This window comes from Pelophylax lessonae (genome assembly GCF_965119305.1).
Source record: "Pelophylax lessonae genome assembly, chromosome: 5".
In the NCBI taxonomy this organism is placed as follows: Eukaryota; Metazoa; Chordata; class Amphibia; order Anura; family Ranidae; genus Pelophylax; species Pelophylax lessonae.
In genome coordinates, this window is record NC_138772.1 from 424,548,354 (window position 1) to 424,692,532 (window position 144,179).

The following is a 144,179-nucleotide window of genomic DNA, read 5'->3' on the forward strand; positions in this document are numbered from 1 at the left end:
AATTGTCTGGCAGCTAATAGAACCACTATTTGGGAAGGGTTACCACCTATATGTAGACAATTTCTACACGAGTCTCCCACTTTTTAGAAGACTTTGGCCTGTGGGACAGCACGGTCCAACCACAAGGGCTTCCCACAGAGATTGGTCACCAAGAAATTGAATTGGGGAGGAGAAAGCCAGTATGAGGAATGAAGAGGTACTAGCTCTAAAGTGGAGAGATAAAAGAGATGTCTACATCCTTTCCACAATACATGACAACACCTTGGTGGAACTTCAGACAAGACAAAGTCCTGTCCAGAAGCCAAAATGTGTTCATGAATATAACCTATTCATGGGGGGGTGGATAAGAATGACCAGCTGATGCAGCCCTACTTGGCCACCAGGAGATCCCTGTTAGTCGCCATTTATTTGATTCAACTAGCCTTGTTCAATTCATATGTAACTTTTTTCCAAATGCACCCAAAGATCCCTAACCTTTCTAAAATTTCAAGAGGATGTTATCACAGCCCTTCTCTATCCCCATGACCATGCCCCTGAACAAATTCACTTTGATACATTAGCCAGACTTCATGAAAGGCACTTCCCGAATATCCTCCCTCCTACCCACACAGGCCACAAGTAGAGGCATTTGCCGTGACACCCGATACTACTGTCCCCAATGTCCCTTCCAGCCAGGCCTCTGCATTGGAGACTGAGTGGTATCGGATTTATCACACTTCACTATACTATTAGTGAAGTAAAGACATTTTTCCAGTTTCCACTATGTTATTTCTGTGTATGACCCGGATTGTTTACCGACTATGCCTCTGCCAACCATATTTCTGCCTTACATGTGAATTGACTTCTGCCTGTTAAATGACCATGCTTTTTGCCTGCCTCCTGAACTGGTCGTTTGCCCTGCCACTGTATTAGTGGGATTCAAGACAGCACAAGGGTCTCACATATAGTATGTGAGGGGCTCCAGAATAGAATTTCTGAGTGGAAAAAACTTTTTTCTCCGGGTTTTTGTTTTCTTGGATTAGGGTCTGGGTACTTGGAGGCTTAAACGAGATTTGGATGGGAAAAGCCTCTACCCCTGTCCTCAGGTCTTACCTGACCAAGACCCTAAGCCTTATGGTGCTGCCTGCTTCCACTCAAACTGGCCATGCCTCTGCCTGTCACTAGGGATGATCGAACTTTTCAAAAGTTCGGTTCGACCAGAACACCCGAACTTCCCCAAAGTTCGGCCCGGATTTCAGAACCCCATTGAAAAAAATGGGACCCGAACTTCGGTAATCAAAAAAACACAATTTTGAAGCCCTAAAACCCAATAAATGCCCCTAAAAAGTGCCTAGGGTACTGGGTCATGCCCCAGGGACTATTAATCACACAAAAAAAAGTTCCTAAAAATTGTCATTTTTGATAGAGAGCCAATTATTGAAAAAATTATTGAAAAAAAAAATGAGATTCCTTTGGATTTAGTGTCTGGGGGGGTCTAAAAAGTGTACCTGTGAAGTTTCAGCTCTGTAGCATGTCCAGAACCAGAAGAAAAAAGTTTGTTTGTATTAGAATTAATATAGAACAGGTTAGTAGCTTCGCTACTTTTACACCCGGCTTTTTGTTGCAGGCATTTTATTGGGCTTTTTTGAGGACATGTTTGGAGTCAGGCATGACATCAGAACTTATGTGTAGGGGTATATACACACACACACACACATGTATGTATATATACACATACACATATATAGGTGTGAAAGTAGCAGAAACCTATGCTTGCGCTAATTAAATAATTAACAGGCATATGTCTCCGCTCCTATAACACCTATATGTGTTGTGAGGGGTTAGCTGGGTAGCGGGAGAGGGTGACCCCTTAGGGGGGTTCGTTACACTGAGAGATAGCCGAGGAGTAGTTGAAAACAACAGTCTATGGTTTATTCTTGCAATTTTCTTCAAACCAGTGCAAGCATCAAAAACAGCATAATTCAAAAACACACAGAAAATAAACCCTGGCCACTGTGGGCGTCTACCTTCACACACAGGAACCTACCTATGGAGTCTGTCCCAGCCTACTGCTGGGCAGACACTGCTGGTCATACAGCAGACAATCAATAGTCCATTTGTTTTCTTTTCACACAGAAAAAGTCCATCATCTCACCTTCAGAAGTCTTTCAGCTGACTGCTCTCCTCAGCGCACATCGCTTCAGGAGGCAGCAATCAGTAATCATCCTCTGGATAACTTATAGAGGCCTTAATTGCCTCATCCTGAACAGCTGAAGCTTTTTCAATGTCCTTACACCTTTCTGGCTACCTCTGCAGCCGACACCCTATAGTAATTGGTGAATTGTCTACACAAGGCAGAAATGTATCTCCCGTCTGTGACAACACCCACAGATTTACCTGACTTCCTGTCACATATCCCCCCCTTGTTTCAACCTTAGGGTTGGGACACAGGTTGCCAGGCATGCATGTGCCAGGCACTGCTCTTGACTCTCACTGATAAGCCTCCTAGTATCTTCCCAAGTAATGTTCAGTCCATTCAATTCTTTGTCTGCTTCAGCTGCCAGAGATAAAACCTTCTGAGCAATCTGCTTTGCTTTGTCCATCAGCCACTGTCTTTCATGCTGATATGACTTAATTTCCTCCTCCAGTTCATTAACAAATGTTAACCTTTGTTGAAATGTTTGTAGGGTTGGCTCTTTCTTTAAGTCTGTTAGCTTGTCTATATACACTTGTTTTGGCTGATCCTCTCCATCTTCATATAGCCAATTCTCTGTATCTTCACGCTTCAGGATGAAACTGTTTCTGTCATCTTCATTGACAAATTTCTCATAAATGCCACACAGCTTGTCCCTCATCTCATATACACATTCTTCAACTGCATTTTTGCAGACACAGTCTTCTCCTCACCAAGCATCTGATCAAACTTCTTTTGCTTCTTCTCCAGGTTGGACACAATCTGACGCTGGTGATCAAGATCCACACTAAGTTCATCCAGTTCCTGCTGAAGTCTTGCCTTTGTCTTCTCCAGCTTGTCATAAGCAGCTGCCTTTTCCTCATAGCGTTGATTAGCAGCTTCAAGGTCTTTCTGCAGTTTCTTTTTTTCCTCTTCAACATTTTCTAACGAACCAACACTTTCTTCCATTCGCTTTTTCATATCCGCTATCTGAGCTTGCAGTGTTGCGACTTGCTCTGATAGGTTTTTCTTTGCTTCCTCCTCCTCTTTTAATTCTTCCATTTGTTTGAGTTTTGTGCTAAAACTCAGCCTTTGACATCTCTCTTCCTGCAAGAGTTCCTGAGTGTCTTGCAGCTACGATTCCAAGATAGAGAAATCTTTGGCAATTTCTCTAGATTTGCTATCTGTTTGAGAAAGCTGATTTGTGACATTGTCCAACTCAACCTGCAGTTGGTTTGCCTTCTCTGACAGCTTAGCACACAATCTGTCACCTACTGATACTTTGACTTGCAATTCCAGAAGCTGTGCCTCTACTTTTTTTCTCTTGTGCTCAGAATCTCCTTTTCCCTGCATAAGAGCCTTCACCTCATTGGCTAGTTTCTGGGAATGAGAATGTAATTCTGCCACACAGGCTTATTTCTTCTTTAGCTGCTGCTGGACACGTTGGGCTTCCTCTTTCCAACTTTCACAGTCTGTACGTAATTCATCTACCACATTTCTCAAAGTGGTGAGCTCATACACAGTACTCAGTAATTTAGCCTCTTTCTCATTTTTCTCCTTGTAGCTGACAGACAATGTAGTTTTCAGAGAGACATTCTGTTCCTGCACATCCTGCAGGTCTATTTTTGTAGCTTCTAAAGACTGAAGACTTTTTGCCAGCTGATTACGCAACTCCAACATATCACCCATACTTTGCTCCTGCAAAGTCTGAATTTCAATTTCCTTTTCCATGAGGATGGTATCTTTCTCCATTATAGTCTCTCTACGTTTGTGCAACTCGGAAAAAAGAAGAGCAGTGGATTCTTCCCACTGTAACACCTGAGCCTGCAAGTTTCTATGCTCCATCCTAAGCAACTCCAGGGCTTGTTGCTTTTCTTCCATTTTCCGTTGCAAGGCATCCAGCTCAGCCCTGCACATATACTCGGTTTCCTCCAAACCGATGGCCTTCATTTGCTGTTGGCGTCTCTGTTTCCAGCCTGCCATGCTCCGCTGAAAATCCGCATTTGCCTCAGTGTTGCTAGGGACAACAACCTTTCTCTTTAGCAGACTCTGTTCAGGCATGGATGGGGCTTGTTCAGGCGGTGACATCCCCTCCATCCATAGAATTCGGTCTCTCATTTCAGCTTTCTTTGCATCTTTCAGGCGTTTTGACCGCCCCATCTTCAATAACTCCACAATAAATTTTTCACAGTCCAGCAAAAATTTTTGAGACCACTGTCTCTTTAAAACTAGTAGTTTTTCTCTCTCTTGCAGGATCTCCTTTCCTGCACACACAGTTTGTGCAGTCTCATGAACCAGACAAAACAAAGTCCATCAAAAATTTTCAGACCACTGTCTCTTTAAAACTAGTAGTTTTTCTCTCTTTCAGGATCTTCTCTCCTGCACACACAGATTGTGCAATCTCATGCACCAGACAAAGTTCATAGAACAGATGCACTTCTTTGCAGGGATCTCTGCTTCTGCCCAATGCATACCTCCACCATATGTGGGGATTAGCTCGGTGGCGGGTGTGGATGACCCCTTGGGGGGGTTCGTTACACAGGGAGATAGCCGAGAAGTGGTTGCAAACAACAGTGTATGGTTTTATTCTTGCAATTTTCTTCACACAAGTGCAAGCATCAAAAACAGCATACGTCAAAATAAACAAAAAATAAACCCTTGCCACTGTGGGCGGCTACCTTCTCACACACAGGAACCTACCTAAGGAGTCTGTCCCCAACCTACTGTTGGGCAGACTTTTCTGATCCTTCAGCAGACCATCAATAGTCCATTTATTTTCTCTTTACACAGCACATGTTCATTGGATTTTCCCTTCACATAGAAAACATCCATTTGTTTTTCTTTTCACACAGCAAATGTCCCTTGGATTTTCCCTTCGCATAGAAAACATCCAAGACCTCACCTTGAGAAGTCTTCAGTCTTAATTCATTTTCTCCTCACATAGAAAATATCCATTGGTTTCTCTTCACATAGAAACAATCCAAGACCTCACCTTGAGTAGTCTTCAGTCCCTTTACCCTCCTCAGCGCACATCACTTCAGGAGGCATTTCCTCTCCCATACTCACACAGCGTCAGGAGGCACACATCTGACTGTCCTCCTCTACCCACAAAGCGTCAGGAGGCAGCAATCAATAGACTTCCTCTGGACAAATTATAGAGGCCTTAATTTCCTCATTCTGAATAGCTGAAGGTTTTTCAACTTCCTGCTGGCTACCTCTGCAGCCGACACCCTATAGTAATTGGTGAATTGTCTAAACCAAGCAGACATGTATCTCCTGTCTGTGACAACATCCACAGATTTACCTGACTTCCTGTCACAATTATTATTATTATTATTATTATTATACAGGATTTATATAGCGCCAACAGTTTGCGCAGCGCTTTACAATGTGAAGGAAGACAATACAGTTACAATACAGTTCAAAACAGGAGGAACTAGAGGGCCCTGCTCGATGTGTGTATGTGTATAAATACATATAAGTGTGTGTGTGTATATATACCCCTATACAGAAGTTCAGATGTTATGCCTGCCTCCAAAGACGCCCAAAAAATGCCAAAAAAACGCCCAGGTGTGTTGTTGCAGGCGTTTTTTTGGGCATTTTTTGGAGGTCTTTGGAGGCAGGCATAACATCTGAACTTCTGTATAGGGGTATATATACACACACACTTATATGTATTTATACACATACACACATATAGGTGTTATAGGAGCGGAGACATATGCCTGTTAATTATTTCATTAGTGCAAGCATAGGTCTCTGCTACTTTCACACCTATATATGTGTATGTGTATATATATATATATACATACATGTGTGTGTATATATACCCCTACACAGAAGTTCTGATGCTATGCCTGCCTCCAAAGACGCCCAAAAAATGCCCAAAAAACGCCAGCTACAAAAACGCCCAGGTGTGTTTTTGCAGCAGGCGTTTTTTTTGGGCATTTTTTGGGGGTCTTTGGAGGCAGGCAAAACATCTGAAATTCTGTATAGGGGTATATATACACACACACTTATATGTATTTATACACATACACACATATAGGTGTTATAGGAGCTGAGACATATGCCTGTTTATTATTTCATTAGCGTAAGCATAGGTTTCTGCTACTTTCACATCTATATATGTGTATGTGTATATATACATACATGTGTGTGTGTATATATACCCCTACACAGAAGTTCTGATGTTATGCCTGCCTCCAAAGATGCCCACAAAATGCCCAAAAAAACGCCAGCTACAAAAACGCCCAGGTGTGTTTTTGCAGCAGGCGTTTTTTTTGGGCATTTTTTGGGGGTCTTTGGAGGACGGCAAAACATCTGAAATTTTGTATAGGGGTATATATACACACACACTTATATGTATTTATACACATACACACATATAGGTGTTATAGGAGCTGAGACATATGCCTGTTTATTATTTCATTAGAGCAAGCATAGGTTTCTGCTACTTTCACACTTATATACGTGTATGTGTATATATACATACATGTGTGTGTGTGTATATATATACCCCTACACAGAAGTTCAGATGTCCTGCCTGACTCCAAACATGTCCTAAAAAAAGCCCTATAAATGCCTGCAACAAAAAGCAGGGTGACAGGGGAGAAGCCACCATCCTGTTCTATAAGTGTTCGAAGAGAAACGATCTTTTCTCTATAGCGCTCACCCTGACATGGAAGGGTTTTGTCACCCTGCCATAGCAGTCAGAGTCAGTTAACCCTACACTACACTACGGTCCCCTTACACTTAACATTTTCCCTACAGAAACTAGATTATTAAATCTAACTATAGTGGAAAATAGTACCCTAACTACACTAGATATCCCTTTCCTCACACTAATAATTGCTAAATGGCACTTTGAAGCAGAAGTAACAGAACTGCTTCCACTCTCTTCCACATCCCTGTATTAAAATGGTAGAGATTTGGCGGGGCTAGCTTATATACTGGGGGGCGTATTCTCTAATGATTGGCCTCTGGACCCCCTAGTCACTCCAATCACATTCCTAGCATTCTCCTGCCCCCTCAATTGACTTTTACTGATGGTTCTGGTCCAATCACGGGCTTTTAAAGCCCAGTTCCTGTCCCATTGCATTTTGGTCGGTTCTGGTTGCCGAATTCCGAACTTTTTCAGCAAAAAGTTCGGAATTCGGCCAAATTTCGAACACTCAATGTTCGGGTCGAACCGATGGTCGACCCGAACCGTTCGATCATCCCTACCTGTCACTTGAACTGGCCATACTTCTGCCTGCCACCTGAACTGGCCATGCCTATGCCTGCTACCTGAACTACTGCCAGGACCAACACTTTGGCATATCTCTGCCTGCTGCCTGGACAATTCCTGAACAATTCCATTGACTGTCTGAACCAATGTTTTTTCTGCTCTGAGACAGTGTTCTGGCCTGCTAAAACCACATTTTAGGGCCTCAAGAAATGAGATAGGTAGTCAGTAAATCAGAATTGATCAATTTTCAATGATACGTAGCATAGCTTGTAGACTCTATAACTTTCACACAAACCTATTATCATACACTTATCAGGATTTTTTTTTTACCATAGATGTGTAGCAGAATGCATTCTGGCCTAAATTTATGATGAAATCTGATTTTATTGGATTTCTTTTTAAACAGACAGTTGAAAATATTGTTTTTTTTTTATTCAAAATGTTCACTCTTTTTTTCACTCTTATATCACAAAAAAAAAAAAAAACCCAGTGGCGAATAAATACCACCAGAAGAAAGCTCTATTTGTGTGAACAAAATGATAAAAATTTAATTTGGGTACAGTGTAGCGTGACTGAGTATTTGTTATTCAAAGGGCGAGAGCACTGAAAGCTGAAAATTGGTCTAGGAAGGAAGGGGGTGAAAGTGCCCAGTATTGAGGTGGTTAAGAAGCTATGGGCTACCTACAGGCGTATGTGCCTTCAATTTATCTATTGCTATACATACTTCTCATATGGAGACTCTCGATGATTAGAGTTAGAACTGCAATTTACCAAAGGGGCTTTGACAGGGCAGTGAAACATTCACATATATTTGCAAATGTTGTGCTTTTAAAACCCCTATTTTAATTGCAAACTGTTCTTTTTTTGTTTTGCTAGCTAGCTGGTGGGTTTGCTGGGAAAACTGTGCCACTCCTCCTATCTTCCAGTCATAGATGACCCATGGTCTGTTGGTGAGATCTCGATCCAAGTTCTGGGACGCCAATGCAGCACTCCACTAAACTACAAAAAACATATGTAAGCAGCAGTTTGGCAGTAAGGCCCACCTTCCCTCCCACCGACATATATGCACACAGTAGTCATAAAGGGGTTAAAGAACATCTGTAGTCAAAATGTAAAATCATATACAGTACAGGCGGTCCCCGGGTTACAAACATCCGACTTACAAATGACTCCTACTTACAAATGGAGGGAGACAACAGAAAGTGAAGAGAAATCTAGCCGTAGGAAGGGAAATTCACTCCTGTAAGAGTTCTCATGGGAAAAAGGTGTCTCCACTGAAGCTTTATCACTAATCCTTGTTTCCACAACAACCCAACATTTTCAAAATCCAGTTGTTATAGGGACAGAATGTGAGGTGAAATCTTCTGAATAGAGGCAGAGACAGCAAAACAAATGGTACAGGGGTGTTAACCTTTCCCTATGCGATTCAAAAAACTTACAAAATATTCTGTTGGCTGGGGCTACACTTAAAAAATGTACCTGTTCCGACTTACATACAAATTCAACTTAAGAACATACCTACAGTCCCTATCTTTGTAACTCGGGACCGCCTGTATTGATTTTCACATTGAATTACCATTAGTCCTATCCTACTCCTATTAATAAAAATGATCTTGAAATTTGTAAACCAATTTTTTTAAAGAATCCCACAGAATTTATTTCCTCACTATGCCCTGTGAACATGCACTGCTGTAGTACCAAATTTGCAGAGCATGCCATTCGAACCTCAACTATATTACAGAGGTGCTGGGAAGGAGGAGTTTTTTAGACGGCATGGTCAATAGGGATGATCGAACTTTTCAAAAGTTCGGTTCGACCAGAAAAGTTCGGCCCGGATTTCAGAACCCCATTGAAATCAATGGGACCCGAACTTCGGTAATCAAAAAACACCATTTTGAAGCCCTAAAACCCAATAAATGCCCCTAAAAAGTGCCTAGGGTTCTGGGTCATGCCCCAGGGACTATTAATCACACACAAAAAAGTTCTTAAAAATTGTCATTTTTTGATAGAGAGCCAATTATTGAAAAAATTATTGGGAAAAAAAATGAGATTTCTTTGGATTTAGTGTCTGGGGGGTCTAAAAAGTGTACCTGTGAAGTTTCAGCTCTGTAGCATGTCCAGAACCAGAAAAAAAAAGTTTGTTTGTATTAGAATTGCAATAGAACAGGATAGTGGCTCCGCTATTTTCACACCTTGCCGGTTTTGTAGCAGGCGTTTTTTGGGCATTTTTGAGGGTCTTTGGAGGCGGGCATGACATCAGAACTTCTGTGTAGGGGTATATACACACACACACATGTATGTATATATACACACACACACATATATAGGTGTGAAAGTAGCAGAACACTATGCTTGCGCTAATGAAATAATTAACACCCATATGGCTTCTCTCCTTTCACACCTATATGTGTGTATGTGTATAAATACATATAAGTGTGTGTGTATATATACCCCTATACAGAATTTCAGATGTTTTGCCTGCCTCCAAAGACCCCCAAAAAAAACGCCTGCTGCAAAAACACACATGGGCGTTTTTGTAGCTGGTATTTTTATGGGCATTTTTTGGGCGTCTTTGGAGGCAGGCATAACATCTGTACTTCTGTGTAGGGGTATATATACACACACACATGTATATATATATATACACATACACATATATAGGTGTGAAAGTAGCAGAAACCTATGCTTGCGCTAATGAAATAACTAACACCCATATGGCTTCTCTGCTATAACACCTATATATGTGTATGTGTATAAATACATATAAGTGTGTGTGTATATATACCCCTATACAGAACTTCAGATGTTTTGTCTGCCTCCAAAGACCCCCAAAAAATGCCCAAAAAAAACGCCTGCTGCAAAAACACACCTGGGCGTCTTTGGAGGCAGGCATAACATCTGTACTTCTGTGTAGGGGTAAATATACACACACACTTATATGTATTTATACACATACACATATATAGGTGTTATAGCAGAGAAGCCATATGGGTGTTAATTATTTCATTAGCACAAGCATAGGTTTCTGCTACTTTCTGTAATGCTCCGGCGTTTATTTGTGTGGTGTGGATTTGCAGCTGCGGAAGTTACACTCAGTAGTCATGTAGAGATGTGTTGAACTACCATATCCAACTCTCAAGACTCATCATTGTGCATCAGCCTGTCTCAGCAAGCACATACACAAACACAGACACTCATTAAAGATGTTCCTGGAGTGATATGTTTATATGTGAAAGTATAGAGGTGATACTGAGGGGACAGGCGTGGATAGTGATAGCAATGGTAAGAGGTAACAGATGGTGATAGTAAGCACTTAGGATAGCAATCATGTACAGGTAACAGGTGGTAGTGAAAAGCAGATGAAGTGTACAGGAGATACTAGGCTAGTGCAGTGACAAGATGGTAATAGGCTCAAGAGCTTGCAATCTAAGTAGCGGTGCAGATGTTAGATGTAACAGTATAGTTCTTAGAGTAGCAATAGTCTTTAGTAAGCAGAGTAGTAGTGAAAGTAGATTAGGAAGGTATTCCCCTGTGGGGTACTTATCACTGGTAGGTTTGTAAGGAGAGGGTTCCGGCGGTGAGGTAATGATCTTGTAGCGAGATACAAGATGTTGTAGCAAGTCTTCGGTCAATCCAGGTATTAGGTGATGCTGTAGCAAGCGGTTTGCACGAACACATGTGAGTGAATGCCGGCGGTTGAAATAGCCGCTCAGAGCGGCACTCACTGATGAGGTCATGGAATTTAAAGGGACAGGTACTAGATGCGTTCCACCTATCTATATGGTGTAACGTAATGTACAAATAATAGGCTAGAAGGGTACCGCAGATACCAGGATCTTACACTTTCACACCTATATATATATGTGTATGTGTATATATACATACATGTGTGTGTGTGTGTGTGTGTATATATACCCCTACAGAGAAGTACAGATGTTATGCCTGCCTCCAAAGACCCCCAAAAAATGCCCAAAAAAACACCTGCGCCAAATAAAAACGCCCAGGTGTGTTGTTGCAGGCGTTTTTTTTGGGCATTTTTTGGGGGTCTTTGGAGGCAGGTAAAACATCTGAAATTCTGTATAGGGGTATATATACACACACACTTATATGTATTTATACACATATATAGGTGTTATAGCAGAGAAGCCATATGGGTGTAAATTATTTCATTAGCGCAAGCATAGGTTTCTGCTACTTTCACACCTATATATGTGTATGTGTATATATACATACATGTGTGTGTTTATATATATATACCCCTACACAGAAGTACAGATGTTATGCCTGCCTCCACAGACGCCCAAAAAATGCCCAAAAAAATGCCAGCTACAAAAACGCCAAGGTGTGTTTTTGCAGCAGGGTTTTTTGGGGCATTTTTTGGGGGTCTTTGGAGGCAGGCAAAATATCTGAAATTTTGTATAGGGGTATATATACACACACTTATATGTATTTATACACATACACATATATAGGTGTTATAGCAGAGAAGCCATATGAGTGTTAATTATTTCATTAGCGCAAGCATAGGTTTCTGCTACTTTCACACCTATATATGTGTATGTGTATATATACATACATGTGTGTGTGTGTGTGTATACCTCTACACAGAAGTTCAGATGTCATGCCTGACTCCAAACATGTCCTAAAAAAAACGCCCTATAAACGCCTGCAACAAAAAGCAGGGTGACAGGGGCGAAGCCACTATCCGGTTCTATAAGTGTTCTAAGAGAAACTATCTTTTCTCTATAGCGGTCACCCTGACATGGAAGGCTTTTGTCACCCTGCCATAGCAGTCAGAGTCAGTTAACCCTACACTACACTACGGTTCCCTTACACTTAACACTTTCCCTACAGAAACTAGATTATTAAATCTAACTATAGTGGAAAATAGTACCCTAACTACACTAGATATCCCTTTCCTCACACTAATAATTGCTAAATGACACTTTGAGAGCAGAAGTAACAGAACTGCTTCCACTCTCTTCCACAGCCTTGTATTAAAATGGTAGAGATTTGGCGGGGCTATCTTATTTACTGGGGGGCGTATTCACTAATGATTGGCCTCTGAACCCCCCCTTGTCACTCCAATCACATTCCTAGCATTCTCCTGCCCCCTCAATTGGCTTTTACTGATGGTTTTGGTCCAATCACAGGCTTTTAAAGCCCAGTTCCTGTCCCATTGCATTTTGGTCAGTTCTGGTTGCCGAATTTCGAACTTTTTCAGCAAAAAGTTCGGAATTCGGCCGAACCTCGAACAGTCAATGTTCGGGTCGAACCGATGGTCGACCCGAACTGTTCGATCATCCCTAATGGTCAATACGGCAAGTTATCATAGGATAGGTAGTCCTCGGTAGTCAAAAGTAAACTGTATAAAACAGCTGAGAAAGAAGAAAGAAATCCTGAAAAAGGAGCTAACAAACAAGAAATAACACAGAAAACACAACCAGAGAAAGACTTTGAAAAGTCTTGCAAAAAGTTCTGTATTTTTGATTACCTTTTCTGCCTAAAACATCCCTTTTTTGACTAACTTGGTTTGGGAAAATTATTAAAAAGTTTCTGAGACAACAATGTTCTCAATTTTGTCTCCAATGGACAAAATTCTAAGCTGTGTGAAAAAAATGAAAGATAGAAGCTGTTTGGTTGCTATGGCATTAGTTGAGACAGAAATCAGATGCTTAGCTCCTACTATGGGTTTGAGGTGAATCTTATCTGTTCAAGATTCACAATCCTGGAGAATTTGAGTGCAATGGGCCAGTAAGGGGCCCTTGGATATGTCAGCCCCCTCAGTATAAAAGGGGGTACAGTGTAGCCATAAAGTCAATGTTGAGGAAGCTGCTGTGTGGAAAGGATAGGGAAAGCTGAATAAACTGCAAAGGGAGAGAGTAAGGTCAGTTAGAAGACTGTACTGTATGTCTGATTGCTAGCTCTTTTTATTGTCACTGTACTAATGACACTGGCTGGGAAGGGGTTAACATCAGGGGCGATCAAAGTGTTATTCATGTCTAGCTAATGTTTCTGTGTACTATTGGAGGTGATTTTACTATGGGAAAGACATAGATTTGCAGGAACACAGGATCCATGTCTTCCCTGCTGACAGAACGGCAATCTGCCTTGTTTACATAGGCAGACATAGGCAGACTGCCATTCTGCCTGTGTAACTAATGATCAGTGGGTGCCGGTAAACATTGAGTCTGTGGCACCTGCAGCCCGTATGCCCGCCCCCTACTCAGAAGAGCTGGATCATGTATATATATGTGATCTGGCACACAGCTGCCACCCTGTAGGGGTAAAACTGCTATGGCGTGGACAGCAAATGGTTAAAGTGTAGCATTTACGTGCTATTGACAATCTGTTCTTGCAGCTGATTTTTGTTTGCTGCATCATTTGAAAGAAAAAAAAACAGTATGTACTTAAGCCACCTCCCATTATATCACTCACAACATCCACCCCTCTCTTTCCCATAAAAAAATAAAAGAAATAGAAGTTGAGAGGGGGGACGTGGCGACTGTGCTGAGATATGGTCTTTCATTGGAAGAGCTCTCTCCAAGCACCAGAGCTTCCCAGCTACCACGGGGCTTCCAGTACACCTGACAGCCTCACATAGCTCACACTTAGCGTTATGACCAGCAAGCACAATGAGAGAGCCCAACTACAGAGGCTATTCATGTTCCTTCCCCTGGCAGGGAATCAGCTACAGCAAAATGGCAGTGGTGGCATAACTCCGCTGTCTGCACAAGTGTACTTTACTACACTCAAATATTTTGTCCTGTATGCTACAAATTAAAGAGGAAGTACACAACCTGGAAAACAGAGTGGGCGTATTGAGCAAAGAATGGCCAGTTTCCATTTTCCTTCAATAACCTGCTGGACTCAAAGACTAAGATGAAGATCTATTTTGGCTAAAGTTCATGGTGGCAACAACCTAAAGATCCATGGCATTTCTGAGGTGATCCTGCTCGATCCATTAGCTACATATGGCCATTCTCTACTACATACCATCGTACCCACAGCAACAGGTGTGGAACAAATTATTGATATAGTACACCGTATCCACAAGCCATTACATCTGTCAGATAATGTTCCACGGGGTGTGCTTCCAAGAATTCACTTTTACCAGATAAAAGATAAAGTGTTAAACACTTTCTACAAACTAGAACATATCCAGGAACAATATTCCACTCTAAAGGTCCTCTCTGACTTCTCCCACCATACCTTATAATTAGAAAAAAAACCTGTTGCCTATACCCAAAGCTCTGCTGAACTACAAGATTCTCTAGCGATGGGGTTACACCACTAAACTTATCATCACTAAACTTATCCTCACTCCAACTACTACATACCTAAGCAACCCCATCTTCTCCTTCACCTGACTGGCAAGTTGTCACCCAAAAGTGGAAGAACAAAAAAAAACACCCAAAAGAAGTACCTGATCATGCCACCACTCTTCTAACTCATATCAGTTTCAGCGTGCCTGGAACTGCTCTACTCCAGTTCTATCCCCTCCGGAACTTACAAGCAGTTTTTTCTTCAACTGGATCCACATTGTGATCCACTTTTATTTTTTTACCTGTTCATTGTTTTGCTCTCAAGTTTTGCGGCTTGAACTACCGTATTTATCGGCGTATAATACGCACCGGCGTATAACACGCACCTTCAATTTTCGAAGGAAGTTTTAGGAAAGAAAGATTTTAAACAATTAAAAATAATTTCATTATATAGCCCCCTTTACATTACACAGTCCCCCCCTCATGTAAAGTACATACCCCCTTTTATTATAACCCCCCCCCTTTACACTGCACAGCCCCCCTGAACTCCCAGGAGACCGCCCTGCCAGCGTACTCTAAAGTAAAAAAGAAAAAATCACTGTTAGCCCCTTTTCATAGATACTTCCTACATTGTGTCAGTGTCATTGTAAATTTATAAAAATATAAGGTAGCCCCAATACAAATATGAACATTAAAATTCATCCAACAACTCATAGAAAACTGAATAAATAAAATAAATAAAGTCCATATAAAATGTATATAGAAAAGATGTCCAACACCAGTGTGAAAGAGCAATTGGCACACAGCAGTCACCCTGTAGGAGTTCAAGCAGCTTACCGGACGTATATGACCCTCAATCAGAGTGGTCACATAAGACAGAGATATAGCAACATCAGGCAGCAGATGAACAAATGGATAACAGCTTGTATTGCAGATGAATCAATGAACAAGCATGTAAATCTATGCCTCTAAATACCTTGTTAGCGCCGTTCTTTCATATCCGATCATGTGACCGCTCTCCTGTGAGGTTTAATGGTCAGTCATGTGATCGCTCTCCTCCTCCAATCTGAAGCTACACTCAGAGGAGGAGGAGCGGGAGGAGGTGAACGGACAGAGAGAAGGAAGCTTACATTTATTTAGAGGCACCGCTTTTAAATGACAGTGATGTGATATAATGTAGGAAGGATCTATAAAAAGGGGCTGGCGGTGGATCTTTCTTTGCTGCAGAGTATGCTGGCAGGGCTGTCCCAGGGCCAGGAGAGGCGGGGCGGCCAGCCTGCCAGCCTAACACCACTCCTCCGGACTGCTGACACCCCCCCCCCGGCACATTGGTTCATGTTTCTTTTCTTTATTGAAGCACATGACCCATTTAGAAATCTGAACCAACATAACCTGGGATGTTCCCACTTTTCTAGATATCTGCGTATCCACACAGCCAACCTCTTGTGGCCTGACCTTTGCATTGTTTCTTGTAAGTTCTCAGGTAATTACTTTTGCCTGATACACAAATGAGATTTAAAGGGCTTCTTTGGTTATCAATGGCCTAAACCGGGGTCAGCAACCAGTAGATCATGATATACCAGAAGATCATGGACAGGTGACTGGTAGATCATGGTCTGGGTGCAATGCAGAGGGACTACTTGTAAATTTGGAGCAGTAGTAGTGAGCAAGAGCCACTTAAGCCTCCTCTGTAGTGCTAGCTCCTGTCCCATGTGGAGTGATACCGACTGCACTCTACTTCTTATTCAGCCTGTGGTATACAGAGTAGTGCCAGCAGCAGGAAAGAAGAGATATTCAGGTCAGTGTGAAGCAATACACTGGGCATAATAGTATAGGGCTGCTTTCACACCAATGTGGTTTACCCACACCACGGGTGCAGTGCAGTGTACCTGCAGCTTTCCTGCGGGTTTGCTGCGCTTGGCCATAGACTTTTATAATATCCTGCAGGTTTGGTTGCACTTCCCGAAAGGACACCATGCCTGCAGGATATTATAGACATCTATTGCAAAGCGCAGCTAACCCAGGAAAGTTGCAGATGCACTGCACTGCACCCGTGGTGCAGGTAAACTGTAGTACAACTGTAGTCTGAAAGCAGCCTTACAGGGGGCTCAGAACAGTAAGAGTTCATTTACATTTGAAGTTTGGGGGGTAGTAAAACCCCATAGTTAAGATGTGTTTCTATCAGCCCTGCCCCAGCTCCCCCCCTTTAGCTGCAGTGGCCAGGGGTGTACACATGTCTCAGCCACAGCAGGAGTTATACATCCTGTCATGGTTGTGGGGTGTAGCACCTGCCAAGCATGACCTATTCAAGTGAATAAGGGCCACTTTGGAAGTGCCCTGCAACCTTGTGCAGTACAGCAAACAAGGGGTTAAAGCAGGCAGTATTATGTTGCTTTCTCACCAGCTGCTTTAACCCCTTGAACCCCAAAGAAGCATTCAGTTGCAGGGCTTATGCAGAGTGACCCCGTTTACTTAAATGATTGGCAGGTGGTAGCACCCACTAAAAGCAACAGCTGGCGTAATTCCTGCTGCTATATGTGTAAATCTTTGGCTTCTGCCTCAGCAGCTGAAGGGGGTAGGGATTTGGGGCAGTAAAATTGCTATTCAACCACAGGGTTTCTTTACATGTAAATGAGCACTGATGGTGCTGCTGCCGAATGCAACTAAGGGCACATTCACAAGTGCAGCAGGCACTGCTGCTCCCCTGAAAAGTGATCTGAGTGTGTTTGACAGGTGGTGAGGAGGCCATATGTTGCCTCCTCACCACCTGATTTAAACCCATAATTGCCGTATAATGCATGTGACTGTGACACGATAGTACAGCAATTAGAGGCTTAAATGGACAACACTGTGCCCGGTGATCTTTGACTTCTCCTATGTTGTTCAGGCAGATCTCCACCTCTTTAGGTTGCCTACCCCTGGCCTAAACCACCCAGATAAACTAACCTCCCTATAGGGAGAAGCCCATATCTTACAGGGTGACATTCTATCTATACAGGAGACTCATTTTCAAGGCACAACCTACCCCATATGTACTCATAAAAATGTATCTTTATCTTCATTACAAAAGCTCCTGCTAAAAACAGGGGAGTCTTGATTGTTGTCAATAACTCAATCTGTTTCAACTTATAGTACTCAGTTCTTGATCCAGATGGTTGATTTATTGTCCTTCTATACGAGATCAAGCATGCCAATGAAAGGGACTTTACATTTTTCTCCTCAAGACATAATTCTTACTCGAGAATTGATTTATTTGTTGAAAATACATGGCTGTCATAACACGTCTCCTCCTTCACTATCCATGACATCACATGGTCCGACCATGTTGCTGTCTCTTTATCAATAATGGAAAATTAAACTCACACACCTGCCTACTTGTGGCACTGAAATTTCTACGTTATCAAACTTCCACATAACACTACCTATCTCTCTGCGCATCTCCAGGAATACTTTAAAAACAGCTTTGCCTCGTTAACAGATTCCTCAATATTATGGTATGCCCACAAAATGTATATGAGAAGCATCAAGCTAAAATTGAGTGCAAGAGCCAAACAGGTACAAAACCTAACAATCAATAACCTTCTCTTAATAATTTACACACTGGAGACCCAAAAATAAAGTTTCTCCAGATACTGCAACCTTATCTTTTCTGTTCAAACTCAGACATGAACTGCAAAGATTACTCTGGAAATAACATGATAAACATTCTCAATTGTTAAAACTCAACTATTCCACTGATGGGGATAGAGCAGGAAAATGTTTGGCCTACAATGTCAAAAATCAGAGAACCAAATCCAAAATCTCCCATCTTGTACACCCTGTTGATAAACACCAAATTAGAAACCCAAAAAAAAAAAAAAAAAAGAAACCCACAGGATATTGCAAACTCTTTTGCTGATTATATCTCTGTATAATTTACACGCTGATCCACAGACTCCCCAACCATTAGATTCCGCTATAGCCGCACGGGGAAATGCTAAAAGCATATCACATACCAAAGCTCCTCAAAATTATTAAACAATATCGTTGTTAAACATAGACGTCAAGCTATACAAAAAAATTATAGCCAACTGTTTACTGAAAATCTTCCCCACACTAATTAAAGCAGACCAAATGGGATTTACACTGTGCAGACAAGCCTCGGATGCCATAAGGAGACTCCTAAACATACACTATATTACCAAAAGTATTGGGATGCTTGTCTTTACACACACTCTTTAATGGCGTCGCAGTCTGAGTCTGTAGGGTTCAAAATTGAGTTGGCCCACCCTTTGCAGCTATAACAACTTTAACTCTTCTGGGAAGGCTGCCCATAAGGTTTAGGAGTGTGTCTATGGGAATGTTTGACCATTCTTCCAGAAGCACATTTGTGAGGTCAGTCACTGATGTGGTCGAGAAGGCCTGGCTTGCAGTCTTCACTCTAATTCATTCCAAAGGTGTTCTATCGGGTTGAGGTCAGGACTGTCAAGTTCCTCTACCCCAAACTCTCTCTTCCATGTCTTTATGGACCTTGCTTTGTGCACTGACCTTAATCATTTGGTGGAGGGGGAATTATGGTATGGGCTTGTTTTTTATGGGTTGGGCTTGACCCCCATAGTTTCAGTAAAGGGAACTCTTAAGGTGTCAGCATACAAAGACATTTTGGACAATTTCATGCTCCCAACTTTGTGCGCACCAGTGCAAAAGCAAGGTCCATAAAGATATGGATGAGCGAGTTTGTGGTTGAGGAACTTGACTGGCCTGCACATAATCCTGATCTCAACCCAATAGAACACATTTGGGATGAATTAGAGCGAAGACTGCGTGCCAGGCCTTCTCGTCCACATCAGCTCCTGACCTCACAAATGCGCTTCTGGAAGAATGATCAAACATTCCCATAGACACACTCCTAAACCTTGTGGAAAGCCTTCCCAGAAGACTTGAAGTTGTTATAGCTGCAAAAGGTGGCCCAATTTAATATTGAACCCTGCGGACTAAGATTGGGATGCCATTAAATTTCATGTGTGTGTAAAGGCAGGTGCCCCAATACTTTTAGTACTATAGTGTAGTTCACCTTGCGGAATCTATCAGAGTGCCCTCTCTGATTCTCTCTCAAGAGAAGGCATTCAACTGAATACTTTGGGAATATATGGCCCTATGCCATAGGTTCAGATATACTGGACATATTCTATCAGCTGTTTTAGCTTTGTATTCCGGTCCATTGACTCAAGTTTACACTTTTAATATGTGGTCTAAATCCTTCAACATCACCATTGGTACCCGCCAGGGATGCCCATAAACACCCTCAATTTTTTAATTTTTTTTAATCAAAAGAACTGTGGGGGTCTGAGTCCTGAGTCCTCCTGACTGTGAGTAACTGTATTATGTTTTGTTTTTTGGTACCTGCTGCCTGGAGTGGCTGGCTGTCGGTGGTGTGGCACACAAGTGGTGGCAGTGTGGCACACTGGTGGTGGTGGCAGTGTGGCACACTGGTGGTGGTGTGGCACACTGGTGGTGGTGGCGGTGTGGCACACTGGTGGTGGTGTGGAACACTGGTGGTGGTGGTGTGGCACACTGGTGGGGGTGGCGGTGTGGCACACTGGTGGTGGCGGTGTGGAACACTGGTGGTGGCGGTGTGGCACACTGGTGGCGGCGGTGTGGAACACTGGTGGTGGCGGTGTGGAACACTGGTGGTGGTGGTGTGGAACACTGGTGGTGGCGGTGTGGAACACTGGTGGTGGTGGTGTGGAACACTGGTGGTGGTAGTGTGGCACACTGGTGGTGGTGTGGCAGTGTGGCACACTGGTGGTGGCGGTGTGGCACACTGGTGGTGCCGGTGTGGAACACTGGTGGCGGTGGTGTGGCACACTGGTGGTGGCGGTATGGCACACTGGTGGTGGCGGTGTGGAACACTGGTGGTGGTGGCGGTGTGGCACACTGGTGGTGGCGGTGTGGAACACTGGTGGTGGCGGTGTGGCACATTGGTGGTGGCGGTGTGGAACACTGGTGGTGGTAGTGTGGCACACTGGTGGTGGTGTGGCGGTGTGGCACACTGGTGGTGGCGGTGTGGCACACTGGTGGTGGCGGTGTGGAACACTGGTGGTGGTGGTGTGGCACACTTGTGGTGGCGGTGTGGCACACTGGTGGTGGTGGTGTGGCACACTGGTGGTGGCGTGGCACACTGGTGGTGACGTGGGTGTGGCACACTGGTGGTGGCGTGGCACACTGGTGGTGGGGGTCTGAGTCCTCCTGACTTAAGTAACCTTTTTTTTTTGGTACCTGCTGGCTGCTGCTGTCTCTGGACTGGCTGGCTGGTGGTGGTGGTGTGGCACACTGGTGGTGGTGTGGTGGGTGGCTGGTGGATGGTGGCTGGTGGGGGTCTGAGCCCTGACTCCTGTCCTGACTGTCTGTGACTGACTGTGAGGTTTTTTTTTTGGTACCTGCTGTGCTTGGCTTGCTGGTTGTGGTGCGGCCTCTGGCCTGGCAGGCACACTGTTGTCCGGGTCTCTCTGGCTCTGTCCTCCTGCAGGCCTCAGGCCTGCCTGTCTCTGTGCCTCTCTCCTCTTCTGGGCTGGCTGTGTGCGTTGGACCGTTGGTGGACTGGTGGTGGTGGACTTCCTGCTGCCCAGTGCCCTACTGCCCTGTGGTGTGGTGGTGGACTGGTGGTGGAGTCTCCTCCTGGCCTGGACTATATCGTTTTGTAATTGTTGTAACTGTCTGTAAGTAAAGTAACTGCCACTGGTTGACTTTTTATATATTATATTATATTTTGCCAGGCAAAAGTTAAGTAAGTCACTCACAAGTGAAGTTATACTGTGTCACTGACCTAGTAGTAATGTGGTGTCTGGCAGACTGGCACTGTGGCCGGCAATGGGTGGCTGGGTCAGATCGCCGGACTCTATGCCCTCTCCTGTCCTCCTGGCGCGCTGTTCTGCTGCTGCTGCGAGCCTGTGACTGTCCGACTCCTGTCCTGGCGCGGCACCGCGTGACTCACTCGACTGAGTCTCCTCCTCTTCTCTCTCCAGTACCGCGGACAGCGGTCATAGAGGAGAGGAGGGAATACAATTACATCTACTGCCATCTAGTGGCAGTAGATGTAATTGTGGTAACGCAGCCGAAAGTAACGGCAACAGCGTTACAGGGGGATAACGAGTAATCAGATAGATTACTCGTTACCCTGAAAAGTAACTGCGTTAAGTAACGCCGTTTACTTAAATGCCGTTACTTCCAACACTGCCCACCACCACGAGCAGGACCAGCAGTTTAAAGCAACAGTCGGTCCAGTACCAATGCCGTGGGGGCCATACCAGGAGAACTCAACCACACCCCCCATACTTTAAAGAATTTATCAGTAGTGCCCCTGTGCTGATAGATAGATTCCTCCATGCGGAGAATAAGGCCCAATTGTTCTAACCACATCTTATAGGTTGGGGGGTCCCGAGCCACCCAATGACGAAGAACGAGTAGACGAGCCTGAAATAAAGCCCGTCCCGCTGCTTCTCGTAAGTATTTATCCTCCACTACATGGTCTAGAATTCCTAGAAGACATTGCCTGGGATCCTGGGGGGATCGCCAAGCCCAGGACTCTGTTAATGGTGGAGAGGACCCCCGACCAATACCGTTGCAACTTCGGGCATCTCCACAATAAGTGCACCAAGTCTCCCACCTCCCTCTCGCATCTGCTGCACAAATTGTCAGGCCTGATACCCATGGAGTGGAGTTTCAATGGGGTGTGGTGCACCCTGAGGAGAATGTATAACTCAGACACCTGGTGGGACACATTAAGTGAGCACAATCGGACCGACTCCATGGCATCCTCCCACTCTTCAGTCGGGACGTCCCCTACATCAGAAGACCAATTCTCACATGCCCTACTGGGATACATCTCCAGGTGAGCACCCAACAATGAGGCATAACAGCTGGAGATGAAGCCCTTGGTGGAATCAAAAGTTTGCATTAGGTAGAAAACAGGAGTGGGAGACAGCTGTGAGTGCTGCAAGGAGGTTTGGGCCCGTACAGCATGCTGTAGCTGGCGGTAATAACACAACATAAACCCGGGGATAGAAAATCTAGATTGCAACTGAGAGAACGGCAGTAGAGACCCATCAACCAACACATGATTAAGAAGGGTTATCCCATAAGAACACCACCTGCTCGCCTGGTCCAACTTGCACAATTCAGGGTATGTACAATTGTGCCAAAGTGGGCTGTAGGAAGTGTATCCAGAGACCCGCTGCAGCTGTTTGGCCTTATCCCATATTTTTTGCACTAACCAAAGGTGGGGTATAGTTTATTCGATTTGGAGAAGAGTTGCGCCTCCAAGCCCTCCGGTAGCTAATGAGCACCAGTAAAGTGGCGCATCACCACCAATGCAGCACCACCCTGTGTCCCGGTCATAGCACCCACCAGGTGCTGCAGCTGGGAGGCCAAATAATATATCCAGGGGCTGGGAAGCGCAAGACCCCCCTCCTCCCTAGGCTTTTGCAATTGTTCTAATCTGATCCTGGCCGCCCGACCCCTCCAAATAAGAGATCTGAATAGTGTGTTCACCGCACAAAATATTTTCAGCGTGACCACCACAGGTGCGTTATGTAATAAGTAAAGGAGCTGCAGCATGAGGATCATCTTAATAAGATTCACCCTGCCCATAGCCATAGTTTGTTTCAGATTTTAATCCTGTCCCTAAACCTCACCAGTAAAGGGGCTATATTAAGGTGACAATATTGCAAAAGGTTTGCCGAGACCACCACTCCTAAATACCTAAATGAGTTCACTACCAAACACCCTCAATTTTTAATTTGCTCATAGAACCCCTGGCCGCAGCCATATACTTTCAACCCAAGATCTCAGGCTTTACCTGAGAACAGAGGTCGCACAAGATCAACCGCTTTGCAGAAAATGTCACTCTATTGTTAACAAAACTACACATCTCTTTACCTATAGCACACCAAATCCAGATGCTCTTTAGCCCCTTCTCCTACTATAAAGTAAACTTCTTCAAGTCATTAAAGTGGTTGTAAAGTCAGAAGGTTTTTTATCTTATGGCATTTGATGTATTAGGATAAATAGCCTTCTGTGTGCAGCAGCTCCCCTCAGCCCCCCTAATACTTACCTGAGCCCCTCACTACCCAGCGATGTCCACGAGTACCCCAGCTGTCCAGGACTCTCTCTCCTGATTGACTGGCACACAGTAGCAGCGCCATTGCCAATCAAACTCAGTTAGCCAATCAGGAGAGGGGGGGGGCAAACAGCAACTCCATGTCAATAGAAACACAGAGCTACAGCTCGGCTCTGGTGCCCCATAGAAATTTGGTTGCCTTGGGGGCACTCAACAGGAGGGAGGGGCCAGGGCCTCCAGCCAGGGACCCGAGAAGAGGAGGATGTGGGCTGCCCTGTGCAAAACCACTGCACAGCACAGGTAAGTATATGATGTTTCTTATTTTAATAGAAAAAAAAGAGACTCTACAATCACTTTAATACTGGATTTAGGAGTTAACCAGACCTCTAAAGTCATTTTACAACAATCCCTCCTCTACATGTGGATTCATACAGGAACACCATATTTTGGTATCACTCAAACAGCATCCTTAGCCGATGAAAACTAAAAGCCTCTCATAGAAAAGCAGTCCACAGAACTCAAAAACCTGGCTAAATTTAACCGATCCTGAACAGGCAGATTAGTGTTTTCAAAATACTTATCCTGCCCCAGATCGTATATCTGTTTAGAACCCTACCTATTGCTCCACCCTCTAAATACCTCAGATTCCCAAATGCTCTATTTAAAAATTCCCTTTGGAAATATAAAAGAGTCAAATGAGCCCACGCACAACTAATAAAACATAGGAAATATAGAGGAACAGGATGCATTGAAATTCTAGAATTTTTTATGTTGGTTCAATTAGACCAACTCAAACATTGGTTCAGCCCATCCTCTTATATTCTATGGGTGGACATTGGACCGTCATTAGCCCCTAGAAAGGACTTACAAACCTGTCTGCTGGCTGATCTTTGTCAAGCTTTGAATTTGAAACCTTTATCTTTGCCGATCCATGCATCCCTTATAGCCTGAGAACTCTCCACTCTACTTCTACAGATCACACGCTTGCCAGAATAATCCCAATACCTCTTAGAGCCTAGTGATCTTTATATCATATCTGTCCACTAAATTGTGGCATGACAGGGGTAGCAATACTATTGAAAATTTGTATATGTGTGATATTCTCAAAAGCTTTGAGGAGCTTGCAAAGGAATCTGGCCTTACAACGTAAGACTACTTCAAATATTTGAGGATTAGTGCCTGATACACCAAAGATTGGCAGCATTTTACCTGTCCTGGTTCTGATAAGAAGGGTAAATATCTTTTCTATGGTATACTACAGGACAGAAATATGTTTATAAAATCAACGTCCTTCTTGAAATGAGTCAGATCAATACACTCCTGTCACGTTCGTTCAATGGTGACAAGCCTTTCTTTTTGTAAGGTGATAAACTGTATCAACCACTGGGAAGTGTTCCAAAAAATTGTGCTACCGTGGTATCTATCTTGATGCCATCTGACTAAATTTTATCCTTTGCAATCCCATTTTTGCTGAGCAAACTGTGGATCCATGAGTATGTTAATGCATACTTTACGGAACATCTGAATAGTTTCTGGGGGAGAAATCTTCAAAATACTGGCCAAAATGACAGGCATTCTAATTTCCCCCACTCTATCTCTGGCAATTCTAAAAAAAAGAAAGGAAATGTCTGGTGCTCATCACACAGAGAAAGTAAAAATAAAAATACAATCTAAAGATAAATAGAAATAAAATAAAAAAAACTGCTCCTGAGAGCTGCTGTGCAGCAGCTTGCTATATATATATATATATATATATACACACACACGTATTTATATATATATATATATATATATATATATACACCCATAACAAATACAAACATAAAAACAAAATACAATTGATAGCTATACAAATGAAAGCTTGTTAATCTGCAAGCTGTGAGCAACTTCAAACTAGTGGTAAGCTGACTACAGGCTGAGCTAGGCTGCCTCCTTTGTCAGGCTGGGAACCCCAAAGCTGTAAACAGAAAAGAAAAGAGAGAGGGGCGCCAAGCCGACCATAGTGTAGTAAGCAAGGTTATTGTAGAGCCTGAGGGACTGAGGAAGGAGGTGGGTCCTAGCCTCCAAAATATATTTCCTGACAGCCCTTGTGACTAAAGAGGTCCTGGCAGTGTGTCCACATCATTGGTGTCACTGGTGGCGGTATCTTCTGTGTCCCACAGCAATGGATCATCCCCTGTCTTTACCTGGCTGCAGTGGCTCTAGTATATCAGCCATGGAGGGAGCTGCGCTGGTCCATCCCCACAGATGTCCAGACTGCACACTGATTTAAGACACGCTTTTATCTACTTTTGTTTGTGAGTGCAACTTTTATCTTTTTTTGATCTCTAAAATAATCTAGCAATTCTAAACCTGGAGATTGGCAAATATCTCACCTGTAGGTTTACAGTTGTTACCCATGTGCTTTTAATGGCAAGAATCACAAATACCAGACACTAGAAACAACAGTTAGCACCAAACCCATCAGAAACTGTTGAGTTAGGAAAAACCCACTTTGCATACGAAAAATTATTAGCTAAAAGACATGACTACTATCCCTCCTTCGAAAAACTATGGAAGCCCTAGAGTTTGTGGACCAGCCAGCCTTAACACTCTTAAGATACCTTAATACTCTAAAAAAAAGCCTTATTCTTTGTTATGATCTCATTTCTTGATGACCCTATACCCCTAGGGCCCATATGTGCTGTATTTCTTTGACTGTATAGTCTTTAATTACCTTTGAAATTTACTCTTTGTTTTGCACAAATATTTTGTTGTGTTCTGCTTATAGGCAATGTTTATTCTTTCTACACAAAACTCAATAAACATGTAACAACAGAAAAAGTTAGGCATACACTGTATAGGCCTATTATCCATGATTCCAACTCTCCTGCTGCTGGCCAATTCTACACTGCTATATCTTCAGCATTATCTTATTCTTGTTGGAAAGCCCATGTGATCTTTGTAGCACTAACTCCCTAAAGAGCTGCTTGAATGTTTGGGTTCTTTTGACCTTGCCTTACCAAAGTTTTTGCAATTTTACTCAGCTACTGTAAATTTGTGATCAAGGCATCTCTGAAAAAAACATTTCCAGACTTGTGACTTCATTGTTTCTGCTGTGGTTAACCAATACAGTTTAGTCACTGACCACCCCCAATCCCCTCCCCCCCCCCCCAGCGATTGGACAGTAATGTGCAATAAGCACACATATTACATCACTCTGATCAATTATCATTTGAGCATGTTCACATTGTTGACTGACAGCACTGGAAAGATGGAAAAATATCAGCTCTGACTGGCTTAAAATGCAACTGTTGACCCTGCCTCTCCTGGTGGAAGTCCTGCCATGTATGAGATTACAAGACTCTTATATCAAGACAAATTCAGATATTCTGTTTAGTTCTTATGTAAAAATACATTTAAAACTGAACTTATAAGAGCAAAACAAATCAAAAGAAATGAAATGATGTATTAAGTAGAAAAATGTGAAAAGTGTAAGAACCTAAATAATTTCTGATTTTCACCCTGCATGGTAGGCTGGGAAATGGAAGGTCAGTAATCCTAACCAATCTTGCTCTGCTGCAATGCACATGTAATGACAGGGAACATACTGTTGGATGGAAGTAAAGACATAACTTCACCAGCCTGTTGCTCCATCACGCTCACAGATTGGAAGTGGGGAAATTACCAATTTCCGTTGCCTAACTATAGTATGAATAAGTCAAGGCACCAACCTGGCTCTTATGTTTCTTAGGTTTGTGTAAATCTTTTTAAAGTTTAGCTTTAATTATTATAGCTGTTTCACTGAAGCTTTATTCCTTGCTTTGTATGACTGGTGCTACCGCAATACAGTATAACAATCTCAATAACAAATTTTACAAATGCATCTCACATTTTTTGTTCTAGCTAGATAAGACAGGTCTCGGTTATTTCATATAGAAAACTGAAACATATTATGTCTATTAATCAAGTAATTTCTTTGTATGAGATACATGGAAGCATAGTCTTTTGTAAACTCCATCATTTCTGCAGAATGAGATTTCAATTGTTTATATACAGTAGTGGGTAGACAACGCACAATGGTTTAAAACATACTAGAAAGTGTATGTCATCTTTTGAAGCACCAGTAGAACCCTCCATCTTTCTCTTTCTTCACACCTGTAACAAAAGCAGCTAAATGCATGCAAAAAAACTTTTGGTTGAAATGTAATCCTATTACATTGATTTTAATGGAATTTTGTATACAAAATGTGTTCTTTGGCTGTAACCTATGATCTTATTAGTCAAATTATGCTAATGCAGCCCTTTAAGGGGGAGGGGATTAAAACTACACCTCAGCCTATCCCCATGTCTCCAGCCATTGGAAGGATTGTGCAGCCAGGAGCAGCAGGTAGAAGAGGGGGGGACTTCTACTGGCCTATACAGCTCAAACTGTATCCCCACCCACCAGAAATTCAGAGAGGCACAGTGTGGAGGGAGAACTGTTCCCAGCATAGGAGGAACGGTAGTAATTTTGGTAAAGACTAGAAGAGGGCAGGAAAGAGAATGCGTGCCGTCTGAGTTTAAACGTTCACCAGTGGCAGAGGGCAGAGGTAAGAGAGCCTGCAACATGGGTGCCAAGAGGCTGCTGCTGAGAGCTGAGCCTAGCCCTTGGGAGTTTAGCTAGAGATTGTGTGGTGAGCTGTGCTGCTGAGCTGAGACCCAGAGAGCCGTAAGTATGGTAAAAGAACCATAGAGCTGAGCAGAGTGAGAGCTGAGCAGAGTGTTGTGTGCACCAATCTGCAGAGTGCTACAGAGCTACAAAGAGAGGGCTGAACTGTGCTGTACTCTACAGAGAGAGAGAGACTTGCCTGTTTAACTGCTGTGCCAAATTGTGGAGAGGGAGAAACTAATGCTGGTTTGGGAGGGGAAACAGTGCATGTGGCATAGCCTCTTTCCTGGCCTTTGAACAATTGATCAGAACCAATGGTGGAGAGAGGCCTTTTGGTTACCAACTTTTACTTTTTGTTTGCTGCCCTTGCTGCTTCAGGTAGAGACTGCTTAGAACTTCTTCCTTCAAAGCATGCATATTACCCAAGGAGAAAGCACTCAAACAAGAGTCCATGGACCCCAATGCAAGCAGCGCTGAGCTGTTAACCCTCCACTGGCTAGTGGCATAGCCAGGCCTTTTAAACCTTAAATAGCCAATATAGTTTACCCTTTGTTCAGTTAGAATTCTGTTTTGTCCTGAATTATTTTTATTAAGCTTGAACAGGTATTAATATACTGTTTACTAAACATTTCCCTGCAGGGCTTTTTTTTTTTATAAAGTTAATTTTATGCTACGGGTTTGTCAGTTAAAAGAGACGTATGGGTTTCTATTTCTTTCCCCAGTTATACTTACCTAGGTGGATGCAGCTTCGGTCCGATGCTGCATCTATCCCCCGGTGCCTCTACACTGAGAACCGAGCGATCGAACACTACCGATTGCTCAGTTCTGACAGCTCCCCGAGCAGAGAGCTGCTGACTTTCAGTCAGCAGCTCTCCGCTCTGCTCCCTTCCTCGTTCACTGGAGCGCTGGGCTGTGTAGGGGCGGGAGCAGCTGGCTCAGGCTCTCAGCGGCTTGCTAAGAGGCTGAGCTGGGTGTGGGTCCAGGAACCTAGCGGATCCAAACTCCATGGTCATGATGATGTGGAGTCTGGACCGACATCTGTGATGTTAGCAGAGAGCAGACTTCAGCCCGCTCTCAAGGTGCGTATCCTATAGTAAATATAATGTTATAGGTTTGTGAGGTGGTGATCTACCTAGTACATCCCTTAGTTATGTATTACACCATCTGAGTCTCTTTACAATTCAAACCCATATGTTACCAGTTTATACTGAATGAGGATGGACTATTGTCTTTATTCAACCTTACCAACTATGTAACTATGGATAAGATACTATGAGATAACCACTTAAAGTCCAGGATGTTATATGACATCCTACAGGTGAGAAGTGGTTAATTACTCTTTCTGTACTTCTGTCCTTCCAAAACTAAAGGAAAATCATGTTCTTTATCATTTGCATCTGATTTCACCTTTGTCCTTTAAGATAATAAAATATATATGTCAATTATTTATACTGGTGCATGATAATAATGTCACTTTTTCAGAGACATTTCCTTTAAACCTAAAATTCTTAGTCTGTCTAATCTATCACTGTATTATCTTATTCCTTTTATTTATTTAGATCTCCCAACCCTCTCTGTATAAATCCTATATCCTTTGAACAATGTCCAAAACTTGACCCCATATTCTAGATGTAGCCTTGGAAGTTATTTATGTAGGAAACATAATACTAGCAGGTGTTTTTATAACCCTTGTAGACCCCCCCCCCCCCGTAAGATTTTGGGGGGCATTAAAAGGAGATAATACCATTTCCCCTTTATCAAGGCTAAGTTCACCTTTAGGAACATGTTACATGATATACCAAAATTTAGGGTGTAACATGTAACATAGTCCCAAGCACCCGCTTCCCACCCCCAGAGCTCCCTCCCCCATGATAAAGTGCAGGGGTTTTTCTCTCCCGATGACACATTGAAAATCAGCCTGGCTGTGCGAAGCTAAACCTGCACAGCTGCATCTTTCATTCCCAGAGATCTGTAAATGAATGAACTACAAGTGTCATCTTCCACTGTGGCAGATGGGCTTGTAGTTTTTTAAGGAGTGTGGTAATCAGCACACTTGCAGTGAATTGACACTTCATCCAGCCCTCTAAATTAAAGTGGTATTAAAGCTTTATTTTTGTTTTTTTAACCACTTTTTTATCAGGCCAATTCTGGCAATCCGCTTCTATATGTAAAAATCATAATTTTTTTGCTAGAAAATTGCTCAAAACCCCCAAACATTATATATATATATATATATATGTTTTTTTAGCAGAGTTCCTAGGGAACAAAATGCAAGTCATTGCAACTTTTTATGTCACATGGTATTTGCGCAGCAATTTTTTAAACGTTTTGAACAGTTTGGAAAAAAAACCTGCTTCATAAATTAAAAAAAACAAAACACTAAATTTAACCTGATTTTTTTTTTTGTATAATAAGGAAGATGATGTTATGCCCAGTAAATAGATACCTAACACGTCTCACTTTAAAATTGCACACACTCGTGGAATGGAGCCAAACTTTAGTATTTAAAAATCTCGATAGGCAACATTTTAAAAAAAATTTACAGGTTCCCTGTTTGGAGTTACAGAGGAGGTCTTGAGCTAGAATTATTGTTCTCACTCTATCATTTGCGGAAATACCTCACATGTGTGGAATGAATGTCGTTTACATATGTAGGCGCAACGTACGTATGCATTCACTTCTGTGTGTGAGCACACGGGGCACTTTAATTTTTTTTTATCACTTTTATTCCTATTGCAAGGAATGTAAACTTCCCTTGTAATAGGAATAGTGCATGACAGGTCCCCCTTATGGCAAGATCTGGGGTCAAAAAGACCCCAGATCTCTCCTCCAGGCTGGAAAGCCTGATTTCCAGCCAAGATCCCAGTAGTATTTGCAACTGCCAGGCTGGACGTGCAATCATAACTTCGCGCCCAGGCCTTTGAGAGCCATAGAGAATGCCGGGGACCATCTGGTCCTCGGTATTCTCTATGGTGTACTCCCGCCCCTGGCGCATTGCTTCTCCGGCTCAGCGAGCGCACGGGTGAGCCAATAGAAGCCCTGGAGGGTGGCGGGAAGGGGGAACGTCCCCTCAAACCACCTGTAAGAACAATCAAAAAGCCGAACAGCCATTATGATTGTTCTTACGGTAAAGGGAATCGCCAGCTGAAAAAAATGATGCAGCTGCAGGCATCATTCAGATATCCCCACTCAAAGCCCAGGACGTCATATGATGTACTAAGTTATGGAAGTGGTTAGAAAACAAACGTGACATACTTACCTGCTCTGTGAAGTGGTTTTGCGCACAGCTCAGCTCTGATTTTTTTTTCAGGTCCCCCGCCAATGCTTCTGGCTCCTCCTCATCGAGCAGTGCCCCTCGAGAAAGCTGCCTGTCCTGAGCCACCGCTCTATACGTCCATAAGACACACAGAGGTGCAACTCGGCCCTGCCACCCACTCTCTCCTCATTGGTTAACTGGCTGCGATTGACAGCAGTGGGAGCCAATGGGTCCCCGCTGCTGTCTCAGCCAATGAGGAGAGAGTCCCAGGAAAGCTGAGGCTATTGTGAACATCGCTGAATCGGAGAGGGCTCAGGTTGGTTAGGATTGGGGGGCTGGGGGTGGCCGCTGCACACAGAAGATTTTTTTTATCTTCATGCATAGAATGCATGAAGGTAAAAACCTTCATACTTTAGAACCACCAGTCTTCAGGAGCCTGGCATTATACCCACTATCCACGGGTATAATGCTTTGCAGACTCCTGAGTGAAAGAAAATAATAAATGCACATATTTTCCTGCAAAAATATGTGCATTTATTATTATTTTAAAGGTGAATTTAGCCTTTAACTCTCTCTTACAGGTTCCTTTTTATTTTTAGACAGCTCATAGTCACAAGGTTGGCAAATGTTATGATGCTCTGCTGGAGCCTGGAGAAGACATTAATGGCTTTATTCAATAAAGCATTGTTATTCTTACCAGTAGCAATCAAACATTATTTATTCTATATCTGCTGAAGTCAGACCAGTACAAGTCAAAACTTACATAGAGCTTAATATGCTTCTCCCATTCCTATGGTACAGCTCTCTGGGTTGGAAAGTGGAAACTTATGGCTTTGAGTGTAGAGAGGTAGGGGAACATCAAATATTTTCTTATACTGCAATTACTGAATATTTTTCAGTGCTCTAGCAGTGTATTGGGGTATCAGGATTAACCAGTTACTTTGGAAGCAAGTACAGGTATATTTTTAAAAATAATTTCAGACAATATGAGAAACCAATTAACGACCTACTAATGTCAAGGAATAAATGTCAAATAAGTGCCAACATTTTTCTGACAAATTGACCTGCCTTTTATCTATTTCATTTAAATAGGTAGCATGGTGCCATTGTCCTGGAAGCTACAGAAAACTAGTCTCACACTAAATGCCACCCATGCAGTGCCTTATAACCGTTTTCCAATGTTAACATATAACTGGGATTTTTGGCAGCAGCCTTCTATTTGGTTTCCAATTCAGAATATCTAATGTTTTGCAAAGCTACATTTAGAAATAGATGTTAGAAAGATAGGTTAGGTAAGGGTTAGCTACAACCTAATATATATGTTAGATACATTAATATACACACTAAAGTCCCATATAATAGAGTTTCAAATGCTAATAAATGTAACGTAGCATAAAAAAAAAAGATCTGGGGTAATTGATTATTTTAATTAGAAAGTATTGAAAAAAACATATTGCAGTGACTAAGATTACATTTTTAGGAGCATGATCACATATAGTTGAAAGAAACAAACAATTACTATATATACTTTAAAATATGCACATTACTCACAAGTCTCAATTTATATCAAGGTACAAAGATTCCACTGCCCACATAAAATTGTTTACTTGTATTATTTATGTTGATTTCTAGTTCTAAAAAAATATCATTTCTTGTAATGGTTGTCATAAGAACAAGATTATTCAGTAAAAATGGAAACTGATTTCAGTAATAGTCCACCTGGTAATAAACATCTACTGAATCATTTGTTCTTTTTACCTAGCTAAACCAGTAAGTTTGAAGACATGTAGTTTGTACTTTTTTGCTTGTTCCACATGTTTGAAAGACATTTACACAATAACAGCTATATAAAGGTTAGATCTTTCAAGATAGCATTGGGTAACACTCTGTAAAAATGTTGCTGGAATAATGTCTTGGCTTTAATTTACTAAGTGTTATGGTTGCAAACTTTGAATTTATGAAAAAGAAACTTGGAGGTTAAAGAATTTGATTGTTTTGCAGGTTTTCTGTTAAGCTGAGCATAAGAGAAATTCCATACACAATTATAAAACTGGGATATTATAGCAACTATAATTAGTTCACAAATAAAACATGCCCAGTGCAGGTACTTTATAACCTGGCTTCCAGCTGAGATCTGAATTGATTTATACTTATTATGATATTTGTTTAAGATACTTTTTGCTATGTAATCTTAGTTTGCATCATTTGTAGATTCAGATAAAAAAAGGCATCTCTTTCTGTTAGAAAAGTCTCAAGGTAGTTTAACTAAAGTTTATCTAAACTCAACATTAAAGCTAGGTTCACACTAGAAGTTTTTTTTTTTTTTCGTTCAATCCAGCAGGCTGAGCGAAGAAAAAACTGAGAGGTCTCAGTACTATCTAAGTGATGTTAGTGGGGCAATCTCCCCTGCTGTGCCTTTGTGTTCTGAAAGGGGGGCTGCCCCAGCCCCACATCTCCACCACAACACACCAATCAGGGCTTCCAGCCATTGGGTGCCAGTGCTGCTCTGATGCTGGTTTCCTAGCATATTTGTTGGACAAAAGTCAGTCGTCGGACCGGCGTCTGTTGGACAGGCTGTTGTACACACTCTCCGAATGTCAGATGGTTTCTGTTGAACCAGCTGATATTTGACCAGCCATAAGTAATGTATTGGAACTTACCCACCCTTAGATGTGGCTGCTGGTTTAGTTTATCCGGCTTTTTTATTCTTTAATTTGGAACCAGTGATCTTGTCAGTGGCACACTTCTTATTCTAAGGTGACACTGCTCAGTTGTACTGTATCTATGAAGAAGCAACAATGTCACTGTGGGCTGCTCTCTTGATTTAGACTTCAAAACACCTCTACATCTTCTCTTCTCTAAAACATATGAGTAGGGATGATCGAACGGTTCGGGTCGACCATCGGTTCGACCCGAACATTGACTGTTCGAAATTCGGCCGAATTCCGAACTTTTTGCTGAAAAAGTTTGGAATTCGGCAACCAGAACCGACCAACATGCAATGGGACAGGAACTGGGCTTTAAAAGCCCGTGATTGGACCAGAACCATCAGTAAAAGCCAATTGAGGGGGCAGGAGGATGCTAGGAATGTGATTGGAGTGACTAGGGGGTCCAGAGGCCAATCAGTAGTGAATACGCCCCCCAGTATATAAGATAGCCTCTAGCATTGTAATACAGGGATGTGGAAGAGAGTGGAAGCAGTTCTGTTACTTCTGCTTCAAAAGTGTCATTTAGCAATTATTAGTGTGAGGAAAGGGATATCTAGTGTAGTTAGGGTACTATTTTCCACTATAGTTAGTTTCAATAATCTAGTTTCTGTAGGGAAAGTGTTAAGTGTCAGGGTGACCGTAGTGCAGTGTAGGGTGAACTGACTCTGACTGCTATGGCAGGGTGACCAAACACTTCCATGTCAGGGTGACCGCCATAGAAAAAAGATTGTTTGCATTAGAATTGCAGTAGAGCAGGGTAGTGGCTCCGCTACTTTCACACCTGGCCGTTTTTGTTGCAGGCGTTTATTGGGCTTTTTTGTGGACGTCTTTGGAGGCAGGCATGACATCTGAACTTCTGTGTAGGGGTATATATACACACACACATATATGTATATATACACATACACATATATAGGTGTGAAAGTAGCAGAACCCTATGCCTGCGCTAATGAAATTATTTGCAGGCATAGGGCTCTGCTCCTATCACAACTATATGTGTATATGTGTATATATACATATAAGTGTGTGTGTATATATACCCCTATACAGAAGTTCAGATGTTATGCCTGCCTCCAAAGACACACAAAAAATGGCCAAAAAACGCCTGCAACAACACACCTGGGCGTTTTTGTGGCAGGCGTTTTTTTGGGCATTTTTTGGGCGTCTTTGGAGGCAGGCATAACATCTGAACTTCTGTATAGGGGTATATATACACACACACACATATATGTATATATACACATACACATATATAGGTGTGAATGTAGCAGAACCCTATGCCTGCGCTAATGAAATTATTTGCAGGCATAGGGCTCCGCTCCTATCACACCTATATGTGTATATGTGTATATATACATATAAGTGTGTGTGTATATATACCCCTATACAGAAGTTCAGATGTTATGCCTGCCTCCAAAGACGCCCAAAAAATGCCCAAAAAAACGCCTGCAACAACACACCTGGGCGTTTTTGTTTCAGGCGTTTTTGTTGCACATCTGAAGGCTACAATACTGCTATTTTTGAACTGATCATGTTGATGACTCTGCTTACCATGAGCATGGTTGAATTATACCTGGCCTAACTTGCTTTCAACTTCGACTGTTTTTTTAGCTTTGATGCACATTTGTCCCTGTCTCTGCCAGTAACTGTGACCATTGTTTTATCACATCCCTTGGCACCATTTATGCCCATTTAGCTGTAACCCCTGCTTGTAAAACATCCACTCTATGGTATAAACACTGGACTGAACCAGAACTCCTGTCTTATCCCTACTTAGCCAATGCAACACTTTCCAGGTACTATAATCTGCATATAAGCATTAGTGATGGGCCGAACACCCCCTCCCCCCCCCTGTTCGGTTTGCACCAGAACATCTCGAACAGGGAAAAAGCTCTAGCGCACATGCAAACTCTGTTAAACTCCATGGGACACAAACATGAAAAACCAGAAGTCCTAATTTTAAAGGCTTAAATGCAAGTTATTGCCATAAAAAGTGCATGGGGACACAGGTACTGCCCAGGGAGGACATGTATCAATGCAAAAAAAATAATTTTACAGGAACAGTGATTTTAATGATGCTTAAAGTGAAACAATAAAAATGAAAATTCCTTTAAATATCGTGCCTGGGGGGGTCTCCCTAATGTGCCTGTAAAGTAGCGCATCTGTACAATGTATGGAGCCAGCTGCATCAATGCTGACACTTCTAAAGGAAAAAATGTAATTTAAACTTGCTCGCAGTTGTAATGTATTGTTAGCTCCCGGCAATACAGATTAAAAAAAGTAATAGGGGGGGATGATGAGCGAGCAGTCCTCCCTCCTGAATCATACCAGGTCACTTGCCCTTAACATGGCAAGGGTGCTTTGGAGTGCCTCTTGCTGACAACCCTGGGCTGTGGTTGTGGGGGTCTGTGGGTGCGGGGCTTATCGGAATCTGGAAGCCCCCTTTAACAAGGGGGCCCCCAGATCCTCCCCCCCCATGTGAATGGGTATCGGGTACATCGTACCACTACCCATTCACCAAAAACGTGTAAAAAGGGAAAAACCACAGAACACATTTTTTGAGAAGTCCTGAAAAAAAGAAATAGTGTTCCTCAATGAAAATCCATCGTCAATCCTGATGCCCACCGACCCAAAAAATAGAAAAAATTTCAAAAACGATTCCCCTCTTCTGAGGCTTCCCCTCTTCAGCTTTGACAGATCTTTTATAGGCAAGGGGTGGGGCCAAGCTGTTACGTCATTCGTTGACAACGCCCCTTCTGACATCACATGATGTCATGTGACGTCAGCAGGGGGTGTTGCCACTGGATGACGTAACCACGTGACCCCGCCCCTTGCCTATAAAAGAGCTGTCAAAGCTGAAGAATGGCATATATGGCGGGACACCTCAGAAGAGGCAAAGTATTTTTAAAATGTTTTCTATTTTTTGGGTCAGCGGGCGTCGTGATTGACGATGGATTTACATCCAGGAACACTATTTATTATTTTTTTAATAAAGAACTTCTCAAAAACTGTGTTCTGTGTTTTTTTTTCTTTTTTATACTTTTTTGGTGAATGGGTAGGGGTACAATGTACCCAATACCTATTCACATGGGGGGTGGGATCTGGGGGCCGCCTTGTTAAAGGGGGCTTCGGGATTACAATAAGCCCCCCACCCACAAACCCCCACAACCACAGCCCAGTGTTGGCAGGGAAGAGGCCCTGGTCCCCATCAAGAAGATCCAGAAGATCCAAGACTGAGAACTGTAGAACTCCTGACACTGCTGTACTGTGAAAGTCACTGAATACTTCCCGCCCCCCCGCTTGGCACAGCTTGTAACTGGCACGCTCTGTACAATTCAGGGCCCAAACTGCAGGTGCCCCCTTTGACCTCGAACTCTTCAGGGTCCACTGACCAGGGACCCCCCTCTGTAGCTTCAGGATCCTCAACCTAGGCACCCCCTTTACAGCTAGCTGACACTGGATCCCAGAACCTCTTCCGGAGTGGTCCCCTTTAACTTCAGACAAACCCCCAGGGGCAATCCTCAGTACTCATGACCTGTGTAGGTTTTCCTGGGACTGGACCCCTCTCTGGACACTCAGGCAACACCCCAAGACATTCACCCTCCTTAGACAGTTGGAGAGACAGCCGCACTCTCCTTCCTGGGACACTGCTCCCACCAAAGGTAGCGTGCCACGCACTTCCCCCCAAACTTATACCCACTCCCAGAATCCCTTGCAGCATAATCTTCCTTCCGGGGTAGTTACAAGCTGGGATGTGTCCCCTGATTGGGCTTCCTATACTTCCCTATGAGAATCCTCTCACAGGAGCCAGTGGGGATACTTCTTCCCTCAGCAGGCACATCTGGAAACCCTGACACCCTAGCTAAATAAATTACAGCCCTGCTGCTAAGCAGACAAGGCCCACTATACATTTACCTAGCACCTACCTGTAGGGTGCTACATACTGTATATATAAATATATATATAGATGTACAAAATACAAAATGGTAATTTATGGTTTTATTTGGTATGATATACACATTGAGGTTTTTGCACCTGCTATTATTTGCCGACTGGGTTAGATAATAAAACTTGACTGACTGATATGATAAAACTATCCTCACTATAAGATATATGCGATATGCACATGTTGTGCTTGGCTTTATAGATACTTTTATTACATCTTCTTGTTTTATATGTGTTCATGCGTATATATATATATATATATATATATATATATATATATATATATATATATATACACACACATATACAGTATATATATACTTTTTGTTGCAGCTAGGACTGACTGCTTTTCATCCTTGTTTCAACTATTTGGTCATCCCACATGCTTAATATCACCACCCTGTTGTTTAGGCATCTTATAATCTATAAGGTAAGATGATATGCTCACTCCAATCTTATCAATTCATTTTCCTTTTTTTTTTTCTTTTATATAATTTGATATCCATCAATTAAATTCTCTCCACCTCTCCTAGTCCCCCATCTGAGGGTTGGGTATTCCCCCACGGGCCAGCAAATAGGACTACACCACATGTGACTGCCCTTGCCCCCCTGGCCAGCCACCCCCCTTTTTTCCCCTCTTTTTCCCTTTTTTTTCTCCTCCGCTACCCTAGGGGTCAGTTAGGATTCATTTTTGTAGATGTGCTATAGATTTTGCAAAGATGTCTGTATATAATATTTGCTTAAGTGAAACAATAAAAATAATATTTGTGTGTTCACTGGAGGGGTATTAAAAGTCCTATGATACATATTTTTACAATACATTTAACCAAGGATGATACCCTCCCTTGACACTTGTTCTATATAGAAACCTCAACCACACAAATCTATTTTAATTTCTGTTACTATTGAAATCAATAAAGGAAATTGTATTAAACATCAAAAGAATAAAATGTAATAACTTATAAAAACTGGCCAGCCTTTCAAAGTAAAAATACTTTAAAACACTTGATTGAAATAATAGTACAAAGTGGCATTGAGGTTCCTGCATGGTCTTCTGGAGTCTTTTTCTTTGTGTTGGTATTTGCTTTTTATTTTAGCACTTGAGATTATACATATAAATTGTTAACACTTGAATAATAAGAACAGCGCAGACACAGTCCAAAATACAATGTTCTTTTCTGGTACATAGGAACTCATGCTGTTATATATTCTGCATCAAATAGACTGTTTTATAATAATTATAGAAATTGTGATTTTATAAAATTATATAAACACATTTTTACAATATTATGAATAATTTTTGGCTCAGCTCTTAGCTTTTCAATTATAATGATAGAAAGTTACACATCTGGATAATCTGACTTGGATGAATGTGGAATCCAGACAACACATGGAAATTTTGAAAGGAAGAAAGAAAGTGTTGTGCTAAGCAGTAGATTTCAACTGGGAAGGTAAGGGAGTTAAAGAATATGTTAGATGAAAATGATGTGACAGAGGGACCCTGGCAAATGCCAATAGGGTCACAGAAAACAAAGAGTATTATACTGCAAATACTGTCTATTTGATGCCAGAAAATGCACCAACTACTGTCTCATGTCCCTAAGCTGAAGCTATACACAAACAACATTGGACATTGGGAATTTGCCCAGTTTTTGCTTTGGCAGCAATTTTTTTTTGTATATGAATCTAGCGGAATTATGACTTGGAACAATATTCACTTCTGTGACATGCTGGATATACAGCAGATATTTGGATTACCAGATAGTGGACCTTTTTGTGGTGAATGTTGCTGATTTTAGATTGCAAGAACCACTCTTGGAACTATAGAGCAATATAGACCTCCAAACGACTTTTAATTGAGATGATTTTAGGTAAATAGTGCAATTTCAGAATTTTTCTGAGCTTTGAGGAAAAAAAAAGTTTGCATAATATTTCTCACATCATATTTGACAGAATGAGGATTCAGTAGACTGTTGTGCATTTGTTAATGTGAATGTGCAATAGCTTGAACATAATAAATGGAAGTATTCTTCATTTATCCCTTATTTCAAAGGAGCCTGACATTAAAAGATTGCACCTGTTCACCAAGCCAAGATCATCAAATGTAATTTATAAATTACGTAAAAGCAAAACTTTTTATACAACCGTGCATTGTAAACTTCAATTCTAAAATTATTGTAAACATCTATTCTATTTACAAGCCAATTTTGAAAGTTGAAAGGGGGGCCATTTGTTAAAAAAAAAGGTTACAATTTACTGCACTACAAAGCTGGCCTTAAGAATGCCAAAGATTTCATACAATTGTGTGCTTGCACTTGCATTTTTTTATTGACTATACCCTTCTCCTATATACCCCTTCCCTCTTCATTTACTACTGATATACATCTCTACTTGGGCAAGGTGCCTGACTTGCAGTTTGAAGTGCAATGGTGACATGCCCAATGCAGATATATTATTTTTTAAGAGGACAAGTGCTGTTGGTTTCAGATACCCAGAGCGGTGGTGTAGGTAGAAGAGCTTGCATCCACCCACAGGGAATACGTTTTTAGGCAGCAAATAAGGTTTTGTGTAGGAATATGGTCATATACTTGTCACTATTGGGATTAGCTAACAGACCCAATAAACAACGATTAGAGTGTAGTGAGAGGGGAGAGGGTAACGAAGAAACTGCATAACCTGTACCCCAAACCCCTGTTTCTTGGGGTAATGCAATAAAAGATGAGTAAACGTACAGGGGCAATCAGGCATCTTGGGAACAGTGGGCTATGCGCGGGACAGAACTTCGCCAGTTGGACAGGTGTTAAATACACCCTATGCAGAATCTAGAGCAGTATAAGTTAATCAGAAATGTTGGGAGACACTTTTTTACAATTTTCTAAGTTCTCACCCCATCACTTATCATCCAATTCCCTTGTATCAGGTCATCACTGAGTCTTAGGAGAGTAAGCCAGTTTGGAGGCAAAGGGAGTGAGTAAAAGATTATAAAAAATGGAAATCAATTTACGGGGTCCTCTTCATGTAAGACCTCCAAAGTGTCTTTAAATGTAGGAAACGCAGCAGCAAATTGGGAAGAAGTGCATGCTGTAACTGTAGATATCAGAACAGCATGTCATTGGGCAGAGAAAATTCTGTCTGTGGGTCAGAAAACAACTTAATCTCACCATTAGCAATGACATGTGAAACAGAATAAATACCTTTAGGTAACCATAAACTGGGATCAGGTACCTTTAACATTTATGATATCTGCTTATTATTCCACAGCAGGGTACATTTATGAATCAAGGGGGAGAGCATCTTAGACATGGCCGAATCCCATATTCGGTTATACTGAAAGTATGGTATAGGGTGGTACTACTGTGCCCCTAAGTCCCCTAAGATTATCACAAAACAGATGTGGATAGTCAGGCGCTAAGGGCCCACTCACCAATGACTGGTAGTGCAACTGGTCGGATCTGTTAATGTGATAAAGATGAGATAGCTGCGAGGCCACATAGCAGAGGCTAAAATCTAGCACAGCTGCACCTCCCAACATGACTGGATTTTTCAACACCTGCCATGACAATTTATGTCCACTAGCACCCTATACAAGGATTGGAGAATATGATCCATATCTTAAAATATTTAAGTGGTATATACAGTATCTCACAAAAGTGAGTACACCTCTCACATTTTTGTAAATATTTTATTATATCTCTTCATGTGACAACACTGAAGAAATGAATGATACAATGTAAAGTAGTGAGTGTACAGCTTGTATAACAGTGTAAATTTGCTGTCCCCTCAAAATAACTCAACACACAGCCATTAATGTCTAAACCGCTGGCAACAAAATTGAGTACACCCCTAATTGAAAATGTCCGAATTGGGCCCAATTAGACATTTTCCCTCACCGATGTCATGTGACTTGTTAGTGTTACAAGGTCTCAGGTGTGAATAGGGAGCAGGTGTGTTAAGTTTGGTGTTATCGCTCTCACTCTCTCATGCTGGAATGGTGTAAAGAGTGATGGGCACCTCCCTTTTGATTAAAGACTGTGTTGAGCTGCTCTCAATTTAAGCGTGTTATACTTAAATGAAAATCAGGTGAAATGTGAGGCGCTAACACCTATAGTATATTATTCCAAAACACAACCTCAGTTAATGAAGGAAACAATATAATGGGATATGTATCATCAATGAAAAGTGCTATAGCGACTGTGCACAAATTAATTGCCTATAGAAATAGGTGATAGTGCAAATATGAGCAGATTATAAACATATAATGAATAAAGTGCTGGTGCTTAATCTTACATGGTACATGTGTTGTGATTATGAGTGCTACAATAGATAGATAAATAATATGCTTCATGCAATAAATAAACACCAAACCGTGGCACACCATATAATGATTACATAATAATGCGTTTGCCAAAAAAGTTCATAAACAATATAATGTGAATATTTGCAAAAATGCGTGGTGCTTTGTTGTGCATTTTTTTCTCTCTTTAACATGCTTCTTACTATTGGTGGGGTGCTAAAGTGACGCAATGGGTATCTGATCCTTCACCCAGTTAGCCGGGGTCACTTACCAGCTGCATCCAGGCCTCAAAGGACCTATGGTGCAGGTAGAGCTCTTTAAAGGATCTTTCAGCAACACCCTCCTCCTAAGTGGGGATTCAGGGGTAGTTTTCCCTCAGAATGGATGGCTCAAAACTCCTGTTTATATTGCTCAGATTCCAAGTGGCTCAAGAAAATAACAGGGAGAAAACCTCATGGTGCAGTATGTATTTATTAAATGAAAGTAAGCAGAAGAAAACAACTCACGTTTTCTGGTGCCACACAGGCACTTGATATAGGCAGTATAAAAAGACAGACAGGGGAGCCGCTATGCTGATCACCAGGAAGCCGCTCCTTACTTCTGCGTTCCAAGCTGTAATTACCGCAAAACAGATGTGACGTCGGGCGTGCTGGACCTCAATGCATTTAGTTACATAAGCGTCATCAGGAAGTGTTCAGCACGGGTCACTGAGATGTTAAATAGGCCTTAACGAGCTCTCATTGGTTGTGTGATCTGGGCTTAGTTATGCTAATTCCCAACATGAACTTGCCCACAGTAAATATGGAAAAAACGGACCGTATTGCCCACATATCACGGCCGCATATTTGATCACTGTCAGTTAATGTAACCAAGAATTCTTGGTTATGAGAGGGATAATAGTGTATTGAGTGATTCTAAACAATAAACTTTTTTACGGCCAGTTTATGGTAAGTAGCAGCGTGGTGACAATATATTAAAAACAAAAACAAAAAACAGGCTTGCATAATCAGTGAAGCTTCATTACTGACACATTAAAATTTTAATATATAATTGTACCAGAATTGTTAAAATAATAATGTTATAAGATCAGTCTAGACCTAGAAGACTCAATAGATATCTAAAAATTACCTTAATGGATAAAATGGGGCTCCCTCTAGTGGATGGATATGCACATGGGGATTAATGGTAGATGAATGTATTAATGAAACTAGGTAAATGAAATATATTGAAGTGTCAAATGCAGAGGTGCAAATATGCATAATTGACATTGGTCTTGATTGTGTGTAGCAAAAGGCAGGTCTAGATCACAGCCAATCTTAGGCTGCCCAGACAAAGGACCATTAGTGCATCCCCCTCTATATATAGGTAAGGGTGTGAATATGAGCTAATGTAGATGTTGACCAAGGAAAACATCACTGTTTTTGTTTTTAATATATTGTTTTAAGGGCCTCAATGGACATGGTGTGAGTGCAGCCTCTTTTCTCCATATGGCGATTATATTTAAGGAACTATATTATATTTGTATTTGGGCCTAGCCTTACATCTTCCTTTAAGGATAGGTATACCTTTCAGGGCTGGGGGGCAGATAGTGACTACTGTTGCTGGCCATTCTAGGTTCCTATTCAGCGTTAAGCAACTTAGTGTTTAGAGGTCCTGAGGGCACATGCAGACGTGACGACTCTGATGCACACAATGGTCATGGTATGGGGACGGATGACTACTGTGATCACTGAGAAAGAGGCTATTTCTCCTCATACTCCACTGTGGGCTAACCCCCCCTTACCACATCTCCGTTCCATATCTGACCCTAATCTGTGGGCCAGGTTTCGTATTAAAAAGTTACAGCAGATTATGCCAGAAGAACTACTGTTGTCATTTGATAGTCTTAAAACTTTCATGCAGTACAGTCGTAGTTCCCCACTCCAATCCCTGTGACCTCAGATACGGTGGAGCATTTCCTTATTTAAAGCAATGCGGACAGGAATCTATCATCCCTGTATCTTAGAATCTCTAGTTGTGATACAAGCAAAGGTACTCGTCTATTTATTATATGGCAAAAAGACATACCTTACCTTACCTCTGAGGACTGGGATGAGGGAATTCAGCAATATATTGTGTTGGTTATATCAGCTAGAGACAGATACATTTAACTTAAATTTCTTCATAGAGCGTATTACACACCTTAAAGGCTCTCAAGAATCTATCCTACTCGGTTTGATCAATGCTCCAAGTGTCAGACTGAGAGTGATACATTTATACATGTAGTGTGGTCATGCCTCCTTTTTCAACAATTTTGGAGAGAAGTAGTAGATGAGATACATTCTATGGGGGGGCTGTCGGTGGACATGGTCCCAGGATATTTCTCTTGGGTATCTGTGAAACGGTGGCTCCAAACACACATACACAGCTGTTTGTCTTTTGTGTGGAGTTTTATGCCAGGAAGACCATTCTAACTAAATGGAAACAGGCTGAACCCCCTATAGTATTGCAATGGAGATCAGCAATTGACTCTGCCTTTAAAAGCTTCCCTATATGAGCAGAAAATTTCCCCAAAAAATTGACAAAATTTGGGATGCCTGGGTAAAGTCCAGACACCTGAAGACGTAGTGTTTTTCCTTGCTCATTAACCAATGCTGAGATGTATTATGATTATTCCTTCCTCCTTTACCCTGCCATCCCTCCACCTCCTCATCCCCCAATATTCTATATTGGCAAATCCAGTCATATACCATCCTTGATGTTGATGAGCTATGTTTATTATAACCTATGTAACTAATTATCCAACTGCTATGTACTGCACACTGTGATATGACTGTTTGGTCTTAAACTGATTGTATAACTTTCCAGTATACTATGTGCCTTATGACTTGTTTATGATTAGGTTATTATTACTTTTGTATGGTTTTTTTTTTTCTTTTTGACATAAATAAAAACTGTTCTGTTAAAAAAAAGGCAGGTGTCCCAATACTTTTGGTAATATAGTGTGTGTATGTATGTATGTATGTATGTATGTATGTATGTATGTATGTATGTATGTATGTATGTGTGTATATATATATATATATATTTTTTTTTTTTTTTTGTCTTGTAATTTACCTAAAGTTTAGCTGTGAATAGGGTTGAGCGAACACCTAGATGTCCGTGTTCGACGGGTTCGGCCGAACTTTAAAAAAAAGTCCGGGTCCGTGTCCCGGACTTTTACCGAACTTTTCCCGGACACCGAACCCCATTGAAGTCAATGGGGACCCGAACTTTAAGGCACTAAAATGGCTCTAAAACACCAAAGGAAAGGGCTAGAGTGCTGCAAATGGCAGCAAAACGTAATTAAGAGCATGGCAAGTGCTCTGCAAACAAATGTGGATAGGGAAATAACTTAAAACAACAAAAAAAAAACAGAAAAATAAAACAATGTTCTTCTTCATCTCTGAAGGACGAGGCCCATATGGAGTAGGAGGGAGGTTGAGGTGGTGGTGGATGTGGCGGTGACATAGGCGTGCGCACAGGGTGTGCTGGGTGTGCCTGGGCACACCCTAATCACCTAGGGCACATAGCATTGCCAGTGAGGAGATGGGAAAGATCTCCCTGGGACCTGCTCTGCTCTATTTCTCCTTGCCTACAGGTACATGGCCCCGATACATTACTCTCCCTGCTGGCAAACACATGCATGTGTATTTCAACTTTGGGGTGCACACCTTAATGCAATAGGCTGCGCACACCTATGGGCGGTGTAGGTGGAAGCGGCGGTGGAGGAGGACCAGGGCCGGATTAACAGCATCATGGGCTTGGTGCTGAGGATTTTGAAGGGCCTTAAGGGCCGTGCCTTGCCATGCACCCAGAGGAGGAAGGGTGCAGCCATGCATGCCTAATTCAACATGGGATGCTGTCTCTGAAGCCCATAAACACATCCATGCATCGCCAACTGTCCCTCCTTGTCCGGCCTTCACGCTGTGTGGGGAGGTTCTGAGGGTGCTGCCTGGGGAAGCGAGCATAGAAGCCAGACTTCTGTGTTTACAAGTGACAGAAGAGCGGTAACAGTGAATATGGCCAACCCGGGGCCTATATAAAAGGTAGGGGCCTGGAGCTGCAGCTCCAATAGCCCCTACATTAATCTGGCCCTGAGGAGGAGGACGAGGTAGCCAACACTGCTTCTTTTCAAAAATTTTAAATGAGGGTACACCCCAAAAGAGTGAGAAAGAGCAAAAATGGAACAATGGGTGGGTAAGGTCGGTATCCATTGCTATTCTGCATAAGGTACGGAAAAGTCCCGTGGGATCCATGCCTGGTTCATTTTAATGAACGTGAGCTTGTCCACATTGTCTCTGGACAGGCGGCTGCGCTTGTCTGTTATAACGCCCCCAGCCGTGCTAAATACCCGTTCAGATAATACACTGGCTGCAGGGCACGCCAGCACCTCCAAGGCGTAAAGGGCAAGCTCAGGCCATGTGCCCAATTTGGAGACCCAGAAGTTGAAGGGGGCAGACCCGTCATTCACTACATGTAGGCGTGTGCACACATACTGCTCCACCATGTTGGTAAAATGCTGCCTCCTGCTAAGACGTTCCATCTGAGCTGCTGGTGCTGCTGTTTGTTGTGGCGTGCTGACAAAGCTTTTCCACATTTCGGCCATGCTAACCCTGCCTTCTGAGGTGCTGGCGGTGCCCTGGTTGCGTTGGCGACCTCCTCCTCCTCCTCCTCTGCCTTGTGCTTCCACTGTGGCCCCGCTGTCAGATGGGAATGCCAGCAGCATGGCGTCTACCAGCGTGCGCTTGTACTCGCGCATCTTGCGATCGCGCTCCAGTGAGTGAATTAAGGACGGTACGTTGTCCTTGTAACGGGGATCCAGCAGCGTGGCCACCCAGTAATCAGCACAAGTTAGAATGTGGGCAACTCGGCGGTCGTTGTGGAGACACTGCAGCATGTAATCGCTCATGTGTGCCAGGCTGCCCAGAGGCGACGAAAGGCTGTCCTCTGTGGGAGGTGTATCGTCCGTGTCCTCTGTATCCCCCCAGCCACGCACCAGTGATGGCCATGAGCTGGCCTGGGTGCCACCCTGCTGTGAACATGGTTCCATCTCCTCCTCCAGCTCCTCCTCCTCCTCATCCTCCTCATCCTCCAGAACTGTGCCCCTGCTGGACAATTGCGTCCCTGGCGTTTGCGTGTGCAGGAACCCACCCTAGGAGCCCCTTGCGAATGACTGCCCTGAAAGCCTTGGAAATGTTACCTCTTCATCCTCCTCCTCCTCCTCATCCTGTGCCACATCCTCTTCCATCATCGCCCGAATTGTTTTTTCAAGGAGGCATAGAAGTGGGATAGTTAAGCTGAGAACGGCGTCATTGCCACTGGCCATGTTGGTGGAGTACTCAAAACAGCGCAACAAGGCACACAGGTCTCGCATGGAGGCCCAGTTATTGGTGGTGAAGTGGTGCTGTTCCGCAGAGCGACTCACGCGTGCGTGCTGCAGCTGAAACTCCACTATGGCCTGCTGCTGCTCGCACAGTCTTTCCAGCATGTGCAAGGTGGAGTTCCACCTTGTGGGCACGTCACATATGAGGCGGTGAGCGGGAAGGCCGAAGTTACGCTGCAGCGCTGCCAGGCGAGCAGCAGCAGGGTGAGAACGCCGAAAGTGCGCACAAACGGCCCGCACTTTCTGCAGCAGCTCTGACATATCGGGGTAGTTTTTAAGGAACCTCTGCACCACCAAATTCAGCACATGCGCCAGGCAAGGGATGTGCGTCAAACCGGCTAGGCCCAGAGCTGCTATGAGATTTCGCCCGTTATCACACACCACCAGGCCGGGCTTGAGGCTCGCTGGCAGCAACCACTCATTTGTCTGCTGTTCCATGCTCCTCCACAACTCCTGCGCGGTGTGTGGTTTGTCCCCCAAACAGGCAAGTTGTAAAACTGCCTGCTGTCGTTTACCCCTGGCCGTGCTGAAGTTGGTGGTGAAGGTGTTACGCTGTCCGGATGAGGAGGCGGTAGAGGATGAGGAAGCGGAGTAGGAGGAGTTACGAACAGGAGGCAAACTGAAGCGCCCTGCAATCCTCGGTGGTGGAAGGACATGCGCCAAATTGCTATCCGCCTCAGGCCCATCCGCCACTGCATTTACCCAGTGTGCCGTTAGGGAGATATAACGCCCCTGACCGTGCTTACTGGTCCACGTATCCGTAGTTAGGTGGACCTTGGCACAGATGGCGTTGCGCAGTGCACACCTGATATTTTCCCCCACTTGGTTGTGCAGGGAAGGGATGGCTTGCCTGGAAAAGTAGTGGCGGCTGGGCACGACGTACTGTGGGACAGCCACCGACATAAGGTTTTTAAAACTGTGCGTCTCCACCAGACGGAATGACAGCATTTCAAAGGCCAATAATTTTGAAATGCTGGCATTCAGGGCCAGGGATCGCGGGTGGGTAGGGGGGTACTTCCTCTTCCTCTCAAGTGTTTGGGAGATGGAAAGCTGAACGCTTCCACGGGACATTGTGGAGATGGTTGTTGGTGACCCAGGTGGTGGTGTTGCTGACAGATCGTCTGTTTGCGGGGTGGCAGGTGCCGGTATCACTACAGATGTGGCTGGAGCGGCCGAGACTGCAGCAGAAGAGGAAGCAGGATGAGCCAGAGACGTTTCTTGGTTTTGAAGGTGTGTACTCCACTGCAGCTCGTGCTTTGCACTTAGATGCCTGATCATGCAGGTTGTGCTCAGGTTGAGAAGGTTCATGCCTCGCTTCAAGCTCTGATTGCACAGGGTGCAAACCACTCGTGTCCTGTCATCAGCACATTTTCTAAAGAACTTCCACGCTAGAGAACTCCTTTGAGCTGACTTTGGTGCGCTCGTTCCCTTGCTGCGTTGGGCAGTAGCGGGCGTAGTGTCTAGGGCACGGCCGCTCCGCTTCTGCACCCTGCTCCCTCTTCTGCTGTGCTGGTGGCTCTGTGCGACCACCACCTCTTCCTCCAAACTACTCAGGTCACCTGCATGACGTTCATTCCATGTGGGGTCGAGGACCTCATCGTCCTCCACATCATCTTCCACCCAGTCTTCACCCCTGCCCTCCTTGTCGGTCTCCACAATGCTGAACGCCGCAGCAGTTGGCACCTGCGTTTCGTCATCATCGGAGACGTGCTGCGATGATCCTTGCATGTACTCATCTTGAGAAATAAGTGGTTGGGCATCGCTGCACTCAATCTCTTCCACTTCTGGGGCAGGGCTAGGTGGATGGCCCTGGGAAACCCTGCTGACAGAGTCCTCAAAAAGAATAAGAGACTGCTGTATGGCTTGGGGCTCAGACTGCTGGCCTGATTTGCAAGGGGGTGAGGTGAAAGACGGTTGGACATTGGCTGCAGGTGCCAACTCTGACCTTTCTGCAGTAGACTGGGTGGGAGACAATGTGAAGGAACTGGAGGCACTGTCAGCAGCAAACCAATCTACTATCGCCTCAACTTGTTCTGGCCTCATCACTTCTAGGGGCGTTTGATGCCCTACCAAATACTGATGCAGGTTCTGTCGCCTACTCACACTTGAGGAAGGTGTTTCACTTGTGCGTGTAGCTGGCACAGATCGACCATGTCCTCTCCTTGCAACAGGAGCTCTACCAGCAGCACCACGACCCAGGCCACGGCCCTTATTTGACGGTCTCCTCATATTTCTGTAATTTAAGATCTTGCCCTAGAAAGGTTTTTATTGAATAGCGGAATAGAAAATATGATCCAAAAAAAGTGTATGTATATCACACGTACACAACCACACTAGGCCCCAATTACTATTGTTTGTACCCCTAAAAGGCTAGATGAGGAGTAGGGGGAGTATGGAACAGGCAGCACCCTCAAACCTTCAGAAGTATGAGATGAACCCCAACAACTTGGAAAGGTGGATCTCTCTCACACGTACCGACACAGACTATCCCGCAATTCAATTGATCCTCAAAGGTTTTTATTGAATAGCGGAATAGGAAATATGATCAAAAAAAGTGTATGTATCTCGCACGTACACAACCACACTAGGCCCCAATTACTATTGTTTGTACCCCTAAAAGGCTAGATGAGGAGTAGGGGGAGTATGGAACAGGCAGCACCCTCAAACCTTCAGAAGTATGAGATGAACCCCAACAACTTGGAAAGGTGGATCTCTCTCACACGTACCGACACAGACTATCCCGCAATTCAATTGATCCTCAAAGGTTTTTATTGAATAGCGGAATAGGAAATATGATCAAAAAAAGTCGATGTATCTCGCACGTACACAACCACACTAGGCCCCAATTACTATTGTTTGTACCCCTAAAAGGCTAGATGAGGAGTAGGGGGGGTATGGAACAGGCAGCACCCTCAAACCTTCAGAAGTATGAGATGAACCCCAACAACTTGGAAAGGTGGATCTCTCTCACACGTACCAACACAGACTATCCCCCAATTTAACTGATCCCCAAAGGTTTTTGATTAAATAGCGGAATAGAAAATATGATCCAAAAAAAGTGTATGTATATCACACGTACACAACCACACTAGGCCCCAATTACTATTGTTTGTACCCCTAAAAGGCTAGATGAGGAGTAGGGGGAGTATGGAACAGGCAGCACCCTCAAACCTTCAGAAGTATGAGATGAACCCCAACAACTTGGAAAGGTGGATCTCTCTCACACGTACCGACACAGACTATCCCGCAATTCAATTGATCCTCAAAGGTTTTTATTGAATAGCGGAATAGGAAATATGATCAAAAAAAGTGTATGTATCTCGCACGTACACAACCACACTAGGCCCCAATTACTATTGTTTGTACCCCTAAAAGGCTAGATGAGGAGTAGGGGGGGTATGGAACAGGCAGCACCCTCAAACCTTCAGAAGTATGAGATGAACCCCAACAACTTGGAAAGGTGGATCTCTCTCACACGTACCAACACAGACTATCCCCCAATTTAACTGATCCCCAAAGGTTTTTGATTAAATAGCGGAATAGAAAATATGATCCAAAAAAAGTGTATGTATATCACACGTACACAACCACACTAGGCCCCAATTACTATTGTTTGTACCCCTAAAAGGCTAGATGAGGAGTAGGGGGAGTATGGAACAGGCAGCACCCTCAAACCTTCAGAAGTATGAGATGAACCCCAACAACTTGGAAAGGTGGATCTCTCTCACACGTACCGACACAGACTATCCCGCAATTCAATTGATCCTCAAAGGTTTTTATTGAATAGCGGAATAGGAAATATGATCAAAAAAAGTGTATGTATCTCGCACGTACACAACCACACTAGGCCCCAATTACTATTGTTTGTACCCCTAAAAGGCTAGATGAGGAGTAGGGGGAGTATGGAACAGGCAGCACCCTCAAACCTTCAGAAGTATGAGATGAACCCCAACAACTTGGAAAGGTGGATCTCTCTCACACGTACCAACACAGACTATCCCCCAATTTAACTGATCCCCAAAGGTTTTTGATTAAATAGCGGAATAGAAAATATGATCCCAAAAAAGTGTATGTATATCACACGTACACAACCACACTAGGCCCCAATTACTATTGTTTGTACCCCTAAAAGGCTAGGAGTAGGGGGAGTATGGAACAGGCAGCACCCTCAAACCTTCAGAAGTATGAGATGAACCCCAACAACTTGGAAAGGTGGATCTCTCTCACACGTACCAACACAGACTATCCCCCAATTTAACTGATCCCCAAAGGTTTTTGATTAAATAGCGGAATAGAAAATATGATCCCAAAAAAGTGTATGTATATCACACGTACACAACCACACTAGGCCCCAATTACTATTGTTTGTACCCCTAAAAGGCTAGGAGTAGGGGGAGTATGGAACAGGCAGCACCCTCAAACCTTCAGAAGTATGAGATGAACCCCAACAACTTGGAAAGGTGGATCTCTCTCACACGTACCAACACAGACTATCCCCCAATTTAACTGATCCCCAAAGGTTTTTGATTAAATAGCGGAATAGAAAATATGATCCCAAAAAAGTGTATGTATATCACACGTACACAACCACACTAGGCCCCAATTACTATTGTTTGTACCCCTAAAAGGCTAGGAGTAGGGGGAGTATGGAACAGGCAGCACCCTCAAACCTTCAGAAGTATGAGATGAACCCCAACAACTTGGAAAGGTGGATCTCTCTCACACGTACCAACACAGACTATCCCCCAATTTAACTGATCCCCAAAGGTTTTTGATTAAATAGCGGAATAGAAAATATGATCCCAAAAAAGTGTATGTATATCACACGTACACAACCACACTAGGCCCCAATTACTATTGTTTGTACCCCTAAAAGGCTAGGAGTAGGGGGAGTATGGAACAGGCAGCACCCTCAAACCTTCAGAAGTATGAGATGAACCCCAACAACTTGGAAAGGTGGATCTCTCTCACACGTACCAACACAGACTATCCCCCAATTTAACTGATCCCCAAAGGTTTTTGATTAAATAGCGGAATAGAAAATATGATCCCAAAAAAGTGTATGTATATCACACGTACACAACCACACTAGGCCCCAATTACTATTGTTTGTACCCCTAAAAGGCTAGGAGTAGGGGGAGTATGGAACAGGCAGCACCCTCAAACCTTCAGAAGTATGAGATGAACCCCAACAACTTGGAAAGGTGGATCTCTCTCACACGTACCAACACAGACTATCCCCCAATTTAACTGATCCCCAAAGGTTTTTGATTAAATAGCGGAATAGAAAATATGATCCCAAAAAAGTGTATGTATATCACACGTACACAACCACACTAGGCCCCAATTACTATTGTTTGTACCCCTAAAAGGCTAGGAGTAGGGGGAGTATGGAACAGGCAGCACCCTCAAACCTTCAGAAGTATGAGATGAACCCCAACAACTTGGAAAGGTGGATCTCTCTCACACGTACCAACACAGACTATCCCCCAATTTAACTGATCCCCAAAGGTTTTTGATTAAATAGCGGAATAGAAAATATGATCCCAAAAAAGTGTATGTATATCACACGTACACAACCACACTAGGCCCCAATTACTATTGTTTGTACCCCTAAAAGGCTAGGAGTAGGGGGAGTATGGAACAGGCAGCACCCTCAAACCTTCAGAAGTATGAGATGAACCCCAACAACTTGGAAAGGTGGATCTCTCTCACACGTACCAACACAGACTATCCCCCAATTTAACTGATCCCCAAAGGTTTTTGATTAAATAGCGGAATAGAAAATATGATCCCAAAAAAGTGTATGTATATCACACGTACACAACCACACTAGGCCCCAATTACTATTGTTTGTACCCCTAAAAGGCTAGGAGTAGGGGGAGTATGGAACAGGCAGCACCCTCAAACCTTCAGAAGTATGAGATGAACCCCAACAACTTGGAAAGGTGGATCTCTCTCACACGTACCAACACAGACTATCCCCCAATTTAACTGATCCCCAAAGGTTTTTGATTAAATAGCGGAATAGAAAATATGATCCCAAAAAAGTGTATGTATATCACACGTACACAACCACACTAGGCCCCAATTACTATTGTTTGTACCCCTAAAAGGCTAGGAGTAGGGGGAGTATGGAACAGGCAGCACCCTCAAACCTTCAGAAGTATGAGATGAACCCCAACAACTTGGAAAGGTGGATCTCTCTCACACGTACCAACACAGACTATCCCCCAATTTAACTGATCCCCAAAGGTTTTTGATTAAATAGCGGAATAGAAAATATGATCCCAAAAAAGTGTATGTATATCACACGTACACAACCACACTAGGCCCCAATTACTATTGTTTGTACCCCTAAAAGGCTAGGAGTAGGGGGAGTATGGAACAGGCAGCACCCTCAAACCTTCAGAAGTATGAGATGAACCCCAACAACTTGGAAAGGTGGATCTCTCTCACACGTACCAACACAGACTATCCCCCAATTTAACTGATCCCCAAAGGTTTTTGATTAAATAGCGGAATAGAAAATATGATCCCAAAAAAGTGTATGTATATCACACGTACACAACCACACTAGGCCCCAATTACTATTGTTTGTACCCCTAAAAGGCTAGGAGTAGGGGGAGTATGGAACAGGCAGCACCCTCAAACCTTCAGAAGTATGAGATGAACCCCAACAACTTGGAAAGGTGGATCTCTCTCACACGTACCAACACAGACTATCCCCCAATTTAACTGATCCCCAAAGGTTTTTGATTAAATAGCGGAATAGAAAATATGATCCCAAAAAAGTGTATGTATATCACACGTACACAACCACACTAGGCCCCAATTACTATTGTTTGTACCCCTAAAAGGCTAGGAGTAGGGGGAGTATGGAACAGGCAGCACCCTCAAACCTTCAGAAGTATGAGATGAACCCCAACAACTTGGAAAGGTGGATCTCTCTCACACGTACCAACACAGACTATCCCCCAATTTAACTGATCCCCAAAGGTTTTTGATTAAATAGCGGAATAGAAAATATGATCCCAAAAAAGTGTATGTATATCACACGTACACAACCACACTAGGCCCCAATTACTATTGTTTGTACCCCTAAAAGGCTAGGAGTAGGGGGAGTATGGAACAGGCAGCACCCTCAAACCTTCAGAAGTATGAGATGAACCCCAACAACTTGGAAAGGTGGATCTCTCTCACACGTACCAACACAGACTATCCCCCAATTTAACTGATCCCCAAAGGTTTTTGATTAAATAGCGGAATAGAAAATATGATCCCAAAAAAGTGTATGTATATCACACGTACACAACCACACTAGGCCCCAATTACTATTGTTTGTACCCCTAAAAGGCTAGGAGTAGGGGGAGTATGGAACAGGCAGCACCCTCAAACCTTCAGAAGTATGAGATGAACCCCAACAACTTGGAAAGGTGGATCTCTCTCACACGTACCAACACAGACTATCCCCCAATTTAACTGATCCCCAAAGGTTTTTGATTAAATAGCGGAATAGAAAATATGATCCCAAAAAAGTGTATGTATATCACACGTACACAACCACACTAGGCCCCAATTACTATTGTTTGTACCCCTAAAAGGCTAGGAGTAGGGGGAGTATGGAACAGGCAGCACCCTCAAACCTTCAGAAGTATGAGATGAACCCCAACAACTTGGAAAGGTGGATCTCTCTCACACGTACCAACACAGACTATCCCCCAATTTAACTGATCCCCAAAGGTTTTTGATTAAATAGCGGAATAGAAAATATGATCCCAAAAAAGTGTATGTATATCACACGTACACAACCACACTAGGCCCCAATTACTATTGTTTGTACCCCTAAAAGGCTAGGAGTAGGGGGAGTATGGAACAGGCAGCACCCTCAAACCTTCAGAAGTATGAGATGAACCCCAACAACTTGGAAAGGTGGATCTCTCTCACACGTACCAACACAGACTATCCCCCAATTTAACTGATCCCCAAAGGTTTTTGATTAAATAGCGGAATAGAAAATATGATCCCAAAAAAGTGTATGTATATCACACGTACACAACCACACTAGGCCCCAATTACTATTGTTTGTACCCCTAAAAGGCTAGGAGTAGGGGGAGTATGGAACAGGCAGCACCCTCAAACCTTCAGAAGTATGAGATGAACCCCAACAACTTGGAAAGGTGGATCTCTCTCACACGTACCAACACAGACTATCCCCCAATTTAACTGATCCCCAAAGGTTTTTGATTAAATAGCGGAATAGAAAATATGATCCCAAAAAAGTGTATGTATATCACACGTACACAACCACACTAGGCCCCAATTACTATTGTTTGTACCCCTAAAAGGCTAGATGAGGAGTAGGGGGAGTATGGAACAGGCAGCACCCTCAAACCTTCAGAAGTATGAGATTGTGTTCACTGTACCCCACAAAGATTGAGTTCACTGCACCCCACAATGATTGTGTTCACTGCACCCCACAAAGATTGTGTTCACTGCACCTCACAAAGATTGTGTTCACTGTACCCCCCAAAGATTGTGTTCACTGCACCCCACAAAGATTCTGTTCACTGTACCCCACAAAGATTGTGTTCACTGCACCCCAAAAAGATTGTGTTCACTGCACCCCAAAAAGGATGTTGTTCACTGCACCCCAAAAAGGATGTTGTTCACTCCACCCCAAAAAGATTGTGTTCACTGCACCCCACAAAGATTGTGTTCACTGCACCCCAAAAAGATTGTGTTCACTGCACCCCAAAAAGGATTTTGTTCACTGCACCCCAAAAAGGATTTTGTTCACTGCACCCCAAAAAGGATGTTGTTCACTCCACCCCAAAAAGATTGTGTTCACTGCACCCCAAAAAGATTGTGTTCACTGCACCCCACAAAGGATTTTGTTCACTGCACCCCAAAAAGATTGTGTTCACTGCACCCCAAAAAGGATGTTGTTCACTGCACCCCAAAAAGGATTTTGTTCACTGCACCCCAAAAAGATTGTGTTCACTGCACCCCACAAAGGATTTTGTTCACTGCACCCCACAAAGATTGTGTTCACTGCACACCAAAAAGGATTGTGTTCACTGCACCCCAAAAAGATTTTGTTCACTGCACCCCAAAAAGATTGTGTTCACTGCAGCCCAAAAAGATTGTGTTCACTGCAGCCCAAAAAGATTGTGTTCACTGCAGCCCAAAAAGATTGTGTTCACTGCAGCCCAAAAAGATTGTGTTCACTGCAGCTCACACACAGAAAAATGGATGTGGATCACTGACACCTGCCTATCTCCAATCCCACACCACACAGCAATATCGATTGTAGTTTGTAGAACACAGTTTCCCTAAAATTCAGCAGACTCTGTCCCTAACAGGATTGAGAAGAGATCGTAGATCAGGATTGAGTGCAGACCCCACCCCCCACACAGCAATATCGATTGTAGTTTGTAGAAGACACTGACCCTATAATTCAGCAGACTCTATCCCTAAAATGCCTACAACTCGCCCTGCCTAAACACTCCGACCTGTCCCTCAATTCTATCCGGACACAAATGGTTTTTTCCTGCCTATCTTTCCCTAATCAGCAGCCAGCACGTTGATGTGTGCTCTGTCCCTGAATCTAAGCAGCATAATGACGCCGCTGCGGCTGCCTCGAACTTATAAAGACTTGGTCACATGCTTCAGACGGCCAATCACAGCTACTGAGACATTTGCAGGCATGGCTGGGATGGCTTAAGGCACACCAGTTAAACGATTGTTGATTGGCTGTTGAAAGCCCGCCATGAAAAGAGCGCCAAAGCATGCAAAACCCGGAAATAAAACGACCGAACACGGATTTTTACCCGAACATACAGTAAAGTGTCCGTGTCCGTGTTCGGGTACAAAAAATCCAATTATTCGGTACGAACACGAATAATACAGTCCGTGTTCGCTCAACACTAGCTGTGAACTCTTGCTACATATGGAGACTGCAGGCAAATCTGGTGGCCACTCCTTAACCTCTGCCTTCCTTTTTCAGGACAGCTTCCATTGTTCAGGTCCTTTTTAAATGGAGAGATGTGTAGATTATTCACTACAATTGTTGAACTCATGATTAATAAACATTAGTTTATTAACTCAGTAAACTCAGGAGGATTGAGGTGGGTGGAATTATGGTGTTTTAATGAGGATTAGATGCAATCTCATTACAAAGTGAGAACATAGGTGTAACTAACAAACAATATTAACATCCAAATGACAAAATGAAAATCCCATGTGCCCGGCGTGCTAGAAACATCTTTTTTTTGCAAACCTACTGTACAATGAAAATAATGTAGCTTGGCCTACAATCACACTATAGTTGTTTTCACTTGTCACAAGCACACAAACTAGATCATTTTAATTTATTATAATTTAAATGTTGGCTCAGAAAATGGTCTCTCTTGCTAGCAATTAAATGGAGAACACTCATCCCAATGAGGGAACAGGGATGTAACTGACAGCAAGTTCCCACCAGAAACAGGTAACTAAAGTTCCCCCTTTACTGTCCAACAAGTGTTATAAACAATGGGGTTGATTTACTAGAACTGAAGAGTGCAAAATCGGGTGCAGCTCTGCATAGAAATCACACAGCTTCCAGGTTTTTGTCAAACCTTACTTGAACAAACTGAAGTTAGAAGACATTTGGCTACTATGCAGAGCAGCACCAAACTTTGCACTCTCCAGTTTTAGTAAATGAACCTCAATAAATCAACTTAATGGGCCAATCAAATGCCCAGGAAGACTTCTGTGGATGTATAACATCATTTTGGTCTAGGCCAGAAACCAGGAAGCAACTGAAGAGATATAACTGTGGGAAAACAAGTAAATATAACATACCTTCCTATCTATCTATTATGGCCAGCAGGATTAAAAATAGTTCATGCTTATTGAGATAATTTATTTAAACGTAAATGGCCTGGTCTATGTATTGTTTTAAAGTAGTAGAAATGGCTTGCTGTGCTTAAAATTGGATACCTAGACATTCATGTTATATTGAGGTGTGCTGCTTTTGAAGCCGACTTGTTTTCAAGCTTGTAGCTGAAAGCCTTGGGCTTAGGTGTACGTTTAGTAAACTGAGATGAGCCGAGATCTGGATGATCACGGCTTGTCTCAGAGCATTGCCGGTTTAAATTACTGAGAAGAGTAGTGGAGAACATAGTCTTCTCATCTCATCTCAGTACACAAACGGCTTGCATTCACTGCACCAGAAACGGCCAGTTTAGTAACACATGATGTCACCTGATCACTGTGCTTCTCTTTGAAGATCTCCTCTTCCTGCTTCTCCAGCTCAGAGGTGGAGAATCAGGGGGAGAAGCTGTGTGATTAGAGGAAGAAGACTTCTTTCTTCCTATATATCAGCACCAGTGGGTTCAAAATGAATATATATATTCTATACATTTATGTAAGTGTGTTGTTTGTGGGTGTATGTATGTGTGTGTGTGTATATATATATATATATATATATATATATATATATATATATATATATAGTTTGTATATATATATATATATATATACTGGTGTATGTGTGTGTGTGTGTGTATATATATATATATATATATATATTGTGTGTACTGGTGTGTATATATACATATATATATATATATATATATATATTTATATATATATATATACACTATATGTACTGGTATATATATATGTGTATATATATATATATATATATATATATATATACTGTATGTATATATACTGTGCATGTGTGTGTGTATAGATATGTTTTCATGTGTCAGAACATGTCATTACGAGTTCTTTTAAACTTTAGTTTCACTTTTTAAACTTAGGGGCGGTTGTAATCTCACAATATCTCGTGAGATTACAGGCAGTCCACCCAGTTGTACACAAATCTCAGCAGTTCTCAGAGAAAGAAATCTCCTCTGATCACCCTGTGAGAAGTGAAGTTCTCGGCCTTCTAAACTGGGTGCCAGAGGAGATATTTTTTCTCTGAGAACTGCCGAGAAGTGAACTGAGAGAAAACTTCTCAGTTTACTAAACGTACACCTTAAGGTGAATAACCTAGCAAACACTATTATGTGCTATAACATTATTACTGCAATCTAATGGGATGTGCAAGGCAGTTTAATGTACTGCATGAAATGTTTGTTAAAATGTCTGTTGTTTAGTGATTTACTGGTGTACATTACATGCTACATGTTTAATTTCCTACTTACTTTTGTTTCTTACCTAATTTCCTACTTTTGAACGCAAAGCAGCAGGAAGTATTTTGTAGTCAGAAGCAGAATTTAATTTAAGTCTTGTGTGAATGCTGAGTAACATCTTCTTAAAATCATTCATCTGAAACACACCTGCATTAGTATAGAAAACTGGACAAGGAGATAAAAAAAGGTATGTTGTCTTGCCCAGCTGCAGTGAAGTATAAAGCTATAAAATCTACAGCCACAAACATGTCATACAATTTTATCAAGGTTGTTTTGATAAAAACAAAAAGAAACATTTTTTGCTGTTGGAGGGGGTCAGTCAAAATGTATTGTTCCCCTTATTGTGTTTACATTTTATTGGGCTCTTCTACCCATCCCAAGCCCCCCTCCAAGCCTTGTACTTACCTGTCATTGCTGCCCTGGGATGTTCACTTTGTTGTCTACTCAGCACTGCACAGCCTCCTCATCAGATTCTTCACTGTGGATCAGGCTCCTTCCATGCATATGTGCTGAGATTAGGGGTTAGAGCACAACGAGCATGACAAATTAGGGACAGTTTGCAATATTTAAGTGGCAATCATATATTTTCAGTGCACTGGGACAGTGCTTGAGCCAAGAGGTTCCTCTGGATTTTCTGAAAGTATAGTTGGCATTCTAAATCTTACTTTGGCTTGTATTGATATACTTGAGCTGTGTTCCTGACAACTGTCGACTGTCTGTTACTCTAATGGGTTTTCCACCAATCTCAAGGTATATCTATTGCCAACATTTTTTTGTTTTGTATAGATTGTGGAAAGTGAAATCCCTGAAAGATGCTTATTTCCGTTTGTGTTATCACTGCAGAGGTTTATCCTCTATTTGTCCTGGTGACCATTAGCAATGGGACTTAACGTTATTGGAAATCCAAAATTTTACAGATGTTATTGGAAAAAGAACAGAGGGGAAATCTTCCAGTGGAGACAAATTGTCAGGGACAGCTGTCTAATAGAGTATTAACATTTACTGTTGTTTCTCTGGGCCAGGAAGTAAAGGAAAGACAGCAAATGTTTCATTTTTGCATATATTATATAACCTGCCCATGCTACACTTCTGATCAACTGAACTACACATGGATATCCTGTTGGTTGAAGAACCAATGGGGGTTATTTACTAAAACTGGAGCATGCACAATGTGGTGCAACTCTTCATAGAAACCAAACAGCTTCCAGATTTTGTTGTCAAAGTTTATTTAAACAAACTGATTGGTTACTATGCACAGCTGCACCATATTTTGAGTGCACCAGGTTTAGTAAATCTCCCCCTATGTGTTGGTTGAGCCCACGTCTATTGCAGATGACTCATATACAGTATTAAGGTAAAAAAATTACTTGAAGTACAATGAACTAATTTCATTTACAGAATGAATTGTTGAATCTAACAATATTTTATTTTTTCCAATAACTCCCCTCCAAGTAATATCCAAGTTACATAACTATGTAATTTGAATTATAGCAAAAGTAAATTCCAAGGTGTCAAAATCAAGTACTCCTAATCTATTTGATCAGATATATTGCTGCAAAATGTTCAAAGTACATTTGCATGTACTTTCAAATCAAACGTCTTCTTGTTTGACACAATAGCTCCCCTGGGCAGATAGTAATGAAGGTTATATGAAAAGGCAAGAAAGAGGCAGAGATTATAATCACATTATTAGGCACAGTGTTTCAAAGAAATACAAACCAGACAATGATTTGCAATGTGGATATGTAATTATAACATTGTTCGTAAAACTATATTGCTTATAGGATGTATTATAATAAATGATTATATACTACTGTAAATAGGATTATACTGTATTTTTAATGCATATAATCACTGACATTTTTTTTTTTTTTCACATCATTTCGTAGAACTAAAGATTTAAAGAAAACATTACCAAAATGATTTCCTATGAAAGAGAAGTAAGTGGGTTGAGGTAACTTACTGTCAAGTGTTTATTTCCAAACCTGTAACTAGGGAAATTTGTAATAATGCTTTCCGGAAAAAATATATCAGGCCACATTTGTTTTAGCCAGGTTGCTAACCTTTGAATATTATCACACATGTAAAAAAGCACACTGCTCTTTAAATGCTTTACTATACCATACCATGTTATTAAAACATGCTGCTTGAGGTGATTGTAGCAGTATTAGGACCATCTGGCTATGTCATCTGGTGGCACCGCACCATTCTGACGTCATGTGATGTCCGAAGGGGTAGTGCCAACAGGTGACATAGCCAGGTAAATAAGAAATGTCAAATCGATGAGTGGGCATACGGTGGCCCAGGAGGTGGAGTGTTTTTCATTTTTTTCTATTTTTCGGGTTGGCGGGCGGTGTGATTGACGATGGATTTACATAGAGGGACACTTTTTTTTTTTTTTTAATAGAGGATTTGTCAAAAACTGTCTCATGTGGTTATTACTTTTGTACACTTTTTTGGTGAATGGGTAGGGGTACTGTGTACCCAACAGCCATTCCCATTGGGGGGGGGGGTCAGATCAGATTCCGACAACCACAGTCTAGGGTTGTCGGGAAGAGGCAAGGTGCTTTGGTCCCAAAGCACCAATCCCCCATGTTGAGGGCATGTGGCCTGGTATGGTTCAGGAGTGGGGGCGCTCACCCCCCCCCTTTCCTGACCTGCCAGGCTGCATGGCCGGATAAGGGTCTGGTAAAGATTTTTGGGGACCCCATGCGGTTATTATATTGCATTTTGGCGTGGGGTTCCTCTCCAAATCCATTTTATTCAGCTGTCATCGGGGAAACCTATTGACAGCTGATGACTCATCGGTTGTTAAGGACGCTTCCCGGCCCCGCTCCTTAAAAACCAGCTTACACTGTGCCACGATTGGACAAAGCTTTGCTCAATCAGCGCTCAGTGTATTGCAAGGTGTTCATCGGGGGGGAAAACACTGTAAATTCAGGTGTGTGAGGCCTGAATTAATGCTCAGGTCAACCGTTTGCCCATCCCTATTTATTCGTTTATGTCTGAGGCTGGGTGGTTGTCTGAATGCCAAATTGGGGGTTGTTGGGATATTTCTAATGCCACTATTGGGGGTTGTTGGAAATTTTTTTACAACTCATCATAACAGAGAATGAAGTATTATGTTGGTGATCTAATTTTAGTGAAACAGGACAGAAGATGCAAGCTAGGATGAATTTGCACAGACATACCATCAAGAAACATAAAGAAGATGAGTTCTGCACACCTGTGGGACATCATTTCTTACAACCGGACCACACTATGGAAGACCTCAATGACTTAGTTCTTAAATGAAATTTCAAAACTATTAGGATAGAAAAACTTTTGAACTAAGAATGATAGTTCTAGTTGACATAGAAAATAATGGCCTACATTTAGATATGTGTTTTCTCATTCATTAGCCAACCGTTTTACAAACCCCTTTGTGACTGTCACCCCCCAATCTATAGCTCTCCCTCTGTCTTATCTCATTAACTATGCTTGTTTTATTACAATTGCCATGTAAAAATGTGCATGTGTTTTCTTGTTTGTTTGTTTTTTCTTTTTTGCAAAAAATAACCTTGCTTTTCAAATTTTTATTGTTCTAATCCCAATATTATATGACACCAAAAACAATTCATTCAACAGCTGTTACTTGTAAATTCAAGATGGTGAATAAGTGCGAAAACTCATAATAGAGATTTTCACAGAAATATATTCTACAAACCATGATAATCGCAATGGCAATAGAGCTCAAATGGTAAAGATGTTCAGTCTCCAACAAGTGAAAATGATTTTGAGTAGTTAAGACTTAGAGCATACAGCTATAAATATAAATTAAAGTCTTAAAGTCTTGCCCTAAATACATTATTGTAAAGGGCAGAAAAGATTTAGTGCGTTTTAAAGTTCATTATTAAATATTGTCATTTTGAATATATGAGGTTTTTTTATTTGGTGATTCCGAACCTTCAGTGCCCATTCACATTGATGACAGTTAGACTGGCACACGTGGCACACAACATGTTCAGTAGTTGCCAATGCACTTGCAGTACAATTGCACTATGGTGTGCTGCCTTGCTGAACATGCTCACTTCCAGCTTATTCATAATAGCTGGCCTGTCTTAACCACTAAAGCCCCGGAGGATTTGGCTGCTCAAAGACCAGGCCCTATTTTGCGATTCGGCACTGTGTGAATTTAATGGACAATTACGCGGTCGTGCGACGCTGTACCAAAATGAAATTGACATCTTTTTTTTCCCACAAACAGAGCGTTCTTTTGGTGGTATTTGATCACCTGTGCGATTTTTACTTTTTGCGCTATAAACCCCAAAAAGAGCGACAATTTTGAAAAAATAACAATATCTTTCACATTTTTTATATGAAATTCCCCCCAAAAAAATTTAAAAATCTAATTTTTTTAACATTTTAGGCCAATTTGTTTTCTGCTACATATTTTTGGCAAAAAAAAAAAAAAAAACGCAATAAGCGTATTTTGATTGGTTTGCGCAAAAGTCATCGCAGCTACTAACTACGGGAAAGAATTATGTGATTTTTATTGTTTTTTTTTAACTAGTAATGGCGGCGATCTGCGATTTTTTTTTGCGGGACTGCAACATTTGCGGTGGACAGATCAGACCCCTGACTTACATTTTTGACACTTTTGGGGGTACCAGTGACATTACTACAGTAATCAGTGCTATACATATGCACTGTTACTGTAAAAATGATAATGGCAGGGAAGGGGTTAACTTTATCAGTGATCAAGGGGTTAAGTGTGTCCCCAGGGGCATGATTCTATCTGTAAATTGGCGTGGCTAGTGATGTAACCACAGAGACATACGATCCTACATAGCAGGATCGTACGATCTATGCTGTTACATCAGGGAGAATGACAGGCGGCTTTGTTTACATTAGCAGCCTGCCTTTCTCCCTCTCCACCGGGAGATTGCAGATGACTGACGGACATCGGGGCCGCCGGTCACTGACGCGGACATATCAAGGGAACGAGCGGGGGCGGGAGCGCGCCTCTGGCGGCGCGCGTTAGCCCCCTAGAGGCTCGTAGGCGAGCGACTTAGCCCTACGTCGCTTTGCCTGTACGGGGCTGACTGCCGCAGTAAATAGTCGTGCGACGGTCGGCAAGCGGTTAATACAGCATGAAAGGCATGAAAATGTGTGTTATCACAGTGCATAGTGAAAATGGGCCTTTAGAGATTTTGTATCCTATTCTCATGTTCAAACAGAGAGGCTTCAACTTTTGATATTAATATTTATTAACTACTTTCCGCCCGAAAAACGGCTATAGCGCAGACTTTTATTGCCGAGAGGGAATATATTGACGTCCTCCCATGCATTAGCAGCCCGGCTCGCTCTGTGATCAGCGAGTCCATGAGACTCGCCTGATCACAGATCGGAGTAAGGGGGCGGTCTCACCCCCTTACCATGGAATCAGCGGTCGGCCAATGACAGCTGATCATGTGAAGTAAATAGCAGCTGGCGATCAGCTGTTTTTTTATCCTTTCACTGTCAGTGTAAGGAGAAAAAAAAAAGATTGCCGGCTGCTGTCAGTGGGACATCGGCCCCCCGGAAAGAAAATGGGAAATTGTGCCCACCAGTGCCACCTACCAGTACCCACAAGTACCCACCCATATCACACACCAGTGCCCACCAGTGCCACCTACCAGTGCCCACCAGTGCCACCTGTCAGTGCCCACTAGTGCCACCTACCAGTGTCCACCAGTGCCACCTATCAGTGCTCACCAGTGCCAATCAGTGCCCCATCATAAGTGTCATCTACCAGTGCCTATCATTGCCCATCAGTGCCACATATTAGTGCCCATCAGTGCCCATGAGTGCTGCCTATTAGTGCCCTTCAGTGCCTCCTACCAGTGCCCTTCAGTGCCGCCCATCAGTGCCCACCGGTGCCACCCATCAGTGCCACATATTAGTGCTGCCTTATCAGTGCCGCTTTATCAGTAACACCTTATCAGTGCCCATCAGTGCCGCCTTATCAGTGTTCATCAGTGTCACCTATCAGTGCCCACCAGTGCAGCCTATCAGGGCCTATCAGTGCTGCCTCATCAGCGCACATCAATGAAGGAGAAAAATTACCCATTTGCTAAATTTTATACCAAACTATAAAAACTGTTTGTTTGCTTTTTTTTGTTCAAAATTTACGGTATTTTTTTGTTTGTTCAGCAAAAAATAAAAACCCCAGTAGTGATTAAATACCACCAAAAGAAAGCTCTAGTTGTTTGAAAAAAAATGATAAAAATGTAATTTGGGTACAGTGTTGCATGACCGCGCAATTGCCATTCAAAGTGCGACAGCGCTGAAAGCTGAGAATTGGCCTGGACAGGAGGGGGGGGGGGTTAAGTGCCCTGTAGGCAAGTGGTTAAGGGAATTCTAGTAGCTAAATAAAAACATAACTGCAAGAGCTCTATTCACCTTAGCCAAATGCAGATCATAATTATATTTTTTCATGTAATAGTGTTTTATTGGTACTCTGAAAAAACTGTCCTTTCTGTCCTTTACACCTTGTTCCATCAATCCAAACGCATAGTCTTGCATTAGACAAATCTAGGTATATTGAAAACATTTTGCCACTCATTCAAGTGGTTTGGAGGAAAAGGCAAATTAGTTGAGTGGGAAAATGAACAAGACCAGTTAAATGTTACTAACTACTACTGGCTATGTCTACAATATCATGAACTGCTGTTTAGAAGTGTAATAAGAACTTCTTCAGCTCTCAAGACCACCCTCTACTTGTGCAAAACAGCCTTTATGGCAATTGCTGCCCCTCTAGTTTTCTTAGCAGCCTTGCACTGATAAAATGTTAAAATAGGGCACATAACCTGATCATTAATATCAAGCTTCACTGTATAAAAGTTGTGAAAATAGCCATTAGCTGAAGACAGAATAAAACACAGTAATGAAATTAAAATAGTGACACATGAGCAACCAAAATATGAAGCTGTGATTAAAATGAAACTCCTGATTTGTTCTTCTGTTTAGCTTAATTGAAAATACATAGACCCAGATAACAGTTTTTCACCTCCAAGCTGAAAACATTTGACATCTTCGGGAAGCTCTAGAGCATTAGATAGATTATCCAATTTACTTGTTCACATGCTTAACAATACATGACTCTTAATAAAAATAAAAGATGGAAGCTAACTAATATGGACATAAGTTAGAAAATCAATAACGTGAACAAAAAGGAACTGGCTGTAAAATAAAATGTAAATAATTCCAATACTGAACTTGAATTATACTTACATCATCTTTTCACAGAGCAGAGCAGAAAAGTAACAGTTACGAATATTATGGCAATAAATATATAACCTTTAACTACAGTATATCTTTCCAAGTTTGCAAACACAGTAGTTAAAAATTGGACAAGCAGTCCACACTGAACAACTTCACATTATAAAACAAATCCAAATTAGTTGTTTTGTCATTGTTCCTACCTGAGTGATTAGTTTATCAAAACCATAGTATCTGTTACCATACCTTCCAAATGAAGCATTGCAACAAATACAATATGCATGTATTATTCCACCTCAAGGACATATTTGTTAAATACTAAGTTTGCATACAATTTATGTATATATATATATATTATATCCTCCCCATAAGAACTCATAAAAATCATTAAAAACATACCTCCAAATCCAACTAGCATTTTCCCAACAATAAAACTACCAAAATATAAAGGGTATATAAAGCCAAAACATTTTTGGATAGAATAAGGAAGAATTGGAGCTCCTCCTGGGTCTGTGTCTTAATTGCAATAATTCAGAATGTTATCCACAAAAGTATTAAAATGTCTTGACCCAAAACAAAAAAATAAGCACAGTTTAAATGATCAACTGAGAAAGAGTGAAATTATAAAATGAATTATAAAATATTGTTTAATTTCAGCCCATTCAAGTTCATTCATTAGATCCTGCATAAAAAGTTAAATTGAGGTCCTTGGGAACTAATACTAATATCTTCGTTTCACTCAAAATAATAAATTAATGACCGTTAACAAACAACTATGCACCAGAACAGTTCCAGAAACCAAGAAAGCTTTGTCTAGTTGACCAAGCTTTCTTGGTGAGCAATGTTGGAGGGACACAACCGCTGCATGATTACGACACGTGTGGGCTGATTTACTAAAATAACTTGAGAATCTTAACACAGTTTCCCAGGAGTCTTAGTAAACAAAGTGAAGCTCAGCTGACTTCCATCCTCCAATGCACTTTGCACTTGGGAAAATTCTCTTGCAATGTGAAACTCCCCTTAGCAAAATGAAGTCTATTGGTCCATAGTAAAACACACAGAGAAACCTGGCACTGAGAACTTATATGTGTAGAGATCAAAAAATGAATGAACGTTATTCCTGTCAGGGGTGGTGCTGGCCCACACTCAGATCCAATGAGAACAACAAAGTGGGACAAAAAGCGCTACCCCCGACCAAAGGAAAAACTTGATTGCAGATTAAATATGCAAAAGTCTCATATTGTCCCCATCACTTCTCCATCCACCATAATAGGAACTTTCAAGATTTGACGGTTTTGGCTATTGAGTCTATACCCAGGGGGACTCTTACAGATAGTGAGCTTTTTTCCATATTATGTATAAGACAGACCTTCTGGATATATAAGCTCAATGCTTTATCTCCCTATGGCTTGAATGAAGAGCTAGACACTGCAGTTGTTATTTAGTTAGTTAATTGTTATAATGTTATGTTATGCATTTTTGTAGAATTTCTTTTTTCTTTTCATGTTTAATTGTTTAATTATAAATAATTGTTTAATTAATGCATTTTATGTTTAATTGTTATCAGCAGCTTTCTTTCTTTTGGGAGGAGTCAGTGCGGGTGACAGGGTGTTCCCCCCCTCCCTCCTCCCTTTCCTATTTAAATTCCTTTGTTCACAGCGCCAGCTATAGACCTGAAGAAGGGGGTTCTCCCCAAAACATGTAGTCTGTCTATACTATTGGCATTTTTCCTCTGACAGCAGCTGGCTGCCTCAATACTGCATCCATACTGCACTGTGTTGACACTCAGCATACCCCAGACGGCCTTCCGCCTGTCCGGTGACATCATCTTCCGGCGCTGTAGCGGGTACATCGGCAGGAGGAGACGCTGGTGTGCTTCGTGGACACCGCCGGCTGTTTTCTTTGATGGGGCTGATGCATCGCCTTCTCAGTGCAGGGCGGCACTTGTGGGCTTCCGTCACTTCATACAGAACCTCTCCATCTGAGTCCATACCAGCTTCTTCCCTCACTGCAAAGCTTGGTCTCCACTATATCCCCTCCTTGGGGGTTTGTAGTTCCTCAAAGTTATTTGTCATTCACCCTGGCTTCTGCTAAAGGTATTGCCTTTTTCCATCCATGTTGTTCTATATGGTGGCCAGTGTCCTTTATTACTTGGATCACCTATTGTGATGTACTCACCAATAAACTGAGACTTTTGCATATTTAATCTGCAAGCAAGTTTTTCCTTTGGGTGGGGGTAGCACTTTTTGTTCTACTTTGTTGTTCGTATTGGTCCCTAGTGCATAATCCTAACAACGTTTTGTTTTTATTAGATGTAGTCAAGCATTTGCATTCATTCCCTTAGGAATGTTGCAAACAAATCTGTGAAGGGGAAGGTTTTCCTTAGTATGCAAGGTCGGGAGAGCATTTTAGCAGCATACAATACACTGAAAAGGTTTCAGACCTTGCAGGCCATATATTATTATTTTTCCCAATCTAGATAGTTTTGTTTAGTAATTTCAATGTCACTAAATTCATGGTGTAAGCCAAGAATGGAGCATGTGTGATTTTCCCTAAACAAAGATCTACGGTTGAATTTAGGGTCTGTTTAGTGACCATATTTCAGAGGATGAGGAGGGTGAGGCAAGCTGGAAGCTACAGGAACCAACATAAAAGAAGAGAGTTGAATTACTTACTATGGTATTATTTGGCATAGTGACCTCAGCTCTAAAAAATGTGTATATTCTTTGGGTAAAAAACAAAACAAAAAAACATTTGTATTAATAAAAAAAGGAACTCTAAACCTATTCCAAACTAATAAACATATCCTAACTAGTGTTGAGCGAACACGGACTGTATTATTCGTGTTCGCTCAAGAATAATTGGATTTTTGTTACCCGAACACGGACCCGAAAACTTTACTGTATGTTCGGGTTTAAAATCCGTGTTCGGTCATTTTATTTCCTGTTTTGTATGTAATGGCACATTTTTAATGGCGGGCTTTCAACAGCCAATCAACAAGCGTTTAACTGGTGTGCGCCATCACAGCCATGCCTACTAATGTATTAGTAGCTGTGATTGGCCATCTGAAGCATGTGACCATGTCTTTATAAGTTCGAGAGCCCCAGCGCACCGCGTCATTCTGCTGTAGTTTAGGGACAGAGCACACATCATACGTGTTGGCTGCTGATTAGGGACAGACAGTGATTCTGTGAAAAATTGTGTCCGAAAAGAATGCAGGGACAGGTCGGAGTGCAGGCAGGGAAAGTTATAAGAGCATTTTAGGGCCAGGCTGGAGATTAGGCAGGGTCAGTCTACATCGATTTTGCTGTGTGGGGGGTGGTGCAGTGAACGATCTTATTGAGCATATTAGGGCCAGGCTGGAGATTAGGCAGGGACAGTCTATCTGACGAGACCAATCTCGCCACTGGGCGTTGGAGAAGCCTGGTTGCTCGCCTCCTGCAATATGACTATGGACCCTCTCATCAGCCCAGGCTAAACGTAAACCCCATGGCAATTTGACTGTTTGTGGCATCTGAGCGCTGTTTGGATATGTTGAGCGCTCAGATCCAGGGTATCTGGGGATGGGTTGAATGTAGGGATTTGGTTCAGTAGACTGGGAGTTATGCATTTTTTGTGTCTTTTTGTGTTTCTTTAAACATGTGGCTAATGGAGCCTTGCCTCTCCTGGAAGCTAAAACGTATTCCTGTAAACTGTAAGGAACAGGAAGCCAACTCCTAATATGGGCATTACAGGAAGTTCTGAGGAGACGGGCGGTCTATTGACACTCAGAGTGATGTGTATTGAGGGCTCATTAGGGAACCATTGTTCTGTGTCTGACTGTTGTGTGCATTGATTGCCCCCTGGGGCTTCTGTCTCCTTGCATTGGTCAAAGTTATCTGACCAATCCCTGTTGACTCATTTTCAAGCCCTCATTTGCATATACTGGAGAGGACCTTGGTGAGAACTGCAAGTGCTTTGCAATTGACCAATGGGAAGGCGGTTGTTGGGGGAGGGATGTTCCAATTTCTGTATAAAAGTGTGCTCTGTTCTTCCAATAAATGTTGTTCCTGTTTTACCCTCATCTCGGAGCTTTGTCTCGTTATTGCGGGAATCTGCTGCAGGGATTGCTATCGTCTTCCATACTCCCTTAGAGAATCACTAAGCTCTTATAAGAGCTTGTGTAAGAGCTTGTTCTGCTGCACTCTCTGGGGAAAGACAGGTTCACCCACAGGAACCTGGGGCCTTGTCGTTGGTCCAGGGTGGGTAGGAGATGCCAAGGCCCTAACCAAGCTGCGGCGGTTCGTGGAGTCTGAAGTTCTTACGGTGTCTGGTGGAGTGCTTGGAGCCCTCGGGAAGCACTAGGAGCATCTGTCAACGGAGGTACCTGCTCAGGGGTGTCCTGCTCCGTAACAATTGGTGGCAATTGGTGGCAAGCGACGGGATGGAACCAGCAGTGGAGTACAGATACTCTCTGAGAGAATATGACCGTATGGTGTGGTTACGGCTGAACTTTTTCGGACCCAATCCACTGGAGAGATCCAAGCGGTTCGTGAAGAACTTAGTGTTCGGGACTCTGCTAGACAGGGCAGAGAGAGAGGGCCAGCTGGCATGTTGGGAGGAACTCCAGCGGCAGGTACAGTTAAGGGAAGAGGAGAACCCAGTCTCCATTCCCCAGCGGCAGCCTGATTTATTGGGAATTGGGAGCCCAGTCTCCATTCTCCAGCGGCAGGCTGAGTTAAAGGGGGCAGAGACAGTCGGTCCTGTCGCCCAGCAGCAGGACTCTGTGTTGGGAGGAGAGACAGTCGGTCTCCCTCCACAAAGACTGGAAGTATGTATGGGAGAGGAGATTGTTACCCCCTCTCCCCAGCGGCAGCTTAATGTACCAGGGGGAGACTGTAAGCCCCCCACCAGTGCAGATGGGACCGAGGTCTCTCCACCGGTCCTGCAGGGAATTGGGAGCCCAGTCTCCATTCCCCAGCAGCAGTGTAAAGTGCAGGGAGAGGAGAGCAGTGTCCTCCCTCCCCAGCGGCAGTGTGATGTGCCAGGAATTGGGAGCCCAGTCTCCATTCCCCAGCGGGAGATACAGCAGGGAATTGGGAGCCCAGTCTCCATTCCCCAGCGGCAGAGTATCCTACAGGGAATAGAGAGCCCAGTCTCCTTTCCCCAGCAGCAGGACTCTGTGTTGGGAGGAGAGACAGTCGGTCTCCCTCCGCAAAGACTGGAAGTATGTATGGGAGAGGAGATTGTTACCACCTCTCCCCAGCGGCGGATCAATGATGGGCAGAGTGTTCTATCGGGAGAGGAGCTTGTTAACCCCTCTCCCCAGCGGCAGATTAATGTACCAGGGGGAGACTGTAAGCCCCCCACCGCTGCAGATGGGACCGTGGTCTCTGCACCTACCACACAGGGGGTAGGGATGGTCGGTCCTACCCCCCACGACAGAGCTGTGTATCCAAGGGGGAGACAGTCCCCCTCCAGCAACCAGGCTCCAACCAGACTACTCCGGTTGTAGTGCTGGCACCAGGACAGAGTACCGCTGGTCTCTGCCCACTCAGCAACCCACCAAGGCAGCCTACCAGTCCCCTACACAGCCGTGGTGAGGCACCTGGACATGGACAAGTTTCTCCTCTAACCAGGTGTAGTAACCATTTATTGTGGGTGGGCCATACTGTTTCTTCTGTTTTGTGGGTGGGCTGCTGGACTAACAAGGGCACTGACCGGCAGGAGGTCAGGTACCCTGTTAGTCTTTTTGGAAAGGGGGAGAGACACAGGGGGTATGGATGGGCGGTCCTACCCCCCCACGACAGAGCTGTGTATCCAAGGGGGGGACAACCGGTCTCCCCATTCCGCAGCAGAGCTATGCACCTAAGGGGGAGACAGTCCGTCTCCAGCAACCAGGCCCCAACCAGACTACTCCGGTGGTAGGTCTGGCACCAGGACAGAGTACCGCTGGTCTCTGCCCACTCAGCAACCCACCAAGGCAGCCTACCAGTCCCCTACACAGCCGTGGTGAGGCACCTGGACATGGACAAGTTTCTCCTCTACCCAGGTGTAGTGACCATTTATTGTGGGTGGGCTGTACTGTTTTTTCTGCTTTGTGGGTGGGCTGCTGGACTAACGAGGGCACTGACCGGCAGGAGGTCAGGTACCCTGTTAGTCTTTTTGGAAAGGGGGAGAGATGTGACGAGACCAACCTCGCCACATTGCATTGGAGGAGCCTGGTTGCCCGCCTGCTGCCTTTGGACTATGGACCAGGTTTTAAAAGACTTTGGCTCCATGGCGATTAAACTGTATTCGTGGGGTCTGAGTGCCATTCACCTAATAATGTGCACTCAGACCTGAGCTATCTGGGGATATGTGACATGTCTATGTTTAATGTATAAAAAGTAACTTTATATATTTTAAAGCATAATACTGTATTTTGGTCCCCATGTGTGTAATGGAGTCTCGCTGTGAAAACTAGCTTTAGCTGCAGAGAGAGGGGGGGGATGGTTTCCAGCAGCCCCCTCCTGAGGAATGTCTACTGATTAACTGAGACTATTGATAAACATGTTAATGGGCTCACCTGGCTGTCTACTAAGGGAGGAAGCCAGGATGCATTGTGGGGATGTTTTGCTTCTGGGAGTCTGTAATGTGATACATGTCTGTTTGTGTTACAGTCTTCCATTTGGTCCCCTAAGGGAGTGTCCACCAGGTGGGAGACCTGTATAAATACGGGGGCAGGTAGCCCTCAATAAACATACCACTGCTTGACCTTCCACACAGAGCTTTGTCTCGTTCTTGGGGGGATTCACTGTATGCTGTTGGAGACCGATTGCTAGGAATGTAAGCTGATGTATGCTTCTCCTGTTCGTCTGCTAGCAGCTATTCGTGAGGTTCCAGGTTGGAGTGCTATATTGTATCCAGTTCGGGAGTTTGATGTTCTGCAGTAGCTGTGCCTGCTCTCTCAGAAAGGGGCCTATCGCCTAAACGGATTTTAACCCCTTGTCTGCTGAAACGGTCCGTTACAGTCTACATCGATTTTGCTGTGTGGGGGGTGGTGCAGTGAACAATATTTTTGCCCTCACTTGAGCCCACTGAGGAGGAGGAGGAGGAGGGAGAAAAAAATCTATTTTTATCAGTCTGTTGTGTGCAGCGTTCAGCTATATTTCACTACAGATTGCTGTTCTAATCTGCTATTAAAAATTAATTTAAAGGGGAATTTTGTTAAGAGCACTTGCCATGCTCTTAACTACATTTTGCTGCCATTTGCAGCACTCTAGCCCTTTCCATTGGTGTTTTAGAGCCATTTTAGTGCCTGAAAGTTCGGGTCCCCATTGACTTCAATGGGGTTCGGTGTCCGGGTAAAGTTCAGAAAAAGTCCAGGACACGGACCCGGACTTTTTTTTCAAGTTCGGCCGAACCCGCCGAAAACACGGACATCCAGGTGTCCTCTCAACTCTAATCCTAACACTTTAAAGAGATATGTACTGTCTAAGGAAAGTAGCACTGCCAGTGCTCAAGCCATGGCACAATAGACATGTCTATCTGGGTGCACATGCCTGTCTCAGACCCAACACATCATTGGCCACAGTGGCAGGATGATCCTGTGCAATTGATTACCCACATTTACACCTGTGCATATGTTTGGTTGTGCACATAGAATTGTTACTGGTTGTGTGCTTCTGTGTAGTAGCATATGTGTCCATGCATGCCTCTCTCACAGGGGTGCCAAAAAGGCTATTTTTAAGCTGAGTCCCGCCAGACCTATGTCTTCAGCTATTTACCCTTGATCTGCAGCTCTCATATCCATGGTCATATTCTGTTACTGTTTCACGGAATACAAGGTGTTCTGTGAAAAGCCAAGAGGATAGGGTGTCAGATAAATGATACTAACAATTCCGTCTATGAGAGTTGTAGCTCTCACATCTGCAGCAAGGGCAGTACTAACCAGCAAGTATACATTTTTTTTAAGCACAGAGAAGCAGTTTAGATGTGACATAGAACAGAAGTAAAGTGTTTTTTTTTTTTTTTGCAAAACTGAGTTTTTCTTTAATAGCTGTAGATAATAAGTAATATGTGTTTTTTTGTTTTATATTTATCTCACTGTAACCAGCAGCTCTTCTTCATTGGTTATCTAGAGCTGGCAGCTTTTCATAAGACTTGACAGAGCAGTTAGTTTGCACTGATTGTTTGACACTAAATACTCTCTTGAGATTATTCTACTGCTTACTTACATAACCAAAGTGAGGAGTTCAAACCAGGTTGGAATTAATGATTCATGGACTGTTGAAGTGCAATAAATGTATTGATCTTGCACATGTGTAGTACGTGCCTGCATTTTATATATATTACCTGTCTGATCATTATAGACTCTTAATTGTTTAGGAAGCAATACCAGTGAGCTAGTAACAATATCCAGAAAACATTGCAGCTGTGTTAAAATCCATTCTATAATCTACTACAGCAAGTATCCAAATGTTTACTTGGGCAGTGTGTACTTTTTAACTCTTTGCTACATGTATTACATATCACATTCAAACTTCTGTGGCATGTGTAAATCTGGTTATGACAGCTAAAAATTTGCTCTACCTCAGTGTCAGACAGATTGGCTCAAATGTATGATGTTGGAGATAATCTGCCTGACAAAAACAGGTTTTACCAAAACAAAATTTTGTCTGTTTTAAGTCCAATTTTGGGTACTCTAATGCAGCACCAGCATTTAACCTTCAGCTAATGAAGAAAAGGAATATAATTATTTTGTTCGAAGTTGTAGAAAATAGCAGGAGAATTATTGAGAGCAGAGGGGCAACACACACAAAATAATATGTAGTGCACCCCCACAGGGGTTGCCAATGAACTTGGATCGACCACTCCTGGACAGCCAGTCACACTGCATTTTCACAAGCACCCAGAGTCAGAGAACAGTCCGTGACTTTGTTTTTTTTATTTATTAGAGGTTATTTAACTTGGATAGAGATGGAAGGTTATGGGATGCCCACTTCATTTTAGGAAAACTTCAGGGACATGTTCCTGCTGATATGTTCTTTACATGCAACCTATCCATCTGTAATTTTGCTGTTGTAGTGCTTTAGAGTGCTAATACTAATATTAAAGTCCTTCTTGTCTTTCAGCGTGTGTGTGTGTGATAATTAGATACACATTAAGCCTGTAGAAAATGTTATTAGCAAGCTGCTAGCATCACTGACTGAACTGAGACTGTTATGTCAAAGAGTGATGTGACTATCTACATAAACAAGGTAATAAAATGAAATCACGTGCAGGTTAACCCATGGCCCATTTGTGCTCTAATTACACAAATGAGGAACATTTGAAAATACATAGGACCTAATATTAAACAGAAATTAATTAATTAGTCTGATTAAAAAACAAAGTATGTTCTCCAAAGATTTAATTCTGAACAAAAGCATTACTAGCTTTGACAATTGCATTATCATTGGTAGGAATACACTTAAGGGTAGCCATGAGGAAAAAATTATACCCCTGATTCAACACAAAGTGAAGAATTATACTATTTTTAACAAGGAGGTGTAAGGTTTACTACCAGCTTTCTAAAAATTTGTCCTAACAGGGCTTCTCCTTTCCCATTATCATATTAAAAAAGGGAAAAGAACTGACCCAGTGCTTTAACGTATTTAAAATGCAGTATCTGATTCATGAGATTAGGGACTTGTGGGACCATATGCAGAATTAAGCACTTATGCATCAGTAGAATATGACCTAAGCTTACTGATTGTGCCAAAAAATACAAGAACAGTAGTCCTGGAATTAGATTCAGGGGAAAATATGTGCCCTTTTTATGATTGCCTAACATTACTGTTGGAGCTAAATTAGAGGAGTTACAGGAGACGAACTAATAGGATGCACAAATATTTTCCTGTTTCCCAGCCATTTTTATAGTCTTTCACAGAACACACAGCCCCTTATACCAGCTGAGAAACAGAAAAAGTAATCTCCAGCAAAGTTTTTATAATTTCTCTTGAAATAATGTATGTTTGGTGTTTGATGCCTCAATAATAAAGAAACTGTGTATTGCTTTCTGTATATCCTTACCCAACTTGAACCACCATAGACTAGATGAGCTGTAAAACATTAACATGTTTAGTTAAAAAAAAAGTGTATATGCCAAAATGTATGGAGATTAGGGATGATCGAACTTTTGAAAAGTTTGGTTCGACCAGAACACCCAAACTTCCCAAAAGTTCGCCCGGATTTCAGAACCCCATTGAAATCAATGGGACCCGAACTTCGGTAATCAAAAAACACCATTTTGAAGCCCTAAAACCCAATAAATGCCCCTAAAAAGTGCCTAGGGTTCTGGGTCATGCCCCAGGGACTATTAATCACACAAAAAAAAAGTTCTTAAAAATTGTCATTTTTGATAGAGAGCCAATTATTGAAAAAAATTTTAAAAAAAATGAGATTTTTTGATTTTTGGATTTAGTGTCTGGAGGGTCTAAAAAGTGTACCTGTGAAGTTTCAGCCCTGTAGCATGTCCAGAACCATAAAAAAAAAAGATTGTTTGTATTATGTCACTTATAGAACAGGGATATGGCTCTGCTATTTTCACACCTTGCCGGTTTAGTATCAAGCGTTTTTTTGGGCATTTTTTGGGGGTTATTGGAGGCAGGCATAACATCAGAACTTCTGTGTAGGGGTATATATACACACATACTTATATGTATATATATACCCATACACATATATAGGTGTGAAAGTAGCAGAACACTATACTTGCGCTAATGAAATAATTAACACCAATATGGCTCCGCTCCTATCACACCTATATATGTTTAAGTGTAAAATACATATAAGTGTGTGTGTGTATATATATACCCCTATACAGAAGTTCAGATGTTTTGCCTGCCTCCAAAGAACCTAAAAAAACGCCTGCGCCAAAAAAAAAAACGCCCAGGTGTGTTTTTGCAGCTGAACTTCTGTATAGGGGTATATATACACACACACTTATATGTATTTTACACTTACACATATATAGGTGTGATAGGAGCGGAGCCATATTGGTGTTAATTATTTCATTAGCGCAAGTATAGTGTTCTGCTACTTTCACACCTATATATGTGTATGGGTATATATACATATAAGTGTGTGTGTGGATATATACCCCTATACAGAAGTTCAGATGTCATGCCTGCCTCCAAAGAACCCAAAAAAATGCCCAAAAAAACCCTGCAATAACACACCTGGGCGTTTTTTTTTTGGCGCAGGCGTTTTTTTGGGCATTTTTTTGGAGGCAGGCAAAACATCTGAACTTCTGTATAGGGGTATATATACACAGACACTTATATGTTTATATACCCATACACATATATAGGTGTGAAAGTAGCAGAACACTATACTTGCGCTAATGAAATAATTAACACCAATATGGCTTTGCTCCTATCACACCTATATATGTGTAAGTGTAAGATACATATAAGTGTGTGTGTACATATATACCCCTATACAGAAGTTCAGATATTTTGCCTGCCTCCAAAGACCCCCAAAAAATGCCCAAAAAAATGCCTGCTGCAAAAACACACATGGGCGTTTTTTTTGGCGCAGGCGTTTTTTTGGGCATTTTTTTGGGTTCTTTGGAGGCAGGCAAAACATCTGAACTTCTGTATAGGGGTATATACACACACACGTATATGTATTTTACACTTACACATATATAGGTGTGATAGGAGCAGAGCCATATTGGTGTTAATTATTTAATTAGCGCAAGTATAGTGTTCTGCTCCTTTCACACCTATATATGTGCAGGTGTATATATATAGACATGTGTGTGTATATATATACCCCTATACACATGTTCAAATGTCATGCCTGACTCCAAACATGTCCTCAAAAAATCCCTATAAACGCCTGCTGCCAAAAAGCAGGCTGACAGGCGAGAAGCCATATCAGTGCTCTGAAAGTGACCTAAGAGAAACGATCTTTTCTCTATAGCGGTCACCCTGATATGGAAGGGTTTTGTCACCCTGCCATAGCAGTCAGAGTCAGTTAACCCTACACTACACTACGGTCCCCTTACACTTAAGACTTTCCCTGCAGAAACTAGATTATTAAAGCTAACTAAAGTGGAAAATAGCACCCTAACTACACTAGATATCCCTTTCCTCACACTAAAAATTGCTAAATGACATTTTGTAGCAGAAGTAACAGAACTGCTTCCACTCTCTTCCATGTCCCTGTATTACAATGCTAGGAATTTGGCGGGGGCTATTTTATATACTGGGGGGCGTATTCACTAATGATTGGCCTATGGACCCCCTAGTCACTCCAATCACATTCCTAGCATTCTCCTGCCCCCTCAATTGGCTTTTACTGATGGTTCTGGTCCAATCACAGGCTTTTAAAGCCCATTTCCTGTACCATTGCATTTTGGTCGGTTCTGGTTGCCGAATTACAAACTTTTTCAGCAAAAAGTTCTAAATTCGGCCGAACCTCAAACAGCCAATGTTTGGGTCGAACCGATGGTCGACCCGAACCGTTCGATCATCCCTAATGGAGATCTGCAAATAGAAATCACAACAGCCCATTCAACTCAATAGTTCTGGTATATGAGTCCATTGGCTCTGTAAGCATGTTTGCTGTATTTAAGGTGCTTGATCACTGAGAGACTTTGGGGCCATGGATTTATCTTTCAAACACGTCGAAATCTACTTGTTATTTCTCCTTGGACTCACTGTTTACAGGAATGTTTAAATTGGATTTGTATGATTATTATGTTGGTAATTTGACATCTTGGACTTTTTTTTTATAAAATACTCTCAGAGGTGTTTAGGCACCCTGGATTTCTTAAATTGTATTTTTGTTTACCACTTCCTTTTGTGTTTTCCATATTTTGATTAATTTCTCATATGTATGCATACACACTATATTACCAGTAGTCAGTGGCGTAACTAGATTTCTCAGGGCCCCGGTGCAAGAAATCATGAAGGGCCCCCCACCCCCCGAAAAAGCATATTTTTGACACTTTTTTTTTCCAATGTATAACAAAGTAAAACATTTGTTTCTGGTTTCAACGGCGGCAATGGTGGTGGGGGTGGTATCAGTGGCAGCAATGGTGGTGAGGGGGGTGGTATCAGTGGCAGCAATGGTGGTGAGGGGGGGGTGGGATCCGTGGCAGCAATGGTTGTGAGGGGGGGTGGGATCCATGGCGGCAATGGTGGTGAGGGGGTGTGGGATCAGTGGCGCCAATGGTGGGGAGGGGGTGGGTTCAGTGGCAGCTATGGTGGGGAGGGAAGTGGGATCAGTGGCAGCAATGGTGGGGAGGGGGGAATGGGAACAGTAATAATGCTGGTGGACTAAAGAAACACCTCCAAATTCACCCATAAAAGGAAAACAATTGCAGAGTGACCCTATGCACTCAGGAGTATAGGACACATATAACACAATGCTGCTACTTATATACAAGTAATTATAGGTAATGAAATCGTGTATAAATGTTGTAATATGAATTAGATCACACAATACAAAATAGAAAAATTTCAGTAGCGCAGGAATGGTGGTACCTCCTAGCCACCTGAAGGGCCCTTTCACACGGGTGCTCCGTATGTCCGCAAATCATCCTATCATCCTATTTTTTTGCGGATGATTTACGGACATAATGTAAGTCAATGGCATTGCGGATGTCAGTGGAATACCATCCTCTGACATCCGATTTTCTTCCTTTCAGTTCTGTTCCGTTTTTTGGAACGGAACAGAACCATATTTTTCTTCCGTTTAAAAAACGGAAAGGAAGCAAAATCGGATGTCAGCGGTGTCATCCGCAATGCCCATAGACTTACATTATGTCCGCATATCATCCGCAAACGGATGGGATGATATGCGGACATACGGACCGGATGATACAAATGTCATCCGCTACGTGGAAAAAAAAAAAAAGAGCCCTTACGTGTTTAAAGTAAATTGAGAAAACTGACTATTATATAATAACTGAATTACTGCACACTTCAGCTTAAAATCATTTCATTTAAAAGTCCATAAACTCAAATGGGCAATAACTTGAAGCACACACACGTACATATATCCACACACATATAAATACATGCACACACATACATATATAGATGCACGCACATACATACATACACACACATACAGTACACACACATACAGTACACACACATACACACACACACATACACACACACACACACATACAGTACACACACATACAGTACACACACATGCACACACATACAGTACACACACATACAGTACACACACATACAGTACACACACATACAGTACACACACATACATTACACACACATACAGTACACACACATACAGTACACACACATACAGTACACACACATACATTACACACACATACACACACATACAGTACACACACATGCACACACATACAGTACACACACATACAGTACACACACATACAGTACACACACATACACACACATACAGTACACACATACATACACACAGAAAGCCTTTTTAAAAAATGTTAGAGAGAGGTCTGTACCTTCCTGTAACTTCCTGCCGACCGGGTATTGCACTGTAGGGGGAGGCAGAGAGCACAGCACACACTCTGCTTTCAGTTTGCTATACGAGACCAGCTCCTTCAGTGCCGATTTATCGGGGAGCTCCGGTCTCAGCTGCGGTTGCCGCTCCTCATCTCTATACATACAGGGGGCCCTCTAAGGCCCCCTGCAGCATGGGGCCCGGTCGCCATGGCGACCCCTGCGACCCCTGTACGTCCGCCCCTGCCAGTAGTATTTGGGAGTATTGGGAATGTTTTTACATGCGCATGAACTGTATTGGAATCCCAGTCAGTCCATAGGGTTCAATATTGAGTTGGCCCATCCTTTGCAGCTATAACAGCTTCAAATCTTCTGAAGGCTATACCACAAGGTTTAGGAGTGTGTCTATGGGAATGTTCGACCATTCTTCCAAAAGCTTATTTGTGAGGTCATGCACTGATGTTGGAGAGAAGGTCTAGCTAGCAGTTTGAACTCTAATTAATCCCAAAGGTGTTCTATCAGGTTGAGGTTAGGACTCTGTGCAGGTCAGTCAAGTTCTTTCACCCCAACTTCCAGGAAGGGCTTTTGAGTACTGGTGGATTTCTTTATCTGACAGCATTATAAACTGGACCTTAGAAATGTTGAACTTTTATTTCTTGACATGGTTTTACAACAAGGCAAAAGTTAGAAAACAGCATTGAGACATGACTTAGGAAAAAAAGAAAAAAAACACTTATTTGTACTCTAGAGGGAAGATAGAAAAGAGAAAATAACAATTAAAAAAAATTGCTTTTTCGTATCTAAGGCATCATCTTGATTCAATATATTGTATATTCTGAGGTCCAGCACTCTATAAAGGAATACTAGGCATTTTCTAGATATTCTACAGCATCAAGGGACAGATTGTCACTACAATTTCAGATAGCTGTACAACACACAATTCATTTCTGATGGACTGTTTAAAGACTCAGAGATAAAGAATCAATTGTCAGTTTATATACTCCATTAGGAAATGTAAACACTTTGTTTGAAATTTAATCCTGGGACTTGACTCGCGGGATATAGAGAGAGGGGGAAGCATCTCCTTGTATATCTTCCCCTTATCCTTTTTTTTTTTTCCTTTTCTCTTCTAGACTTTCCCCTAATTTTTCCCCACATATGTTTATGGTATTTGCCTGTGTGGGCTACAGTTTTTACCAGCATTGTTAAGGTTGTCACTAGCCTTTTTCATACAAGGGTTCCTTTTATTGCCACCCTTTTCCTCCGCTTTGCCATTCCACCTTATCTCAGGTACATGAGCAAGGGTTTGGTAATATGGTGATGACCCTGAGTGTGTGTTATGCAAACATGTTGGAAACCTTGTGCATAAGCATTTATGACATGCTTTGTATTTTGTATGACTGTTTCCAAAAACAAATAAAAACGATTGGAAGCTAGGTGGCTCTTATTTGTGACATTTTGAAAACAAAAAAAAGACAATGGAAAAGAGAAAAAAACATCAAAGGGTCGATAAGGAAATGAAACATGTAATTCTTTAGCATGATTCCCATCAAAACCTTTTTCTTTTCTTTTTTTTTAATTGAAAATAAGTAGGGAAGGGTTGAAATCTCTCATGAGTTTTCATTACTATCTGTGTCTATGAAAAAGAGGGGGAGTTTTGGGACTTGAGGTATGTCACTGAAACCAATAAGTATCAAGTATGTAATATCGACCAATGGTGTTTATTGTGATAACATCAATAACAAATTGTAAACATAATGTCAGGAGACTAGCCAGAGGAGAGTTGCCTGTAGGCCTCGCATGGTGGCCAATTTCCAATATGACTGCACACTCGCATAAATGCGCGCACACGTATTGCGAATGCACGTTCAGCACAGCAAAGACGTGTGTGTGCTGGCTCACGCAATGCTTGTCAGATCTTGTCGCCCTCTGGCCTTTAAAAGAGTGACTGCAGCACATGGACATTGCTGACTGATCCTGTCACAAACTTGGTCCTGAAACCAAAATGCTGAGAGGGCTCTCCATGCGGCTAGGTGCTCGGTGTCCATGAAGGTGGAAACAGGGAACACGTAGCCCAAAGAAGCAGGGATGGCCGGCTGTGCCACGGATGAGAGATGCAGGTGTGGAGATTTCTCCATAGGTGGATACCAGATGAGGTGAGCAGTAGGACCCCGTGGAGATGATGATGGTGCAGACTACACACAGCAGGAAACAGATTGTAGTGGCTCCAGTAAGCTGGACACGGCAAATCGGTATTGCAGGCTGGAGCAACAGGTAAGAAGTACTGAAGGTGGGTACAGCAGGCTGAGTACTGCAGGTAGGCACCAGGGCAAATCACAGCAGACAGGGTGAAGCAGGAAACATAGTCAGAGATGAATGCCAAGGTAGGTAAGCCAGTAGTCAGAAGACAGAAGAGCAGGGACATGGTCAGGCAAGCCAAAGTCATACATAGGACAAGAGCAGATCTGTGGGCTATCCAAGGTCAGAGCTAGGGGAGAGATAAGAGGTATCCAAAGGCAGGCTGGGTTGGTAACAGATGATCAGAAGCATAAGCACACACACAGGAACAGGAAGCTGAAGATCAGTCAGCAATGTCCATGTGCTGCAGTCACTCTTTTAAAGGCCATAGGACACCAAGATCTGACAAGTATTGAGTGAGTCAGCACACACATGTCTTTGCCGTGGTGAACATGCGTTCGCAATACGTGTGCACACATTTGTGCGAGTGCGGCCATATTTGAAATTGGTCACCATGCCAGGCCCACGGGCAACTCTCCTTTGGCTAGTCTCCTGACACATAAATTATGCATCATGTTTAAAGCAGTATAAGTAACATTAGTCACAAATTGTAAACGTAGAACATACATCATAATTAGAGCCATATCCTCATCCTTATGTCCTGCGCTTATTGGGTCACTCCCTCAGTTCCCAGTGAAGATGCTCCCAGTTAGTCCTCAATATCATGTGTCAAGATTGCAAGCTGAACTTCAAAGCGATCGCATCGCTCCTGAGGAAGTAATATCTTTTTCACGAAATGCGTTGAGAATTTAGGATGCAATTGTTTTATTATTACCATGTGTTACAAATGTTGTCTTTATTTTTATTTTTCAATGAGACCTTGCTCACAATCAGCTTGCAATTACTGTTCCTACGTCAGTGGGTCATGTTTTTATCAATATATCTACCATTTTCTCACATGCATGGCTCTAATTATGATGTATGTTCTACGTTTACAATTTGTGACTAATGTTACTTATACTGCTTTAACCATGATGCATAATTTATGTTTACAATTTGTTATTGATTTTATCGCAATGAACTCCTTTGGTAGATATTACATACTTGATACTTTGATACTTATGTGACACACCTCATATAAAGTCCTAAAACTCCGCCTCTTTTTGATTAGGGATGGAGGCACACAGCGTCATGTGCCTCATATAAAGTCCCACATTCCCCCTTTTTTAATCTTTTCAGCAACTGTCTAGAGAGATTTTTCCTTACCACCTGTTCCAGTGTCAGCAGTCACCAGGAAACCCTCAAAACATACAGACACTCTCTCTTTATTATGGTCACAAATGGGTTGTTTTATACTTTCAATTGTGTCCATAGTAAATCCACCAGTGACCATCAAATAATTTTGTTGTTTTTTTTTTTTTTTCTAATTCGTTGCAGGGAAACATGCAATGACAACAGAGTATTCCATCAAATACATTTTTGTTTATAATTCTACCTAGCCACTACAGCACATGCCCTTGAGTGTCAGGAAAGTGTATTGGGAGGTCTAGAATAAATATAACTCTCACAATGATGTGGGTAATTGAGCGTAGAACTATAGAAAAATGGGGGACTTTAAATATATTTCCAATAGTGAAACTAATGCAAGAGGACAAATCAGATAAAATACATCCAATTTTAGTACAAAATTGCATAATTGAGTTTAATTGTAGACAAACATAAAGTACCCCAATTAACCACCTCCCACCCTATAGGCGATTGACGGCGGGAATGTGGTTGCATTATCCTGACCGGACGTCATATGACGGCGGCAGGATAATGCACTCTGCGCGCCCCCGGAGGTGTCAGTCTGACTCCCCGCATCTCCGATCTCGGTAAAGAGCCTACTGATGTAGGCTCTTTACCATGTGACCAGCGGTGTCCAATCACGGCTGGTCACATAGTACACAGGAAGAGCCGTTGATCGGCTTTCCTCAGTACGTGCCTGACAGGCACGAGTAAAGGAGCGCCGATCTGCGGCTCCCCTGATAGGGGGGTCGGCACTGGTAATCAGATCATTGATTACCAGTGCAGACCCTCGGGGCGGTGCCCCTAGAACCACCAGGGATGCTCACCCACGACCCCAGGGATGCCCACCCATGACCCAAGGGATGCCCACTATGGCCACCAGGGATGGCAATCAGGGCTCAGGGAGCACACCAGTGCCCTCCCCATCAGTGCTGCCCGCCAGTGCCCTCCCTATCAGTGCTGCCCACCAGTGCCCATCATTGCCATCTCTCAGTGCCGCCCACCAGTGCCCATTATTGCCCACCAGTGCCGCCTATCAGTGCCCATTAGTGCCCATCAGTGCCACTCATCAGTGCCAATCAGTGCCGCCTATCAGTGCCAACCAGTGCCACCTATCAGTGCCCATTAGTGCCCATCAGTGCCCATAAATGCTGCCTATCAGTGCCCAGCAGTGCCGCCTATCAGTGCCCACCAATGCTGCATATCAGTGCTACATATCAGTGCCCATCTGTGCCGCCTATCAGTGCCACCCCATCAGTGCCACCCCATCAGTGCCTCCTCATCAGTGCCTGTCAGTGCAGCCTCATCAGTGCAGGAAAAAACTTATTTATTTACAAAATTGTATAGCATAAACAAAAAAACTTTTTTTTTTTTTCAAACTTTTCGGTTTTTTTTTTATTTGTTTTGCAAAAAAGAAAAAACCTTGTGGTGATCAAATACCACCAAAAGAAAGCTCTATTTGTGGGGGGAAATTACATAAATTTGGTTTAGGTACAGTGTTGCATGACCGCGCATTTGTCATTCAAAATGCAACAGCGCTAAAAGCTGAAAATCGGCCTGGGCAGGAAGGGGGTGAAAGTGCCCTGTATTGAAGTGGTTAATTCACTCATGAATGAATTCATAATACCTAAAGTAACTATGTAGCTGGGGGAAAGTGTGGCAGCCTGCTGGTGGTGTGAAGTGCAGGAACAGAAATGCATGGCATTTGGCAGTGACAGGAGTTTGGGGAGGCTGCCCCAGATTAGTGCAGGTACCTCTATGTGGCTGCACTTCATACCTGTAGCATTTTGCCTTCCCTTACAAAAGCCCAAAGCCCCTCTAAATGTATAAACAGCTCCCTTAATCAGTCTTTGTACTAGCCTCATGTAATCATCTACACATCAACATTCAGCCTGAGAGAGAACACCATTGTTCAATGCCCTTAATCTAACAAATGGAGCTTTCTAAATTCAATGAGAAATAAAGATTTTACATAAAAAGTATTGATCCAGTTTATTCAGCAATTTATATGTATTAGTAAAGGGTTAAAAATAAATCAAAAGTTCTTCTGGCTTTTTCTGTCACATGCTGAGGTCTCTTTATCACAAACGATGTCTGACTGGTTTATTATTGTAATAGACCTTTATACAATATTTCCAAATAAATAAAAACTACCTCATATCTTAAAAAAAAAGTGGGAGGAAGTTGCCTGTCCTGCACAGAAGTTCACCCTTCTATTATCTGTACACATGTCTTATAGCCATCTCATCTGTATGGGCATCTTAACTTTCAACAGTATCTTTTAAAAATTACCTTTTTACTTAACAACAGGATACGGTGAATAAAACCAACAGCAGAGCAAAAGGGGAGAGGGCTGCAAAAAACTGCAGGAAGGGGTTTACAAATCTCTATGGAGCTTAGGTAATGTTCATCCATCAGTGGTTCAACATCCATCATTCACTACTAGGGACAGATCTTGTTTCTTCAAAATCGACCTGGGAATACACAACAAGCATCATTTGGTCATATTAAAGTGTGGTTAGGTTTACAAAGGGCCTATTTATCTCTTTGTGCACAAAAGAATAACTTTTTTTTAGAAGAAGTACAGTGTTTTAACCTTTTTCTGAAAGACCTTGTAATGCATTTATGCAGAGCAGAGGCAAGAACACCAGGCTGTGATGCCCAGCCTCTTCACTAGTGATCGACCGATATCGGTTTTTCGTTGGTGATACCGATATTTTGGCCAATTCATATCGGTATCGGCCGATATGGGCCGATATTTTTGTACATTTAAAAAAAATGTTTTTTTTTTTTTCGTTTTTTTTCGACAGGTACTTTTGTGGAGGGATCTCGGGGTCTAACCTCAAACCCCTCCTCTGCACCTAAAAGCATTCAAAACGCCAAGTTTGGCTGTTTTGAATGCTGTAATTTTTTTTAATCTGGCGCCAGACAGTACCCGGAAGTGATGTCACTCATGACATCACTTCCTGGTTTTTGCATGGAGACCTGATCAGAGCCGAATGTGGCTTTGATCGGGTCTTCGGCAGCGAGCCGCGGAAGGCGGCGAGAGGGGTGGAACGTCCCCTCCAGCTCCTTGTAATGACAGCCGAGCTGCTTCTCAGCCGCATCGGTTGTCATTACAAGACAGTCGACCATCGGCTATGAACGCCAGTACCAGGGTGATGCCTCTAGCTGCAGGCATCACTCTGGTATTAGCATTTTCCCGAAATATCAGCAATATCGGTAACCTCCGGGGCCGATTCCGATATCTCGGAAAAAGTGCATATCGGCTCTCGATATATTGGCTTTGCTGATGATCGGTCGATCCCTAAACTTCACCCATGGTGGCATGAGGTTTAAACGCAGAGAGTGTGCTCACTGTGTGCTCCCAGCACACTGACCAAGCAGTCACTGATAGCTTTCTGACAAGGTTTCTTCTGTGGCCATGCCAGCTTCTAGTGCTCCTTTAGCCTTTAACCCAAAGAGGTGGGGTGGCATGTGAGTGCTGGGATTGGCTCTCACAGGGGTCGCAAGGGTGTTAAAATGTAAAAAAACAGTTATGTGGGTAGCTAAATGAGTAATAGATTTAATGGCATGTTAACTGATTCATAGCGACATTTGCTAAATTTGGCCTGACCATCTGGGCATCAATGATCTTTGGTCACAAAAGGGTTAATAATTAAAGGGAAGAATAGGGTGTAGTGTTATTCTCAGGCTAGACATTAGAGATAGGTCATTGGCATGGTTTTTAAACAGTTACATTTACATTTGTTTTGGTGCTGAAAGGCCTGAACTGAAAATGACTTTGCTAGTACCAAAAACAACGTAAGCAGTTTCTTTCTAATCTCACATTTCAAAAATAATTTCATATAATACATTCTTTGTACCTTCAAGACTTACTGTACATTTGTAGGATAACAGGTATGCAATCTTTCCTTTGCTATTTGCCACAAATGTCCGCTTATACGTTCTCAAATTACTCAATAGATTGGCAGGCGCTCTGAGGATTTGAGTACACACTAAAAGAACATTCAGCACATTTTCTAAAGGTCAGCTTTGTTTTATTTTCCCATAGTGCATCATTTTCTTTACTCATCCCAATCCTCTGCCATGAAAAAAATCACAAAAGGACAATAAGCAACAGTCTGAAGAAACAGACATGAAAGTAATTGTGTTATAGGGAACTGATAATGAATAAAAGCAGCAATTTTAACAATGTTTAAAGTAAGTGAAGGAGAAAATTGTACGTTTTCTTTAAAATGCCGAATGCCACTTAGAAAGCATGTGTTTTACTGTTTAATGGCACAATTAAATTTTACACTATATTTTTCAATCCCGGGAGCTACAGAACCACAAATTAGTTAATGTCAAATTTGCCTGTCAGGGATTACATCAAGATTACTACTTGCTGCAACTGTTCAGACGGATTTTGAATCAATTCTAATGTTTTCCTCAGTCGTTATTATGTGAGAGCTTGAAGGCTTGGACTTTGTTATGAAGAGCTATTAGCAAACCAAACAGAATGGCCATGCATTGGCTTTATTGCAAATTGAAGCAAACCAAGAAATTAAATTCAGCATTTGTTTCTGAGTATATTTTATATTTATTTCACCACACAAGTAAATTGACACTTGAAGGGACACTAACCTCGAATGTTACATTAGCTGGAAGAGCAAATAATAATAAGCTAACCTCATCTGTACATAAATTTACATATCTGAGATTTATGAACCTTTGCATTCTATTCCATGTTATTTGCCAAAGAAAAAGTTTTATTTTCCTTGTACAGAACTGGTGTCAATCAATTAGGTTGATTTACAAAAAGGCAAATAGCCTGTTCACTATGCAAGGGAAGTTGCACTTTGCAAGGGAATTTCCCCCCAGAGCTTAGTGAATGTGTTGAAATTTCACTTTAAACCCAATCACATGGAGAATAAAAAAAAGTATTTTTGAACAGCCTATTTGCCTTTAGTAAATCAACTCCTATTACTTAAAATAAATTTAATTTATGTATTTTTATTAATGGTAAATGCAGATAGAAAGCTAGATTTCTTGTGCATTTTGCTAGCTAGTATTAGAGGGGGTGTGAAGGATTGTGTAGGGCTTTTATATAATATCACTAAGCTCCTGAAAATAGAGCAACGTGCCTTTAATCTTAAGGGCTGTAGGCAAAGCTAGGCATGGCTATTCACCGATGGGGTTATCAATGGTTCCACCTTTACATAGCTAAAGTAATAAACAAAAAACTGACCTAAGTCAGTAAGTCAGCGCTCACTGACTCACAGTGGAAGGTAAAATGCATAGACCATATGTGCAAAAAACACACAAGCATATATAAACATATAAAATGGTAAGGCAAAAAATTCTAGAGGAAGAGGGGGGGGGGGGGGAGGAATGTATATATAACAAACAAGTCAAAGATGGGAGTGCAAAAACCTCATCTATGAACAAAGTCCTTCCACAGTCCGGAAAAAATCACAGTGTAGATGATTCCTTGTAGTGGATGGTCATGGAGTCCAAATCAAGGTGTATGTGGCATATAGAGTGCAGGCAGCTCCTCGGGAGGTGAGGGACCCTCCAGGCATATAGCAAAAAAGGAAGAAGACAAAGGGCGCCAGGTCACAATATAGTATGAGAAATATGACAATTTATTGTAGTGACTTACATGTACAAACGATCCAAAATACAGCAAGTAAACCATGAACAACGATACTCGCAATGGGACATATCCGGGATGAACAGATCCGGGGACCTGCTGAACGATCCTGTGCTGTGTGGCAGTGTCTATGATACAGGTGCCGGTTGCTGCTGTAGGTGGCGCAAGCTCCCTGGACACAGACATCTGCAAGGCTGCCCATCCAGGGAGCCTGCGCCACCTACAGCAGCAACCGGCACCTGTATCATAGACACTGCCACACAGCACAGGATCATTCAGCAGGTCCCCGGATCTGATCATCCCGGATGTGTCCCATTGCGAGTACCGTTGTTCGTGGTTTACTGGCTGTATTTTGGATCGTTTGTACATGTAAGTCACTACAATAAATTGTCATATTTTTCATACTATATTGTGACCTGGCGCCCTTTGTTTTCTTCCTTTATAGCTACAGTAGTAGAAAACGTGACAACATTGCAGAATTTTCATTTCATTACAGTATTCATCCAATGGATCTACTGGCAGGATCAGCACGTATTACCAACATGTTTCAAGGAGTACTTAGAAAAACAGTGAGAATAGTCTAACTGAGATAGACAGACTACCTCACATATTTTTTTTAATCGTTGTACCACTTAAAATGAATGTAGTAAAGTATTGTTATTCACTTCACTGTCAGAATTGTATAAATCAGTTTATGGTCATTTAATGTATATATTTTATTAAATGCCAATATTTTGAAAAAAAAAAAAGGATTTTATTTACACATGTACATCGATTCATTTATAGTTGTTTTCCTAACTTACTAATTACTAAGTAACAGTTCAAGTATGCAATTAGTATAGTAAAGTAGTTTACATAGCAAAATGAATGTTAACTCTGCAAAATGTTCACCAGTCTTAGTAATTAAAGAGTTCCCTTTAATTATCCAATCAAGTTCAAGAATCTTTTCTTTATTGTCCCTTGAACATTTTGATTTTCAGAGTGAAAAAAACGTCAGCTCATTCTCTAAGGTCAGTAAAGATGCATTCTCCAAAAGATCACTTATTTTGCTAGGTGAACAAATTATTGTGAAAAACATTTGCTCTCCTTGCGTGACTGATATCTTCTCTCCACAGTTAACAGGACCTTGTCTAAACAGGAATATGGAGGCAACCATTCCTGGACTCCTGAAATTCGTAAAATCCAATAAGTAAAATATGCATTACAATATTGAAGTTAGCGCAGGGCTTTTCTTTTCATTGGTTGTTTGTGTTGGGCAGAAGAACTATCCTCCTCCCCCTTGGATTAGGGCCACTTTAGCATCTATCACAAGGGGTTGTGGATATTCTTTCTCTCTTTAGTACATACCCAAGGAATATCCTACATTTCACCTTTGTCTGGTAACATCAGCCTTAATGGATGTCCAAGCCTCTAGCAATTTCTTTGGTTTTACATTGTGTAGAATTACTTAATATTGTTTGCTTATTTATTCATTTTATTTTAGGTACTTATATAGAGCCCTCCATTTACGCAACGCTTTACATATACATTGTACATTTACATCAATCTGTACCCTCAAGGAGCTTACAATTTAAGGTCCCTAACTCACATTCATACATACACATACTAGGGCCAATTTAGAAAGGAGCCAATTAACCTAAGAGCGTGTCTTTGGTGTGTGGGAGGAAACCAGAGTACTCGGAGGAAACCCTCACAGGCACAGGGAGAACATGCAAACTCCAAGCAGGTAGTGTCGTGGTTTGGATTCAAACCAGGGACCCTTTTTTGCTGCTAGGTGAAAGTGCTAACCACTACACCACTGTGCTCATTGTGTCACCTGTAAAACCCATTTGTTAGACACACTGGTGCTTGACACCCATCGGTTTATTTTTCTTTTATTGGCACTATTTGCTTGGATACCTTGGATTTATGTGCTTGTGTTGTTTTTTTTTTTTCTTGTACCTTTCAAAATTATAATACAAATTTATAATAAATATAATAAAAACAAAAAAAATTCACTGCCTTTGCAACCTGCCTTTCCATTGCTAACAGCACCCTTAAAATCAGATGCCTGCACCAGACTACATGGCAATGCAGTATCATGAGATTTGGTGCAGTGCAAGTAATGCGTGCACTACTTTTTGTGCGATTCAATGTGATTTGTAGTTCATTCACATGCACTGTGCAACAGTGTGAATTGGCCCTAAACGGAGAATTGTACAAAAACCACTTCCATATTTCTATTATAACATGTGATCATTTCACTACAGAGTTAAGCCTGCACAAGGACATACAGTACCTGTAAAAAAAGAGGCCCTAGAGTATACTTGTGGTACTTTTCTGGTAGACGTGACAGGGTCTCCACACTTTTTTTGTTGTTCTTGACAGAGTGAGAAAACAATAGTATCTTAGTTTTTTCCGACTGTCTGTGGCCTTATATTAACACTTCTGTAAGGACAGGAAGTGATGGGATATTTCTCCAGCAGGAACACAAGCTGCAACCAACACTTTTTTTCATTAAAATGAGACAGCATTAGAATGTCTTCAGTTGTTATTACTGTCTGAGACCTTTTGTCACAGTGATGACCAATCACATTATTTCATTCCTGCTGCCACAGGCTGTCAAAAAGACAGGAACTGAGGTTTTAGTAGAAAAAAACTTCACAAACATTCAGTCTTCCAAAGTTTATTTCAAACTAATATAGAAAGTTTTGACTATGGCTGGGCTGTAATAAAATAACAAAAAATAAAAGTACAATTTTGGGACATTAGTACTTTTCAAAGAGTCAGTCTATTATTTCTTCTACTGAGCCTTTTCACATAGACACATATTACTTTAGTAAAGGTGTAATAGGACATGAATCCAGGGAGGACGTTGCTACAGAGATGTGATGCAGTCTTTAGAAATAGAATTAGAAAATTGACAATGGTTAGATATTATAAAAGATAATCACTGACAGAATTAGAAAATTTCCCTCCTGAGGAAAGCAAATGGTTAGCATAAGAATGAACAAGAGCAGTGACTTATCATTGCCTAAGTCATCACCGTCACAGTAAACCAGAACATCAGGGAAGTAAAAATATATTGGTAACTCTAACTGATATGGCTTATCTTCAATTTCAAATATAGATCTACTAGGATATTTTCCTACATGTAAGATTGTAACTGTCAGATATAGACAGGGAAGATAGGAGAAGGTATATATAAGCAGCTGAGGGGTCTGGTATTAAAGAGAATCAGTTGATTTGGCCTGTATGGACTAAGCAAAGCTTCACTTAAAAAAAGAACACATTAAATGAAAATGGCATTTTTTAACTTATCCTGGGCTGGTACATTGTGAGAAAGGGTAGTTTCCCAACCCTTACTACAGGAGACTTTGTTTATTTACAGATGAGTCCACCAGGCATGGCGCAACACAGAAGGGCCAGGCTTTACCTTGTGCTTATGGGAATGAGAAGAGAACAAATATCTGTTGTGAAGAAAGACAAATATCTGGTATCTTTTTTAATCATGTTTTTAGAATGAGATCTTCTCCTGAAAAACAAGTTGTGTTAAGGTAACCCCTAATTATAAGTCCATTGACCATTTCTTCTAGTCTATGGAAAGCCTTATATGGGCCAATCACTATACAATGAACAATAATGCAATGACTACAGGGTATTGACTTTTTCAGGGAAAGGGGAAGAATTTTAGTATACTGTAGAAGCTATTCTTATGTATAATATTATAATATATTTCACCCTGAGCCTGACAAGATGAGAAGTCATACAGTCAACAATATCAGCTGCATGGCAGGTAACATCTCACAGAATGCCAGACTTTAAAACCGGTACAAATCTTTTTGGCATGAACCAAAATAAAACATTATTTCCTCTACACATACAACAATCAGCAGAATAAATTACGCAGTCTGGCTGATCACCTGTGTATCTAGATATTGGTGATATTCAAAACATAAATTTGTTCTCACTTTCCCTCTTGGGATATTGCTCAGCTATAACATCTTTCCAATTTCAGTTATCATAAAGACAGGTAAATCCTGTCTTTCCACCCGTTCATTTTTCATCTTATTATGTCTGATGTGTTTTGACATATTGACTAATGCTGCTATATTAAAGCCGGAACATCTTTTTCATTCTGTATACTTTAGATTTTTTCAGCATATTGTTCTCCATTGGGCATTTAGTTAACAAAGCACCCAGGTAACATTTACAAATCTTTGATAGCAAAAGTTCAACCACCTCTGACAAATAACATAAAAAGTCAAGTAGAACATCATATATTGTCCTATTTTATTATCTGTCCCTAGTGTATCCATTAAAATCTAGTGTGTTTACTTGTACTGACTAAAAAGAACATCAATTTATGAATAGAAATAATAGATCATTTTAAACCACCTAAAAAAATGGTCACGTTTTGTTTTGTCACAATTTTCCAGCTGTGTTCAATATGTGCAAAGAAAGATCACACAAATACTTAAAAGTTTAACGTTTATTAAAAGTAATCACACATAAAGATAAAGAAAATATAGTAAGAATACTTAACTTAAGATGCTTGTTTTTGCCATGGGTCCAATTTGCTGTTACTCAACATGGCCAATCAGGTTCAGACTCTTGCATGGTTTGCAAGCTCTGGTGTGAGACAAAGGTCTTATAGGATTTGGCTGTGGTAATATAGAACTTGAATGTAAGGATAAGGCCACCCCCGGCCAACTCCCTTTGCAATATGACCACTCAAAGGCTTGGTCATCTGTTAACAATAACATTCCTTTGGTATAAGGTAAAGCCATGCTTATGTCCTTATATAGGCCACTTTAATCAAGATTTGGAAACTTTAAATGCATTAAAAGCCACATTATTAATAAGAACATATGTAATATGCAATTTTACCATCACTCCACCCGCTGGCTCACAAATCATATAATGGCTCTAACTGTACATAAAGTGCATTAACTGTTAACAACAGAGAAAGCACCTGACTATTTAAAAAAAAAATAATATTCTCCCCCCCCCCCCAGTTTGCCTTAAATGGAAAATGGGGGATCTAAAGTGTATCTATCCTAAAGTGTAGATACCTATTTTCTTTCCTTGTCTGATTTACCTGCACATAAAATCTCATTCTGCTATGTTAGGGCTAAAAAATATAAAAATATCCAAAGCAAAAAATATAAAAAATATCCAAAGCAAAAAATATTAAAAAAAATATATGTTGGACTAACAGAAGAACACCAAACTTTTCCTTTTCGAAAGCACAGAAGGCGGTATGAACATCAAACTGTCCTTGCCAAGAGTTTAAAAGCATAGAAACTTGTCGAAGTCCTCCATATCTGGTGATGGACAGCAGAGTCTTAGACATCAGGTTACCAGATCGCAGCTGCAGCACTGCAATTTCAACGCTCTAGAACTGAAAGAACTGTAGAATACAAAGTCCATATCATCCTCCGGACTATTGCAGCTCACAATACATAAACGTGCAGGCACATAACCATGACGGTAGATGGAACTTTACAGGCAGTTCAGGCACTTGACCATCAGAGCAGATAAAACAGTTCAGGAACTCGACCATCAGAACAGATAGCACAATTCAGGTACTTGACTATGATAGTGGATAGAACAGTTCAGGTAATTGACCACAAGAGCAGGTGGAACTTGGACCAACAATTCCACTGCTGATCAACGGCAAAGTCTTTATAGATGTTTGCTGCTGTCAAAAGCGTTTGTCTCCTTTCTCCAATATGCTTATGGTTGATGCCAAGGCAGGTTACCAAGACTGTCAGTCTAACATTCCATAGCTAACAACAATGCCCATATAGCCCATCATAGATTTCTGAACAGTTAAATCCACAATCTCTAGTGACTTGGCATAACACTAAAAGAAAAACTCAGTTTTTTGGTTCAGGGTGAAATATTGGTACAGGAACACCACCCCCCATCTCCGACCTGAACTCTACCTTACTTTTTATCTAAACTAAGCAATGTCCAACCATAGGTCCAACTTCAAACTACTTAATGTGTGCGTTTCCTCTGTGTACTCCAGTATCCTCCCACACTTTAAAGACATTCTGACTGGCTACCTGGCTAACTGGCTTTTGTCTACATTGACCCCAGTATGTGTGTACAAATTACCCATACATATATGTCGCCATACTCTACATGCCAGTCCCAAACACAAGCAATCGGGGAGAATTGAGGAAAACCAAACCTAGGAACCTATCTTATTTCATAATCATTTACCAAGAAAATGTAATTAAGTGTATCAAATGTGGTGGCCAAAGGATCGCTGAGTGTCCGATATAACAATCGATATATCATTATTTAAAGCAACTTTTTTTGAAGGAATTTGCAATCTTTGCAGTAATCATGATCACCTTTGATTGAAACCGTCAATTATAAGTGGACATAAAATTACCTTTTCCATAATGAAGGATATGATTAGCTTGAATTCAAACTGTCATTCATGTAGAAAAATGTATTTTAAAGCAGATACCAGTTGTTTGTAAAACCCAAGTTAAACCTTTAATGCAGATAATACTAAATGGCATCAATATATGATTAATTGGACAGAATTAAAGAAGAAGATCACAGCTTTGATGGACTATTGATAACATTTTGTTTATTTTTGTGAATGTAAGGACAGTTTTTGTTAGAACCGATTGTAAACAGAACAACTAAAAATTGGGATGCTGCATGATGGGTATTCCACTTTTTTTCTCTCTGATTGAGTTAATTATGAAACAATAGAGAAAAATACATAGTAGTTAAAGTTGAGTGAAGACAATAGTCCATCCAGTTCAACCTGTGTAGGTGTCAGTGACGATAATCCTTTCCCATATCCCTGTATATTGTGTTCTTTGAGATGCACGTCCAAGAGTCTTTTAAAAGTATTAATCCTCCCCGCCCCGCGGACACCACCAATTATGGAAGAGAGTTTCACATTCTTACCGCCCTAACAGTGAAAAACCCCTATGCAGCTTAAGGTTCAACCGCTTCTCCTTCAATCTTATGTGGCCATGTGTCCTCTTACACTCCCTGCAACTTAATAGTTTATTTTCTATGCTGGGATCACCATTGAGGTATTTGTAAATCGCTATCATATCCCCTCTCAAGAGTCTCTTTTCCAGCGAAAATACATTTAGTGCTTGTAGTCATTCCTTCTCATTGAGGTCCTCCAATCCCCTAATTTGTTTTGTTGCCCTTCTTTCGACTCTCTCCAGCTCCAGCACATCCCTTCTGAGGATTGGTGACCAGAACTGAACAGAATATCCCAGATATGGCTGGACCAGAGTTTTATAAAGTGTCAGGATTATAGTTTTATCTCTTGTGTATATCCCCTTTTTTATGCATGCCAATATTCTGCCAGCTTTGGCGGCTGCAGCTTGACATTGCATGCTATTGCTTAGTCTGTCTTCAACTAGGACCCCTAGATCTTTCTCCATCCTTGATTCCCCCAGAAGTTCCCCCCTAGTGAGTAGTTTTCATTTATGTTTTTAGCCCCCAAGTGCATTACTTTACATTTTTCTACATTAAACCTCATTTGCCATGTAGTTGACCACCTCATTATTTGGTCAGGTCTTTCTGTAAGATTTCTATTTCATGATGTGAAGTTATTGCCCTGGTTATTTTTGTGTCATCCACAAAAAAACTGAGCTATTTATCTCATCCTCTATATCATTTATGAATAAATTGGTCCCAGGAGAGAACCATAGGGTACCCCACTTACCACTCCAAACCAGTCTGAGTACACACTATTTATCACCATCATTTGGATGTGCCCCTGTAACAGGTTTTCTATCCAAGAGCAAACCTTATGGCTAATGCCTGCAGAGCTCAGCTTGTAGATTAAGTGTTTATGGGGAACTGTATCAAATGCCTTTGCAAAATCCAGATAGATCACATCCACAGGTCTCCCCCTATCTAGATCGCAGCTCACCTCCTCATAGAAAGTTACCAGATTGGTCTGGCAAAAACATCCCTTTGTAAACACATGCTGATTACTACTAATGATACTGTTTTCATCAGCAATTTTTTGGATATAGTCCCTTATCATCCACTCAAATAATTTACCTACTATTGATGTCAGTCTGACTGACCTGTAGTTCCCCAGAATATGTCTCCACCCTTTTTAAAATATTGGCACCATGTTTGCTTTTCGCTGGTACAGTTCCTGTCAGTATGCTGTCCGCAAAGATTAGGAACAATGGTCTAGCTATTACCCGACTTAGTTCTTTGAGGACTCTTGGATGTAAGTAATTGGGTCCTGGTGATTTATTTATGTTAAGCTTATCAAGTCTTTCCTTGATTCCAGGCTCTGTTAGCCACAGCGTTATGTCTGTTGATGTGCTACTAACAATACTGTCGTGGTCAGTATACCCCTCCTTTTCCTGTGTAAAAACTATTGTCCCTTCCTGTGTGTGTGTGTGTGTGTTGAAGCTGGATTATAGCAACACGTACTTTGATATATTCTGCCTTAATCATTGTAGTGGAACTTTAAGGCAGAATCACTGTTGGAGTGTACCTAAAAACAGAATCCACAGGTTTTGCGCAACTGTAATACAATATTATTGTTGATCAGACAATAATATTTTTCTCTATTGCTTCAGATTCAACTTAATCAGAGAAAAAAAACTTGAATACCCATCACACAGCATCAAAATTATTAGCTGCTCTGTTTACAATGGGTTCTAACAAAAACTGTCATTACATTCCCATAAACAAACAAAATATTAACAACAATAGTCCATTAAAGCTGTGGCCTTCTTTAGACTGGGTTCACACTGGTGCAAATTGGATGTGGGTTTCCCCACATCCAATTCGCATGTCTGGAGACTGTGACCGGCTCTCAATGGAGCTGGTTCACACAGCTTTGGGATGGCTGTGGAGCGGTTTGCAGAAGGGTTCTGTGCATCTTCTGGTCCATTTTCAGGTCCAAATTCAGCCAAATATTCAACCTGAATTCAGGCCTCAAACAGGGAGGCACCCGCCCCCCTGCTGGCGAGCCGCTCTGCACGTAAACAAAGCAGGTGGATCTTCTCAGTATAGCATGAAACTGTGATCTCTCTGCCTGTCACAGAACCCCCCCCCCCCACACACACACACACACATCAGTAAGCATTAGGCATAAATGTAACCCCTTGATCACCCACAATGTTAACCCCCTTCCCTGCCAGTGTCATTATTACAGTAACAGTACATATTTTTAGCACTGATTACTGTAGTAATGTCACTGGTACCCCCAAAAGTGTCAAAAATGTCAGTTAGGGGTCCAATCTGTGCGCCGCAATGTTGCAGTCCCGCAAAAAATTGCAGATCGCCGCCATTACTAGTAAAAAAAAAACCAATAAAAATTACATAAATCTTTCCCGTAGTTAGTAAACGTGATAACTTTTGCGCAAACCAATCAAAATACTCTTATTGTGATTTTTTTTACCAAAAATATGTAGCAGGAAACAAATTGGCCTGAAATGTTAAAAAATTTTGATTTTTAAATTTTTTTTTTTTCTTGAGAATGTCATATAGCAGAATGTGAAAAATATTGTTTTTTTTTTTTTTTTTTCAAAATTGTTGCTCTATTTTTGTTTATAGCGCAAAAAATAAAAATTAGACAGGTGATCAAATACCACCAAAAGAAAGCCCTATTTGTGGGAAAAAATTCAATGTAAATTTTGTTTTGGTACAGCATCGCAGGACTGTACAATTGTCCGCTAACATAATGCAGTGCCGAATAGCAAAATAAGGCCTGGTCAGAAAGGGGGAAAATCCTTCTGGGGCTAAAGTGGTTAAATCAACCATATATTGATGTCGTTTAGTGCTATCTAGGAACTAAGCAAAATAAAAGGTCTCAGTGGGTTATCATTACATTTCCCTCCTAGAAATAAACGAAAAGTTAGCACAAAACACATAATAATCACAAATACAAAACATGTGGCCATGTTGTTTAATGAGTACATTCTTTTCTACCCATATTAAATGAGCTCATATTAATTAATTAATTATCACCATGTGGATTTTCATTAAAGGACGTCCATCAAAAGCTGTAAATAATTCACCATTGATTGAAATTTACATTTACAGTAACGCTTATATTGTGTTAATCACATTGTGCACAAAGATTATACATCAACAGATCCAGATTGATTTTTCTATTTCAACCTCTTGTTTAGTTCTATACAGATCTTGAAAACTTCTAAGAACAGATCTGGTTCCTTCAGATAAGAAAAAACTTATAAAACAATATAAGTGTTGTATTCTAAAGTATCACACTTTATTACAAATTACCAATAAGGACAATACAAAATTAGATATACATATTTTCTCCAGTGATCATTCATTATTGTCCTATCTTACACTGTTACTCCTAGCTTGGTCATACATTTAACAGAACTTGTCCAGTCATCTATCTTGTTTAAATTACTTCCATTAAAGTGACTGTAAAGTCTTTCTTTTTTTAAAAAAACAAACATATTATACTTACCTGCTCACTGCAGTTGATTTTGCACAGGGCAGCCTGGATCCTCCTCTTCTCGGGTCCTTTGTTGCTGTTCCTGGCCCCTCCCTCCTATCGAGTGCCCCCACAGCAAGTAGCCGAGCTGCAGCTTCATGTATCCATTCAGGCATGGAGCTGCCATTCGGCCCCACCCCCTCTCTCTTCTGATTCACTAACTGACTTTGATTGACAGCCGTGGGAGCCAATGGTCTCAGCCAATCAGGAGGTCCAGACAGCCGAGGGACTCATGGACATTGCTGGACAGAGATGAGGCTCAGTTAAATATTAGGGGGGGGGGGCTGGGGAGGCTGCTGCACACAGAATACTTTTTATCTTAATGCATAGAATGCATTAAGATAAAAAACCTTCTGCCTTTACAATGTCAACCCACACAGTTTTTCTCAGTGGATGTAGCCTCCTCCCTTTCCTCACCCAAAAGGCTGGAATAGAGAACTAAGCATTTAAATAATTATCATAATCATGGCAGTATTTAGGAATTTTTAAATTTCAGATTAATCCTAGAGTTATTACATAGCAAAAACAATTTTAACTAGGATTTTATTTCTACAAAAACACCAACATCATTTAACATTTCCTTTGCCTTACAAAACCATCACCAACATTTTAATATCACATTTAACAGTATATTAGTCATTTCCTAAAAGTTCAAGTCTAATATGGATTTGGAGGGGAATCCCATGCCAAACAGTAAAAAAAATGGCGTGGTCCCCCCCAATAATCCACAACAGAGCCGTATCTGAGCATGCAGCTTGGCTGGTCAGGAAAGGGGGGGGCGAGCAAGCCCCCCATCCTAAAGCACCTTTTCTCCATGTTGATGGGGACAAGGGCCTCCTCCTGACAACCCTGGGGTGTGGAGGTCTGCGGGCAGCAGGCTTATCAGAATCTGAAAGCCCCCTTCAACAAGGGGGCCCCCAGATTGTGGCCGGCCCCCCTATGTGAATGGGCATCAGGTACATAGTACCCCTATGTATTCACCAAAAAAGTAAGTAATAACCACATGAGACATCAGTGACATCAGAAGGGGGTGGGGCCACCACATGATGTAACCAGGTGGCCCCGCTCCTTGCTTATATAAGAAATGTCAAAGTACAGAGCGGGCATACGGCAGGAGGCCTCCAAGGAGTCTAGATAATTTTTAATTTCTTTCTAGTTTTTAGGTCAGCAGGCAGCATAATTGACGATGGATTTACATCGAGGGACACTATTTATTTTATTTTTTTTTAATTAAGGATTTGTCAAAAACTGTCTTGTGTGATTATTAATTTTGTACACTTTTTTGGTAATTAGGTATGGGTACTATGTACCCAATGCCCATTCACATGGGGGGCCTGGGATCTGGGGGCCCCCTTGTTAAAGGGGGCTTCCAGATTACGATAAGCTGCCTGCCCACAGACCCCAACAACCACAGCCCAGGGTTCTCCCCAAGCACCCACTCCCCATGTTGAGGGCATGTGGTCTGGTATGGTTCAGGAGGGGGGCACTCGCTCTCCCTCCCCCCTTTCCTGTCCTGCCAGGCTGCATGCCCAGATAAGGGTCTAGTATGGATTTTGTTTTTTGTTTTTTATTTTGGCATTGGGTTTCCCTTAAAATCCATTCCAGACCCAAAGGGTGTATGGACTGGAGGGGGGGGGGCACTATGTCTTTTTTTTTTTTTTTCAATAGCGGGTCCTGGAATTTGTAAATGGGAGTTGACTCTTTTTTTTTTTTTTTTTAGAAATTTTATTTTTGCTGTAGCATATTTTATGCATGCTACAGATAGAACCTACCAATTTTATATCAGTCTCTCACCCAATTTATGAAACAAAAAAAAATTTGCAAACCGGTGTCCAATCATGGGCACCAAAATAAAAATAGGCTTGTACCTGATCACCTAAAGGCATCTCAAATAAGCCAGCTAGGTACCTGAAACATTTCCTATGCTTTTTGATTGTACTATGGTTTACAATACAAGAACACAACATTAAACCCAGCACAATTCTGCATCATATTTGTATCTCTTGTTTACACAAATCAAACACCCTACTTCTGGTGCCAAGTGTTTTGTCACATTTTTGGGACTGTGATCGATATGCAAAGAGAGATCACGCATACTTAAAAGTATTAAATGTTTTAAAAGTAATGACAGATACAGATAAAGATAAAGAAAATATAACAAGAATATCTAACTAGAGATGCTGTTTCCGCCAAGGGACATGTTTGCTGTTACGCAACATGGCCAACCAGATTCAGATGCTTGCATGTTTTTTTAGCTCTGGTGTGAGACAAAGGTCTTATAGGATTTGGTTGTGATAATATAGAACTTGAATGTAAAGAAAAGACCCCCCCCCCCCAGCCAACTTCCTTTGTAATATGACCCCTCAAGGAATTGGTCATCAGTTAACAATAAAATTTCTTTTGTATAAGGAAAAGCCATGCTAATGTCCTTATTTGGCATTCTTAACCAAAATTTGTAAGCTTTAAATGCATTAGTGGGCCACATTGTTAATAAGGAAATATGTAATATGCAATTTCCCCATCACATTTTCCTGTCTTTGTCTTGCAACATATTTTTTGCAAATCTAAGTATCTGTGTACCTTACATGTACAGTATGTACACCTTAAAGTTCCAAAAGTTAAAAAAAATGTTATTTTATTGGGAAAATGTAGATATGTTCATTTTGTCTAGGTAGTTCCTGGAAAATGTGCCTTTTATCTTAAATTCCTCCTGAAAAATAGCAGTGCACTTCCTGATATGTGAAGTTGCCTAGACACTCCTATGCCTACAGATTCATTATTGTATATCTGCACACTGCTGCCTATGACTGCTAGTCTCATGAAATTTGGATTGAGATTTGATGGTATCACTACTGTGCTGCTCACTGTTCTCTTTGCCAGAGGCATGACATGATGCACAAGCAAAAACCTTGCCTCAACCAAGATGGCTGCCTCCACACAGAGCCACAGTCCAGAAGGCATGGTAAGTGAGTAATGAGGAAAAGATCAGCTGCAAGTAGATGGGGAGAGCTGCAGGAAAGTTTCGCTGACATAAATAAGGAACCTATTTTGCAGTATGTAGTCTTTCCCTGGTCAGGTAAATCATAAGAGGTAATGATTTAAAGGAATGGATGACCCAGCCCTTTACCTCTAAAAACTCACAACATCCATACTGCCAGTATGTGTATGCTATTAGGGAGAGCTGACAATTCTGTGTAAAGAGAGATGCTTTATTTTTATTTTTTATTATTTTGGCATTAGTACCCATGGCAGTGCTTAGCTTCCCATACCTTTTGGTTGATGATAGCTTGCTTATTAGCCATACAAATGACCAGAATTGAATAACAAGATATGCCCCTATAGGCTTTAATGGGGTTCGCTGCAAAGTTTGCGAAATATGAACTGAAATTGTTCATAAACCACACACAGGCAGATTCATTTATCCCTTTTCCCGACATGTATTTTAACTGAATAGACTGCTGTAATAAGCCACATAGGGGTCAATTCACTAAGAGTTAAATAACTATGAAATGCGGTAAAATACCACATGCGGTAACAATTGTGCAAGTGGTTAATTCATTAAGAATTTTGTGTTAAATACAGAATGCAGTATTTGTTTGATTTAGCGGTAATTACTGCATTATTTAATACAGTAATTTATTGCATTGAGCTGGTAGCTAAGGAGCAGGTCGGGAAGCCAGCAACCGCTTTCTTAACAATGGATGACTTTAACAAGGGGGCCCCCAGATCTCAGTTCCCCCTATGTGAATGAGTAGAGGTACATAGTACCAAAAAGTAATAAAAAAGTAATAAAAAATAAAAAGTTTCAAAAAGTAATAAAAACAGCCTCTTGTGATGTCATGGACCGATGCAGTGCTGGGGTACTTTTTCTTATTCACCCTAACTGTGTGCGTAGATCTGTACACCTAAAAATAATTTTAAGGACCAAAATCTGTGCGTAACAACTGATTAACAGCAAACTCTTAAATTGTCAACACTTGTTTCTATTGATTGGGGGTTTCTCTTGTCTTTTTTTAATTTTTTAGATTATACTGAACTATTTTTGTGGCACCTCACTGCATCCTTTGAAAAAGCTGTGCACTAAAAACACTGTACACTCTCACTCCAGATAAGGAGGAATTAATTACATCCAGGCATACCTACCTTTTATCTATTGCTGTTTATCTCCCAAGATAGGTAATTTGACTAGAGTTAGGGACCACACTGGGATATGCAATGTGGTTTTGGACTGTTTTTGTGTACTCTGTCTTTTAAAACAATGCAGTGTGGTACTGTGAATAAATAAGCTCAAAAAGTATATTATTAAACTGTTTTGCTACTGGCCAATTTTTATAAAGCTGAGGACTTTAGCTTTTTTTTTTTTTTTTTTTCTGCGAAAGTTCAATTTAGGCTAATTACTGTTGTTTATAAAATACAATAAAAAAGCCTTTTTGTTAAAGTTGAAATTAATCAGATTATGGTGCTACTGCTGTACTTAAGCAAAGGTAAATGTAAAAGTTAAAACATTAATTACACATACAAAAGTATGTCATACCAGAAAATGGTAACGCTGATGCATTCTGTGAGATTTATACTGTTCTAAACTATCACATACAGCATAATGGCATTTCATTTATGGCAGGCTCACACCAGATGCAATGGGACTGCATTGAGTGGCTAATCTAATGCAGTACCACCGCATGGGCAAGGCAAATTGCCTTGTCACTGTGTGTCCGGTTCACATCACTGCATTGTGGTTGTGTGTGGGCAGAGTGCACTGAAAAAAGTACTGCATGCAGTACATTTTTTTTTAGCACAGCGCAGTGCAAGGCAATCTACTGCCTTACACCACGCAGCTGATAATTGCACTTTCTGAGATGTTTGTGCGCCATCTCAATAAAATTTAAAATAGAAGGTGAGATCGGTCAAGGTCTGCACATCATCACTGCTTTGATCTCAACCAGATGCTGTGAACCAGGTGATAGCCAGACCATTGTTCTTGATCTTTATGGATAGTCTACAGATGGGTATGGTGCCAGCTGATTGAAAAAAAGCTATACTATAGGCCAGTTAGCCTAACATCGGTAGTCTGCAAAATTTTGGAGGGGATGCTAAGGGACTATATACAAGACTTTAGTAATGAAAACGGTATTATTAGTAGTAATCAGCATGGATTCATGAAAAATCATTCTTGCCAGACCAATCTATTCTAGATAAAAGATGTGGATGTGGATGTGGTGTATCTGGGCTTTGCAAAGGCATTTGACACAGTTTCCCACAAATGCTTACTGTGCAAACTAAGGTACGTAGGTATGGACCATAGGGTGAGTACCTGGATTAAGAACTGGCTCCAGGGGCAAGTCCAGAGGGTGGTGATAAATGGGGAGTAATTGGATTGGGCGGGTGTGGAAAGTGGGGTCCCCCAAGGATCTGTCCTTGGACTAATCCTGTTTAATTTATCAGATATCCAGCACAATCTCGGTATTTGCGGATGATACAAAGCTAAGCAGGCCAATATCATCTATACATGACGTTGTAACCTTACAAGCAGACCTGAACAAAATAATGGGGTAAGCAACTACATGGCAGATGAGGTTTAATGTTGAAAAATGTAAGGTAATGCACTTGGGTGTCAGAAATATGAACCCAAGTTACTTGCTAGGGGGTGAACCTCCAGGTAAATCTAAGATGGAAAAGGACCTGGCGGTCCTAATGGACAACAGGCTTGGCAATGGCATGCAATGCCAAGCCACTGCAAGCAAAGCCAACAAAATACCGGCATGTAAAAAAAGGGGATTCACTCCAGAAATAAAGAGATTATTCTCCCACTTTACAAGACTGTGGTCCGGCCACATCTTGAAAATGCTGTCCAGTTCTGGGCACCGGTCCTCAGAAATGATGTGCTGGAACCGGAGAGAGTCCAGAGATAGGCAACAAAGATAATTAGGGGAATGGAGGACATCAGCTATGAGGATAGACTACAAGCATTGAACTTATTCTCTCTGAAGAAGAGACAATTGAGAGGGGATATGATATCAATGTACAAATACTGTACTGGTGACCATAGCATTAGGAACAAACTTTTCAGAGAAAATGAATACAATAAGACACGTGGCCACTCACTAAAACTAGAAGAAAAGTGGTTTAAACTTAAACTACATAAGGGGTTCTTTACTGTCAGAGTGATACGGATGTGGAATTCCCTTCCACAAGCAGTGGTATCAGCAGGAAGCATCAATAGTTTCAAAAAACTATTAGATGGGCACCTTAAAGATCATAACATACAGGGGTATATGATGTACAGTTAACAGTAAACACACACACATTTTGGGTTGAACTGGATGGAGTGATGTCTTTTTTCAACCTCACCAACTATATGTAACTATGTAACTTTATGTAACAAGCCCAGAAGGGTAACTAAAGGTAAAACTTTTTTTTGCCAAAAAACAGATCATATAAGTTATTGGATCAGATAAGACTGGTATAGTTTGTTTTTGGATACCAATTTTGTTTGCACTTGCACAGGTTCCACTATTTTTATGTTGCACTGGAACCAATATCTGTATGCATTTGTATTTATGTCCACTACCTTGTTTATATGCACATTTATTTGTGTATTCCATTAGGTTTCATGATTAGATTACCCAGTAAACTCTGTCTTATTAACAAATCTACAAAGCAGACAATATGTAAAACTGTGGACTGATATTGGTTTGGGTACAGCATGTCATAGGTCATGATATTCATGGAGTGACTAGAAAAAAGTATAAAAAACCTGATTAATTACTGATTACATCAGTGAGTTTCAAGTGAGTGCTACATTTAAAAGGAACAGTACGAGCATACAAAATTGTTTTACCTACAATCAACCTGCTTGCATTGCTCCTTGGTAGAATTTCACTGTGAGGCCACACCACCTTAAAAAGCCAAATATGACAATTAGGATACACATATATGCTAAACACATGATCTTAATGTTTAGTTAATGAAAGTGTTTGCAATTTGTATGCACTTCTTCTCTCAGAAGTGGTGGTGCATTTGGTAAATAGGTACAATCAATAGCACCCAAAACATGGGGCATCTGGTTTAATTGAGTGGTAGGTAGCCACTTACTATCAGATGACAATGGAAATGGATTAGGCTGCATTTTTGTTGTAATGCTGCCTCCAACACAGTGGGGAAGTATATGAAAAAAACTATGATGGCTCATTCTAAAAGATTGTGCTGTTGTTGGCTGGAAGGAGTCATTGAGTCAATGGAAGACTGCTGGGACCAAGTAGGCCATGTACCAGTGTTCCTTATGCATGGCTCCACATCCTTCAATACAAACTGGAGCAGTTTCTGCACAGCAAGCTTGCATAGGCAATAATGTTTCACCACTGCAGTGTATGAAAGAGAGTCTCATTGAAACTGGTATGGCTGTATCAGCTTCAGGGAGAGTAGCAGCTCAAAGATAGCTGAAACTAGCTGCTCACTACTCTCTCGTACCAAAAGCAGTAATGCTGGAGTTACTGTACATTAGTAAGGAGGCCATTCTTAACACCAATACTTGCTCACAAATGACCAGTTAAACCCACCTGCTATATAGTGCCTAACGTTAGAGTAGGGTACCCCGACTGCAGCTTGTATTCTCCCACCTCTGCACTCCCTACAACCTCTCTAATACCCCCTTCCCTCTCTTCGTCACAATCTTATCTGCTTCACACTTTCCCTGTCTTCTACCTCCCATGCCGCCACCCTGCAAACAGTTACCCGTGGGAATCTTCGCTACCTAAACCTTTCCCTTCTTCATTCTGATACTGACTGCCTTTATGATTTAATTGTACCCCTGTCCTGCCCAGACCTAGCCACCTCCATCTACAACTATATACTGTCATCCTACCTGGACACACCCGCTTCTTTTTCTACATGCAGAACCATGCCTTGCCTAATACAACCCTGGCAAACAGACAACACCTGAAGTCTTAAGAGATGCAGCCGTGCTCTTAAGCGAGCGTGGCGTAAAACGAAATTCCTGCAAGAATTCACCCTCTACAAATTTGCCCTTTTCAAATACAACTCCTGCCTCCACACTGCTAAACAACCCTTCTACACATCTCTCATCAAAAACCTCTCATCCAAACCTCATCAACCTTTTTCTACCCTTAATTCTTCACTTCACCCCAAACTGCCTCCACCGACCAACTTGCTTACTGCCCATGAGATTGCCAATCATTTCAAAATCAAAATTGACACATTTCATGATCCAGCAAACAGCTTCCTCTCCAAACCAACACACCAGGTCCAACACCACACTCACAACTTTCCTCCTTCAGCCCTGTTACCACTGAGGAAGTCGACAAACTCCTTTCCTTGGCTCCCCTCACCACCTGCTCCCTGGGCCCTGTCCCCTCACAATTACTGTGACCACCTTTCTGCTCTATCCTAAACTCTCTAGCCCACATTTTCAACCTCTCCCTCTCCTCTACAACCTTTCCCTACTTGCTCAAATATGCACTGGTTACCCCCATACTTAGAAAAACCTTCACTGGACCCCACCTGTTTGAATAACTTAAGACCCAGCGTACTTTCAGTGTCACATACACATTCTCGCTCTCTTTACCACTTCCCTGGGCCAGTTGATAATCTCTCATGGATTCCCATTCCACCTCTATGCTGACGCCACCCAGTTCTATCTCTCCACTACTCAACTCACCGCCTTAATCTCCTCACTTATCCCAAACTGACTGAGCAACGTATCAGTATGGATGTCGCACCACTTCCTCAAACTCAATCTTTTGAAAACTGAGCTTATAATATTTATCCCCTTCCCATGGCTTTACCATTGAGATAAACGGCACAACCATTGGTCCCTCAACACACGCCAAGGTGCTGGATGTAACCCTAGACTCTGACCTCTCCTACAGCTCCCACATCCAATCACTGGCTACATATTTCTGCCTTAACTTCTGCAGCATTTCCAGAATTCGCCCCTTCCTGACTAACGAAACCACAAAACAACTTATTCACTCCTTGGTTATTTCCCACCTTGACTAATGCAACTCCCTCCTTACTGGCCTATCTTCACACAGGCTACCTCATTCAGTCTATTATGAAAGCTGCTGATAGACTAATATACCTTACTAATGGATCCATGACTGCTGCTCCTCTCTGCCAATCCCTTCACGGCCTTCTCCTCCCCACTGTATAAAATTCAAAATACTAACCACAACATACAAGGCCATCCACAACCTTGCCCCCAGCTACATCTGCTGATATCGCCCGAATCATCCTCTCTGTTCCGCCCAAGACCTCCTTGCTCTCTAGCCCCCTTGTTACCTCCTCCCATGCTCGACCCCAGGACTTCTCCAGAGCCTCTCCCATCTTCTGAAACTCCCTGCCCCAGTACGTCCGGTCAGCCCATACCCTGTCCGACTTTAGGCGATCCCTAAAAACTCACTTATTCAGGGAAACCTAACCCACCTCCACCTAAGAACTGTACCCGAGTCATCTCCATCAGATCATCCCCCGCAAGCAATTACCTTTTGTACTACCTCCCCCTCCCTTTAGTTTGTAAGCTCCATGAGCAGGGCCCTCCTATTCTTTCTGTATTGAACTTATTTAGCTGTCCCCCCTCTACATTGCAATGCGCTTCGTAAACTGTTGATGATATGAAAAAAATTGTATAATAATAATAATTTCAAATGGCAAATATTCACCAGTTCACAGGCCAATATTGTTTAAGACAAAATTCAGCAGTCAAGTTGAATCAGCCTCTGTGTAATAAATAGGTTAGATAGTACAGTAAAGCAAAGAACAGATGTTAGCGCATCTTGTTTGATGCGATTTTTATTATAGCGAATCTTGTTTGATACAGATTGTCTATCATCCTTTCGGAAGAATGGTCAAAGCCTATTATGTCCACTTTAGACTTAACTCAAAGCTGAACTCCAGCTTTTGCTACATTTTACCAAGCTGGCCTAAACAAACTATGTTCCTCACTAACATGTGTGTCACCTGGATGTGCAGTATAAACTGTATGTAGCTGAGGCTACATACAGCATACTGCACTGTGTTCTGGGTTCGAGCCAAGACTTCCTGTCTCATACCCTGAACCCAGAATAAAGTCAATCTGATCTGCACCAACGAGAGAAAGCAATGTATTCAAGCAATGAATACAAAGCTTCCTCTGATTGGCTGAGTCAGAGGTTGTAAAATCATCAGCCTATCCCAGAAAGCATGTATGGGACTCAGCTGGAGATAGTAGGGCTTTGATATATTGTGCAAATTTAAAAAGTGTTACCTGTCTTCTTAAAGAGAAAGAGTGAATTTGTGAACTTTTTATTTATGGAGCTAAACGTTTAACTACCCAAATGCCTAAAAGTATTAGGCTGGCCATAGATGGAGCGGTTTTCTTTCCCGCGTCTATGGGAATCCCTCCCATGTAGCCATTGTGTTCTTTTGGTGGGGGAAGCTATAATAGCTGCTAGCAATAATGTCATGTAAAATTTGGCAGGCCGGTTGTACCCATGTTCATTGATCAATCAACTTGGTTACATTAAGCCTGCCCATACATGATTCGAATCCCAACCAGTTCCTGCTGAACCAGCCGAGATTTGAACCATCAATGGCTGGCATTAAATTAACATATGAAAATGGCTAAGCAAAACTACTCTATTTCTTTTTCTTCACAAGAAATATATGGCATATACTGTATTTTATATGCTAAGGATGTAATAATATTCTTCCCTATGTGACATTGTAATGTACACAAGGATTTAACAATGCCTTGTTTATCTAGGTAGCTACATTTTATAATTGGTGAATGGAAAGACTGTCATTTACTCCTTCATATATCAAGATTGTCAGAAAGGTGACCTTTTAGACAAATACATGCGAGCAAGTAAATAGTTGGGATGTAAGAAGGTCAACATCAGTGTGTGAATCGATCTTTACTTCACTTATATTACCAGCCAAACAAACAAATCCCATTGATTTGCAAATATTTGTCTTGCAGAGGCTTCAAATAAAGATGAAATTTCAACTGAGACAATGTGATAAATAAACAGATTTATTCTAAAATATTGATATGAAGCATCATTGCACACAACGAGTTTCCTTAAAATGGCAATTCCCGGCAATTGCTGGTTAGTGGAGCATGGGAAGATTAGTGAAACTTGTTTATTTGGTTGGTCTAAACATATGAGGAGGAGAACATAATAGGAGGAGGAGAGGCTGGGAGTGTTTTATCCATAGGAGTGCTTTGACGTTTGTGTTTAAAAGCATAGGTTCAATGTTATCCAGTGTGTTTACAGGAGCACAGAGTTTTGCACAAAGCACTGTGGAGCACAGAGAAGTTATTTAAGCACTGGAGCACTTTATTTTCACAATGGAGCACTTTATATTGGAAGAACAGAATTTTGTGGTGAATTGTTGATGAATTGTTGATGATTGTGGCAGAGTTGTTTTATAATGTGATAGTGTTTGGTTTTTGTATTGAGATATTTACTGTACATTTGCACGGAATAATATTTTATTTAATTTCACTATAATGACAGCGCTGTGGTATAGGTAGTACATGTAACACAAAAAGCCATTATATGGTTTCTTGGTAAACAGCAGCAGTCGTATTACAACAATACAAGGATACGTGGATGCTCTGGTTTACAAGGAGAAAGCCCCAGGTCAAATTTGCATTAAAAAAATTCAAAATTACGAGGGGGGATGTGGGATTATGCTCCATAACTTTTCTGCAACATGTGCTATAGTAATGAGAATGGTGCCACACCAATCATTAGAAATGTATCCTTTTATTGATACCAATAACATAACTTTCCATTCATTTATTGGTTTTCATGTAACATTTCCATGCTCCAGCCACATTATTGGAACTGTGAAAGGCATGGACTTTTTCGTCCTGTTTAGTCAATGATGCAGATAAGTTGCACATGTAATGCAACAATAATGAGGGGCCCAACTCTTGTCCTAAACCCCTATTTTGTATCCAAAGTATAGGTGGTATAACTTTTTGTACCACTGCCGTCATCCTGCACTTTTGAGATGCAAATGTAACCTCACCACAAATGAAGCAAAAGTTATCTGTGTTGTTTCGAAGCATCTTGGCTTCTAAGGGGAAAATATCACACAAATGTTCCTAGGAAATGTTAGGCAATGACACTTTTAGAAGCCACCAGATGTAACTGTATGATGCATAGCTCTTACCAAAACAAATATACTTGGCAATAAAAGAACAATAAACTACAGTTAGGTATTAATTGTTAGTCTAAGAAAGAAGATAAATGTATACATTTTCATTGTTCTACAGTACTTTGTCGAGCAGTTATAAGCAGTGTTGCTCATCTTAGTTTAAAAAAGTAATTAGTTACAGTTACAAATTACTTCTCCCAAAAAGTAATTGAGTTACTGACTCAGTAACCACATTGAAAAAGTAATTAGTTACTCAGCAAAGTAACTGTGACTTTTTTTTAATATTCTATAATGCAATTACGTTCTGCGGCTGCCTGGCTGGTGGTGGAGTGGCACACTGGTGGTGGCGTGGTTGCTTGGCACACTGGTGGTGACGTGGGTGTGGCACACTGGTGGTGGTTGGCTGCCTGGCTGGTGGTGGCGTGGGCGCTTGGCACACTGGTGGTGATGTGGCACACTGGTGGTGGCGTGGCACACTGGACTGGTGGTGACGTGGGCGTGGCACACTGGTGGTGACGTGGGTGTGGCACACTGGTGGTGGGTGGGTGGCTGCCTGGCTGGTGGTGGCGTGGCACACTGGTGGTGGCGTGGCACACTGGACTGGTGGTGACGTGGGCGTGGCACACTGGTGGTAACGTGGGTGTGGCACACTGGTGGTGGGTGGGTGGCTGCCTGGCTGGTGGTGATGTGGCACACTGGTGGTTGTGTGGCACACTGGACTGGTGGTGACGTGGGCGTGGCACACTGGTGGTGACGTGGGTGTGGCACACTGGTGGTGGGTGGGTGGCTGCCTGGCTGGTGGTGGCGTGGCACACTGGTGGTGGCGTGGCACACTGGACTGGTGGTGACGTGGGCGTGGCACACTGGTGGTGACGTGGGTGTGGCACACTGGTGGTGGGTGGGTGGCTGCCTGGCTGGTGGTGGCGTGGCACACTGGTGGTGGCTTGGCACACTGGACTGGTGGTGACGTGGGCGTGGCACACTGGTGGTGACGTGGGTGTGGCACACTGGTGGTGGGTGGGTGGCTGCCTGGCTGGTGGTGACGGGGCACACTGGTGGTGGCGTGGCACACTGGACTGGTGGTGATGTGGGCGTGGCACACTCTGGTGGTGACGTGGGTGTGGCACACTGGTGGTGGGTGGGTGGCTGCCTGGCTGGTGGTGGCGTGGCACACTGGTGGTGGCGTGGGCGCTTGGCACACTGGTGGTGATGTGGGCGGCACACTGGTGGTGGGCGGCTGCCTGGCTGGTGGTGGTGGACTGGTGGTGGAGTCTCCTCCTGGCCTGGACTATATTGTTTAGTAATTGTAACTGTAAGTAAAGTAACTGCCACTGGTTGACTTGTTATAATATTTATATTATATTTTGCCAGGCAAAAGTTAAGTAAGTCAGTAGTCACTAGTCAGTCACACAAGTTACATACTGCAGTGCCTAGTGTGGTGGGTGGCACTGGCAGAAGACTGGCACTGTGGGCGGCATTGGCTGGGCTCTCCCCTGTCCTCCTGGTGCGCTGTTCTGCTGCTAAAGTCAGTAGTCACACAACACAAGTTATATACTGACACTGTGTCTACTACTAGTGTGTGGTGGCAGGTACTGGCAGACTGGCACTCACTGTGGGCGGCAATGGCTGGGTCGGATCGCCGGACTCTATGCCCTCTCCCCTGTCCTCCTGGCGCGCTGTTCTGCTGCTGTTGTGTGAGCATGAGGCTGTGACTGTCCCACTCCGAGTCCCGTCCTGGCGCCGCGTGACGTGACTCACTCGATGAGTCTCCTCCTCTTCTCTCTCCAGTACCGCGGACAGCGGTCATAGAGGAGAGGGGGAATACAATTACATCTACTGCCATCTAGTGGCGGTAGATGTAATTGCGGTAACGCAGCCGGAAGTAGCGGCAACGGCGTTACAGGGAGTGAACGAGTAATCTGATTACTCGTTACCCTGAAAAGTAACTGCGTTAAGTAACGCCGTTTACTTAAACGCAGTTACTTCCAACACTGGTTATAAGGCATCATGATCATCAGATACCTTCCTCCCATGTAGGCAAATATACTTGTCTGTTTATTAATCTTTGTTGTGAAATATCTTGAAAAATGTAGCCAACCAGCACCTTTATCACCTGTTTTCTAATTCATCTAATTAAAATATGTAAGAATTAGCCCAAATTTATCTCGGCGGTCGATAATTTCCTAAAATGAGTTTGGTGCACATACAGTAGGTTGTGATTTAACACACTGGTGGTGATTTGATATATTTGGGCGACAGCATTGTGTATCAAGTAGCACACCAATAAAAGCCTGACAGTGGTTCTAAAAACTCTCCCCTCTATCCAAAACTAAAAAAAAAAAAAAAAAAAAAAATGTTTCCTTTTGTTGTACTTTAATAGAATACAAAAGTATGCAGTGCTTAAATGGGCTGACTGACAGAGGCTTGCATCTTAAGTGGGATCCATCATCACCCTGCAACAGGGCCCAGATGAGGGAGGCATATTAGCATCTCTTTTTCTTTACCATTATGCATAAATGCGCCTTAGGGATATCTGAACAGTGGGACTGTGGTGCTTTTCTACCAGCCCAGGCACAATAGGATAGGAAAGCTAAACTACCCCTTTACAACAGGAGCCTTTCCCCACAGTAAACCTAACTGTCTCTGACAAAATTGGTTACTCCCCCTACCTACGCCCACAATTCAAGGCTTCCAGACTGACCCAGCAGGAACGTCATAGAGCCTCCCTGTGTTTCAAATGGTCACACTGAGTCCTATCAGAGGAAGTACCAGTCCTTTAACAGAATTCCCTTGCAACAGATGTAAGCCACAGAAGGCATGTATTTACTTCCCAAATAGGAAAGCACATTTGGGAGACAGTTAGTTGTCACCCTTTAAAAGTAAGCGCTTCAATTAAAAATGTTTGTGGCAGAATCACTAAGTAATATTTCATTAAAAGCTGCATCAGCTTTTAAAATTGTATTTACACGTTAAAGTGTTTGTATACCCTTAGTGTAGTGACTAGCCTCAGGGCATACACCGATGAAACAAAACCTCCTACATCTCTACTTTACAGCTGTTGAAAGTGCAGAATTGAAAAACTTGTCTGAGCTTTCAGAAAGCAGAGGGCAGGGAGCTGAAATGATACTCTGCAGAGCAGAGAACTGATTGGAGGGAAGGGAAGGGACATCCCCCCAACCCCATACACAGCACTCAGGAACAGAACAGAGGTTGTCAGCCACAGGCTATGTGCTGGAGCTCCTTCCCCTGTCACCTTCTTTCCTCTTGGTGTCAAGAAAACTTGTCAGAAGTGACTCATGCAGTTAGCAGAGGACAGAGCACTCTGGTTTGAGACAATTACACAGTATAGAGGGATATACTTTGTTCATATTTTAGGTAAGAGGTTTATAATTATAATGCCTGGACCCATAATTTTATGCAATGCCATTGTCATCAATGGACCTCTAAATGCACCTGGACACATAAAAAAAAATGCAAGGTTTTTAGACTTAAACAATGGCTCGACTGTGTAGATGCATTAATGTGTGTTAGAACATGTTCCTTGGCTGACATTTTTCTTTTAAAAAAGCCTGTCAGTGTGGCCAGAAAAAAAGTAAAAAAGAGAAGTCTCAGGAGTAAAAATGCAAGGAGTAAAACAGAAAGACTAAATGAGATTTCTTTCTGCCCTAAAATCTATATTTGAAACATGCTACAAACATTTAGGAATTAAAAGATGTTACTGCTAAAAATAATACTGGCAGAAATGTCATCTTGTCAATCTGTAAATGCCAGTACTTCAAATTTTATTATTAAACTGTGTTTGGTATGTAATTCTATTAGAGAAATGCCATCCTGTGCTAAGGATAGATACACAACTTAAAAATCAAGTTGAAATAGCTTTGTTAATAAAATATTGCTGCAACTCATATACATAGGAAATTATTCATTAAAGGTAGCAAAGTGAGGTAAAATAAAAAGTATGGATGGGCCGAACGACCCCCATGTTCGGTTTGTGGTAGAACTTTCGAACATCGCCAAAAATTCAGAACCAAATAACGAACCCCATTGAAGTCTTTTGGAACCGAACTGGAAAAGTCCAAATTGCCCCTTTTGAAGGTTTATATGTAAGTAATTGGGCATACAATGGTTATGGGGGTCTGGGTACTGCCCTGGGGGACATGTATCAATTAAATAAAGTTTGTAAAAAACATCATTTTTAAATGAGCAGTGATTTACTGATGCTTGAAGTGAAAGCATATCAATTAGAAAAAACAATAAAAAATGAAAAAAATTCCTTTAACCACTTCCATACAGGGCAGTTACACCCCCTTCCTGCCCAGACCAATTTTCAGCTTTCAGTGCTCTCATACTTTGAATAATAATTACTCAGTCATGCAACGCTGTACCCAATCAAATTTATTATCATTTTTTTTCACACAAATAGAGCTTTCTTTTGGTAATATTTAATCACCACTGGGTTTTTTATTTTTTGCGATATAAGGGAAAAAAGAGCAAACATTTTGAAAAAATAACATTTTGTTTTAGTTTCTATTATAACATTTTTCAAATAAGTATTTTTTTTTCATAAATTTGGGACAAAATTTATACTGCTACATATCTTTGGTAAAAATAACCCAAATTAGTGGTTATTATTTAGTCTGTGTGAAAGTTATAGAGTCTACAAGCTATAATGGCAATCATTGAAAATTGATCACACCTAATCACACCTGATGTACCGACGGCCCGTCTCATTTCTTGAGGCGCTGAAATGTCAGGACAGTACAAATACCCCCAAACATTCCAGGGTATTTAGTAAGAGGCATGGTGAGTTTTTTCAAGTTGTCATTTTTTCCCTCAATTCTTGGAAAAATGAAGAAATATTTATTATTTTTTTTTACACAAAATTGTCATAATAACAAGTTATTTCTCACACACAGTATATGCATACTTGCAATTACACCCCAAAATACATTCTGCTACTCCTCCTGAGTATGGCAATACCACATGTGTGAGACTTTTACACAGCCTGGCCACATACAGAGGCCCAACATTCAAGCGAGCACCGTCAGGTGTTCTAGGAGCATAAATTACACATATAATTTCCTAACGACCTATCACACTTTTAAAGGCCCTGGAACACCAGGACACTGGAATTACCCATAAAATTACCCCATTTTGGAAAGAAAACACCCCAACGTATATTCTATGAAGCATAATGAGTATTTTGAACATGTCATTTTTTTCCACAAGTTTTTGGAAAATGTGGAAAGAAAATGAAAACATATTTTTTTTACACAAATTTGTCAATTTATAAGATATTTCTAACACATAGTATGTACATAGCAAAAATTACACCCCAAAATACATTCTGCTACTCCTCCTGAGTATGGCGATACCACATATGTGAGACTTTTTTCAAAGCATAGCCACATACAGAGACCCAACCTGCAAGGAGCACCATCAGGTGTTCTAGGAGCATAAATTACACATATAATTTCATTACAACCAATCACACTTTTGAAGGACCTGGAGCAACAGGACAATGGAAACCCCCACAAAATGACCCCATTTTGGAAATCAAACAACCCAACACATAATCTAGGAGGCATGGGCTGCAGAAAGGGAATTCAGGTACTCTGATGAGCTGCAGATAGGTATTTAGGTACTCTGATGGGCTGCAGACAGGTACTCAGGTACACTGATTGGCTTCAGAAAGGTACTCGGTACTCTGATGGGCTTCAGAGAGAAACTTGGGTATTCTGGTGGGCTAGAGACAGGTACTTGGGTAACCTGATGGGCTGCAGATAGGTACTCGGGCACTCTGGGCTGGACAGGTACTCGGGTACTCTGGGCTGGAGACAGGTACTCGGGTACTCTGATGGGCTACAGAGAGGTACTCGGGTACTATGATGGGCTGCAGAGAGGTCTTCGGGTACTCTGATGGGCTGGAGACAGGTACCCAGATACCTTGATGGGCAAGAGACAGATACTCAGGTACTCTATTGGGCTGCAGATAGGTACTCAGATACTCTGATGAGCTGGAGACAGGTATCCAGGTACTCTGAAGGGCTGGAGACAGGTACTCAGGTACTCTGACGACAGGTACTTGGGTACTCTGATGGGCTGGTGACAGGTACTTGGGTACGCTAATGACATGTTCTCGGGTACTCTGATGGGCTGCAGAGAGGTGCTTGGGTACACTGATGGGCTGCAGAGAGGTACTTGGATTCTCTGATGGGCTGGAGACAGGTACTCTGATGGGATACAGAGAGGTACTCGGGTACTCCGATGACTCCGATTTAACATGAGGGCCAGGTATCCTGTGGTTGCTTTAGGGACAGTTAGATATTGGCTGCAGTCGCACAGAAATCGCTTGGTAAATATCCACAAAAGTCATTTAAAATGCTCCAATGTCGTTTTAGGGTCTATTACATTCTCTTCAACATTAGGGCCAGGTATCCTGTGGTTGCTTTAGGGGCAGTTAGATATTGGCTGCAGTCGCACAGAAATCGCTTTGTCAATGTCCACAAAAGTCATTTAAAATGCTCCAATGTGGTTTTAGGGTCTATTACAGTCTCTTTAACATGAGGGCCAGGTATCCTGTGGTTGCTTTAGGGACAGTTAGATATCGGCTGCAGTCGCACAGAAATCGCTTGGTCAATGTCCACAAAAGTAATTTAAAATGATCCAATGTCGTTTTAGGGTCTATTACAGTCTCTTTAACATGAGGGCCAGGTATCCTGTGGTTGCTTTAGGGACAGTTAGATATCGGCTGCAGTCGCACAGAAATCGCTTGGTCAATGTCCACAAACCATTAGACCATTAGACCAATCATAAGACCATTAATTCAATTCATTTGCTGACCAGGATTAACCAGTCATGTAAACAATGGGCAGAAATGGTGATTAACATCGCCAAATATTGCCATGGCCAGTGATGTTAGCCGCAAGGAGTATAACGGGTACAGCAGGTTTTTTTCACTTCACAGGCAGGTTTAGGGAATCCCCCAAGCACTTTTTTAAAAGTAATAGATCTCTAAAACTTTTTTTTTATATTTTGTTTGCATTGTCACATGTCCCCTAGGGCAGTTTTATGTCCCTCGTGCTCTTTTTGCCATTCCCTTTCCAATTTGCCTTAAAAATTATGATAATTGATTTTACAGGGTCTGCACTTTTTTAGTGTCAATAGAGTTTGCATTTGCCATCCAAACTTGTGATACACCGTTCTCAAACCAAATCTGGGCACATCCCTAATTTGCAGTAAAAGTTTCAATGTAATTACAAAGCTATCCTTTAAAAGAAGCGGTTGGAAGTCCTAATATTTTAGTTGCAGCCTATCTTTAGCAGTTTCCCTCTGTTTCCAGGCAAGCAGTCACGGGTACCATAAAGTGTGGCGTCTTAATGCAGGATCGTGTTGAGAGCAGAACATTGCCTTTTTTCCTAGCAATCTATCTATTGCAATCTTCTGAATTAAATATAAATGTTGTCTTTTGCTTTTTTGTAGCATAGCACCCTCCCAGTTAGGTTGCTAGCAGGTTAGGTAAATGTATTTCATATCAACCTAAATTGTCTAAACAAAGTTCACGGTAGCAACAACCCAGCTGAAAACAGCGCTTAAAAGTGATAATAAGGTCTCGTCTGCAATAAAATAGTTCTCTTTCACATTAGCAGTACAGCTTACTGCCCTCCGAAGAACGATCCACAGTGGGTCATTTTTTAGAGGGTGGTATGGCATGGGTGACCGCCATCTCCTAAACCACTGATTTTTTTTTTTTTTTTTGTTTCTTTATTTTTAAATTACATAGTTACATAGTTAGTCAAGTTGAAAAAGTCCATCTGGCTCAACCAATCAAAAACAAAAAACAGTAAAGAAAACCCAACCATACAATCCCATATATAGCTACTTGGCGAAGACTTTGATCCCTTTTTAAATATAGGCACCACATAGGCCCTTGTAACGCTCCTGCGTTTCTTATATGGTGTGGATTTTCAGCTGCAGAAATAGTTCCACGTCAGTAGTCATGTAAGAGATATGCTGAGATACCATTCCCAACCTCAATGACTCATCATGTGTGGAAGGTCTTATTTCAGCCAGTAAATACACACAATTAGCAAGCTGGTTCCTAGAGTGACTTTATGTATGTGGTAACACAATGATGAAGGTTGAGGGATAGGTTGAGTGGAGGTGGTAGGTGATAGACACTTGAAGGTGAGACAGTAGCAGATGGATGCAGGAAGGTTTAGCAATGATAGCAGATGACAGAATAGCAGGTGGACATACAAAAGAGATCAACCCAGTGCAGAAAAGTAGCAGTAGTCTCAAGAGCTAGCAATCTAGTTATGCAGATGTGATAAACAGTCTTTACTATGCAGAGCTAGATAGTGTAAGCTTAGTATAAGTTTATAGAGAATTCCCCTGCGGGGTACTTAGCACTATTAGCGATACAGCCGAAGGGTGGTTCAGGAGAGGCGGATGATCCAGTAGCGGGATACAGGGATCAGCGCAGCGAGGTTCCGTCAGCGAGGTAAGCTTGCAAGCATGGAAGCTTCAAGCAAGGTTAGCATCCAGATAAGGGTGTTTGAACGAACACATGTGAGTGAGAACCGGCGATTTAAATAGCCATCTAGTCCGGCGCTGGGTGATGACAGCTCCAGTCTTAAAGGTGTATGCGCACCTTTCCAAAAGTAAATGGTGGGGCGCATACACTTATGGAAAGTGTAATTTAGGGTACCAAAGGTACCGGAACATTACAGCCCTACGCCAATCCAGTGGTACTATTCCAGTCCTTAATTACTAAAATGAATTACCAAATTGCTGAATGGTAATTTTACATGGTGGGATCCTGCCCCAACTGTGTGCCAAGAGCTGGCTTGCAGTCACAGTGCAGCCCTATTGAACTCAATGGGTGAGTTTCACAGGTGGTGCCGCCTGTCCTACTCTGCATTCCATGGTAGAAATGCTGGCCATAGGTGTGCACAGACTATTGCATTAGGGTGTGAACCTCAAAGCACAAACAAATATTGTGTGTGTGCATGTTTTATATATACTGATGGTGTCAGTAGAGCAGTGGACTGGTCAGTAGGGCAGAGTTTGGTGTCAGTAGGGCAGTGGATGGTGTCAGTAGTTTTTATTTGTAAAATTTTATCTTTTTAAAAAAAATTTAGCAGCCCTGTTAGGGGGCTTTGTTGAAATATCAGGGATTTAAACAGGGGGAATCTGCACCACACAGGGTGATTCGGGTGTGCCCAGGCACAGCTGGCACACCCTGTGCACACACCTATGGCTGCAGCTGCGAAGGACAACATTGTGACAAAATGTGCACAACCCTGTCTGGCTGTGTTGTTACAATCTGAGTTGGCGGTAGAACCATGTTTTTACCTCCCCCAGCCACCGTTCTGACTTCTTTAACTTCTAGTCAGCTTTTTTCAAGGCTATATTTCCAAGAGCTGTTAGCTGAGAAAGTTTGTTGTTTTGCTTTCCCCCCCACATCAAAAATAATTTTAACACTTTTCAAGGATTTGAGAGTGAAAACAATTTGAAAAAAAAAACAGCTTCTGCTGCTGCAAAAAAAAAAAAGAATAAACAGCTTTCCCTCATTGGCTGTAAAAAAAGCCAGAGATGCCTGAGGAATAACAAACAGCATATGTTGTCTTCTTATATAATACTAAAGAAATAAAAAATAAATGTTATTACAAAACAGGTTTGTCATATTTATTCACTGCGTGCTGCACAATATAAAACTGTCTCAATGTATTAGGTTTTATCCTTCAGCTGCTGCCTTCCTTGTCATTATAAGTTTCAGTCTGTGAACATAATGCCGGTCAGCAGAAAGTCTGAGGCCTCCACTCACTAAAGGTCAGTGGGTGAAATATTTGGTGTTATAGCCATTGATGCTCATTTTATTTATAGGAGAGCTTTCTAAAACCCTGTCAGCAGCAGTAAATCAGCTCTGCCATACTTTTCTATTAGCATTCTGTCAAAGGATAGATGTAGTGAAGAAAGAAAAAAAAGAAAAAAGAATTATTAGACACTGATAGTGCTTGCACTTTCTATAGGCAGTTGCAAAAGCTGCTTCACAATATGGTGATGTTTAATTAGAGCAGTATTAAACACAAAAGCAAACCTGTATGATATTGCAGCTTACCAATTCTTAGATGTTATTGCTGTATTAGTTTTCTTTTTTAGGCTTTCTTATTTTCATCTGGTGATTCAGCCAGCAAGTCTGTCTTGTTTCAAAAGTACAAACTCTCCAGCAGAATGTATCAGTTTACATGGATGAGCCAAGCCATTTAACAGTGGCAGGAGTGATTAAAATGATCAACTTTTACTTATTCCTTTAAAACCTTTATCTCAGAGGAAAAAAATGTATTCTCTAACTGATTATAAAGTGTGAACTGGAGTTTTGTCTAAATTTGTTAGGGTAGCTAAATCTGCTCATACATTTAACACTAACCCCACCCTCCCCTTCCCTGGACTGACAATGGCACTGTCTACTGTGCCTCCTAAGTTCATTCCTCCAGAGTTGTGCCTAACTAATACAGGGGATGTGTTACTGGCAAGATCACAAGACAAAAAAGCCAAAGAAAAGAAAACGAATGCAGCCACATTTAATGATTGGTAAGCTTCAATATAATACGTTTTTGGTTTTGGGTTTAATACCAAATTAAATTAAATGTTAGGGGGAAAAATCAATAACCCATACATTTTTCTTTTACTTTGGAGGGGTGAAGGGTTAGCAGATGTCAGATTGTTTGTTTCCACAATGGGGAGAGTCTGTACATTTTTATCCTAGGAACCATTGTTATCTGAACAGAGAAAAAAAACCTGACAGACATTCTAACCATTTTCTACTCTATTAATATTATTATTATATAGGATTTATATAGTGCAGACAGTTTACGCAGTGCTTTATAACTTGAGGGTAGACAGTAAAAATACTATACACTTTAATACAGTAGGAATCAGAGGGCCCTGCTTGTTAGAGCTTACAATCTAATCAAAAATTACAATATTAACAGTGCTACCTTGCTAGCTGCAGAAACGTAAAACTTGTTTAGAAAACTCAGCAGTGTAACGCCTATCCTGCTGATTGCCTAACTGCCCAGAAGTGAGATATTCCATTCATGACATTAGGTTATGGTTCTTTCTTCTTTGAATATTTGTTCAGGAAATCCTACTGCAAAAAAGTAAAATATTCAATAGGTTGCATGGAAATCCCTCATAATGGCCAGTGCAGGTGTGTGGACTCTAGTCAAGTCCAGAAACACCAAACAATATATATATATTTTTGGACTGAATCTTTAAGGGCTGAAAGGTTTTTTTACCCTAATGCATGTTCTGTGTTAAGATGAAAAAAAAAATTTGGTGTAGCTCCCCAGCCCACTCTTATGATAACCTGAACTTGATCTCGATGTAGTCATGAATAAAGCAGAGGTATTCTGGATGAGCCCCCATGTGTATTGCTATGCTCGAAGTAGCCACTTGGTAATTTTGGGTTCCCTGTTCTGTGCCTGGACTCCAATAACAACCTTGCCCCTTCTGACACACATGGAGGAATAAAAGTCATAAAGTATAAATATCTTTAATCTGGTTTTGGGTTAGTAACAGAAATAACACGCACCCGTTTAGTGGTAAATGCAATCAATCAATTGATACGTGTTGGAATAGATGCAATTTGAGCATAAATTAACACACAATAGGTGAATTCGGACACCACTAGGCAGAGTAATACTTGTACCAAAGTAATCAAGTATTGGGTTTACTACCAATAACCTTAAGCCAATATGTGAATTAGCATATTAGCGATAAATGGTGCAAATAAATATTAATTGCAATACGAATAATAATACCACACTGGATTAGAATGTACTTTAAGGGATTGGCTAGAGTATTGTGTAGCATTGCCTAAGAAGTACCTCTTTAAGTAAGTCAAGGTATAGCAACTGTTAAGGGGCAGACTTTAGTCCTCACTCTTCAGCCAGTCAATGTTGGGGCCCAAAAATGATTGGTGCGCTTAAGAGAAGTCAACAAGGCCTGCAAGCAGTATAAGAGCTATAAAGTAGCTGTGCAGATAGTTCCTAAGGGCTCAGTCTCTAGTAGTAGCAACAGTAATGGCCACAAGGCCCTCTTACCAGACCCAGTAACAACACAAGAGCAGTGGCGGTCCCTCCAGTAAGGTGTCCGCTCACTCTGGTTGTCTGGGGTGACTCTGGTGTATAGCACAGCAGAGTGTGTATCCTGGCATTGGCTCCTTCTCTCTGCACTTCAGTAACAGCTCTGTCCTCTCTGGCTTCCTCACGTGGTAATCACTTTCCAGTGCCTCAGTCTTTTATAGGACAGTGCCCACAGCATGGTCCTCTCTGCTTCTCACCCCACACTGCCCTGAGCTCTCTGAAAAAACCTTTTGCCTGGGCAGATCTGGCTCTCTCCTCTCTAAAACAGGGGTCTGTGTGAATTGTAGTTCAGAGCCCACAGCTTTCTTTAGATGATACACTTCCCAGGACCACATGTCTCATCATGCTCCTATTGTCTTTTTTGATTGATCGCTTGCCGGGAGGGAGGGAGGAGTGGACAGCGAGTGGGAAATTACACAGAGTCGGCAGTTGAACCTCTCCCCTGTCACAGTACAAACGCTCTGATTACCAGTGTGGAGGCTGCGAAGAGGAGGGAGGATGAGCAGGGAGAGCAGGGTGGAGAGACCGTAGAGCACCTGGCTACACTATAAAAGTTTTGCTTTTAGATTTATTTAGCAAGATATGAAGGACTTTGGATAATTAAATAATTGTGGTCATCCTAAACTAATTAGTCACTTAATTTACATTTTAAATCAGTATGAATTTCCAGCTAACTAAGTAACTGCCTTTCCAGGTAAACACGTTCTTTTTACTTTTCCATGGATGCGGTTTTGGCAAAATCTTTTTATAGAAAGTCATCTGCTTTCCTGTTCAGCCACAGAGAATAATCTGCCCCAGGTTTATGCTTGTACTGTAAAAATTGTGAAAATTATTGATGTTGGGGAAGTTAATTTAAATTAAATTTGATGTGCCCTTGTGCCAAACTATGGAAATTATTTTTACATATTCTTTCAAGCTGTAAAAGAGTTTTAAAACAAGCCATCAGTGATTTCTTTAACTGCTTGTACCGTAAAGTAATTATGATCATCAAATAACACAAGACAATAAAGTCAGTTTAAAGTAATTTTGGTGTGAAATTTAAAAATGTATTTCTCCACAATGCCTATAGGAGTATGTACATTAAATATGTTAGTGTGCAATGTCTGGACACAGGTTTACTTCAAAAGCTGATATAAGATAAAGATATAAAAACAAATACACAATAATGTCATTGGTTGGTTGAATATTTGAAATATTTATTTGTATCTTTGTATCTGATATCTGATATATTGTAATAATTTATTGACTTATAATATGTTATCATATATTAGTAAATACATCAGAATGACTTTAAATTATATTGCAAGGTCATATGCTTATTATTTCAGCAACTGTGTTTGTGACCCTCAGGCCTGGCACCATAGCACATTTACTGTTTTTGCCAGCCTATCCACTATAAAATGAGAGTACCCAACATTTAAATAAACATGCATTCCTGTAGCTTTAAACTTTAAATTTATATTTTTTGTGGATGGATTCAATTGCCTCTGAATATTTTAACCTATTTTTGTGATGTAATACACAGAGCTGTATACACTAGCACTATTTGCAGGAAATATTTTACTCAACTGCTAATATTGTCTAGCAACAATTTCCATTTTCTGAGAAGAAATTGTAAGTTGATCAGCAGCAATCAATTAATATGTATATTTACTTATTCCCTGTAAAATGTCATAACAGTTTAAAGATAAGTCAATGAAATTTTATATCCTCTGGTAAGATAAAAACACTTAAAATGTTCATATATGACTGCTACTCCTCAAAACAAGTGGATATATTTCAGAATGCATAGCTTAACACTATCAGCTGATATTAAAAATACAATCACCCTAATGAAACAATAGTTTTTATATTTCATACCCTGCAGCCTAATGTAAAAGTCACTTGTTTGTAGAATGTATTGGAATTTTAAATCCAAAGCAACACCACTGATACTTGATCCAAAAATAGTCACATCATAAAAAAACTAAAGGCCCATACACACGATAAGAATATCTGAAGGGAAATTTCGTCCGACGACCGATCTGCCGATTTTCGGATTGTTAGTATGGTGCTTTGGACAGCCGACTCCGACTTTTCGGCCGACAAAATCCTGATGTGCAGGCTATATAATTTTTGTTGTCTGTCAAAACAACGTCCGATTATCGTCTCATTAGTACAGATTTTGACAGAAAAAAATCTTAAGAGCAAGACTGGGCATGCTCAGAGACGAAAGAACACACACAAAACAATCTAGCACAACATCACTTCTGAAGTAGAATTCTGTCATACGGGAAAATTTGTAGAGAATAACCTCTTCACTTTCCACATTAGACTAGCATGCCACAAAAAACGGACGACAGATCGTTCGATAATCTGATCGTGTGTACGGGGCTTAAGACTTACTGTAAATTAACTATTTCAAATATGTGGGAAGAAGTGCATTTGCCATATCTAGGCATTTCTGAAACAGAAGGGTAATTCTACTTTTGTTGAGAAAAAAACAATCCCCTTGGGGTGATCAATGAATGTTGCAAGGATTTTAAATAAACTTGGCTATGTCAATGGGCAGAGTGAATCTGAACAGGAATATAATTTTCATTATTAACCAGCTGATGCTGTTGCAGTGCATTTAAGGTGATTAGCCCTTTGGGAGTATCTCACCAAAAATGCAATTTTTGTTGCAGAGGATGCCTAAAATTTGCTTTATAAATTTGGGCAGACTTCTGGGAAAATATATTAGCCAATTAGGAAAGTATGTTTCTGGAGGCATTCCTTAACCTTACTGCAGTGAATTTTACAGAAAATTATAGCGCTGCAGTTTGAAAAGAAAAGGTGATTCTTAATAACAGCCTATTACAATGTGGCTCGTGTAGCAATTGTATATGCTATTTTTTTTTCCCTATATTTTTTCTATGAAAGTGGAGGTACCCTTAAAATATATAGAGCAGTTCCCTCTATATATAGATATATCTACTTCTAACTTGACTCGTTTACAATATCAGGCTCTTACCAAATTGAAGATGAATAGCAAATAAACCATCAGATAACGGTGGGAATGTAATATTTATTGACAATGAACAGTAAATACACAATCTTAGAATGCATACCCAAGTTCTTTAATCTGCAGCATACCATATAGCCAGTGTTTAGGATTGCATAGAAACTGTACTAATATTGAGGCCTTTGAGAGGGAGACCAAAGCACTCATGCAGAGATTGCTGACGTGTGGTTATAGCAGAAAATTACCTAAAAATTCATACCACAGGTCCAAAGGTCAATCCAGGGAAACACTCCACTAAAAAATTGTTTGATATACAGCCAATTACTAGCAGGTACAGTCAAACCTACAAAAATAATCATACCTTTTAACTAGTGATGACACTGCTAGTAAGTATGTGCATGATTACCCAAAGGTAGTATACAGATCAGGTTGTACATGGTAATTGACTGTCAAACCTCAACGCTCACTCTGTAGAAAATGGTAATTAGGTGATGATGCACTCCTTGAGCGGGAAACTCCAAAAGTACTAAAAACAGAATGAAATAAGGGTGCAAACGTGAGTGTGAGTATGCTTTTGGTTATTTTAAAACATTTACGTGGTGTCTTAGGTATTTTCTGTTTTTTGTACATGGTAATTACGCAGGTGAAAAAAGTGGGGATCCTTGTTTATGCAAAGAAATATACAGATGTGGGAGATGTGGTTACTGTCACTGGATACATTAAACAGACATGGTTACTCTATCAAATAGCAGATGCTTTGCACCTAGACATTTTGTTGAATGTTAGACAATTAGTATTGTGAACCTCATGTTTTGCATATGCAGTGCATTCTATGTGGGCAAAACTAAAAGGCAGTTCTGCCACTGTATACAAGACCACAACTATTCTTTAGATTGTAGTAAAGTGGAAGACACATTGGCCTGAAACATAGTTTTAGAACAACATGTATCTCCTTCATGGCACTGGACCAAGTACATGAGGACCCGCATGAGGAAGATTTCAACAAACAAGTCTTAAGGCACAAGACTCAATGGATTCAGTGTCTTGGAGGCTATTTAAGCCCTGTGATTAAATTATGTCTTAGGTTACACAGCTTTCCTGTAGTTGCTTTCAAAATTTCCATATACAGTACATGAGCCTATGGTACTCATATGATAGTAGGTTTGATATACCCTCTAATATCTATAAACAAACTTTTAAAACATTTAAATATAGTGTATATGTATGTACACTATCTCACAAAAGTGGGTACACCCCATACATTTTTGTAAATATTTTATTGTATCTTTTCATGTGACAACACTGAAGAAATTACACTTTGCTACAATGTAAAGTAATGAGTGTACAGCTTGTATAACAGTGTACATTTGCTGTCCCCTCAAAATAACTCATCACACAGCCATTAATGTCTAAACTGTTAGCAACAAAAGTGAGTACATCCCTAAGTGACAATGTCCAAATTGGGCCCAAAGTGTCAATATTTTGTGTTGCCACAATTATTTTCCAGTACTGCCTTAACCTTCTTGGGCATCGAGTTCACCAGAGCTTCACAGGTTGCCACTGGAGTCCTCTTCCACTCTTCCATGAGGACATCACAGAGCTGATTGATGTTAGAGACCTTGCACTCCTCCACCTTCCATTTGAGGATGCCCCACAGATGCTTAATAGGGTTTAGGTCTAGATACATGCTTGGCCAGTCCATCACCTTTACCCTCAGCTTCCTTAGCAAGGCAGTGGCAGTCTTGGAGGTGTGTTTGCGGTCTTTATCATGTTGTAATCCTGCCCTGCGGCCCAGTCTCTGAAGGGAGGGGCTCATGTTCTGCTTCAGTATGTCACAGTACATGTTGGCATTCATGGTTCCCTCAATGAACTGTAGCTTCCCAGTGCCGGCAGCACTCATACAGCCCCAGACCATGACACTCCCACCACAATGCTTGACTGTAGGCAAGACACACTTGTCTTTGTACCCCTCACCTGATTGCCGCCACACAAATTTGACACCATCTGAACCAAATAAGTTTATTGTGGTCTCAGACCACAGGATATGGTTCCAGTGATCCATGTCCTGCGGTCTGCTTGTTTTCAGCAAATTGTTTGTGGGCTTTCTTATGCATCATCTTTAGAAGAGGCTTCCGTCTGGGACGACAGCCATGCAGACCAATTTGATGCAGTGTGCGGTGCTTGGACCATGAGGAGATTTTTCCAAGGGTTGTGAGGTTGCTGCCACGATTGCTCTAGAAACAAGGGGTAAGATGGACAAGAGATGATATAGAAGAAATTTTTGATGTGGGGGTTTGTAATGTGACTTACTTGAAACAAAGAAAAAAAAAAGAGTATCCACTACTAGGTGAGGAATCTGGATAAATTGAAACAAGGCTAGATCGATGAAGATACTAGCAACACCAGAGGGAAATAATAGCTGGGACAAAAGGAACAGTTTCAGTTCCCTCTGGACCCTGGCTTTTCCTGGCTTGATGGGGCAGTTGAGCGGAAGATGCCCCTGGGATCCTCAGTAAAGGCAAAGGCCTAGAATTGGCTGGAGTTTTCATTTAGAAGACAAATTAATGACTCCTATTTGCATAAATTCATGAACTGGCAGCTGCAGCCTTTGGGGATGGCTCACTCATAGATAAGGACACTCAAGATAAAGTGGCATAATGCTCTCAACACCTCTCCTGTAGGGGGCAGCCAATGTGAATGGTGTGAGCTCTGGTCTAATAAAAGATATCAGGGGCACAGTAATAAACTACAGAGTCTAGTTTTTGGTTTTTATTTGTTTGTTAATTTTTATTTATTTATTTATTTTTGTGTCGCATCAATAGTACACCCACTAGCGAGAAAATACTTTAATTATTTAATTTATTAAATTAATTTATTATACATCAAGTTAAAAAGGATATTATTTATTTATTTATTTACAAAAAAACCCACATGAGGGATGTCATATAATAATCATCCTTCAAAATACAAAAAAAAAACAGAGCTACAGACACATGCAATTTTCATACCAACGATTGTTTAACAATGTGTTTCTAACATATCTTTCCTAAGGATACAATATGGTTGGGTCTATGCATAGTGTGGACCCAGCGCCTTATATCATTTTATATTCACATTGTTAAGCATATGTCACCAAATTTTATAAGATGTTAACAGCAAGACATAGCACCTGTTCTATAGTATAATAGGGTTGATGACACTCTCCTAATAATTTATTCCAATAAAGTAAGAGGTCTTCACCAAAAAAATACAACATTTTCTGTATTTTATTTGTAAATCATTTTACAGTGACTTGTATTAGAAGAATGATGTTACTGCCATTTAAAACGGAACAAATTAAAAAATCAATGTCCAAAAATCAAAACCAATCAATTTTCAAGAAACACCAATTTCTAACCTCACACTGGTCAAAGAAAGAAGTGTATCTTTTTTTATATTTGTTACTTTTTTATGTCTATGGATTGCATAAAAATAACTTTTGCAAGACAATATCACCAAAAGAAGGTCTTGCCTGTCCTTAAAAAATATGTAAATGCTTTTTTTATCTTAAGTAATGACAAAGGTTTTACCAAATAAACAGGTTTATACTATAAATGTAAAATTTTCTCTTGTCCATAGGTACCGGTATGAGAGCTGCTTATCAACCCCTTGTCCTAGATAGGGGCTAGGATAGGGTTGGTATGTGAATATCCTCTTCCGCTGGGCTCTCCCCACAAATGGCAGCTCTCTGGCCAGAAACACAAGCAGCTGAAAGGTGCTACATAATGACTTCCAGGCAGAGCAGCTAGAGAATAGGGCAGGAAAACTGAACAAATCTGGCCATTTAATTTGTCCATTTGCCAAACTCCAAACAGGCTGGATTTGGGACAAACTCATAGTTGACCTAAACCCGAAGCTCATCCCTAATCACTTCTAAGTATTTGGGATAGAATAATATACACTGGTGTACTAGCAGATAGTGGCATGGTTTTAACACCAATTAAAATATGTTTAAATATCTAAAAACATAACTTAAAGTGGTTGCAAACCTTTGCATATACCCAGTGAAGGGACTATCCTCAGGTGATATACAGAGGTGAAATAAATCCTCCTACATAAGTTGCATCTGCTTATCTGCTCTCTTATCTACATTCGTTCAAAGTGCTGAATTAATTAGCTTGTCTGAGTGTTCAGAAAAAAGGGGGCGGAGAGCTGAAATTACACTCTGCAGAGCTCAGTGAGGAGAGGTCTAAAAGCTGATTTGAGGGAAAAGACAAGCCCCTTCACACTGCTTACAGGTACAGAGCTGAGACTGTTAAATCTGCTCGAGATCTTTCCTCTGTCACCATTTTTTCTCTTGGTATCAGGAAAAATGTTTAGAAGCTGTGTTCTGGGTCCCGATGTCCAGAGGCTTTACAGAGATTTGGGTGGCAATAAGCCTCTTTTTCTAAGTCCATGCCTCATTATATTTCTGAGCTATGCACACACCTTTATATATATGTGATGCTGATTGATGCTTAGGACCCTCTCTCTATTTTTCTCTCTTTATTTCCTGTACACGATTAATTAGGGCTGTGCGCCACCAAGCATCAGCGTATTTCTGTGGCAGGGATCACAAGGGCTGGGCACCATGGGATTGCTGTGATTGGTCGTCACAATGATCACATGGTACTATTTATAGTGCTGATCCTTCCCAGTACTTATTAATGGGCAAAAAATAAATATAGAGAAAAAAGGGGGTACCCACACGCTATCAACTAATATTACAGGTTCAAGAGAAAAGCCGCAAACACCAAATTTGACAAATTCCCAATGTCAAGCAAAACAAAGTAAAAGAGAAGAAAAGTGCCACGCTATTCTAAAATAGACAAGTAAATGGATAAGATGTACTGAAACTGAGTGCAAAGTACAAAATAAATAATCTTGAATAATCCAGCAATAGGTTAATACAAATAGGCCAGTGTAGAAACTCTGACATGGGCCCCCTGGGTACACTTTACAACACTTTCTGACTTTCTGACTCTGACCACTATATCTTAAATGCTGTATAAGACTGACCGGATTCTAAGTATTTCTGATATCTTCCCCCTTACACCAGATATTGAGATTTCATCCGAGTACCTCACACCAACACAGTGGACCTCAAACCCGCTTTTGGCGCTTCCCCACCCCCTTCCTTCTCCGCCTTTTTTCTTCTGTTTGTTTCTCATCCCTAGCCTCCTCCCTCCTGTTCTTCCCCTCAACTTCCCCCCCTTCTCCCCTTCACCCCCCCCCCTTACCATCCCGACGTTCCTCCGATCATTCCCTGGATACGGACCCGACCCCCCCCCAGGGGCTTACACGATTGCCTCCATTGCTTCCCTCCTGTGGGTTTCCTTGGAATTCCACACCCCGAGACGGACCACACACATTTGGTGGTGGCCCCCTGTGTCCGGATACAGTGAGTTCCCCCTTGGGGGTGTCAGACCATGGGAGGCACCATCTATGCCCCTAATTGTGCCTTCTCCGTAACACATCCCGCACCTCTGGAGGTCCACACGGCCTCTGACTGTACGTTCTCCCTGTGGCCCCACACCAGAGTATGGGAAGCAGGACTGTTCCCGCACTACTTAAGGTATATACTACATGCTCAGTTTCAGTCTTGTACACCCATGTGCTCCAATGTACGATTGTGTCGTGGTTTGTTCCTCCACCCTTATATTGTATTCTGGATGTTACTGTTGATATTTCTGTAACGCTTTGTACCATTCAAACTGCTGTTCAATTGTTATTTCATTCTACTGTATTTTATTTCAATAAAATGTTTTTGAAAAAAAAAAAAAAAAAAAGAAACTCAATTTGCGTGAAAGCAACTATATATCACTTTATTTCTTAATTATTTTTGACCTATCTAATTATTATCAGAAGATTTGCATTTTTTATGGTGATTTGGCACTTTTATAATTTGTACTATATTTCTTTCTGAGACTCAAGACACATACATTCAGTTATACTCACACCAAGTTAATTGTGCACTCCTGGCACTATATATTGCATATTTTTATTATTTTATTTTTTATTATCTGGTTGCTTTCCTGCAAATTGAGTTTCTACCCTGGCCTATTTTTATTAACCTATTGCTGGATTATTTGGGATTATTTATTTTGTACTTTGCACCCAGTTTCAGCACATCTTATCCATTTACTTGTCTATTTTAGAATAGCGCAGCACTTTTCTTCTCTTTTACAAAAAATAAATAAAAACCCAGCGGTTCTTAAATTTCACCAAAGGAAAGTCCTATTTGTTTTAAAAAATTATATCAATTTATTTTGGGTACAGTGTTGCATGACAGAGTAATTGTCAGTCACACTATCACAGAGCTGAAACCTGAAAAGTGGCCTGGTAATCAAGGGATATTATAAGCTGATACTCAAGTGATAAATCACATTGCTCAGATGCAGGATAGCATAGCAGAAGTCATGTTGATAGTTTGGGAACTTATGCAGCAAGGCCAAGAGACACAGGCTAGAGTTTTTACTTGCTCTTTAGAAATCAGAACCTTTAACTCAGGAGACGGTGCCCACTTTAGAGAGTGAATGTCTGGCAAAGTGGTGGGGTCCCAATGAGTTCAGAAAGAGAATCAGTGATGTTAACTACCAGGTATATGTGAGAAGAGAAAGCCCTTCTGAATATACCATGTTAACCTAACCCTGGAAGGATCAGGAGGCTCTCTCAGTTGAATGTGATCCTAAGTTTTCACCAGTAAAAGGTATACCAGAGATTAGAATGTATAAGACTCTGTCTGCTTCTCAGATTTAGGACATAAGATATTCCTTGCAGAAAAATCCAGACGTGTTTTCAGATTTATCTGGTCAAACAAACATATTGTATCACCACATTGTGACTAAGCCTTACATCAAAGTAAAGTAAAAACTTCATCTGGTACCTTAAAGTAGAACTATGGGCAAAACTGTTTTTTCATTTTGGATAAAGCAAGGGAGGGTTATAACCCCTGTCAATTTTTTTTTTTTCACCACCTGTGTTTCATTAGGGAGATTTCCCTTCACTTCCTGTCCTATAACAAAACAGGAAGTGAGAGGAAATCCATGCAAATTAACCAGTTCTGGACCGGAAGGATTTGCCCCCTAATGACCAGGCTATTTTTTGCGATTTGGCACTGCATTATTTCAACAGAAAATTGTGCGGTCCTGCGACGCTGTACTGAAATAAAATTTATATCCTTTTTTTCCCGCAAATAGAGCTTCCTTTTGGTGGTATTTGATCACCTGTGCAAATTATAAAGTTCTTGAGTAAAAAAATTGTTGATATCAGGAGAATCCACCTCTGATAGGTAAACTGAGTGGCCCTGAGTGGGTGAGTTAATAGAAAGGTTGAGTCACGCTAGGTGCATTGCCAACCTCAGTCTTACTAAGGGGAAATGGTAGGTTTCCTTAACAGTCAGAGAAATGTAAAAGACAGCTTTTGCAACACCAAATGAGCTGTACCAGTACAAGGTTTCCCCTTTTGCTTAAATGGGTCCCTGGCCTTTTTTCAAAGGATGACAGTCCACAGTCCATATTCTTCAGCCCCACAAACCATAGATAATGTTGCCATTTTTAGTCTTGCCTGATTTCACTATCTTAAGAAGTTCCAGACAGCTCTAGTTTCCATTTGTAAAGCCAGGTTACCAGTCAATCCATAAAAAATGTGCAAAAGGAAGTCTGAAATCTCAGTTACAGCATTGAGCAGGTTGTCATAATAACATTTGGCCCTAGTCAAAAAAGCACAATTTAGAGCCTTTTCTAGGGAGGGAAGGATAGTACTAGAGATTGTGCCTTACGTTTGCTACTATAGTAGCTCTGCTTATGAATCTTGCCAAACCGGCCATGTCCACTATGGTGAAATAGAATGATGGGGGAGAGAGCTTTTCAAGAGCTGAAAGCAGTGTTGTGTAAGGGACTGTGTTACCCATCCCCAACCGCCAACCTCAGTCAATTTATTGTACACACAGAGGCCTCTGATGCTGGCAAGCAGTCCTTTTCCAAGAAATTAATGGAAAAGAACGACAAGTCGCATACCTCTGCTATTAATACTGATGTATTATCTTCTAGGAAGATAAGTCCCATTGCTCATAGACCATTTTCCTCTACATTGAAGAGCTAAGAACAAATAGGGCAATTCAAGAGTCACCAGATGGTTTCTGCAAGATTTAAAATTTAGTGAAAAACAGAAAAGTCCAGGCTAATAAATATAATGCATAATGGCAGCATGTAATAAGAACTGATATGTGCAGTCCTTTAATTAAAAACATAAACAATTGCAGTGCTTGAAGTAAGACTTCAAAAACGTCCTTCCAGAAATGCTTCAGCACTTGATAATTATTGTCTGCTCACCAGAAGACAACAAAATCAAAAGATCTTCAAAATCTGTTAATTTATGTCTTTTCCATTCAAGCTTGATATTTAAGACCAGTTCTGTCTTCAACAATTACAGTATGCCATCTAGCAGTGCTTTGCTACATTTCAGCTTTAAATGAAACAACGTCTAAATCCTCATGTTCATGCCAAGTCACTGAGTTTGAGAAATTACTTCTCTGATTTCAGCAAGACCTGTGCTCTTCAGACGGCATCAGATTTTAAGGTCAAATGTCATTTCTTCCACAAAGGATCATAGCAGGGATCAAAATCTGATTCTATGAAAGCAAAACTAGAAATGTTTAACTGTCTGCAGATCTGTGTGAAGCAGCTTTTCATCTATTGTCTCATAGATCTCAAGTGTTATTAATGTTATTGGCAACAGCATATGATTAATATATACAAGCTGTGAGCAAAATTAGTACATATATTAAATTGCAGAGCTGTGTCTGCAAAGCTGTGATTTAAATCCTATTCATCTTCAACCAAGGTGGCTTAATCTTATGATAAATAAATCAGGGATTAACTTCTGTATTATTAAATAAACATTTCTCTTAAAGCATTTTTTTATGTTCTATTTTAAACATCCAAGTTAAAAACTATAATATTAAAGTTTATGTATAACCAGAAGTTTTTCTTTTAGTTTTGTACAGAGTAGTAGTTTTAAACCCCCTGCCAGCTTATTTTTTGCTTTCTCTGCACCATTGGGCAAAGCTAAATTCCTGCCCCAGAGACACAACAGGAAATTAAAGGAAATCCCTCAATCTGAGGGTAATTTCCATTAGACAGTTGTCTCCATAACGTATGTCCCACTTGGAAGATTCCCCTTTACCTTTTTATGGTGGCAACTTTACAATTTTGCATTTCCCCTCACTTTCTTTCCCAGTGACAATGGTCACCAGTACAAATAGCGGAGTAAATCCCCCCAATTGGGACAAAGACAGTAATATACAGAAAACTTGACAGAGGGTTTAAACTTGTCCCACTCTAGTCAAAACTAAGGGGAAAAAAATAATTTTTAAAATGATATAGTTTGCCTGTGAATAGTTGGGAAACCTGTATGGGAAGGTTGCGTACACTAGTATTAAAAAAGTTATCTTAGTGACGGTAATTTCTTCTTATTATTTTACCATACCTCATCCCATAACTGATTCTGCTTAAGAACAGAAGTGTGAGTTGGCCAGTCATATTTTAATTATGAAACACTGGATAGAATTTAGTTCAGACTGAATTAATTCAGGCGAATTTTGTTTAGTTATTCGGAGCATTCAGTAAACTTCATTTATACTGCAATTTGGCTATTTGGATTATCCAAATCTCTGAATAACGAAAAATGTATCTATATTTATATATATATATATATATATATATATATATATATATATATATATATTAATATTTATTTGGAATGAAATGATCCGCACATGACCAGTAAAAGCTGCTTACATTGCTTGTGTGTCATGTTTACCTTTTAACTATTGCGTATAGTAATTAGTAATGCATATTGTATTGGCATGGGATATTATATGGACTGTTGAATAGCAACTATCATATTCGAGCTAGAATTAATTATGCAGGCTAAAACTTACACCAAACTTTCCCAAATATGTACAGTATATTACACATGACATATATCTGTTTTACACATTAGACATTTCCAGCAGCTTAGTTCCATTAAATTCAAGCTGTGTGTGCAGCATACTGTAGCTGAGCATACTGATAGGATCTGCACAATTTCATGCTCTATGTGTTTATCTCATGTGAAGAATAAACATTTATCATCAAATTTAATATCCCACATTGAAAAAACTGAGCTTTCAGCCCTCTAAAGAAAATACATTTTTATTACAAATACCCTAAAGGTCTGGATATCCCCTATAATGTGGCCAGCTTTTTACATACACATTAAACTACTATCTATGGTAGTTTAGTGCACAGATTTAAAAGTGCTTTTACGAATATGGGGATGTAGATTGCTATGGCTAGCCTTTTTATCATAACCACGTAATAATCATTTTATTTAGAGTATAAGTAACCCCATTTTATTTAGCACAATAGCCACCGTACCCAAGCCTTTCATCTCTCAGCTAGTTTTATTTTTCTTTTTCAGTCATGTTTGCTATTGTAAGTAACAATGCTACACTTGTAACAAACAGAATATGAATACTTTCATACAGTACAAACCTTAATCCATTGATTCTTCTTGTTATTCTATGTGTACAACGAGCGCACTTCTTTAAAGTGAATAATTTATTGTCATCAACTGTTCTTTGCCCTCAAGCAAGTACTAAGCCTCAATATATCGGAAGGACATATTTTATTTACAGGTAGGCCCAAATATTCATAGTCCAATACAATGCAAGGGAAAAAGAAGAAAGAAAGAGGGGAAAAAAGAAGAACAAAAAGAAGAATCAGAGAATCATGATGTGAAATGAACCAAACGTTTGCATCTGTTCTATGAGTCCAACATTATAAATCGACTTATTGTCCACAAGACATGTAGTGTATCCCTGGATCTCATGTTTTTTTAAATAAACATATTTTCTATTCAATAAAGTCACTACCTTTTCATTTACAGATGTAGCACCCTCCTAGGTAGGTGCTAGGAAAAGTATATGTGTGGCCCTGTCTGCTTATCAGGGGGACCTGATCAGGTAGTTAGGCTGTCATGTGTTTCCAGGTGTGGTCTGTTGGGTCTTGGGAGTCTCCCCACTGTATCCAACGGGGGCTCTTGGACGGTGGAGGAAACCTGGCCAATAGCGCACCAGGGTTTATAGCTGTCCCAGTGGGCGCAGTTCGCCGCAATGCACCCAGGGATTGAGTATAAACCTGGCGGGAGCATGTGGCAGAAGGTCTTTGGCGGGAAGCAGAGTCCCAGGAGGAGGCTGATGGCTGTCTCTCCTCCTGTCAGAGTGAGTGAAGGTGTTCTGGGCAGTCGGCCTGAAGGACCGGAGATTGAGCTGGGCTGCAGTAAGGGATCCGGAGTGTTGCTGACTGAGTGGAGCTGCTGGGCAGAGGTTTCCAGGAAAAACAGTGTTGTGAGTACTCAAAAGTCTGCCTAGGAGAGGGGGCCACTCCAGAAGGTCAAAGAGATCCAGGAGCCAGCTAGCCGGTAGTTGTTGCATAGAAAGGGGGTGCCAAGTGTTAAGCCCTGAAGATAAGGGAGTGAAAGGGGGTGCCAGTGTGGGCCCTGAAGCATTCAGCAGTGCAGCAAAAGTGTATAAGTAGCTACCTCGGGAAGGAGTACCTAAGGCAGCTAAGAGAGGATTTCTTTCGTTGAAGCTCAGTCACAAGCATTAACCGGCATCCAGCCAGCGTTAACCAGTGTCAAGTCAGCATTGGCGAGCATTCAGCCAGCATCAAGCCAGCATCAAGCAAGCATCAAACAGTACTTCTTATTAGTGTCTCTGCCAAATTGTGCATAGTTGAGTTAAAGGAGTATCCCACTCATCCCTTCTCCCATCCAAGTTCCTAAATAAATCAAAAACCCAAAGATACTGGACTGGTCATTGTCTCAGTGCTCACATTTGGAGAAACATGCTTAAATGTGCTGTTGTTGTTAGCGGTAACCCAGGGGGACCCATATCCAGCAAAATGGCTGTCAATTGTGCTACACCAATATCCCTGATAGTTTAGCATTTATAAATGAGAATGAGATGGATGATGATTTCCAAGACTTCCCTATTGCTATTCTGGCACCTAAGAAAATAAACAAAGCAATTTTATTGTTTTGGGGCTTCCTCTATAGGTTGATTCAGTAGGGCCTGCCACTATGATTATTTTAAAGTTAGTCTGGGCAAAGAGTATGTAAGGTTACATACTCAGATCCAGAACCCTTTACCTTTGGGCATTTTCACCAAATGTGATATTTTGAACCCTCTTGTCTATAGAAGCAATTAGGGGAGGCATCCGGGACATAGGAAGCTATTCTTCTGGATACCATGTACCCTCTTAATAGATGTTTGAGTGTATGATGTCATGTATGATGTATGTATGATTTGGAACCATGTGGCAAGGGCCAGGTTATTCTGTTCATTGAGGTCTAGATCTTCATCCAACTCTCACACCATATATAGTAATTTTGCAGATTTTGAGCAGAGTATAACATACCGGTATTTATCTGAGATGTGACCTGGCATCTTGTTGATATTTTTACAAAGATACTCAATTGACATATTTGCTCCAAATGATGTTCTGGGGTTTGTAAAAAATGCATTATCTGAGTGTAGTGATAAATCTCCATTGTAAGTAAATGAGATTTGTCTTGTAAAATTTGTCTCATCAAAATTCCTTGGTCATTAAAAAAATCAGCTATTCTCACAAATCCCTTATTAGTCCACTATAAAAATTTTGGGTGTGAGACCCAGGGTGAAAGTTGGGTGATTTAGTATAGGGAAAGGGGGTTATGAGGAGATTTCAATTTGTGAGCAACGCTCAATCTATCCCACAGATTTGGGGAGAACGATAAAGATGAACATAACGTAGGTGGCCTGTCTTTAGTTGGTAATACATAGAATTGTAGAGAAAGAGTATGCTTGATGGGCCCTCTACAAATGTTAAAGCACTGTGATTTAAAGGCTTTAATAGCTAGATATATAAAATGTTATATTGATATAATTTGATATGAATTGTATGATAGATACCCAGACCCATATTTCTATAAACAAATACACCCAGGATATACAGTAAATCAAAGGCCATTTGTAGGTCTAGGGAGAGGAGCATACCATCTCCCCCTCCCCCCTTATCCCATTTTGTATGTATAGCTTAAATAATATCTGTTAACCTTCTCGACTGATCAGAGGCTTGCCTAAAGGGAATCAATCCCACCTGATCTGCGTGAATATACTGTGATAGGAAGTAATTTATGGGAATTTATCCTCATGGCTAGAATTTTTGTCATAATTTTTAGATTTACATTAATTAAGGAGATAGGGAGGTAATTCCCACAATTACCATGATCTTTCCCCAGTTTCAGGATAATGTGAACAAAAGCAGCTTTTGCTAGTTTTATTTTTAAACTTTCAAAATGACCTGAACAATTATGTACACAATTGTACAAAATGTAAAATATTTAGATTTCTATCTTTAGGAACCCCGTCCTAGATAGTAGTATTGTGTGAAGCCTTAGCACAGTCTCAAGGCAACCTTTAAAATTATGGACATTCTCAGGGCACCCCATTCTAAAATGTAAAAAACTATTCGAAATAGTTTTACATAATGCGACAGCATCAATACAGATAGGACACCCAACGTTAGGGGTGATTTAGTCTTCCAAAGCAAATACACTTTTACACACTAGTGTCGACTAGTATTCCAGTGTTTCTCCTCTCCATCAGTTTATCTACATTACTCTAATGTGACCCCAGTGTTGATGGAGAGGGGCAGGGAAGTGTCAAACAAGGATGCTGTGCAGGCGATCAACACCCTTCTTATCATTACTTAAGATATCACTGGTTGTTAGGATGTTGGTGGAAAGAAGGTTGAAATGGTGCACAAAAAAAGAAAAAACAGTGGCTTTGTGTAACTAAAAAGTAGTCTTGATCCACCTGCTGGCCTGTATACATTTTTGGGCAATTTTTAGGCATTTTTCCAAGGCACCCCTGAAGTAACCTCAGGGCACCCTGGTTGAAAAAGGCTGCCTTAGCATGTTAAGAACATCTTTGGTTATGGCCACTTAAGCTATTCACGCAAAAGTACATATTTGGTACCCTGATACTTTCAGAGAATTCAGGTGAGTGTTTCTATAGAGATAAAGTACTAAAACCCTTTCCTTGCATCACTTCGATAAAGAATGGAGCTTTGTGCAAAGAGGTGGACTTTTGCAGTTATAAAAAACATGCTCATTAATGAAATTTAAATGTGCCAAGGATATATCTGCTAAAACAAACAGCCCCAGGCTATGATAGCGAAGTATTAAAGAAGGAAGAAATTAATATTGTGTTATACAACATTTCAAACATGTCTGTTTGTCATAGGTGACATTTAATCTTTATTTCTCTAAACATAACTTGTAATAGAGAGCTTTTTAACCTTTCTCTGCTATAATTTTCTAGTGTAGTTTCCTTATCCCAGGATTTATTTAATAATTCTCTTTTTATTCAGTAACATTAAAATATTAATTTTAGTCTTCACCACCCACAGACATCCATAAAATCAAACTTTCCGATACCAATGGTGTGTTGGAAATTCACAAGGTATTGCCCTTATTTTTTTTAAAATACATTTTTTTCCCCATCTTGCCTTCATCAGCCATCATTACTATCATCTGCTATATACAGTATATTTGCTTTAAGCTTAAAAGCACGTTTACATGCTTGTTTGTCTGAACTTCTCTGAGCTAAACCCAGGTGTGTTCAGCTCATCCCTAGGTAACATAATGATAGCTAATAGCAATTGCTGTGATCAAAGTAAATGTTCAGCTTGGGTTAAAAGTAAACATAGGAAAATATACTTTCCTTTCAAGTCATACCTTGAAATATTATGAGTTTTGATTCTTTACCAATACGGTTTTTAAACCGTACGCAAAAACAGAACAACTTGAACACACCCCTTGGTGATCCTATCAGTCATTTTTATAGACACAAATAAAGAGTTTCCTGCAGAATAAACTGTCTCTTATTATCTTTTTGCTGTAGTTTGAGACAACTGCATGGAATAGTACATAGCTGCCAGCATGTTACAATCATTTTCAAAACCATTAAGCTGGCATTTCTAAGTGTAATGATATAGCTCCATTTGTGAAACAGTATAAATGTGGTATAAACTCCTTTCACTCTCTATTAAATAGAACCTGCCCAGGTAAATAAGAAAAAATGGAATGATGACTTGTTTTGCTGGTAAATGTCCCCGGAATGACATGTTTATCCTATTTTCAAACCCAACTTCATCTTAAAATTTAAAAAAATGACAAAACTAGCCATAATTAAAGTGAACTATATTCTGAACAAGCAGCAAAAGCACGTTCAAATAAGCCTTAATTGTG